At 47.5% G+C, this 138,514-nt stretch overlaps 16 protein-coding genes and 1 pseudogene across 18 annotated transcripts; 5 read left to right on the top strand and 12 right to left on the bottom strand.

The window, feature by feature from the left end:
• Nucleotides 1-13,524: 13,524 nt before the first annotated feature.
• Nucleotides 13,525-18,079, top strand: LOC117842336 (L-ascorbate oxidase). The gene is made up of 2 exons (XM_034722745.2): nt 13,525-14,477; nt 16,813-18,079. The coding sequence occupies exons 1-2, from the start codon at nt 13,725-13,727 to the stop codon at nt 17,767-17,769; spliced, it is 1,710 nt and encodes a 569-aa protein (XP_034578636.1). The 5' UTR covers nt 13,525-13,724; the 3' UTR covers nt 17,770-18,079.
• Nucleotides 18,080-22,842: 4,763 nt separating this feature from the next.
• Nucleotides 22,843-23,850, bottom strand: LOC117843039 (heavy metal-associated isoprenylated plant protein 23). The gene is made up of 2 exons (XM_034723600.2): nt 23,466-23,850; nt 22,843-23,342 (listed from the first exon to the last, which is right to left on the bottom strand). The coding sequence occupies exons 1-2, from the start codon at nt 23,626-23,628 to the stop codon at nt 23,026-23,028; spliced, it is 480 nt and encodes a 159-aa protein (XP_034579491.1). The 5' UTR covers nt 23,629-23,850; the 3' UTR covers nt 22,843-23,025.
• Nucleotides 23,851-30,452: 6,602 nt separating this feature from the next.
• On the bottom strand, nt 30,453-33,426 carry LOC117846404 (GTP-binding protein BRASSINAZOLE INSENSITIVE PALE GREEN 2, chloroplastic). The gene is made up of 3 exons (XM_034727562.2): nt 32,089-33,426; nt 31,514-31,681; nt 30,453-31,419 (listed from the first exon to the last, which is right to left on the bottom strand). The coding sequence occupies exons 1-3, from the start codon at nt 33,328-33,330 to the stop codon at nt 31,030-31,032; spliced, it is 1,800 nt and encodes a 599-aa protein (XP_034583453.1). The 5' UTR covers nt 33,331-33,426; the 3' UTR covers nt 30,453-31,029.
• Nucleotides 33,427-34,482: 1,056 nt separating this feature from the next.
• On the bottom strand, nt 34,483-35,746 carry LOC117846405 (uncharacterized). The gene has a single exon (XM_034727563.2). It carries the CDS (start codon nt 35,480-35,482, stop codon nt 34,856-34,858), a length of 627 nt encoding a protein of 208 aa, XP_034583454.1. The 5' UTR covers nt 35,483-35,746; the 3' UTR covers nt 34,483-34,855.
• A 1,307-nt stretch (nt 35,747-37,053) lies between these two features.
• On the bottom strand, nt 37,054-38,045 carry LOC117845897 (uncharacterized). The gene has a single exon (XM_034726972.2). The coding sequence runs from the start codon at nt 37,914-37,916 to the stop codon at nt 37,278-37,280; it is 639 nt and encodes a 212-aa protein (XP_034582863.1). The 5' UTR covers nt 37,917-38,045; the 3' UTR covers nt 37,054-37,277.
• Nucleotides 38,046-40,212: 2,167 nt separating this feature from the next.
• Nucleotides 40,213-42,226, bottom strand: LOC140221995 (uncharacterized). The gene has a single exon (XM_072291959.1). It carries the CDS (start codon nt 41,833-41,835, stop codon nt 40,744-40,746), a length of 1,092 nt encoding a protein of 363 aa, XP_072148060.1. The 5' UTR covers nt 41,836-42,226; the 3' UTR covers nt 40,213-40,743.
• A 2,770-nt stretch (nt 42,227-44,996) lies between these two features.
• On the bottom strand, nt 44,997-50,316 carry LOC117841932 (zinc finger CCCH domain-containing protein 59). The gene is made up of 10 exons (XM_072292205.1): nt 50,159-50,316; nt 49,788-50,064; nt 48,151-48,272; nt 47,897-48,018; nt 47,562-47,679; nt 46,594-47,006; nt 46,202-46,502; nt 46,016-46,112; nt 45,372-45,517; nt 44,997-45,246 (listed from the first exon to the last, which is right to left on the bottom strand). Exons 1-10 carry the CDS (start codon nt 50,252-50,254, stop codon nt 45,118-45,120), a joined length of 1,821 nt encoding a protein of 606 aa, XP_072148306.1. The 5' UTR covers nt 50,255-50,316; the 3' UTR covers nt 44,997-45,117.
• A 7,435-nt stretch (nt 50,317-57,751) lies between these two features.
• LOC117843745 (protein HOTHEAD) lies at nt 57,752-62,482 on the top strand. Its single transcript, XM_034724436.2, has 6 exons — nt 57,752-57,987; nt 58,506-58,860; nt 60,224-60,537; nt 60,684-61,072; nt 61,590-62,161; nt 62,265-62,482. The coding sequence occupies exons 1-6, from the start codon at nt 57,924-57,926 to the stop codon at nt 62,317-62,319; spliced, it is 1,749 nt and encodes a 582-aa protein (XP_034580327.1). The 5' UTR covers nt 57,752-57,923; the 3' UTR covers nt 62,320-62,482.
• Nucleotides 62,483-62,649: 167 nt separating this feature from the next.
• Nucleotides 62,650-66,658, bottom strand: LOC117843748 (putative hydrolase C777.06c). Its single transcript, XM_034724439.2, has 12 exons — nt 66,368-66,658; nt 66,090-66,259; nt 65,861-65,973; nt 65,731-65,772; nt 65,592-65,647; nt 65,360-65,436; nt 65,017-65,136; nt 64,466-64,542; nt 64,322-64,385; nt 64,121-64,171; nt 63,989-64,037; nt 62,650-63,005 (listed from the first exon to the last, which is right to left on the bottom strand). Exons 1-12 carry the CDS (start codon nt 66,549-66,551, stop codon nt 62,887-62,889), a joined length of 1,122 nt encoding a protein of 373 aa, XP_034580330.1. The 5' UTR covers nt 66,552-66,658; the 3' UTR covers nt 62,650-62,886.
• A 149-nt stretch (nt 66,659-66,807) lies between these two features.
• Nucleotides 66,808-69,605, top strand: LOC117843749 (uncharacterized). Its single transcript, XM_034724440.2, has 3 exons — nt 66,808-66,963; nt 67,987-68,220; nt 69,115-69,605. The coding sequence occupies exons 2-3, from the start codon at nt 68,025-68,027 to the stop codon at nt 69,312-69,314; spliced, it is 396 nt and encodes a 131-aa protein (XP_034580331.1). The 5' UTR covers nt 66,808-66,963; nt 67,987-68,024; the 3' UTR covers nt 69,315-69,605.
• A 367-nt stretch (nt 69,606-69,972) lies between these two features.
• LOC117843747 (THO complex subunit 6) lies at nt 69,973-74,040 on the top strand. The gene is made up of 12 exons (XM_034724438.2): nt 69,973-70,303; nt 70,407-70,516; nt 70,608-70,684; nt 71,186-71,231; nt 71,325-71,385; nt 71,498-71,551; nt 71,712-71,792; nt 71,884-71,923; nt 72,333-72,439; nt 72,574-72,684; nt 73,480-73,596; nt 73,681-74,040. Exons 1-12 carry the CDS (start codon nt 70,067-70,069, stop codon nt 73,774-73,776), a joined length of 1,137 nt encoding a protein of 378 aa, XP_034580329.1. The 5' UTR covers nt 69,973-70,066; the 3' UTR covers nt 73,777-74,040.
• A 577-nt stretch (nt 74,041-74,617) lies between these two features.
• On the bottom strand, nt 74,618-77,941 carry LOC117843746 (uncharacterized). Its single transcript, XM_034724437.2, has 3 exons — nt 77,670-77,941; nt 75,929-76,871; nt 74,618-75,548 (listed from the first exon to the last, which is right to left on the bottom strand). Exons 2-3 carry the CDS (start codon nt 76,849-76,851, stop codon nt 75,059-75,061), a joined length of 1,413 nt encoding a protein of 470 aa, XP_034580328.1. The 5' UTR covers nt 76,852-76,871; nt 77,670-77,941; the 3' UTR covers nt 74,618-75,058.
• A 1,664-nt stretch (nt 77,942-79,605) lies between these two features.
• Nucleotides 79,606-85,815, bottom strand: LOC117843789 (uncharacterized). 3 transcript variants are annotated; one of them, XM_072292204.1, is made up of 16 exons: nt 85,248-85,815; nt 85,067-85,164; nt 84,802-84,937; nt 84,509-84,637; nt 84,299-84,397; nt 84,104-84,201; nt 83,751-83,886; nt 83,558-83,641; nt 83,328-83,426; nt 83,140-83,244; nt 82,973-83,059; nt 82,780-82,875; nt 80,926-81,253; nt 80,669-80,805; nt 80,506-80,558; nt 79,606-80,098 (listed from the first exon to the last, which is right to left on the bottom strand). In XM_072292204.1, the coding sequence occupies exons 1-16, from the start codon at nt 85,717-85,719 to the stop codon at nt 79,964-79,966; spliced, it is 2,292 nt and encodes a 763-aa protein (XP_072148305.1). In that variant the 5' UTR covers nt 85,720-85,815; the 3' UTR covers nt 79,606-79,963. The 3 variants fall into 3 exon arrangements, with proteins under 3 accessions (XP_072148305.1, XP_072148304.1, XP_034580392.1); XM_072292203.1 differs by having other exon boundaries at nt 83,170-83,244; nt 83,519-83,641; nt 85,248-85,813; XM_034724501.2 differs by having other exon boundaries at nt 83,519-83,641; nt 85,248-85,812.
• Nucleotides 85,816-86,256: 441 nt separating this feature from the next.
• On the bottom strand, nt 86,257-91,303 carry LOC117843788 (CRM-domain containing factor CFM3, chloroplastic/mitochondrial). Its single transcript, XM_034724499.2, has 9 exons — nt 90,000-91,303; nt 89,445-89,910; nt 89,220-89,350; nt 88,060-88,410; nt 87,750-87,906; nt 87,363-87,655; nt 87,202-87,261; nt 87,033-87,122; nt 86,257-86,852 (listed from the first exon to the last, which is right to left on the bottom strand). Exons 1-9 carry the CDS (start codon nt 91,257-91,259, stop codon nt 86,769-86,771), a joined length of 2,892 nt encoding a protein of 963 aa, XP_034580390.1. The 5' UTR covers nt 91,260-91,303; the 3' UTR covers nt 86,257-86,768.
• A 987-nt stretch (nt 91,304-92,290) lies between these two features.
• On the bottom strand, nt 92,291-97,540 carry LOC117843653 (uncharacterized). The gene is made up of 4 exons (XM_034724306.2): nt 97,336-97,540; nt 96,931-97,146; nt 93,882-96,844; nt 92,291-93,123 (listed from the first exon to the last, which is right to left on the bottom strand). Exons 2-4 carry the CDS (start codon nt 97,135-97,137, stop codon nt 92,559-92,561), a joined length of 3,735 nt encoding a protein of 1,244 aa, XP_034580197.1. The 5' UTR covers nt 97,138-97,146; nt 97,336-97,540; the 3' UTR covers nt 92,291-92,558.
• Nucleotides 97,541-104,652: 7,112 nt separating this feature from the next.
• Nucleotides 104,653-115,394, bottom strand: LOC140221892 (uncharacterized; annotated as a pseudogene).
• Nucleotides 115,395-122,143: 6,749 nt separating this feature from the next.
• Nucleotides 122,144-124,006, top strand: LOC117846177 (NAC domain-containing protein 20). Its single transcript, XM_034727293.2, has 4 exons — nt 122,144-122,310; nt 122,410-122,603; nt 122,702-123,036; nt 123,125-124,006. The coding sequence occupies exons 1-4, from the start codon at nt 122,291-122,293 to the stop codon at nt 123,653-123,655; spliced, it is 1,080 nt and encodes a 359-aa protein (XP_034583184.1). The 5' UTR covers nt 122,144-122,290; the 3' UTR covers nt 123,656-124,006.
• Nucleotides 124,007-138,514: the final 14,508 nt, after the last annotated feature.

The following is a 138,514-nucleotide window of genomic DNA, read 5'->3' as shown; positions in this document are numbered from 1 at the left end:
TCAAAATCAGCAAAAAGGAAGAAATATGCGCGTGGTTTGATCAGTTTGGCCGTTTGAAACTAAAAGAATAAAACAAAGCGGCGCCAAAAGGTAACATTGTACAAGTTGCAAATAAAAGGAAGAACCAGTTCGGCTTTTTTTCCCCTTTTCCCCTCGCTAGCTTTGGTCTCTCCAGGCTTGATCTGTTGATCAGTAATCATATGAAAAAAAAAAGATTGAGCATTGTCGGTATGAGTATCTTTGCAGCGTGCACGTACGTGCATGCATGTACTGTTAACAAAAAAAGAAACCCGAGAAAGTACTATGCACGTGAACGTAAACTGACCGAATCAGGCAGTCAAACGACTCGAGATCGGGGCAATCAAACACGGGTCTGAAGGACGACGGAGCATTAGCATTAGCACGTGTTTGGTTCGATGGAACTATTTATTAATAGCTGTGTTCCAGTTCCAGCCTTCCAGGTCACTGGTAGAGAATTGACCTTTAGTCCCGGTTGGTAGGGTGCATATCTCTCGGATATCCATCCGGGATAAACCAACCGGGACAAAAGGGGGGGTCTTTAGTCCCGGGTCTTTTAACCGGGAGTAAAGGACCCCCTTTAGTCACCAACCGGGACTAAAGGGGGTCCTTTACTCCCGGTTGGATTTCCCAACCGGGACTAAAGGGGTCCCCTTTAGTCCCGGCTCAATTCCAACCGGGATTAAATGGCGCTTGCATGGCACTGCCGTGACGCCTGAATTTTTCATGCATGCATCACGTATACGTATAGTAGTACCGCGGCCCTTTTAATTTGTTAACCTTGTAGTTGAGATTTTTAAGAACGAAATCAACTAGTATTTAAACGAATGGGATTTGTAATTATACAATTACTATATATATACACAATCCTTATACACAATTCATACACAATTCATATACACAATTCAACTAGCTTAGTACAAATCGATCATAATTAGCGCGTATTATATATACAAATAAATCAAAGTATCTTCCTACGATCTTCCCGTCGTGGTGTTGCTGATCGGAGTGTCTAATTGTCGTCCATCGTAATAAAATTCTCCTCTTGGATTTACCACCTCGTCCATTATGAATCCAATGAGACCTTCACATATTACCGCTACTCTTTCTTCCTTCAAGAGTCCTTGTTGAATATTTAACATCTATAATTTGGAAATTTGTGAATGTTACATGAACAAATACATATAAGGAGCTAGAAAATAATTAACTAGTAATATATTTATTTTACGTACTTTAAAGTTGTGCGGCGTCATCTTCGGTCCCTTGGGTCCAAAAAACTGTGCATGTGCTCACAGATGTAGTAGCCACATAGATTATTCCCGGGTAGGAAGCACTTCAGTGCGGAAAAAAATAAGTTATGAACTATTCGTGTTATACAATGTAATAAATGTGCAGACTTCATACGTACCGGGAAGTCTGTGTTCCATGTAAGATTTTCTTTGAATGGACCTTTGTGTGTCCTTATGAATTATTTCCATGCGCTGCGGATTAGAATAATGAATGACATAGTGTAACAGGGATAAAATTTAGGAAATAAATTTTTGCATAGAGATAAAGGTCCAGAATTATTACAAGCCTAGCATGTCTTGCAATTCTTGGTAGTCCACCAGATCTTTCCTTAACGAATCAAAGACAGTGACGTGGCTTCTTTCAGGCTCAATTATAATAAGTATCCAGTGGAAGCTGCGTGCGTAAAATGTTCATGCATATTAGAGCTAACTAACATGTAGAGATAAGGAAAAAGACATCGAAAGTAGACGGTATACACACACTTACTTGAAGTTGTATGGAAGTAGTATGAAATCCTTGAATGTTTGTTTGTGTAGGAAATTGTATATTTCCGCAAAGATTTTTTCCGGCGCTAATTGTATCTGTTGTTGGTTAACTACAGATGGATCCATGAAGCCTACATGTAGGTACGCCTCTCGGTGGCATGTCTGAATTAGCATCCTACATGAAATGGAAGATGAAGTTAGTACGGTGACGCACGCCAAAATTTACATGTAGAGATAATAAACGGACACTTACAGAATCCAAGCGCTGATCAGAGAGACGTCCAGGGCATCATGATGGTACACTTCATATATATCCTTGAAGTCTAGCCACAGCACTTTCTCCCCTTCACCGTGAAAATCTATCGGTTTTACCTTCATGCCGATCATCTCCCTCGAGTTGGCGGATGCCATCATGTACCATTGATGGAATTCGTACATCTTTGTTGATAGCTTCCGTAGCATTGAAGGCTTTACTAGAGGTTTGCCTAGCTCATAAGGCCATCTCGGCTCAGGGGGCGGTGCAGTTGGCGTCTCGACTTGCCCTATGCATTCATCAAGTCCCAGACCTGTTTCTTCCATGAACTTCAATATATTTGCTTGTTGATCCAAGGGCATTGCTTTTACCCGTTGAGCATCTTTTTTTGATAAATGGCTGAGGTCGGGGACTGGACCGCTGGAGGATGATTTTCCTTTTCTTTTATCCTTTTCATCAGCCTTTACTAGAGCCCGTTCATAGTTTGACAAGAGTGGTATCCTTTTCTTGGCTCCTTCCTCCATCCTGATAAAAAAGTTTAAATCTCGCCGACTTACTGGCGGTGGCTCCATCTCCCTTGCCTTTTTTAATTCGGCTTGTTTCTTGAACCACTCACTGGCCTCTCGTTGGATTTCTGCCCACTGTTCCGCATGAGACATTGCCTCAAAGCGTTCCTTGCGAGCCACTTCAGGGTCGACCTTTGTTTTCTTCTTTCTCTGCTGTCTTTGCTTGGGAGGCGGTGCTCGTGACTTCTTGAGTGGTGCTGCAGGTTCCTTCGAGGGGGCCGCTCTTGGTGCCGGCGACGGTGATCGGGGAGGGGTGTTGTTATTGTCGTCGTCGCTCCCAGCACCAGGATGTGGTGGAGATGGAGACCTTGATATAGATGGAAGAGACGGTCCTGGAGCAGGAGATGCCGGTCTCGAGGTATGAGGAGAAGGTCGCTGCTCGGGATCTACGGGGAGCGGTCTTGAGGTCTGAGGAGATGGCTCCGTGCGGGGAAAAATAATGTAGCGTTTCTTCCATAGAATGATCCCATGAAGCACATCTGCCAATGTCTTTTCCCCGTCGCCTCCCGGGAAGTCGAGCTCTAGGGCTTCATACTGGGCATCTACTATTTGCTCGACGCAGACGCTGGCCTAGCCTGTTGGAATGTCCATGCCATGACTGCTCTGCCCTGCCAGCGTTGGTAACGCACTCCCGTACGCTACCTGTACATATAGCAGAAGTAAACAAGTTGAACTCCGATCTCGAGGCCTGGATCAATTGACAAGATTGCATAAATATTATGTATAAGTATACCTTAATAGTGAGGTTGCCGACCGGTGCATGCAGCTCACATGAGGTCCGTTGCGTGATGGCATCCACGGGGAACCGTTGCTCCTCCACGGGTAACCTGGGCGTCTGCGCATCGGGGACCCCTGTAGAAGCACAACTGCTCCCGAGGCGTTGAGAAGGGCTGGCGGTGTGAGGATTCGGCATTGCTCCAGATTGCGCCAACTCCGCAACTGCGTCGGCCACCCGCCGATTGATTTCATCCATCATTCTTTGTTCTAGCATCTGCCGCCAGCTCTCCTCCATCTGTTCCTTTCTTCGCTTCTGGCTTCTGTAAGAGGCGCTGGCATCTCGGAAAGCGAACTTCCACGGAACCACCCCGAACCCCCGGCAACGTCCTGGGTGCTCTGGATTACCGAGGGCCAATGTGAGCTCATCATTTTCTTGGTCCACCCTCAACCTCCCAGCCTTGGAATCTTCAATGTTCTTCATGAGATGTTCGGCCTTCTCATGTATTGTGTCATTGAAAATCAGCGTCCCATCCTCTTGGCTTAGGGAGTCTCCATGAGCGTAGTACCAGTTCTTTGATCGTTCGGGCCATTCAATAGTTGCAGGTATGATTCCCCGTTCGATCAGATCTTGTTCCATCTTCCTCCACTTGGGAATTGCTGAGCCATACCCACCTCGCCCCAAATGATGGTGGTAGCCCTTCTGACTAGCATTTGCAACGTTGGTCGTGATCTTTTTCACACCTTCTTCACTCCTCTTGTATTCAACAAATGCATCCCAGTGGTCCCTCAACTTTGGCCACGCGTTGAAGTGTGGAGTTTTGCCCTTCTTGATGTAGTGGGTGTCCAGCATCTTCTTGAATGTCTGGAATTGAGTAGCCATCTTCTTAAGCGTCCACGCTTTGACATCCTTCTCGCTATATCCTTCGGGGAATGTGAAATGTCTCTTCACATCTTCCCACAGCATATTCTTTTCTGTCTCTGGAAGGGCGTACGGATTATCGCTTCTGCCCTTCCATTCTCTGATGCTGATAGGCACGTTGTCCCGGACGATTGCCCCGATTTGACTAACGTACTTCTTTGCTACTTTCTCGGGAGCAACCGGCCTGCCCTCTTCTGTAACTTCGGTGATGACAAGCCTCCCTTCCATCACCTTTGTACGACCTCGGGTCTTCTGCCCTTGTGTCGATCCGGAGGGCTAACAGTTCAAGATTCGTTAATTAGTACGTAGTAGTAGCGGTGGCGTGAAACAATACAAGAATGGTTGTATATACCTCGCCGAAACCTTCCGCCACGGCAAGTTGTTGCTGCGGCTGTTGCTCTTCATTCCCATCGGCGGACATGTTGAGGAACATGTCCGTCTGGGTGCCCTCTTCATCCGTGTATGATAGTGGAACGTTATCGCCACTACCATCACCAACGATTATCTGCTCCATGATATACCTTGCGGTCTCATCGTCTGCCATTTCAACTATTGATGGAAACATACATGGAATCATACATGACAGTCATAGAAATCGTCTTAATACAAATTTGTACAAAGTCCTACAAAGTCCGGAATCATACATGTATATAATGAAATCATAAAATAACATGAATTGTACAAAGTCCGGAATATTTATACAAATTTCTATGAATTTTAACGAATTTCTACAAATTTCTATGAATTTTGACAAATTTCTAAAAATTTCTATGAATTTCTACAAATTTCTATGAATTTCTATGCATTTCTATGAATTTCTATGAATTTCTACAATTTTCTATGAATTTTGACAAATTTCTACAAATTTCTATGAATTTCTACGAATTTCTATGAATTTCTATGAATTTCTATGAATTTCTACAAATTTCTATGAATTTCTATGAATTTATACAATTTTCTATGAATTTTGACAAATTTCTACAAATTTCTATGAATTTCTACAAATTTCTATGAATTTCTACAAATTTCTATGAACTTTGACGAATTTCTACGAATTTTGACGAATTTCTATGAATTTCTACAAATTTTTACGAATTTCTATGAATTTCTACAAATTTCTACGAATTTCTTCGAATTTTGACGAATTTCTACGAATTTTGACGAATTTCTACGAATTTTGACGAATTTCTACGGCGGCGATAAGGGCGGCGGAGGCGGGACGGCGGCGGTCAGGGCGGCGGTACGGCGGAGGCGGTTCACCGGAACCACGGGCGGTGCCTACTAGGTTGCCTACTAGGTTGTGATGGGCGGCGGGACGGCGGCGATCACGGCGGCTACTCGGCGGCGATCACGGCGGCAACAAGGCGGCGATCACGGTGGCTACTCGGCGGGACGGCGGCGATCACGACGGCTACTCGGCGATCTCTGTATCAACTCTAACTTAACAAGCTAACTACAAATCTAACTTAACAAAACTAACTAGAAATCTAAAAATCTAACTTAACAAAATTAGAAATCTAAAAATCTAACTTAACAAAATTACAATTCTATCTAAAAATAAAACAAAATTAAAAGAAAACCCTCTCCCGGCGCTGCCGGCCGGCGCGGCAGACCTCTCGCGCGTGGGGCGGCGGCCGGGGCGGCGGGACGGCGGCGGCCGGGGCGGCGGGACGGCGGCGGCCGGGCGGCGCGCGGGACAGCGGCGGCCGGGGCGGCGACGAGGACGAAGACGACGACGGCGGGACGACGGCGGCCGAGGCGAAGACGACGACGGCGGCTACAAGGGTCGGCGACGAGGATGGAGCCGGCGACGAGGGGCGACGAGGATGCAGCCGGCGACGAGGTGGCCGGGGGCTGGGCCCGTCGACGGACGAGGAGGGGATCGAGGAGGGCCGGCCGGGGGACGACGACGGCGCAATGGGGGACGACGGCGGCGGCGGCCGGCGAGGGAGGCGGACGGGCGGCGACGGCGGAGAGCGTGGGACTTGCGAAATTTTCGCTAAGTGTGGAACTGGCGGGGGGTAGAAGGGAGTACAGTGCCTTTTAACCCCCCCCCCCCTTATCCCGGTTCGTAATGGGACCCGGGACAAAAGAGCCCGTCACCAACCGGGATAAAAGCCCCCCCCCCCCTTTTATCCCGTTTGGTGACGGGACCCGGGACAAAAGGGTGCCCCCGCCAGGTGGGGCTGGGAGCGCACCCTTTTGTCCCGGGTCCCGTCACCAACCGGGATAAAAGGGGGGGCCTTTTATCCCGGTTGCCAACTGCAACTGGGATAAAAGGGTACGTTCGGGCGGGAGACGAAACGTACCCTTTTATCCCGGTTGCCGTTTGCAACCGGGATAAAAGGGGGGCCTTTTGTCCCGGTTGCTGTTAGCACCCGGGACAAAAGGTCTTTTTTCCTATTTTTCTTCTCCCGCCTGTTTTTTGGAAATGGATTTTATTTTACCTTTTCACTGCATTTCAGGATGAAAAACAAAACCTTCACAGATTTTGTACATGCAAAAATATCTTTAATTAACGAGTAAATTGACAATAAGTATGAAGTAATCATTATTTCTATACCAACTCATGTAGCCTGTAAAATATTTATTTTACTGCATTGCTGTGATCAATAAATTATTCAATTAAATTATTTGAATGCGCAGAAAAATCCATGTTAGTATGTGGTTAACAATGTTCATGTATATCTAAAAAATCTTCACCTAACAAATTTAATAACACATGAAATCATACATAGGGTAAATTACAAATTGTATCAATTAATACACAAAGGTCATGTACATTTAACGCATTACAATACAACGTTGTAAAATTTCTTCTTCACGAAAGTTCCTTGATCATGATCGCGGCGTAAGTACGGAGCCTCTTCTTTGGATAGCAGGATGCTTGGATCAACTTCAACGGCGAATGGAGGCATGCCATCAAACTGATCATAATCATCTAATTGGTCTGTTTTATCCTCGACTCCCACGATTTTTCTTTTACCTGGAAGAACTATGTGGCACTTTGGCTCCCATGTCTCTTCTGGATTCCTCTTGGGTTTGCTGCACATGTCCTTCACATAGAACACCTGATGCACATCATTGGCAAGTACGAATGGGTCATCACTGTATCCAGTCTTGCTCAGATCTACTATTGTCATTCCGTACTGATCTTTGGTGACGGCAGTTAGCTTCACCCAATTGCAAAGAAATAGAGGGATGTACAGCGGTCCGTATTCGAGTTCCCATATCTCCTGTATGAAACCATAATACGACTCCTTGCTATTATTTCTGTCCATGGCATCTATGCGGACACCACTATTCTGGTTCGTGCTTTTCTGGTCCTGGGCTCTCGTGTAAAATGTGTAACCATTTATCTCATAGCCTTGGAATTTGACGATTGTGGTAGCAGGTCCCCTGGCTAACCAGGCAAGCTGTGGATGAATCTCAGAGTTACCCATAAGTTGTTGGCGCAACCAGGAGGGAAAAGTTTCCATGTGATGACGGGTAAGCCAAGCATCGGATTTGGTCGGGTTTTTGGAAGCTACCATCTGCCTGTGTTGCTCGATATACGGAGACACAAAGGATGACTGTTGTAGAATAGTGTAGTGTGCCTTGTTGAACAAATCAGTATCATTGCTCAAACTTGATTTCCTTCCAAGGGTGCCCATTCCTCGGAGCCTCCCCTCGTGGCGTGAAGTTGGAACCCCAATCGAGTCAATTGAATCAATAAAATCAACACAAAACTCGATCACCTCCTCTGTTCCATATCCCCTAGCGATGCTTCCTTCTGGACGGGCACGATTACGAACATAGTTTTTAAGGACTGCCATGAACCTCTCGAAAGGCCACATATTGTGCAGGTATACACGTCCGAGAATACCAATCTCTTTTACTAGGTGAACCAGTAAGTGCGTCATAATATTGAAGAAGGATGGTGGAAATAACAACTCAAAACTGACAAGACATTGCACCACATCGTTCTGTAGCTTTGATAGCTTGGATGGATCGATTGCCTTCTGCGAAATCGCATTGAGAAACGCGCATAGCTTTACGAGCGGCAACCGGACATTTTCTGGTAGAACACCCCTCAGTGCAACCGGAAGCAACTGGGTCATCAACATGTGGTAGTCATGAGCCTTGAGATTTGTAAACTTCTTTTGTTTCATATTTATTATTCCCTTTATATTCGAGGAGTACCCAGACGGGACCTTCATACTATTCAAGCATTCAAACATGTTATCCTTCTCCTCCTTGCTGAGAGTGTAACTGGCAGGACGTAAGTAGTGCTGTCCATTATCTCTCTTTTCCGGATGTAGGTCATCTCGTTGCCCCATGGCTTTCAGGTCCTGTCGTGCTTCCAATGTATCTTTTGAGGTTCCATAAACACCCATGAAGCCTAGCATGTTCACGCAAAGATTCTTCGTCAGGTGCATAACGTCTATTGCGTTGCGAACCTCTAGGATTTCCCAATAAGGTAGCTCCCAAAATATTGACTTTTTCTTCCACATGGGTGCATGTCCGTTATCGTCGTTCGGAACAGGTTGGCTACCAAGTCCCTTTCCGAAGACTACATATACATCCTTCATCATCTCGAACACACGCTTTCCATTACGGTGTGCAGGTTTTTTACGATGGTCTGGCGTCCCTTTGAAATGCATCCCGCTCTTTCTCAGCTGGTGGTGAGCAGGGAGAAATCGATGATGACCCATATAGACGACCTTCTTACAGTGCTTCAAGTACATGCTGTCTGTGTCGTCTAAACAGTGGGTGCATGCCCGATATCCCTTATTTGTCTGTCCTGAAAGGTTACTCAATGCAGGCCAATCGTTGATGGTTACGAACAACAGTGCTCGTAGATTAAAGATCTCTTGTCTATCCTCATCCCACACACGTACACCTTCTTCCTTCCAGAGCTATAAAAGGTCATGAACCAACGGCCTTAGGTACACGTCAATGTCGTTGCCGGGTTGTTTTGGGCCTTGGATAAGCGCCGGCATCATAATGAACTTCCGCTTCATGCACAGCCAAGAAGGAAGGTTGAACATACAAAGGGTCACAGGCCAAGTACTATGACCACTACTCAATTCACCGAATGGATTGAATCCATCAGTGCTTAAACCAAACCTTATGTTCCTTGCTTCACTTTCAAAGTCTGGGAATGTTCTATCAATTGATCTCCACTGTGCCCCATCCGCGGGGTGTCTCAGCATCTCATCTTCCTTACGGTCTTCTTTGTGCCATCGCATCAACTTAGCATTCGCCTTGTTCCTGAACAAGCGCTTCAAGCGTGGTATTATAGGGAAATACCACATCACCTTCGCGGGAACTCTCTTCTTGGGAGACTGCCCCTCGACATCACCAGGATCATCTCGCCTGATCTTATACCGCAGGGCTTCGCAGACGGGACAAGCATCCAATTTCTCGTATTCATCACCACGATAGAGGATACAGTCATTAGGGCATGCGTGTATCTTCTGAATATCCAATCCGAGAGGGCAAATAATCTGTTTAGCTTCATATGTTGTGGACGGTAATTCATTATTCTCGGGGAGAATCTTCTTGACAATGTTCAACATCCCCTGAAATGCCTTATCGGACACACCATTTTTTGCCTTCCATTGCACAAATTCTAGTGTCGTACCTAGTTTTTTATGGCCCTGCTGGCAACCTGGGTACAACAATTTTTGGTGATCATCTATCATGCGCTGCAACTTTGCTGCTTCCTTCTCAGTTTCGCAATCTCTGTATGCATCTCGTATCACCTGACCAAGGTCATCAGTAGGGTCATTTTCTGCAAACTCATCTTCATCAGCCTCGCCCATTGTAGTACCTGCAAAAGCTTGGCCTGCAACCCAGTCCGGAATGGTGTCATCTTCCTCCTCCTCCTCGCCATCTTCCATTACAACCCCTAGTTCACCGTGCTTGGTCCAAACCAAATAGTTAGGCATGAAACCGTATTTAAACAAGTGGCTGCGAATAGTCCCCCAGGAATCCTTTGAATACTCCTTCCTGTTATTGCATTGGAAGCATGGACAACATACGAACCCATTCTCTGGCTTGTTCGCTTTTGCCACTTCGAGAAAATAATGCAAGCCATCAATAAACACCTTGATCCGCCTGTCTGCATTATACATCCATTGCCGGTCCATCTGCATCGTATTACGCATGAAAATGGATTACACTTGACAATGGATTACGCGTGAAAATCAATTAAAGATCCAAACAACATGGTACAATACAACAACATGAAGATCCAAATACACATATTTAAATTAAAGTCCCAAACACTGCATAAGTTGTTCAACTTGAAGACCGTGATCATCTCGCGAGGATGTCCTCAACTGGGCGGCACCGGTATTCGTCATGAAAGAGGTTAGATGCTACGGAAAAGGGGACACAGTCACGATGTCCGTATCCACTCTTTCTCGTAGAATCGAACCTCCTTCTTGACATACGTTGCTACTCGGCGGAAAAAATCCTCGGAGAGATGAACACGGTATGCAAGTTCAACAAGTAGCAGAAGTCATCTATGTACAAAAATTCTTTCCTTACCACTACAGAAGTTGTTGAACTTGAAGACCGTGTTCATTTCGCGAGGATGTCCTCAGCTGGGCGGCACCGCACTTCGTCATGAAAGAGGTTAGATGCTACGGAAAAGGGGACACGGTCACGATGTCCGTATCCACTCTTTCTCGTAGAATCGAACCTCCTTCTTGACATACGTTGCTACTCGGCGGAGAACATCGTCGCAGAAATGAACACGGTATGCAAGTTCAACAAGTATATGGATTTAAAAAACCATATTGAATTTGATAAGATAAACCGTCTAGACAAGGTAGCATCATTTTTAAACCACTGAAATAATGCATACTATATATGACACATCAATCTCCCTCACATTCTAGCTCAAAATACCTCTCCATTTTTCTACTTCATCATCACATTGTAGCAAATAATCTTTCCATCTCCAAAGCATAAATCAAAGCATAACACAAAGATGAAGTAGCAAACCTTCGCAGCACTTGTTGGCTGAGTCAAATTCCCACGAAAATGAGGGAAAAAATTTCGGGCAGCACCTCCCTTGCTTGGGCACCACCGGAGAGTAGGTGAAGCTCAGCTCTCTATCAATGTGCTGGACTGCTCGGGCTGGAGGAAGAAGAAAGTCTCTGTCTCGGGATATAGTGGGGGATGAGTTTTTATCCCGGTTAAAAACTCCAACCGAGAAAAAAAGGAAACACCTTTTGTCCCGGTTGGAAGTTTATCCCGGTTGGTGCCTCCAACCGGGATAAAAGGGCGTCCCTTTTATCCCGGTTGGATCCTCCAACCGGGATAAAAGGGTCCCGCCACCGACGCCCCCCAGCTAGCCGTTGCAACCGGGACTAAAGGGGGGCCTTTAGTCCCGGTTGCAATTACCAACCGGGACTAATTCTCCCCTCCAAATTTCCACACCCCGGCGCACCCCCTTTTGTCCCGGGCCACTTTTAAACCGGGATAAAAGGGGGCGGATTGAAAGTCAGTTCTCTACTAGTGGGTCAGATAAGAGGGACGGATTAATAAGATGAACGGAAGCTTTCCATGCTGGAAGAATTTGCTTTGATCCCATAAATGCGACTATTCTAGGGCTTATTTTCAAAAGAAACATAAACTATTAGCTGTCAGCAAAACCGCGTAATAATGGTCTAACAGAAAGCGAGCGGTTGAACATGCTACAGAGATTTTGCGTTTTTGGAGGTTTTTTTTTAATATATACCATTTCGAAGGGGTTTCAGCAGAGCTGGCTTAAAAGTTCTAGATTATTAGTATAAAAACTATGAATCAGCGAATCGATCGGGGGTTGGCTAGCTCTGTGTCTGCTCAACTACCGTGGTCACCTTTGTCTTGGCTTTCCGGTGTACTCGATCAATTTCTAATTATTTCCTTCATTCCTCAAAATATAGGTTGTTTTGATTTTTTCTAGATACATAAATTTTGCTTACATTTTGAAACGGATGGATTATTAAATTTGAAACCAAAGCCCGCACGATAACGAGCAATAAATCCATAGATTTTGCTTACATTTTTGAAACGGATGGATTATTAAATTTGAAACCAAAACCCGCACGACAACGAGCATCAGATACGCTTAAAAGAAAAGGCAAATAAATTAAAATAAACCGGTACTGGTGGGAGGAAGCAGCTAGCGCGTCCCCATCTCCCCTTTGCCTCCTTTTCCTTCTAGGGTTGAATATGATTGACCGCTGCAGCAAGCTCGTTGCCTGGCGCCACAAAGTAGGGACACTCCATATATATACGCCGATGGAAGCCAATCCAGCAACGCAACGGTACTTTTTTAGATCCAGAAACCATTTTACTTTTCTCCGACGTGCACGCATGTATCAGCAGCTAGTATTTTCTTTTTTTGGAGAAATCAACAACTTTGGTGGTAAATTTTTCATAATCAAACAACGAAGATTGTGAGGAACAAAATGTAACCAGCTATGTTCAGGAATCAGGACCGACACTCGTCTTGCTTTCGAGGAAAGAAGCAGTTGAACATGCAGCTGTGGAAGCGGGGAAATCTCATAATAATTGGTAAAGAAAAAGGTCCTGATAGCAGCAGAGCTGGCATTCTTTCATGGATATCTTTCAGTGTTTTCAGCTGTACTACAGGATGAAAGGTTCTCCATTACCAGCTGTATGATTGTTGATTGGGGATGACTCAGATCCTGCAATATTTGTCGATTACGCGCTACATAATAATATGCATCATCACATGGCCTTGTCCATATGGGTTCTATTCAAGAAGAGTGTCCAAGTTACGCATTAGACCATGCATGCATTCACGCATCCTGCAACATATGTAGTTCAAGCGAGGAATCAGGAAGATTGGAAGACTCAAGTATGTATCCACGTTTGGTGGGAAACTGGGGAGGAATTCCACTCGCTCTTCAAAATTTCCGGCCGGCTGATGAGCGGTCAGCAGCGCACGGAACAGGTGTTTGTGTGCATAGAAACATGTTGCCAAAGGAAGCTGGCTTTGAGATCAACAGCAAGTTCGTTGGTGTAAGATGAGATTAATTAGGCTCTCAATTAATTCAAGTAAGCAGTGAAACATTTTGCATTGCCTGCGCTTATCTCAAGGGACCAACTCCAATCTCATCAGCTGATGAACACATATCCTCACAATATGAAGCACATGCGTTCTCTGAAACTCTGAATAAAATATGATTGAAAAAGTCGTGTATGGTTGGTGTCACGCGGAGGTCTCTCAAATCTCTCTCTAGTCAGTCTCTATATATGCAGAGACATCCCGTTAATCACCTCAACACATACCGGCTACTAACTAGCCTACCAGCCTCAGCTCAGCTTTCAGCAAGGCACTCCAAACCAGCTGCTGCCGCATCCGGCCGGCGCCGGAGCGCCGCGCGCAGTTCCCATCCCTGACAGCGACAAAAGTAGCTACCTATACACGAGAGCCGCGAGCGCCTGCTCTGTGCTCATCAGAGCTCACAATGGGCCGGCCGCCGCGCCTCCTCTGCTGCCTCTTCCTGACCCTCTCCCTGGCCGCGGCGGCGCGCGCCGCCACGCGCCACCACGAGTGGGACATCAGCTACCAGTTCACGCACTCCGACTGCGTGCGCAAGCTCGCCGTCACCATCAACGGGCAGACCCCCGGGCCGACCATCCGCGCGACGCAGGGCGACACCGTCGTCGTCCGGGTCAAGAACTCGCTGCTCACGGAGAACGTGGCGATCCACTGGCACGGCATCCGGCAGATCGGCACCCCCTGGGCCGACGGCACGGAGGGCGTGACGCAGTGCCCCATCCTCCCCGGCGACGTCTTCACCTACACCTTCGTCGTCGACCGCCCGGGCACCTACATGTACCACGCCCACTACGGGATGCAGCGTTCCGCGGGGCTCAACGGCCTCATCGTCGTCGCGGCGGCTCCCGGCGGGCCGGACGCCGAGCCGTTCCGCTACGACGGCGAGCACAGCGTCCTGCTCAACGACTGGTGGCACAGGAGCACCTACGAGCAGTCGGCCGGGCTCGCGTCCGTGCCGATCGTCTGGGTCGGGGAGCCGCAGTCGCTGCTGATCAATGGCCGCGGGAGGTTCGTCAACTGCTCGGCCATGGCCGCCGGGGCGTGCAACGCCACCCACCCGGAGTGCGCCGCGCCGGTGTTCGCCGTCGTGCCGGGCAAGACGTACCGGTTCCGGATCGCCAGCGTCACCTCGCTGTCGGCGCTCAACTTTGAGATCGAGGTACGCACTTCCGTTTCCCCCCGTACCTCTTTGACCTTTAAGGCTACAAATGGCATTGCTAGAGAACCAAAGTAATCTTTAATTATATCAATAGAATGAGCACAATCATGTGCTTCGTTCGTTCCCCAAAACAAAACCAAGCAAAATAATCAAAACCGCAGTTTTTTGCACCATGACCAAACTGTAAAAACAAAAAAAGGCTACAGCAATACCACATTTACAGAACATGAAGCAAGCTTTAGGCTTGAGAAGTGCTGCCTACATATAAATTAACCAAGAAATCTATGCCCATACAAAAATATGAAAATAAAGTCAAGTTTAGCTAGAAAAATTCACAGGATGACATCCAGATTTGGTAGTAGCATGTCGACCAGTTAGCAAAAGATTATGACGCAAAAGGCATGCACTGACACTGAAAAATATAATCCCCCTTGGTACTCAAAAACCCACCTAGACGCAACGCAACAGTCGAAAGGCTACTGGAATGATCCTTTGTTTGTGTTGATCTCAATCAATTCATAATAAAATAAAGAGAAGAATAAAACTTTTTTTTTGAAAATTAGGGGAAAAAATTAGCCTGCGAGATTAGTGTAGGTTCTCGGCAGCAATACTGGGTAAAATCTGAAGGTGGGAGCCCCATGTGGTTGTCGTCGCCCGAAACAACGCGGAGTGCGCACGAACTTCTAGGCAGCGGGCGAGCGGTGGAGGCGCTATCTACATGGGAAATGGGATGTGAGGAAGCGGACGCCGGCGGCCGGCGGCCGGTGGGGTTGCTTTGGATCCATCTGCATCATGCGCTGGCTGCTAGCAAGCGGAGCGATTTGCTCCCCCGTTTCCGTCGTTTCAGATGGCCAACCCGCGTCAATCTCGCGCCTCTCGAGGCCTGCCGTTGTCTTGGGGCATCATCCATCCTGTAGCGGAGCTCGTGGCATTTTTTAATCTGCTGACATGTTGCACTAGCACACCATGTGGTGGTCCACTCAAACTAGACGTTGGCGGTGCTTCCAAGCAAGCCTCCGCCGCTCCCTTGTGTCTTTGGCCACCGTAAAATAATCCCGCCATTGTTGGGCATGCATGTTCGGATCAGTATATCTTGGTTACCGTGTTGCATGCATGTTCGGATCCGTATATCTTGGTTACCGTGTGACCTGCAAGCGAGCTTGTATATATATACTCCCTCCCGCGAAGAGTAAGTTTGATTAAAATTTATATCAATATTTATAACACTAAATACGTATGATATGAAAATATATTTCATAACGGATCTAATAATTGATATATTTTTATATAAATTTGATCAGTAGTTTGACTTAGGATATTTGCGGGAAATATTCCAAACGAAATACCCATACTATATGCATGTCGTGTACCGTGCAGCCGTCGTTCTTGACGCCTAGATTATTACACTAAACCTACCATGCATCTTGCCAGCTGGTTTTATTTTATATACTTGTATATCCATACAAATAGTCGTGACCCATATAGTACTCAATTTATTCCAAATTGTAGGTCATTTTGATTTTTCTATGTGTATGTTTTTTTCTATATATTTAGATGTAGTGTATGTCTAGATGCATAATAATATTTATGAACCTTAAAAAATTAAAATAATCTACAATTTAAAATGGGATCTACAATTTAAAATGGAGAGAGTATATCGTTAAGAGATGTTGACAAGCAAACTGCAACTTGCCCAAAAAGTCTGACTAGGCATCACATCATCACACATTTTCTTAACGACACGATAAATAGAACTACGACAAGATAATCACCAATAACTTATCGACATATGTCTGCTCTTTTGGATTATCAGTGTGGCTAATCAATTTAGCAACTGAAACTAACGCGTGCAACGCAAGTCTTCTTGACCTGGTCTTGGATATCTTAATTTATAGTGTATGAGTGTACATTGTATAGTACCAGTCTTGCGTCCAACGGTTACCAACTCTTGCAAGTATTAGCATGTGGTGCATTGCTCACGGCATGAAACACGACGAAACAGGAAATGCGGAGCTTGTCATCAGCTGGATGATTATTATAACTTCAAAATGGTTTAGTAGGCCTTTGTACGTCCTCTCGTATGCATGCAGAACCATTTGCAAATGCAATTGCTTCAACAGGAGCCACAGCTGACTCGTTCCTACTTGTATCGATTTCTGATGCCGGTCATAAGCCTTTAACAAAGGCCGAAGCCACTTAACAACCATTTTTTCATAAAAAGATTACGCCACAGTTTAGCTTTCACGAACACTTTATGTGTTTCTTTTTCTAGGAAATGGTCCTCTCTTTCAAACAACTGGTCGTCTAATTGATTGACCGTACTGCATGCATGCAGGGACACCCTATGACGGTGGTTGAGGCCGACGGGCACTACGTGAAGCCGTTCGTGGTGAAGAACCTCAACATCTACTCCGGCGAGACCTACTCCGTGCTCATCAAGGCCGACCAGGACCCCAACCGCAACTACTGGCTCGCCTCCAACGTCGTTAGCCGCAAGCCCAGCACGGCCACCGGCACCGCCATCCTCAGCTACTACGGCGGCCGCAGCAGCACCCGCCGCCCCCCGCCCACCACCCCTCCCACGGGCCCGGCCTGGAATGACACCACGTACCGGTTCCGGCAGAGCGTGGCGACGGTGGCGCACCCGGCGCACGTCGAGCCCCCGCCGCCGCGCGCCGACCGCACCATCCTCCTCCTCAACACCCAGAACAAGATCGACGGGCGCATCAAGTGGGCGCTCAACAACGTCTCCTTCACGCTGCCCCACACGCCGTACCTTGTCGCCATGAAGAGCGGGCTCCTCGGCGCCTTCGACCAGCGGCCGCCGCCGGAGACGTACGCGCACCAGGGCTACGACGTCTACGCCGTGCAGAAGAACCCGAACACGACGACCAGCGACGGGCTGTACCGGCTGCGGTTCGGCTCCGTCGTCGACGTCGTGCTGCAGAACGCCAACATGCTGGCGGCGAACAACAGCGAGACGCACCCGTGGCACCTGCACGGGCACGACTTCTGGGTGCTCGGCTACGGCATCGGCCGCTTCGACCCGGCGGTGCACCCGGCGACGTACAACCTCAAGGACCCCATCCTCAAGAACACGGTGGCCGTGCACCCCTACGGCTGGACGGCGCTGCGGTTCAAGGCCGACAACCCCGGCGTGTGGGCGTTCCACTGCCACATCGAGGCCCATTTCTTCATGGGGATGGGCATCGTCTTCGAGGAAGGCGTCGAGCGCGTCGGTCAGCTCCCGCAGGAGATCATGGGGTGCGGGAAGACCAAGGGTGGCCACTGAACCACTGATTAATTATCACCACCACCATCTGATCGATGTTTTTCCCCTTCTGTATGTGCATTATTCCTGAAGATGTCAAATTGTTCCGTTATTTTTTTTTTGTTTCATTCATGTTCCAAATATAAATGAAATCTAGATGATAATTGTATGGGTAGTTAGATTTGTGATGTTGCATTATTTACATCCCTGTGATTTTCTTACCTGTAATGTACTAAAATGAGTGCCATTGTATACTGAGCAAACGAAACAAACATTTGTTCAAATTTGTTGGTTATTAACCAAATTTTAATAATACAAATGTATTGTCTCCTTTTCTCCTGGGTTAAGGTCTTTGGAGAACTGATACAATTAATTAATTTGTTCGTGTTTAATAAGAATGCACGAGGATGTGTTTAATTAGAATGCAGCATTTAGATCATCTGATTAGAATGCAAGTGTCTGTAAAAAAAATATATATGGATGCCATAATGATATGATTCTAGATCAACACCATGTGCTTCTTTTACAGACACTGCACCGTGCTCAGTGACATTTATCGATGTTTACAAAAGAAAGTGCTAAGCCTGCTGAGTAAACATGATCGAGAGATTCGAGAGGCTGATGAGCTGATCAGACAGCTTTGGAGCTGTAAAACAATCTGATCACACGGTTTCGACCTGGCATATATCACACCGTCCAACTTTTGTTTTGCAGTCATTTCGCCAGATGCGGTCTGGAATCATTTGCATGTGCACATCAGCGACTAGCGACAGCCGACAGACCGTCGTCCCAAGTATTCCAGCTACAAAAAAAAAATATGTAGTTTAGTACGGTACACGAATGGTGTTTGTTCAGCAACCAAGATATAGGGTTTTGCATGTATAACTGAGATGATCGAGACAAAACCACAATACGTGCTACGGATTAAGATTTAGGGTTACATATAAAGCATTTCTGCTGGAATGATGCAAGGGTAGCTATTTTTGAATTAATTCTCCAAAAAAAATAAAAAGAAAAAAAATGATGCCAATGATACATGCGTAGTTGCATTTCAGAACCAACTATATACTGTGTAAAAGATCAAAATTTTAACGTGCATATGCTTTTTTATTTTTGACTAATGTATTTAGCTATCTTCTGAATCCTACTCAGCAGACCGTCTTTTCCGTTTCTCTATCCTGTAATTTGTTTTTCGTGCTTTAGGTGGGTATGTTGCTTGCTTTTGGTTGTACAAATACAAACTCTCCTTTCTTCCTAATGAAATGTTTACCCAGACAAGTTCTCGAAGAAAGAAGCCTACTCCAAGACAGATGAGCAGATCTTATCCAACCTACTCCCTTCATCCCAAATTGTAGGTGATTTTAGCATTTCTATATTCATCTAGACATAGTGTATATTTACATGAATAATAAAAACTATGAACTTATAAATACCAAAACGACCTATAAATTGGAACAGATGGAGTACTTGCTAAGATCATACTTGAAGTCTTGAACAACAACCAAGTCTCTAACGACATAGGGACAACGGTCAACAAAGCTTGGCAGCCAAGCTGCTGCAGTGCTATACGATACGAGCACCATGATTATTCCCAGTACTGATAAATCGGCTCTTCTATAATAGTGTCTCAGACTTGAGTAAATTTCACCATCAGTCCTTAACTTGTCCTGGGTTTTCATCCTGGTACCGCTACTCTCAAAATACCCATGACGGTCTTTAAATTTATCCTGAGGTCTCATCCCAGTCTCGATACTCTCAAAATGCACATAACAGTCTATAAACTTGTTCTGAGTTCTCATCTAGATCCATAAACTTGTCTTGAGCTCTCATCCACTAAAATTTTGAGTGGAATTTGAACTTGGTTTAAAATCTTCATGAATTTTTGATCAATTTTGAACGGGGTTCAAACTTAATTTCAAATATTCATGAACTTTAGATCAATTTAAGTGGGATTAAAATCGTAAAAGTTCAAATCCCACTGGGGTTCAAACTTAATTTCAAATATTCATGAACTTTAGATCAATTTAAGTGGGATTAAAATCGTAAAAGTTCAAATCCCACTCAAAATCAATCCAAAATTAATTCAGAATTTGAAATCAAGTTCAAATCCAACTCAGTTTTAGTAAACGAGAGCTCGGGACAAGTTTATGGATATGGATTAGAGCTCTGGATAATTTAGGAACTGTTATGTGCATTTCGAGAGTAGTGGGATTAGGATGAGAGTTCGGGACAATTTTAAGGATTGCTATGTGTATTTTAAGAGTACCAGGATCAGGATGAGAACCAAGTTTAGACTTTTAAGAAATGACTAGATGCATTTGTCCTTGAAGTCTTAACGGGCCTAGCTTTCTTACCGATAAGCTGGACAACGATCGATCAGACCATTTGAAGATGCAGGTTTGCCCTGTTAAGAGTCAGACATTCCAGGCGTTTGACACTTCCAAAGATGAGGCAGGCTGCAAAGAACTTTGACTATGTTAGTTGCGTGTTTTAGATCCTGATTAACTTGTGTCACATCAATCTTGTTTCTGCAAATCCTGTACCACTCACACTATCTGGCAGTTGCAAAGATAGCAACGGTATCATGGAATTTACTTATTTTCGCGGACCAATGACCTGTTCGCTTGAGCTTATTCAGCCAACTTATCAGCCACCAAACAGTATTTTTCTCTCACAACAAATCAGCCGTTTCAGCTTTTCAGCCGGCTTATAAGCTGAAGCGAGCAGGCCACAAGACGTGAGTTTACTGGCATTATTATATTGCGCGTTTCTTGTGCAGGACGACTGTCCAGATGATCAAAAACGACACACAATCTATAACACACAATCTATAATATCTTCAAGTCAAGTCTATGTATGTATCATGTATATGATAATATGAACATGATCTGGCACAATTACTCGGAAAGGAACAGCTCCGCGTCAAGGGAATGACCATCAATAATACTATAATTCTGGAGATATATATATATATGTATGTATGTAGTGTCTGACCTTTTTTTTTTCTAATCTATTTTTGCTGATGGCATGCAGTGTCAGCTTATAGAACAGAGAGAAAAGTCTAGGAACGGAAATTGCCAACCAATTTAACTCACAGACTATGAAATCGAAATAGCCCACAATTACTCGAGATATCATCAACACTTGGATAAGAATCCATTCATTTAATACCACGTAATGCAGGTTGATGTCATTATTCGCTAGAGTCTTGACTATGGAAAAAGATGAATTTTGATGGGAAATCTTGTACTCCCTTTGATCCCAGCATTCCACTTTGATAAATAGTATTTATAGAAATATACTACATCCATTCTTAAATACCGATGCAAATAGATAAAATCTACAAGTTAAATCTAAAACACTTTTAATCATAGATATAGTGGTACACATTTTACTTTATTTAACTAATTTATTAAATAGATATTATATTGGTCAAAATTGGAGAAAAAGTCTGCTCTTCTAGTCTCCTGTCTGTTTACACTACTCGAGCTTGAGTGCTAGGTCAGGAATTCAACTAAGACCCCTAAAACTTTTCTTGGACACAGATGCCTGGCATACTGGAAAACCCCTGCAGGTTGTTTTTGAAAAGTAATTCCAAAAGGAATATTGTAGCAGAAAATAAGGAAATCTGGGAGATAAAAGGAGACAATTGCGCGTAAATCATTAAGGACTCATTCGAATCTTTTAGGTTTCAAGCATATTTAGCTCATTTAGAAATATCCTTTGGAGGGCTTTGAATCCGCCGGGCTTCTCCACTTCATATGGGCTTAGATCTCTTAGATGGGCCCAATTGTCTAAATGGGTGTCTTTTGCTGTTGCCTGAGAGACGGCAGGCAGAGTCCTGCTACAGTCTCAACTGTAGAATTCAAAGGTGCGCAGTACAAGCACTTTTCATGCAATTATTGCGTGTTTAGCACAGCCATACGTGGTGTGTAACATGTCAATCCACACTTGTAATCGAATAATCTTGTGCGCTGATATGATATAGCTTTAAATATTCCATGGAAGTTTCTGAAGCGACCTTTGCTTTGTGGAATGGAGGTTAGTGTCGACAACAAAATTCTTCCCCAGAAAGAAAGGGGCAGGGGCCGGGCCGGGGAAGCAAAAGGTTCGGCTCAATGTTCCCGCAACGTTTGACGCACATGCTGCGTCAACTTGGTTTGGCGCACCGAGCATGCGCATGGTAATTAATCAAGGGGGTGTTTGGATACTATGTGTTAAATTTTAGCAGTGTCACATCGAATGTTCGGATGCTAATTAGAAGAACTAAACATGAACTAATTAGAGAACTAATTGCGGAACCCTGTGCTAATTCACGAGACGAATCTATTAAACATAATTAATCTGTCATTAGCAAATGGTTACTGTAGCACCACATTGTCAAATTATGAACTAATTAGGCTTAATAGATTCGTCTCGCGAATTAGACTCCATCTGTGCAATTAGTTTTATAATTAGTCTATATTTAATAATCCTAATTAGCATCAAACATCCGATGTGACGTATGCTAAACTCACCTCCTAAAATTCCTGCCGCGGACGGTCACACACTGACACACTCCTATAAGCACACAACTTCGTCAAATTTTGTTTACAAGTGCCAGAGATATGTTCAAGGCTTTTATGCTAAAATGAAAAATTTCCAGCTCCCTTTTTGGCCCAAACAGAGACAAAGGCAGTTGCGACTTCTAAGAGCACGCCCAATAATATGCATACCATATAATACAAGTGAGGAGGCAAAGTATATATAGTAACATACTTGGAGAGGCTCAAACTTGGAGGTTAGCGGGGGCAAGATGATTGAATCTACGCTTCTCCATTCAATCCACTCAAAAGGACAAGACTTGTCCTTGTATAAAAATTGCCCATCTTTATGCTCTGCGACTCAATTTATAAATTTGAATGTTACCAAAGTATCTAAAATAAAGTAGAGCAATCCAGCTGCGCCATCAAGTACAGACACATCATAAGCTAATGTATGACGCGCCAACTGATTCATACATGCAAACACACAGCTGGATCTGTGCACGAAATCTAGCAACAATCTAAAAGGCACGGTAGGCTAAGATTCGACAGCACATGCAATGCAAGAACGAGACGAACCTTGGAAAATTTTCCCTTCTCCCATGCCCTCTTTCCAAACTTTCTATTAGTTTATTTACACAAACATATAGGCAGCTATCTAGGTGTCACCACCGTGAACACGAACACCAGCCACAGCTTCAACCTGCCACAAGCGGCATGCACGACCTAAATAAAAAAAAGGCTAATTAATTGATCACATGATGGAGCAGGCGTTGGGGTTGTCGTCGCTGAACATGGTGACGAGGCGCTCCTCCTGCGGGCCGGCCGCCGTGGGTCCGCCGTAGCTGGAGACGGGCATGACGGCGTCGACCCTGCGCACGTACCCCGGCGGCGCCTTCTTGTCGTACGCCGGCGCGGCGTAGGGGTGCGCGACGTGGCTGTAGGGCACGTACGGCCAGATCTCGGCCTTCTTCCCCGTCGCCTGCACGCGCTTCACCACCTTGTGCGGCTCCACGTACCCCTGCACCGTCACCTTGTACTGCTTCCGGTTGATCTCCACGGACTGCACACCTGAGAAGAAGAAATCACCAAGAAACAACGTCATCAGCCAATTGTTATTCAAGATTTTGATGCTTAGCAGGTGCAGCTATTCTTGGAGTAGAACTAAATCTCTGATGGAGATCGAATATGTACCTTTCATGCTGGAGAGGGCGTTCCTGACTTTCATCTCGCAGCCGTCGCAGTCCATGCGCACCCTGAGCTCCACCGTCTGGAACTGCTTCCTCTTCTTGTACCGCCGCCGGCTGCCGCCGCCGCCGCCCAGCAGGTCGGACAGGTACTCCAGCGTGCCTCCCATGGCGTCTGAAAACTCTGAACAAACTTTCTGATCCAACTCTAGCACCGTCTCAAGAAGGCCTCTCGCTCACTCCAAGGATGAAACAAATTAACAGCCTGCTGTGTCCTGTTCTTGAAATGGCCACTCACACTCACAGCGTGCACTACCGCACAACGGCCAAGAAGGTCTAGCTAGTTGGTTGCGATGAGCTTTGTTGAATGGTAGCTGGAGCTGGAAGAAGGGTGCCTGTATATATAGGCCTCCTGCAAGTTGCTGCAAGGCACCAGCTAGCTACCTGAGCTGCGGGCAGTGAGTGAGGTCTGTTTGCGTGTGTACAGCTAGCCAATGCAAGCGCCCGAGCCGTGTCCCTCTCTTTGCGGGCCGGTGACGCCTGCGAGAAGTTTCCCAAGATGCCTTGCCCCGGCGCCTGCATGGCCTGACGCTTTCTACCTGTCATCCTGCCGAATTCAGCTCAACCGACTTCCGGAGGAAAAGCCGGGCTCGGGGACCCAAAGTTGGCAAGGCGGTTTGTCCCCTGTGCTAAGCAAGGGGAACAGGGGAGGCCACCAGGGAGGAAACGGACATGTGCTTGTGCTCCCTGTGACCTTGTGTAGGGCAGTAGGGTGCTTGGGCTATTTGGAAGTAGGAACTAAAACCATTTTGGTGTTCTCATCTCTGTCAAGTAAAGAACTTTTTTTTCTGCACATTGAGAAGTTTAACTGTAAAGGAGAACAAAATGGGTTCAAGTGAACGCTGCAAACATTGCGCGATAATAATATCTTTTCTCACGATTGCATTATTGCCCCTCAACTTGTTTCAGACTTTCAGTTTCTAAAGGGAGTAGGGAAGATGAAAACCTGCTCATGCATTCGCCGTGGGCTGGAGCTGAACTGCTGATGGCTGGACTGCCTCTGTCCTTCGGGTGTAACCGTGTGCGAAGCTAGTCGGCAGCAGGAACAGGAAGGTGGTGGTGGAGTCCAAGCAAGGCACAGGGTGGGCAAGGAGGACGGCCAATGAGGGGCCGCCAACTGCCACGCGGCCTCCGCTGAGCTGTGCCTTTGTTCCCTGATTGGGTGTAGCTGCGCGTGGGCCCCCACTTAGCAGGTCTTAGATAATCTTGACCTTTTGGGGAGTAAAAGTCCCGTGATTGCAGGACGAGGAGTCCTTCGATGATTTCTCAAACTCAATCATGCGTCCCCCAAAACACTCAAGAAAAGGTTTCTACGGTACGGTACCAGAGATCATTGCGCGGTTGCTCACATAATAGAGATTGTGGCCCCAACTAACCCTAGTCTTAGGGCGTGTTTTCGGTTGGAGTGTTGTGCTATATTTATTGAAAATTTTAAAATTGATGATTTTCGTTTGTTTGATGGGTTGTCTCATGTAAACTTTGGCGCTATTTAACCCGAGGCATCAGTGCACGTATAACATATTAGCATGTATTTTCAGGGGAGAAGCTAACTTCAAACCACGCACAAAACCGAAAACCCCTGGAAGTAGAAGGCGTCCACACCTCAGGTGATGACTCAAGTGCACGGGATGTGAATTGTGATTATTATTTAATAACCATGGGCATACATGTATGCAGTAACACCTGTCGCGGGAGTGGATCATCAGTGGAGTAGTGCCAATGTGATATGCTATGTGGTCGTAAAAACGTGTGTCACACTTGTGTATCTTGCACACAAGAGTGTGTCACTATATGTTAATAGACCGAAAGTTTGGAACATAATCCATCTTTTGGAAAGTAGTGAAGCCTGCCTTTTTACCTTACATGTTGAAAAGTAAACTTTGACGGAAACCTCATTTGGCCGGTATTGTGAAAAGGGGCTAGCTACTCATTTGTGAGGCATGGTATTTCCTCACTTTGAACTCATTCCTAACCTATTTAAATCCCAGCCGGCCGGCCCTCTTTATTATTATTCAATTTTGTTTCCACTTACTTGGAGAAACATTAAGTCTACCTCATTCTTTCTGTCAGCCACCTATAGGCACCATTGCAATTTGGATAAAGAAATACTAGATATATCTCATCTAAAAAACACTACATAATCATCTCATTATTGAAGGTATATGCCTCAATCAATTGTGCGCGATCACATAAAGCAAAGCTAACATCTATATGATGTGAAATTAAATATGATATCTATTTCGTATACGGTTTAACTGAGCTAGATTATCTTATTTAATTCTTAATTATTGAAACCCTAACGTTATTTTCAGGCAAAGATAGTGAGACTAACATCATTATACAAATTGCCTAGTGGCGATTCATGTTCCATATGAATTGATCATATCAAGAATTGATCCTTTGGATCAAACAAAATGAATATATCCTTCTGATAACCGATGTCGATGTTGTTGAATGACAAAAGAAAATAGCAATCATTTAAACAAGCCAATGAAACTTTGATTCAATGAGTCTCCGGCTCGGTAGGCATCTACGCGGAAAAGCATCATATATTTGCATATATCACAAGGAAAAATATAAATTTCACTGGGACCTCAAGCTTAAAATTAAGGTATTACTAGTTGGTTCTATTACTGCAATTGTCAAGACTTGACAACTTAAATGCAAAATTGTGGAAAATTTTCGTTAATAGCCCATGAAAGTAAAAAAATGAAACTTTGAAACTACCTGCGCACACTGTACCTACTATTGAATTTACGACTCTATCGAAGATAAAAAGATGGAGTGCACTACGAGTTTATATTAGGTTGTGTGAATCACACGTTGCAGATGCCATACTTGTTCTTTTTCATTATATATATCAAAAAACAAAAAGATGCAGATGATGATCAAGGGAGTGTTAGGTGAAGTGAGCCCTGCTTTCTCCATTGACAGAAGCGTGTGCATGCATGGTGTGCTGCCACTCAACATCAGGAGATTCGTGAGGAGCCTCGGCACGAAAGCTCTGTACCGGCCGGCAGGCTGGGCAAACCAACGTGACAGGCGGCATCACAAATTGGCCGAAGAATATATAATCGTGTCTCCCCGTTGTCTTTCTAGCAAAGTTGGGTGTAATTAATAATTAATGAGCTACCTTTGACGCATTTGACCTTACTTAATTTGCCTTTCATATTTCTCTGAAGCTAGCTTTGTTCTTCTTCCTCGCTTCATCGTGCATGCTGTTGGAGACTTAGCAAGTAAGAAATGGGACACGTATATTAGGTGTTGATCCCATGGTCTCGTGCATCCGGTTGATTACTCATTGGAACTAAGATAAATTAATTTCTTGGAAGGCAAATAACTAAATATGTCCCTCAACTTTGCTCTGAGGGTCACTTTGACCCTATAAGCTATCAAATAGGTTACATGAGTCCCTCAACTTTCCCTTTTGGATCGATCAAACTGGTCCCTCAGCTGACTTGGCATGCCGCGTGGTTTTTATATGTCAGCGGTGGGCAACCTTTGAATGAGTCGGTATGGTACAATTGTCTCATTTACCCATTTGGTTCACCATGTTTATTACAATAGTTGTGCATAAGATTGTTGTGACGAGGCCACAAAATTTAGCTTTTGTTGAATCTTAGGTATGACGTCGCCTAACATATGACATTGTTTGGGCTTTGGTCAAAACATTTTGACCAATTTCAAATTTCGGATAAATAACTAATGAAGACATAGTAAAACATAATATGCTATTGCTACATTTATTTTATCTTGCTTGAGCAGGACAAGTATGACAAATTCTTGTAATATGTGAATCCACATCAAGTTTTATTTATAATTGGATGAAATAAGGGGATAACTGGATGAAATAAGGGGTAAATGCGATAATTATAACATGTTGACTCATCTTAGGGCAACCAAAAACTTACATGGTATGCCACGTCAATCCATGGACCATTTTGATCCAAAATAAAAGGTTAAAGGACTAAAATGGACTATCTGATCCTTTAGGGACGAAAACAATACTCGGACCAAAGTTGAGGGATATGATTGGCTATTTTGCCTTCTTGGAACTAAGATAGATGGTGCAGGTAGGAAAGACAATTTGGAACTAAGATAATATAAATCTGTTGGAACTAACTATATCAGCACTCCACCATGATAAATTCGTTGGAATTCTGCAAAAAGAAAAAAAAAGAAACAATATTGAGCGCACCATGTAATTAACATGAGGAATGCGCCTCGCGTACACATTATTAAATGTTGACCTTCCTAACTGTGAACACAGCTGGAGGAGTAACACAGAAGCCGTGCATGCTTCAGCTATACCCAAATAATGGATGAACCGCGACGAAGTATATACCTCAGTTTGTGTGAAATACGTGACTGACTCGCTGACACATACTCCCTCCTATCCCAAATTACTATTTGTTTTGGATTTTCTAGATACACAGTTTTTGCTATGCATCTAGATATATATTATATCTAGATACGTAGCAAAAGTCATGCATCTAAAAAAGTTAAAACGAATAGTAATTTGGGATGGAGGGAGTACACAACGACCAAACATTGGAGACATGTAGGCAATATACTAGGTTGTTAATCCATTGGGCGGTCTATTTGGTAGTGGGATTTAGTACTAATATGTAGTTCAATTATTGTTGGATTCTGAAGAAAATCTAAAGCAGCATTTCGAAAAAAAGAAGAAAATACTAACGTTCCAACGTACTCCCTTCGTTTATAAACTCGTTTATATTTATAAGGCACGATATGATATCATTTATCCTATATAATATTATTTATACTTATAAACTTACGATCATTATAGAGTTTATTTGATTATGAATCCAGTTCATATTATAAAAAAATTGATAGTTAAATTTTTGGTCAATGGTCAAAGATTATAAAGTTTGAATTCGTGTATGCCTTATAAACAAGAAGTAATTTTTCGAGCTTCCCCAAAATTCTTCCCGCATTTCAACTGGCACCTTATTAACTTCAGTTTGTAGGCAACACGATGTCAAGGGTGTTCAAAAGATGAGAACTGACAATGTGTACGTACTAGGCTACTAGCACTCCTTCCGTATACAACGTGCCAAGCAATAACACAAGCCATGAAGCCAACGAACAGCAGCGCAACACAGAGTTGCTTCACGATACCTGCGTGCACGCTGGCATAGGACGACCGATCGAGCTGAGAATCCAGGGGAATCCCCACCAGAGACTGACGTGAAACGGAGCCACCCCATTCTGATCTCTTGGAAAGAACGTGGTCGGATGTGATGAGCAGCACCGTGCCGGAATACATGTCGACATGATCGTCAATAATTGGTACTCAAGTGACACCTTTTTTCAATATTAGAAATAGAAAAGGGTGACACTTCGAATCAGGCCGGCACGGGGAACGTGCACACTTCTGAGGCAGACCTGCATATAAACTTGTTCACAAACAGACCTCTAATTGAGCAACACTAATGTTGGTGATTACTCCCTCCGTTTTTTTTAAGGCGTGATATGATATGACACGGTCTCCCAAATTACATTTTAACCATTAATTTATTTTATATTATATTGTTTATGGTTATAAACTTATAATAATTGGAGAGTGCATGTTATTACAAATCTAACCGTTTCAAGTTTGCATCATAAAAATAAAAAATATTTGTTAAATTATTAGTCAAAGTAGTGAAGTTTGAATCTTGATATGCGCGTACACCTTATAAACATAAACGGAGGGAGCATCACTTATCAGAGTCTCGAAAGTTGGTGATCGTCGATCATTTGTATTGTTCTGCTGCCAAGTCATGTCTGTAGTCTGTTCGCAAACGCTATCAATTACCACACCTCTGACTCCTGAACAGTGCAACTAACCATAGGTCTAATGATCTGCAGTACGTTAAGACGAGAACGACTCAAAACACCGGTTCAAGAATCAAAACCAGTCAAACATGACAAGGCAAAACATTCTCAAACCATTCACATAGTTCTTGCAGTTCCTCGAGGCAAATTGTTGACAACTCTGCTGCGTATCAGGGTTGCCTCAGCTAGTATGTGCATAGTGCACAATTTCAAAGTTCTGCTAGTCTGCTAAATTGAAGTCTATATCAATTGTGCAACAGTATGTGGAAGCTCCCGTCAGAATAAGAGATAAACTCCACAAAGCAGAGCCGTTAACAACCGGCTTTAATATAAAATGATTGGTGCTAATCCAAAAAAGGTTGTACTTTATGTCAAAGGTGGCATCTCAAGATTTTGGTTGGAAATTAAAGGGTTCTAATTCCCAACAAATCTTGCATATTAAGATCACCTTTTTGCTCTCTTTCTGTGCAATATTTGTTTAATTGATTGACAACTTGAGAAACCAGAACACGTTGCTCGCTTTCTAATTGATAACTAGAGTCTAGAGGAACCAAATCATGTGAAGGAACTTAGCTTACCATAGAAAAAAAAAATCACAAGTCTTGGTTTGCATGCCCTTCAGTCAGAAATATATGACCCTTCGATCAAGATCGGTCAGACTTTATAAAATTGGACCTTTAACAGTTTTCCAAATATTTTTGGTTTGGAAAAATAGCACTCAGAGTTGCACCTTGAAAACCATGAAAAGTTAACAGCATTATATATTTTTTTGGCCGAGGGGGTATATACTTGGACTATGTATTGTTGTTACACTCGGAAAGCAAGAGAGAGAACTCTGAGAGATACCAGTGCGGCTGTGCCAGTACTACAGATGCATCTGATTAGTGTACCCACTATGCAATGCGGCACAACCACTTTTCTTTCATCTGCCAGAATTTTTCAAGTCTCTCCGGTCTCATTACTGAAGTGGCCAAGTAGGGTAACATCTAACATGTGCACGCATGCTATCTTTGCTTAAGAGTTCAGACCCACCCCAGAAGTACAGGGTAATGAAACTAAATAAAAAAACAGTGCTGAAATTCACTGCAGAAAATGCAAACAGAAAGCATAGAATCGATCATTAAGGATACAATCATTTTACAACAATGTATCACAGATTCCAACAACTAAAGAAAGATTTCATTTGAAGACAAAGTGGTCCGTGAAAGATGCCCGCTGAATTTTTAGTCTTAGGCATTGTTGACACAAAGCAGAGCAGGAGTTTGTGGATCCTAATTGAAGGATCAGAGCTACAGCTTTACAAAACAATTATAAAGTCCAAACTTTATGACAAGATCCAAATGTAAACCTGAATATCTTTAGACCTTCCTTTCAATCCAAGTACTCGTGTTGGACTTTTATAAGTTCACATACATCTCACATGGAGCATTCCTAAAAGACTGACTGACCAGCCAAACAAATAGACGAAGGCTCAAAATTTAGGGCTTCAAAACACAGTTCTACCAGAAAAACCTTCATCGAACACAGGCCCCTTCTGAAGAACATTGTAGGCTAAAGCCTCTGTATGCTTATAATTTCAGTTAACAGCTTCTAGGACCAAAGCAATACTCCAGTCACCTAGAAAATGGCCACCGAAGCAATACTCCGGTCACGGGACAGAATGAAAACACTCAAGCATCTACAGTGGAAGCAGATTCTGCAGCTTCTGGTGCTGTGACGGGTGAAGTATTTGTCTTGCTCTCTTTTTTCTTGTTTGTCTTCTTGGTGCCCTTCAGCTTATTTGTCATGCTATCTGCCTGGGAGACAATTTGTGAAACTGTGAAACCAGCTTCCTCAAAAATCGAAGCCCTCTCATGGACTAGGGAGCTCCTGGAGATGACATCAACACCATCATATGTCCATAATCCTAACACTGCCTCTCCTTTAAGCCCAACTCCAAACCAACCAAGACCGGCAATGGCTATATCCTTCGAGTTTGTATCCCAACTGTTCCCAGAAACTTTGAACTGTTTCCTCACCCATTTACCGAGCTCCTTTACCCGATCCTGGCCTATGGGAGGCTGCAATTACCAGAACAATAATGGCATTGTAGTCATGCAAAGTAATAGAACAAAATCTAGGAAAAGACATGTAATGCTGCACTAAAAATGCTACCTGTAGTTGTAAGCCAAAGTGTTCTTTTATCATAGTTGCTGCATTTTCTGTCTTTCCCATGTGAAGTGGGAGAAGTGGTGATGCCCATACTGTAACGTAGATTGATCCTACAGTTAACTCTTCAACATCCAGGCGTACCAATCCACCAATATGTATAGACTGTCCTGTCTGAAAATGGTGCAAGAACAAAGCACACTTAAATATTGATCATTGACAAGTGTAGGTTAGTGAATCATCCTGTGCTACAACCCACAAATGCTGTATCTACAGGTGCTCCTACAAGTGAAGATCAACTCAACAATGTCAGTGAAGCACATCACAATCTACTAACAGAAACTTCATAAATTTAATTATTTATCCATTACCCAGGTCAATTCAAAATCTATGAATTGCAAAGTTCAGTTTCACAACAATTGCAGTACTACACTTGAGCAGATTTAATCCAGTAGCCACAAACTAACGAAAAGCTATAGTTTCACAACAAACTTCTGTGCAACTTAAGAAAATGGGAAGAAGCCAGCCCATTGAAAATATTGAGACACATAATTAGGGAAGATAGAGAGAATAAATGTGACCTTTATTCTGTAGGTCCTGGGCCGCATCTCCTTTCTTACTTGAACCAGCTTCATCTCTTCGCTCGTCAGTCTGGATGTCAACTGATGCCCATGGAGAAGTCCTGGTGTGTCGAACAGCTTCGCTTGAGCTCCAAGAACGCCGTCCACCTTAATCACATCAAGGGTTGTTCCCGGAACTGGTGCCTCCGTCAAGGTGGGTCGCCCAACTACGCCAGAGCACTTGGCAATCGCATTGAGCAGCGTCGACTTGCCAACGTTTCGCGCACCCACGGCCCAGACATTACCGCGAGCCCCGGTGAGCTCGCGCACATGGTCGAGCAGGTCGCGGACGCCCCACCCGCGCGCGGCGCTAACCAGGTGCACCCCGGCGAGCCGCAGGTCGGCACCCGCACCGGCGCGAGCGCGGGCGTGCGCCCACGCGTGCACGTCGTCGGGTGACAGCGACGGCGTGGGGAGCAGGTCGAGCTTGGTGACCACGAGCAGCGCGCGCGGGAGGTTGGCCGGCGCCCCGTGCTTCCAGTCCTTGCGGTGGGCCTCGCCGGCGGCCGCCACCAGTCGCGCGACGGCGCGCGGGAACGAACCGTCGAAGTCCGAGGCGTCCGCGAGGAGCAGCACGAGCGACCTGGCCCCCGACGGCGACGCGAGGCGCGGGCCGACGGCGGCGACGAAGTCGAAGTCCGGGAGGAGGCGCTCGGCGTCCGGGTGCTTGACGTGGCCGTAGTGGCGCAGCGAGTGGCACCGCGCGCACACCAATACCTTGCCCTCCCCCTTGGCCTCCGCCGTCTCAGCCGCCGCCGCCGCGGCCGGCTCGGCGCCCCGCGAGGGCTCCAGGCCCTCCCGGAGGTGACCGGACTTGAGGGAGGCGGAGATCCGGGTGTCGTCGGCGGTGATTGGCACGAGGCGCGCGCGATAGTCCGGGGATTTGGGGGAGGGGAGCGAGAAGAACCCCGGGAGGGCGGGGTCCGAGGACTGCATGGTGATGCCGCATCCCGGGCAGACGGAATTGGTGGTGACGGCTGGGAGTTCAGAAGAGACCACCGCTGGAGGCTGCGATGCAGGCGGCGGCGTTGGTGGTGGTGGTGGGGAGCAGAGGTGGCGGCGGAAGAGGATTGGGGAGGGTTTAGAGGTTTGGGTGGCGGCGCGGTGGTGAGGCGGGAGCAGTGGATGACGTGAGGGTGCTGAGGTGGTTGGAAGAAGTAGATGGCGGAGAGCGGGGTGTAGCCGCCGCGCGCGGGATAGCATCTTGCCGTGGCGCCGCCGCTGCGTGATCGGCGGTGGGGGAGGACAAGGTGTTCGACGAAAGTTCGAAATGAAAGGAGGGCCTATAATTGCAGGGCGGTTTTGGGCTTTGTGACCCAAAATGAATGTGGGCCATTTAGACTGGGCTTTTATAGGCCCGGACACTGATAGTCGATTAACGTGGACTATCATTTTTGAGACGACTATCATTTTTTTCTTTAACACAAGAATATTAATTTCTTCATCTTTAATAAATGGAATGTACGTTTCCTTTTGTTCTTCACTAAGAAATATGAATACCAGCATTTCGTATTTGCATCCCTTGTGGTATGGCTTGGGTGTTTGTCTTCCATGAGATTTCTGCACAATTTACTGTATTATTTGTACTATGTCATCATGAATCTCAACCATAAAACTAGATGCGATGACTATGAAAAATATTTAGAAATTTCGTTTCATGAGACAACAAGGTGATATGGAACCTTTTTTATCAAAGGCTTATAATATATGCAAAATACGCTTGTTCCTCTCACTTCTGGACACCATATTTGGCCAAGTTCTCCTCCTGACATGGTGGATGCAAACCTATGAATAAAATTCGTACTCTCCTTTGAAGAAAAGACAAAGGGTTATCATTTTGTTCTTTTGGTAGGTAAAGGAAAACATTTCCTTTTCCTTTTCTACATTGATATCAGTGATGCAAACATACTTAATATTTGTATTTTGTTGTATTATTTTTGTCTCTCCTACCACAAATATGCGACTTTTTGGTTGTGAAAGGCAACAGTTTCAAACTTTGATTGTCATTTTCGTAGTTTGGATATCTGGAAATTGCATGAGTAGATTTTTATAGAAAAGTAGTTTCATAATACCATAGATTGCTATGAGCTGTAAATAAATTATAGAATCATCGACTCGTAGTGAAATTGGGTAAAGGACCAAACCTATATTCAAAATGACACTTACAGTATTTGTGATTGGATGGAGTATCACTTCGTCCCTGTATTATCTGGGTAGGAGTTTCTTTGATTTGTGCACAAAATTCAATATTATTTGTGCATTAACATCCTGAATCACGTGTTCCGGTAAAAGAAGATATGTATTGTGGAATCCTTTCCATTGCTGCACATTTTCCCCATTTAAGATACACTTAAATAACCAATTTGCACATATATTATCATTAACCCCAGTGAAAGAATAAATGGAATGTGACAATAACAAAACCTTAGCATTTGTACAAATGCGCAAAAAGACAAATAAAGGAGAAGAGGAAAACAATATCTAAAAAATATACTTCCTATGTCCCAAATTGTAGATCGTTTTGACTTTTTTAAATTCATAAATTTTGCTATGCATTTAGATATACGCTATGTCTAGATGCATAGCAAACATTATGAATTTAGAAAATCCAAAATGACCTCCAATTTGAAACGAACGTGTCTTTTATATACACACAGCAACTGAAAACAGAGTTGGTCTCCTCCAAAATGTTGACCAACAACCTGCACGAATTGAACACGTGAGCGAATCAAAGCTGATCTGGCCGGGCGTCCGGCTGCCGGCTTCCGCCGCCGAACGCGCGCTGCTTGAGCATCTGGGTGTAGTTGAAGATGGAGTTGAGCCGCTGCTGCCGGAGGTCCTCCTTGAACCCGCGGATGAACTCGTCCGCCTTGGCGTCCACCTCCGACCTCCTCGCCTCCTCCTCCCTCTCCCGCTCCGGCCGCCGCCGCGCCTTCAGCGCCAGCGCGTAGGCCTCGTCCATGCTCATCCCGTTCGCACCGTCACCCTCGTCATCCTCCGCCACCGGCACGCGCTCCGCCTTGGGCGATGGCTCGAGGGGGAGCGCGCGCGGCGATCGCTTGGTCACGGCCACGGCCCGGCCCGCCGCCGGCTCCTCTGCTTCTTGGGCGGCGGCGTCAGGCTGCGGGAACGGCGAAGTGCTGAAGCCGGCGGACGGGAAGGAGAAGATGGAGTAGGAGCGGAGGCGCTGCAGCACCGCCGACGACGCCCTGCGCGTGATCCCAGCGCCGCCGCGGCGGGGCGACGGCAGCGGCGGCCGTGCCCGGGACAGGACGGCGACGGCGGCGATGACCGCGTGCACGACGACGAACCACAGCCACGCAGGCAGCGGCGGGCACCACCACGCCGCCGCCATCAGCTCTCCGGCCACCAACTGGATCGATCGCGCGCGCTAGCTCTCTGCTTCGCGCGGTTGCTTCTCCTGGCTTGCTCTGCTTGGGATTCGCGGGAAGGCGCGAGGAGATTGACGGGAAGAAAGAAAGAGCGAGAGGCTCTGCGGCTTCGGGCAATTGCGTGTCGGGTATATATAGTGCGAAGCTAATCAGAGCTAAGTAGCTTAGCTGACAGCCCGACACGACCGAGTTACTTAGCGACCAGTTTATTCATTTCTCTCAACTTGTTTCTCTGCAGGTTCCGCATGCATGCTTTCGTGTGGCAGCTTCTAGGTTAGTTACAGTTGCTTAGTCAGCAGTTATATTAGGGGCCTTTCTTAGTTAAGTGTTCTAGTGGGTATCTTGCGTGCTGGGTTGATAGGATAAGCCCCCTATTCTTGCACGTGTGTTTTATTATATTACTTCTCCATGCAGAAAAGAACCGGCCGCTTTCCAGGAGTTTGCTTTGGTGCGATCGCCGTCATTCGACCATGTCATCGTCATCGTCTCTGTGCTGACTGGGTGTAGTGTAGATGCGTGTGCATGTCGATCGATATAAGCAGCAGCTAATCGGAAGGCAGCTCACGTTACCGGAAGACTTGTCGTGAAGAAGCAGCGGTACTATACGCATGAACAACAGAATTAGTTCCATGTTAATCCCAAATATGTACAAGGATCAGTGCTAATTAAGCTAGCCTTTCTCTTCCACCGGAATGTGACTTTTTCCAATCTGTTGACATTTTCAGCTAGAGCTAGGATGATGACAAGTGCCGTCCGCACACGTCGCAGTCTTGCTTGGATATTGTCTGGTGTCACACGTTTCTGATTCGTTTTATCTTTAAAAAAAGAAGCATCCACTGCATGGCAAACGAATTGAAAACTGTTGGAGCCGGAAATTGAAAGCAAGCCAATTCAGGCTGGGTCAATCGGTTTCTCCAGGCAGTCTACTGGTCCGGAAGCCTGTAGCTGATCTAAGAAAATCAACGCTGGGTAGAAATTTTCAATCCTTCAAGGCCTTTTACTATCAAGCAATAACATTAGTACCTTCGTGGAGTACCATTTAGTACCGTCAGTAATACTTATTACTGACGGTACTAAAAGTCTCTCTACGGGTTACTTTAAAAAAGTAAAGCATATCTAACTCAATCACATGTGCTGTGTAGGTAAGATGGTAAGGATTATTCGCACGAGGCTTGAGGTTGTAGGTTTGAATCCCACAGACAGCGCATATTACGCATGAAATTCGCATGACTTGTAACTTGCGATGATGCGCGTGTGCGGAGATCTCCCCATTGTTCGTTATACCGCGGTACCGATCATGCCAAAGGTCGCTTCCCCAGTAGCGTTCTCATGAAATGGGCCCAGTAATCGTCATTAATTATCTATCATGAGCTCACGGCTAAACCGACGCTTTTTCTTCGCTCGGAGTGCTCTTGGTCATCAAGTAGTAGTATACAATATATGTACTCTTACGAATACAAACCTTCCATCTTTAATTGGTAGATCGAGAAATATGAGCACTGAAGTAGATAGCAAAAGAATTGAAGAAATGCTCTGTCCAAAGCTACAAGATACGTATAAACCAAACGAATGTCGTAGATAACAAATAAAAGAATTGTTCTGTCCAAGCTACAAGATATTACTTCACCTGCAGACTATACATATGCTAGCTTATGTACAAACAAACAACAACTCGAAACATAGTTGGTCCCCTTCAAAATGCTGACCAAAATCTAAACGAATTGAACATTTGAACACGTGAGGGAGTCAAAGTGAGTCTCAAAGCTGATCTGGCCCTGCATTCTGCTGCCGGCGGCCGGCGGCGAGCCCACGCTGCCTGAGCATCTGGGTGTAGTTGAAGATGGAGTTGAGCCGCTGCTGCCGCAGGTCCTCCTTGAACCCCCGGATGAACTCCTCCGCCTTAGCATCCACCTCCGACCGCCTCGCCTCCTCCTCCTGCTCCCGCTCCGGCCGCTGCCGTGACGCCAGGACCAGCGCGTAGGCCTCGTCCATGCTCATCGGGTTCTGGTCCTCACCGTCCTCGTCCTCACCCTCCTCGTCTGCCGCCGGCACGGGCGGTGGTGGCGTGAGCGTGAGCGCGCGCGGCGACGGCTCGGTGGGTGACCGCACGGGCTCCTCTGTTTCTTGGTAGGCGAATGCAGCGGCGTCGGGCTGGAGGAAGGACAAGCAGGCGGACGGGAAGGAGAAGATGGAGAACGAGCGGAGGCTCTGCAGCACCGCCGAGGAGGCCCTCCGCGTCACCCCGGCGCAGCGGCGTGGCGTCGACGACTGAGACGACCGCGCACGGGAGGACAGGATGGCGACAGCGGCGACGACGGCGTTGAGCGCGACGAACCACACGGCCTGGGACCCCAGCCACGCCGGCAGGGACGGCCACCACCACTCCGTCGCCATCATCGTCAGCGAAGCTCGATCGGTAGGGATTCTTCTTCGTGCGCCCGGGCTCTGACACTAGTCTCCGCTGCTGCTCGAGGAGAAGGGCCTGATAACAAGAGGCTCTGCTCTGCGGGCGACGCGAGGATGCACGGGTAGAGTTTATATAGAGCTCGATTAACTCGTTTTCAGGTTGAAAAGTAGCGCGGCTTGGGGACGAAGTTGTCCATGTCAGCGCGTCATACATCCACCATGCATGACCTGAGCAAATCAGGTCAAGCATAGACCGGGCATGACGTTTCTTTAAATGATTGGTTGCCATGATGAAACATGCCATTCCTCGCACGAAAACGAAAGGAAAAAAAAATCCACCATGGTTGCCAAACATGTATCCTGTGTAGTAAGACGTAGGGTTGATTATCATATTCTAAATACTAGTCGTACCAACCAGATAATGCACCACCAAACTTGTCCTAGATTCATCTGAAGAAGTAACCAACTGGTAGCTCTGACTTGGTACAATGGGTTCGCACATCTCCACCCAATTCTTTATTTTGGTTTCCATGCTTTCGTATGCTAGTAGACAGATTTGGCTGGGGCGCTTTCCTGGATATTCCTTGCATTCCATCGCACTCATGGGCCAAGTCCTCGCCGTCATCATGGGCTCATGACTGAACGCTTTTTCTTCGTCCTTCCTCGTGCTGACCGGCCGGGTTTAGCGATGATGACAAATTGACATGCATGCGTGTCGATATGCACTGTAGCAGTTTGAAGGCGATGCACGTTTCCCCTTTGTTGATGGTGAGACTTGGCCGTCAAGTAGCAATGCTGCACGTCTGTGCGTGTGTGCGGTGGTCGGCTTGGACTCTTCTTAGCTGCGGCCGCGCCTCCGATCCGGCGCTAGCTCCTCCGGGCTCCGGTACGTGGTGGGCGCTTCGGGAACAGCCATTGCTTACCGGAACCTGCACCCTATCGGTCGAGCTGGTACCTAGGCGCTCTCGTTTTCTCCGACTCCGATCCCCGTCCTCGTCGATCGTCGGCTTACTGTACAAGGTTGGAACGTTCAGGCTGTCCACAAATAATCAACACAAGATTATACCATTATTATTTGATACTCTGAAATCTCAGTACGCGTATTGACCAACGGACTTTTTCAGATCCGCTTGTTCCGAATCCGGAAGGGGTACACACGTACACCCCTTCGTTAGCACGTGTCCACGAATATTCTGGATTTCTGGGGCTGAGAAGGTCCGTCACTTTCGTGCTTTCTATACGGATGCGGATGCTGGGTTCTACTTAGAAGAACCAAAACTTGATCACTACCCGGTGAGGTTTAAGCTAAGCAAATGGAATGAAATATTGTCACGACTTTTGATTGAGGAGCCATGCACAAAGTCTCAAAGCCTGGGGTTGGGTGACGATATTCTTGATAATTCTTACTGATCAATACAAATCCTTTTTCTCTAGAGAACCTTACTTGACCCTAATCCTAATTCTATCTCTAACCCTAATCCTTTTTCTCTAATTCTATCTCCAACCCTAATCCTGATGGAGGCCCAATAGGCCCAGCATTGTCCTAGCTAGCTGATCACTACCCACGGCAAATATATTAATTTTACATATACATATATGTTTATACTTGAATTTTGTCAAACATGCTGAGAGACGATTTGAGACGCTTAATAATGACGTTCACAAAGGCCGGCCTACTAGATGTCAGTGCACTTAACTACAAGAATGGCCTTCAAACTCCAGCAGTTTAAGCTGATTTGCCTCTTAAGAGGATGTATCAGGGCCAGCCACACCATTTTTTGTCATTAATGAATCAGCACGTAGTCTGTGTTGTAGCAAAGCTTTTCTCAGTAACATCAATTACAAGTTGAACCAAATTGTATCATAGTTCTGGCACTATTTACCTAAAGAAATTTGGGATCTAGTTAAACTGTGCATACTATGCTGATTTGTCAGGTATGTTAAACTACGATCCCAGATAATTACTACTATGTAACAGTTTGTACATGTCCATTTTTTTTTCAAAAAGAAGTTTATTGGTACCTGATCATTGTACAATTTGTCATCCAAATGGTAACCAAAGTGATTTTGGGTAATCTTGCACATTTCTGTTTCCATGAACCCAAAATGTATAACCAAATAACAATGCATTTGATTATAAGACCATGTGCACATGGAAAGCTGGAGTACCGTGCTCTTTTCTTTGTTAAATTGCGCGCACAGAAACATATTACTGTGATTGTCAATTCAGGCAAAGAGGCTCCACTGAAAAATGATGCGTGGTCTAGAAAAGGGAACACAATGCCAGTGAGAAAAATCTTGCTCAGAAGCATTTTATTGAAAAATTGTTTATACAAACTAAACCTTCATCACAGATTCATCAACAACCAATACGTATCGATGATAAAATCTAAGGTAATGCATGTGTTCGATATGACCTACTCTCTCCGTTCCAAATTATAACTCATTCCAACTTTCTTGGAGAGTCAAAGCATCTCAAGTTTGACCAAATCTATACAATAAAATACTAACATTCATGATACTAGATAAGTATCATTAATTTCTTCATTAAATATATTTTCATAGTATATCTATTTGGTACCATAAACTTTTATGATCCTCTCTATAATTTTGATCAAAAATAAAATGGTTTGACTCTCCAAGAAATTGGAATGACTTATAATTTGGAACGGAGGGAGTAACAATTATTATAGTAGCATACTCTGTAACTAACAACTGAGAATGCAACAAGCATGCTTATCCTGATTAAATAAATGAAAGTATTTTTAAAAATGTGTATGCATGATCAATGATCATGGATGAATGCATCTCCCATGCCTTAGAAGGAGGAGAAGCCTAACTCCAACTCGCATGGCGCCCCCGCCGCTGTTTCCGCCGGCTCCTCCATGTGCTGATCAACGTCGTGCTTCAGCACCGCAGCGGCCAGCTTGTCCTCTCGACGCACGACGCCAGCAGGGCCGTGGTGTTCTATTGTCGCCGGCATGGCCTGTGGCTTCACGTCGAACGCGTCCACAAACGGCACCACCTCTAACCGGCATTGCTGCTCCAGCTGCTCGCCGAGGCCCGCCGGCGACCCGATCTTGACACCGGCGGCGTCGGCAAAGCCGTACTGCTGCTGCACGCTCCCGTCGGGGCTTGTCGCCTCGTCGCCGGCCATCCCGTAGCAGAAGTAGTTGTAGAGCTGCTGCGGCGGTGGATGACCATTCTGGTCGTCGACCTTGAGAACATGGTAACCTTGTTGGTCCTGGAAGATTACTCCGGCGCCTGCCGGGACGGGTCCTTGACCGGCGTAGAGCGCGCCCACGGCGACGCCGGCGTTGTCCTGCCCGGCCACAGCGGTGGCTGCAGAAGCGGCGGCAGGTAGGATCATTGCCGGGTCGGCGCCGCCGGCGGCCGCCGCCCGCCGGTAGATGGCGATCTGTTGCCTAACGTAGGCGAGCTCCAACTCTGTTTGGTCGATCTGCCTCCGGAGGTTCTCTATGATGGTGACGCAGCCGCCGACGGGGTCCGCGGCGCGGGCGTCGGACTGGAAGATGAGCGTCTTGATGGCATCGGCGCTGCGCTCCGGGTCGATCCGGCGCAGTGTCTTCTGGATTTTGCTGACGCCGAAGAGGCGGTGCGCGTTGAGGAAGCGGCGCTGCTGATCGGCGGGGAAGTGTGGGGCGAGCGGGCAGTTCGGGTTGCACTTGCGCCGCTGGTACTTGCACGCGGCGCATGCCTGGTTCTGCCCGGGGCCGGCGGCGGCGGCGGCGGAGGCGGAGGGGCGCGGGGAGCGGGAGGAGTGGGAGGAGGACGCGGAGCCGGGGGAGGCGGCCGAGCCGTTGGTGGTGGTGGCGGCGGTGGCAGTGTCGACGTGGAGGCGGAGGTGTTGTGGTGGTGGCGGCTTTGGGGAGGAGGAGGAGGTGGACATGGCACGCGCGCGGCCGGCGAGGTCGGGGCCGGCGGCCTCGGCGTCGGCGTCGGCGTCGTCGTAGGGATAGGAGAGGAGAATAGAGATGGGCACGCGGAGCTCTTGCCCTGCCTCTCGTCTTCACCGCAAGAATAGTGGGTGGGTTATAAAAAGAAAGCAGCTCGCCGAACAAACAACCTCGATGGACGGAACCATGCACGCACGCACGTACGCGTGGGTCCATTCATTCGCATTTCAAGTTTTGAACGACCTCGAACAGGAAGAGAAGAGGGTTGAGATGAGATTGGTGAGCCATTGATCGAGCTTGGATGAGTTTGGAGGCCGATAACCATGCTGGATCTGCATGCAGATCCATCTAACTGCAACGCGGGGGAGGCAAAATGCAAGTTCGATTTCTTTCGTAATGCCGCTCGAGGGTTTGTTTTGGCCTGTTATCATTGACCAGTTCGGGAGCCGCCACCTGGATCGATCTCAATGGTTCGTGTAGCACGTGGCAGCAGCTGGACGATCACCAGCTAACAAATCACGTGGCAGCACACAACATGAATTTTTCACATATTTTTTTTTTATGGAACAGGAAGGATTTGCATCCCCACCAATTATATATTATATAAGAAAAGATATTACCGGGGAAAAGAGTACAATCCAATTAAGAAACAAAGAATGAAATAAAGTAAATAAGATAAATTACAAAACTGTACTTATCCATTGGAACATTGATTGCTTGTTCGTTCCTTTGCTCGAAGGATAACCAGGGCAAACTCATGCTTGAAACGGGAGCTGCAATCTTCCACACAGAGCTGAATTCCTCTGAAAATAAGATAATTATTACTGGGAATGCGCCTTCAGTACCACGGGAGAATACGCCTTCAGTGTTGATCCTAAACCCCCCTTTAGTATCGGTTTGTGCAACCGGTTCTACTATATCAAAACTAAGGAGGATCCTTTAGTACCGGGTCAAATAACGGTACTAAAGGGAAGCCTTCAGTACCGGTTGGCGAGATTGCCTGCCACATCACACGTGCTCCTTTTCTTTTGCTTTTATTTTTTCATTTTTAGTTTTTTTCTTTATTCTATATTTGTATTTCGTTCCACGGCGCCGACCACCCCCGCACGGCCCGGCACACGTCGTTCCACCGTCGCGCCATGCTCGGTTGCTTCAGGCAGGTCGGGGTGCACCGCTTTGCTAGTCTGAGCTAGGACCGGCCGCCCTGCACCGCCACGGACCCTGGCCTTCGAGCGCCACGTCAAGCCGCCGCGAGCCCCGGCCAACACGCTGGGATGGCCTCACACCTCCCCGCCGTCGCGCCTCCAGGCTGCGCTACGCCGCCCCGAGATGCTCTGGATCCGGGCTGCGCTACCCCGGTCGCCGCTCCTTGGGGCCCCGCTGCCCAAGTCGCCAGCGCGCCCCTTCGTTGGGCCATGCCCACTCGCGGGGGTTGGCCGCGTCGCCTGGTCAGCCTTGCGCGCCATGCCTACCCATGGGGGCTGGCGACGCCGCCACCGTCACCACCCCGCCCAGCCATGCCCCCCCTCGCGGGGGATGGTTGCGCCGCCATTGCCCCGCTCGGGCCCCGTGCTTGCCCATTGGTTGCCCGCGAGCCATCCCACCACTGCTGCTCAAGGAGCGGGAGAGGATATAGAGGATAAGTGAGAAAGAAACTGAGAAAAGATAAGGGAGAAATGGAGGGGACGAGGAGATAAGAAGGAGAGAGGCAGCAGCGGGGCCCACACGGTGTGGTGTAGTGTACTGGTGTTTGATTTTTTTTCTCCGCGCATGTCTGCCGTGTGCGATTGCCCGCGTGCTAGTTTCAATATGCTTTTCAAGGGTGGGCAACCCAATTAGTACCAGGTGAAGCCTCCACCTGGTACTAAAGGTTCTCAGGCACATTAGTACCGGTTGGAGGCTATTTGTGACCTTTAGTACCGGGTGAAGCCTCTACCCGGTACTAAAGGCCCTCATGAGGATCTCCTCAGGAACTAGTCGTTAGGTCTATTACTAGTGCTCACATTAGTACCGGATCAAAATGCAACCGGTACTGAGTATCGGGATGAATGCTCAATTTTCCAATAGTAATTACGGACATCAATATATTCCAACTCATGAGGATGACTACTTCCATGAAGAATTGCAACCGGAGTTGCGCTTTCTGACTAGCCAAGGTGGTGGCGTAAGGGTCTAGGGCGGTGTCAACATGGAGGTTTAGCGCCATCCAGCAATCTTGTGCGAAGGGGCAATGCAAAATAGATGTTCAAGGAATTCCTCGACCATATGAGGGCACAAAATGCAGTCGTAGGAAGGCATGGTCATGTTCTTATGTTTCTAGTGCTGAGACGATCTTTGAGGAGCAAGTAGAAGAAAACCTTATGCTTGGACTCTAACACGAAGAATTTCAAGTCCAAGTGAATATTGGATGAACTTCCCTATAACCAATGAGTTGCCTGTAGGCTTTTGTAGAGGAGAAACGTGAGGAGTCCCAAATATATATCCAAATATCTGGCTCATCTGAAACCAATGGCTTCCGGGCTTGCAGCTAGTTCTAGCAACTGACCATATTTGGAGCACGTGCGTAAATATGTACATATGACCACGTGCGTATATATGTACATATGACCACGTGCGTACGACCTCGATCTTTGCCTCTTTCTGAAATTCTCAACGCTTGTTTGGAGCATGCTGAGGTGTTCGCGTCCTCGAACTCGAAGGGCGCGAGAAGAATCCATCTAAAGAATGCCTGATTATTGTACATTAATTGTACATGGTTGCACTGCCCCTATACGGATAGAATACACGTGCCCATTGAAACTCGAGTCGGTGTCGGAGTCCGACGAAGCCAGAAAATCATTAACCCGCCGGTCTCGATTCGGCGGCATGAGTCATGTACGTACTCACCGATCGATCGATCGACCATGATGGGCCAAGAAGACGCTGGGAGTAGCCACCATGCCATCGACGTCCAAGCCGCCGGACCCAGCAACTGCGCCGTGTGCAGGGCGCCCCTGGAGTGGGTGGCGGTGGCCCCGTGCGGCCACCGCGAGGTCCGCGCCGCCTGCGCGGCCCGCATCCTCTTCTTCGAGGACGACCGCCGGCGCCGCGTCTGCCGGGCGCACTGCCCCACGCGGCACGCTCACTTGACCGATATCACAGCACCCAAAAAAAATTTTGCAACATGTCCAATTTCCAGGCATGCAAGCCTGAACGAGTCCAATATTACACCAAAAGCAGTGCAAATATGCATTCAGTTATAAATCAGATGCCGCGAACAGGAACGGGCATGTTTTTCACTCCGCAGGATCAAACTCGCGGAAACCTTGTTTGAAATCATCCACCATTTGGATCTCTTCTTCATTCGAGACCTTGCAGTTTCTCCAATCTGCACGATCTGCCATGCTTAGCAATCCCGCTAAAACCTGTGGACGTGACAAAAGGGAAGACATCCAACGTTTAGTACATTGCAGTTTCACTACTTTCTTTCTGATCTCAACTAGTCTGTCCTTTAAGCTGAAAAGGTGCTGGTGATGATCATATCTCATACCTCACGTCCAAACTGGGCAGGGAACTTCTCATTACTGTCAATCGTATGCAAGAGTATTTTGCCTTCCGGGAGCTCAACATAAAACAGGCTTGATTTGCTTTCAGACTGAGATATCAATGATTCTCTAGCAACTTTTGCACCATCACCTGTGTAAAAACAAATCAGAAATCAATGCTGACAGAAATTGGATAGATCTATCATTTACTGCTGGTCAAACTCTCAAAAGTACTGAAATTGAATCGACATAACTTCACATAAAACTGGAGGGGAATAGCCTTTCCCACAAAAACATTCTTGGAATAATTAACACTTCTTGAAGCTAGTTCTGTTCCTATTGATAACAAGTTTCATTCTGATTGAAATACTAACAGCCAATCCTCTGATAACATAATTCATGCAAACCAACAAAGAATAAAGCTGGCTTCAACGCATTTTGATGAACGCGGGTCTTGTACTTGTGTAAACATTGTAATTAATTATGTGTGAAGAGCAACAAAACAGATGTTTCAGAAAAGTGGGAATTTGGACTACTAGATGATGAAGAGCATATCAGTGCCCTGTTGCATGCAATAAGTAAGGCATTCTTCTTTTTCCTCTAGTTTAGTCAACTAACGAAAATAAGGGGAAAATGCATAAAGCCTCACCTGGATTCACCACCGAGAATTCAAAATCCAGTCTTTTCGCTGCTATATGGAATATCTTATTAACTGCGTCTGCTTTAGATAATGGTACCGGAACAGCCTATGCAAGAAATTTGGTTGATTACCATGTTGTAAACATAGCAAAAGTTCATTACAGATACAAGCTTTACCTGGTGAAAGGTACCTTACCTGAAGGTTTGCATGGCGGGTGTGCTGTGAAACCCACTCAAAGTATACTGCTGTCTTTCCTTGCTTCTCAAAGTACTTAGCCAGAGCATTCTTATACCTCCCAAGTTCTACCTCTGCTTCCGCAGGCATCATTAATGTACTGGGGCAATGTTCAACAGGTATCATTAAAACATGATTTGGAACAAGAGGACCCTTTGCAAGTGCGCAGTAGTAAGCTTCTCCGATACTAATGACAAGATGTGACTCAACATCTGGACTTGACAAGCAGAACCAGCAACGGCTCTCCGCACGCCTTCGTTCGCTGGAGTTGAAAAATATATAAAAGTTGTAAATCACAGCACAAACAGAATGAGCCACAGAATCAGACTGACAGAAAGAGACGTTTGGCTCACCTACGAGGTCTTGCGTCTCCTACAGAAGTCTCCAGGCTGTGAGAAAACTTGCAATCCAAGCCCCTCTCACATTTTCCTTTATTTAGAAAATCAAAACAGACATTTCTCTGGTAATGTTCCACTGCCTCCTCGTCATGCCTAAAGTTGCATTTACTCCCTCGTGGACAGGACCCTGAGGATGTAAATTTGAAACACAATCTACCCCCATCACCTTCCCCTTGCCTTTGCCGCTTGACATCATAACGCCAATATTGCGCATCAGTGTTGTCAGCTGGACGTTTTGGAGTTTCTTCAATAGGTACTGATTTTGCTGAAGCGGCATAAGGTGATAAAGTGGCATTTGGAGGCTTGGCATGGATATCAGCACTGGACATGGTAGATGCTGGAGTAGGAGAAATCGCATGAATAAATTTCTGAAAAGTATATGCAATAAGGAGTAGCCAATCAATGACTTAGATTTCTCAGCAGTTGCAACGTATCAGTGAAGCAGCACATTTAACTAACTATTTCACCGGTAGATAACAATATAACTCGAAAGTAAATAGTACTTTAAAACATCTAATGATGATAAGAAAAACAGAATGTTTTTTTTATAGCTCATAAGGAATAGGGAAATTCTTGAAACATACTCCCTCTAGTCAGAAATAAGTGGCATTTACAGTCAACCGTTTCAAATTTTGATTAAAATTCATTCTTTATGTGCTGAATTTGGATACATTTGAAAATGATATGAGTAGGTTTGCTTGACAAGTAGTTTCGAAACAGTATTACTTTTGTGTGCTTGATAAATACATTACAACAAAAAAGATAGGTAGTCAGTTGCATTTAGGGGCATGTCCATGTCCAAAAAGTCACTTATGACTGGATAGAGTAGTGTACAAATTATAACAGAGGGCAAAAGGTCGTATAAATATGAAACGAACAGATTTTGTTTTTTTAAGAAGTTGACTTGACAAGTATCCACATACCTGCTTTTCTTTGTTTCCGACATTAGCAAGTCCAATAAAGCGGGTAACATGTGCAGCAGAATCATTGACATATGGTTCCCTTGAATAAAAGACACATTTCGTACCAGCAATATGATATCTGCATGAAACAATGTCACAATTCTGGATCAGACTACATTGTGTCTTCTGCTACATAATATACAAACCACTGATCTGGCTAAGTTAGTGGTCAGTAACTCCAAAGTAATCTCGTTGTACAATATCAGCATACAGCCATACAGAAACTGTGTGTTAGTACTTTAAGGCGACTTTCTCAAAAATAAATTTTCTTTTGTGTATGAGGTCAGAAATCAAACCTTGGCTTAATCTCGGCAACCAATTCAGCAACAACAGGATCAAACCCATGAGGATCCAAAACCTGATTAGGCACACTGGAAGTGTCAGCCCCATTCGTCACTCCAGTTGGCCATTCGTTAGTGCGATCACATTACAGTCAAGGGAATCCGGTGCGTAAGCATGATGCATCAAGAATAGATGCTAAATCAAAGCAACTCAATAATAGTACTAGCAGGCAGTGGAAGGAACAATATAATGAAAAAAAAGGATATGTCAAGAACAGATCAACAATTCCTGGCTCTTCTGCAAGAGCCCGCAGGGCATCGACATCATCCTGGCTGTAGCAGCCAGGCCCTCCTGGTCCCTTCTTCCCCGACAAATAAACCACTGACAAACCTACAAAAGGAAAACAGGATTTTTGGTTATCCTACCCATTAATGTATGCAATTGCTACAGCAAGGTGACACTAAATCAGCTCACATTCAGCCTTTCATGCATTGCTACCCGAATGTTGAATGAAATTTTGTATTAGGCCCTGTTTGGGAACGGGTTGTTAAAGTTTAACACCCCACTTTTAACACTTTTTAACACTTTCCTATCCAAACACTTGTGTTAAAAGTGGGGTGTTAAAGTTTAACACCCCATTTTTCATAAACACATGGAGGGGGTGTTAAAACTTGCTAAAGGTGTTAAAAGTGGTCCCCTAGTCCATTTTTTCCCAGGTTACCCCTTTTCTCTCCTCTCCTCTCTCTCCTCCCCGCCACCAACGCCGGCCTCCTCTCCTCTCTCTCCTCCCCGCCACCAACGCCGGCCTCCTCCTCCTGCTCATCCTTTCCGCCTGGCCGGATCCGCCGCGCCGCCCTCCCCCCTCCTCCCCGGATCCGCCCGGCCTCGTCGCCTCCGCTCGGCACCGCCGGCCTCCTCCTCCTCTTGGCGCCGACGCCATCCTCGTCCACCTCCTCCTCGTCCCCCTTCTCTGCCGCCTTCTCGTCACCGCTGGCGGCGTAGGCGGGGCCTCGTCCACCGGACCAGCGCGCGCAGGGAGGGAGGCGACGTAGGCTGCGTCGTCTTCGCCCTCACCCGCCACCGCTGTCGCGGATCTGGAGGAGCAGGGAAGGAGTGGCCGCCTCGGCTGCGTCGTCTTCCTCCGCGGGGAGGACGCAGACGCCGCCCGCGTGGCGCGCATCCTCGCCCGCCTTGGCCACCTCCTCCGCGGGTACCCCGCCGCAGGCGTCTCGCATGCCCCGCCGCCTCTGCCGTGTCCTACGCCCAGCCCACCCCGGCCATGGCCGCCGCTGCTGCCACCACCCGACGGAGGGCGCTGGGCGTTCGACCTCTCCGCCGCAGCAGCGGCCGCGGGGAGAGGGAGGCCCTGCCGGCGTTCGACGAGGGAGGCGGCATGACGTCGTCGTCCAAGGAGGACATCGAGGGTGGCGCGTTCGGGTCGGCAGCGGCCATCGCCGCGGCGGCTGCGGGTGGTGCCGCGGGGGAGCAGAGCCGGGTGGAGCATCGCAATGTGCTTGATTTTTGCAGATTAGGCAAATTAGGCAGAGGGGTATTTGGCTGCCATTGAGAGGAGTAACGAGGGGCAAAGTTGTCAATTACAACCTAAGGTGTTAAAGTTTAACAGATCATTCAAACACCCCAATGTGTTAAAGTTTAACACCTCATTTGAGGGTGTTAAACCCCCTTCCCAAACAGGCCCTTAGCTTAAGAATGTAGCACACAAATAGGTTTAAAATTTTGAACTTGGAGAAGGCAGAGGTTGCATTAATTCAGCATAGTGAAAGATTTCGATGACCACAACAGCGTTCCATGTCAAAATTTAACTAATGGGGCAGCAAATCTCTTGGCCTTGTCGCCTAACGAAATTAATTGGCAGTAGATAAAGTGTAGACAAAGAAAGCACACCATGGAGGGTGAAGCGGTTGCTGCCCCTGAGCCAGAAGAGGTTGGGGCATATCTCGATGCCGCCGGGCGCGAACCCGCGTGCACCAGCGGCGGCCTTCGACAGCAGCCGCGGCGCCGCCGGGCCGTAGTCGCCGGTGAAGTAGGTCGGGATGGGCACGGTGGCGCGCCCCTCGAGGTAGTCCGCGACGTCCCCCGGCGCCCCCTCGGCATCACCTTCGGGAGAGAAGAACTGCCCCACGCAGAGCAGCGCGTGGAACGGCCCCGTCGACTGGTTCACCTGCGGGCGGGCAGCGCACGAAGTCACGGAGCGGCGGTAGCAGGGAGGGGGGAGGGAGATAAGAGAGGTGCGAGAAGGGAGTAAGGGCGGTTACCGATTTAACGCGCTTGAAGAGCTGGTGGAGGCGGCCATGGGCGTCGCCGGCGAGGAGGATGCGCGGCGGCGCCGGGGTCAGCGGGGTGGCGGCCATTGGGGCTTCTCGCTGGGTTTTGGGCACGAGGAAGGGGAGAGTGAGACTGACTTCTGGATCTGTTAGGACGAGTCCTCTGGGCCTGGTTTATTTGGGCCTGTGCCTTGTGTGTTTCGGTGTCGTCATTTGGGCCTTCATACAGTTTACACCCAACTTGGATCTGGCCCACGCCGTAAGCCTTTTCCTTTTAGGCCTCTTGTTAAAAGAATAAAAAGGCCCCTCAAGAAAATAAAATAAAATAAAATAGGCAATACACAATAGATATTTAATTCATTATCATTAAGATATTAAATGTTCGAAGATATTGTGGAAATGGACTTCTACTGTCAAATGAAATGAAGACAGGTTCTTATTGGAAATTGCAAAACTTGTATGACTAAATAATTATCAATTTTGCGCAAGGGGCCAGTGTAATTGAGGTGGTTTTCATCCACTACTAACTTTGACGTGAAAAGGAGCTATATGCAGGAATAAGGTTGATGCGTCCACAATGGAAGATACACTGAATGACTGAATCGCGCATAACACACACACGTGACACTTGCTCCTTTCCTGACAAGATGAATCAAAAGGATCGAGGTGCAAAGAGTATGTACGTTGGAGTTTGCAACCACCATACTAATTCCTCCTGTCACCAAAAAGAATGTTGTTTTGTTCCACAAATAAAACAATTTCAACCACTGGTATATGTGATATGTTTAAAAACACATACAATTAAATGACCAAACATGCCCGTATCATTTTAAAGTCCAGCTATAATATATATAAATATAATCATGGCTTTTAGAGAGTTTTACTAACTGCAATGAACTATAAATACGGGCATTTTAATTTCGGGTACAAAGGGAGTGAGCCTTCGATCCCATCCTACTATACGCTCCAATTTTTTTTTTTTGCACCAGATTTTTCTGGGTGCACGTGACAGATCGCATTGACTGACGTTGCCTCTGCTCATCTTTGATCTTTCATTCTTCTCCTCAGTTAAACTGGGCAACCAATTCACCAGAGAGTTGACGGCTCATTCATGGTCATGGACCGCCGTGTGGTCCATGCATGTCCACCACCACTGGCATGATATCGCCACCCAATAGCCAGTCCGCTGCTCAACTTGGATGTCAGGATGTGCAACGACGAGTCTAAGACACCCTAAGCATGGAAGATCTAAGGTCCTGTTCGAAGCATCACACGCATACACTAGCTAGCACGGTCTGAGAATACCACACCACAGCATCTCACAGTATTGTAGAAACAGTGATGTGTTTGGCAATCGTAGCAGTATGCAAATACCTGTTATTCTGTATATGCTACATGCCTCTCTTATTACGAATGTTTCACTTTAGACATGACTCTCTTATTACGAATGATTGAACTATAATAACGTAATGCCAAGTAGTGCGTATATATACATACCCGTAACTTGACTAGGGCGTGTTCGCTTCAGCTTATAAGACGGCTAAAAAGTTGAAATGGCTGATTTCTTGTGAGAGGAAAATATTGTTTGGTGGTTGATAAGCCGAAGCTGAAGAGAACAGGCCGAGTATTCCAGCCGATCGAACATGCAGAAACTGAGATCAGATGTATGGGAAGCAAAGAGGGCCGTGCATTCAGTTTAGGAAAAGAGGCCGGTGGGCGTGGATGTTTAGAAACTCCAAAGTTACCGTGGTTTTGGAGATTCTACGGTTTACCAAACCATACTATTACAAAATCTGCCACGCCCAAATTCCTCGATCGAAAGTTTATACCTCGGTGTTTTATAGTACCATGGTATCGTCTCCGATCTTTAAAAATACTTTATATTCAAACAGGCTGGTTCAATGGCACGAGACGTTGAACACCCTGTGATTGTCATAGTTGTTTGTGACTTCATGTTTTGGTGAACCTATCGATTTGATTCTTATTAGATCTTTCGATCGCTGATCCTACAATATAACTCATTAATTACTATGGTGGCAAATTGAAACTTGGTGAATTGCAAGTGTTATCGCATAGTTTGCGGGTTATCGTCGTCCTATATGTACTGTGACAGCCAGCTAGATACTATTTATAGTAAATACAAGTACGTCTACATTGAAGATGAAAGCAACTACATATGGGAGGTGTATAATCACAGTGCAATCCAAGATGTTAAAAGAGCTTTGAACAGTATAGTTGAGCTCAAGGACGGCTCAGTTGAGTGGCTGCATGCCTGAGCATGGAAGCATGAACGCCGGGAGCGAACTGCCAGCAGCAATGGGGCACACGGCTTGACCGGCTCCCATGTGGCCTTCCCTGCCGCTCATTTAAGGGGCCGGGGCACACGGTAACCCCAGCTACAGCTTTGCCTGCGCCCCACCTTCCACAAGCTGCCCGCGCACGCACGGCCTAGGTCAGAAAGCTACTACTGCGTAACTGATTTGTGTAACCAATCAACTAAGCCTGCATGATGCGAGTCATGAAAAAAATCATTAAAAAAATATGACAGTATAGACCATGCATATACAATGATCTCAAGCAAACGTTCTCTCTTTTTGTTTCCCCTTGAACAAGTTGTTGCTTGAGCTCAAAATCTGTGAGATGGTAGGTCACAGAATGATCTACGATGCCATATTTTTATGCGGAGCTACGTTGTGAATACTGGGTGTGTGGTCGTACCCAGAAAAAAATGTATAACCTCTTATCACTACTCCATGTATGCCATTGTTTTTCAATGACAGGTCTGATATATTTTCATAGTGGTATGTATGGTATGTTAGACATTTTTGACCGAAGTCAGCAGGGAAAGCACCTACCTATTTTTTTATAATTTTTTTTATTCCAGATCAATTTAATTCGCTCCCATGGTGAGTCGAATCCAGACTTGCTGGGTGCTGCTCAGGTGCTCTAACCACTAGGCTAGAGGTCCTTTCACGTATGTTAGTGATCTGTTTCCAAATTTTCTTTTTTTAGAAGAAATAACATTGCACCTTATATTATAAAAGACACATTCCAGGTACTTTTTTCTCTAAATTTTTATATCTGAGGAATGTAATTTAAAAATAAATGAAGATAGTTCCTATCTTTCCACCACACGATTTCTTTAGATGAACAGCTCTCATTTTTTCCAATTATTGTAAAATCCTTTCTATCAAAATATGACTTTTCAGAAAGCCTAATGGCAAGCTACTTTTTCGTAAAGCCTAATTCTACCGTAATGAAGCGTAATTGTTGTTTATACCTTTTTAGTTGAGAGTAAGTTTTCGTGCGTGCATATCTCGAATCTATGATCTCTTACACCATTTTGGTTTATGTGCACGTGGTAGACCGTACCGACACCCATGATGTTGACTGCAAATAATCGTGTGAATCAAACTCCGTACTCATGGCGTGGCTGCTTGACATGGCAATGGCATGCGCGAGTTGGCCGACATTTGCACTCTCTGCTCATCGACGAGACGACGACTTCCTCCTCGGTGAAACAAAATTAAACCGGCCTTCATCCCATAGGTATCAAATGAGCGAGCAGGGAGGAGTTGGCCGGCTCAATGGTTGATGGGGGTCGTGGTCGTGGACCATGGCCATTGGCCGCCGCCGCCGTGCCGTGTGGCCCATGCATATATGCATGCCGCAGGCGTCACCACAAGGCATGCGTGCGGCGAGTTAAGTGCCGCCGCGCGCTCAACTTAATGATTAGTTGATCAGTCCAAGACATTCTAATCAGCACATCAGATTGATGGAGTAGCGGCGGCAGAGATCGATCGACAAACCGGTGGCTAGTTTGGTGCGATGGAATTTGTCTACGCATTATGGCCAGCACAAGCAGTGCAACAGCCAACAAGCCCCACACAGGACATGTCGAGCGAACCGAACTTGTGACATGAATCTGTTGGTTATTGCATCCACTTCATTGCAGCAGAAGCGTGTTAAGGATATCTTCAATCATATGTTGCCGAATTGCGTGCTTTTATTATGTATGCATATATAAAGAAACGAAACATTGTCGCAGCAAGCACGCTCAGCAATTGATGTTAGGGTAACTACCCTAAAAGGGGGGAAAAAAAAACTCTACGACGAACTGTACGAGCAGTGCCAGCCGGTACAACTGCCGGCAGTCGGCTGGCAGTGGCACAGTAGTCCAGTTGTCCAACGCGTTGGAGAAGAAATGGAGAGCATGAGCGCCGGGAGCAAACTACCCACCCCCATGCATGTGGCCTTCCTGCCGCTCATTTACCCACCAGTCCGCCACGGCGGCGTGACGCAGCTAGCCATAGCCTCTCGCTGCTCTCCGGTGGTCTGGCTCTGCTGCGCGGTGCACGATCGGCTCGGCTGGGAACGTGCTACTGCTACTAGCTAGCTAGGCGCGCGCGCGCTGGCCGGCCCCAACCGTACGTTGCCGTCGTACGTGCCGTGCGGCCGAGCTAGGACATCCTTCCCACAATCCCACCTAATTAAGCTCCACTAGCAACTGTTGTTAACGCTCCCATCAACCAGTCGTCCTCGTCCCCAACCGGATCGAGCCGGCCGGCGGCGGTGGACACAATGCAATTGCAAGGTTCCTCACGATGCAGCAAACTGCTACAAGCATCGTGGATGGTGGGTGACGGCCCGACGACAGAGCTTTGCCATTGAATTGGGTGGCAGGGTGGGGGTTGCGGATTACCCCACGCGAGTTAAAAGACCACCGGTGCCAATGCCCGATCCCCAACTGGCACTGCCAAGCACAAGCAGCAGCTAGCGAATTCAAGCCGTGCTGCCACTGCCTGTGGCTGCTGCTGTGTTCTGCTGAGACGAGCAGCGTTCTTAAGGCACAAATCTACTCCGATCCCTTGTCTCTCCATGGTGCTGCCAACCACGGCATCAATATGTGGGGCTCCGTCGGGGCTCCAGGCGGCCTCCTGGTGACGTGATGGAGCGCCCTGACCCTGAATCCGACCGATGACTCCGCGCCTGGCAAGCAGATGCATGGGCGCATCGTCGCTGCCTTGCAGTGCAGAGATGGCTGGCCGTCTCTTTTCAGCAGGGGGTTGCAGCAGTGCTCCAACAACACGCCGTAAATAAAATCGCAAACTTGCAATCGATGGGTTGGTTTCGATCGGTCCGAATCTGCCGAAATTTCACGCGATCCGGTTACATTTCTCACGGGTTTTGCAGGTGGAGCTACGACACCTGGGAACAAGACCGGCCAGGCGGCTACCACCAAACCGCAGGGGCAGAGGTGAGAGGTTGCAGCAGCTCAAATCCTGCTGTCAGGAGCTTTGCTTTCGTGTTGTGTGAGCTGAAAGATGGGCAAGCAGCGCGTTGCTGCTTCTTACTTTTTTCTAGTATTTGTTTCACTTCACCGAATTTGCCGGCAGCATGAATGTAAACCGCATGGCGAGCGCCTCTTTTGCCGGGTCGCTTCACATGCCCTTGTGCTCGTACGCTCCCTTTCTTTGGTGCGTGCAGTTGCAGCCTTGCAGGTGGAACAGCCCGTAAAACACGAGCCAGGAGCCACGTAGCACACCTGCGATAACATGACAAGTCTGCTTTGCGTGAGTCGGCGTAATGATCGGGCTTCGGGCAGGTACATAACGCGGCAGTTCCTCTTTATTTTATCATTTTAGAATATGTGTCGTCAAACTTTTCGAAGTCCAGGAGCTTAATATACTCGATAACAGGAAGGGAGGTACGATGAGAGAGGGAAACAACCAGCACGAATGTTCCCTCCATCCCAACTTACAAGTATGTAAGTCGTTTTGACTTTTCTAGATTTATAAATATATCGACATAGGGTATATAACACGGCAACATATCTTGTGTAAACTAATCAACCTGTGCAACTTTGTAAACTACGAATCAGGATCAGAGGATGCCAATCCAATGGATGGGATGAGAGGTGGGACTATTTTGAGCTTAAGCCCCTCACCCGCCGGCTATTTTGCCAATACCCCGCGTCTATTCCCACATCACCAGGCCCTTCCGTCGTTGAGTCTGGGGCATCGTGAGCACCCTTTTGGTCCTTGCGCAAATAACAAAACACAACACTGTGTAAAAAAAGAGCGTCAAATACGAAAGAGCACGGTGATCACCGTTCTGGTTCTTGCACGGGTCTTAGTGGGCCTTCCGTACTTAAAAGGCAGGAAAGATGCCATGTCTCTGTCGTCCCAAATATGCAGACACGTAAACATCCCATTAAATCCCACAGTTGCGAAAGGATACGAGAAAGATGGCTGCACCGTACATCACTTGGTTTGTGATAGCTGTAACACCCTAGGTTTCACGCTCCCATGTTGTTCATAACTCATAAGCTTCACGGATCACTCAGGAAACATAAAGGAAGCAAGTATAGCTGGCATTGCTAAAAACAGTAATAATAAAAAACAACTCACAGGTTCCATGGTTGCAGGGAAATGAAAAGAGAGCAACCTAATTCGGTTAAGGGAGCTGTAATAGTTTAGGATTTCACTTATTTCTTGTGCACCAGTTGCTAGCTGCAAAATAGACGATGGCGGTTGATGATGTGATGGTGCTTGTAGGAACTGTTCACTTTGCTTTATTCCATTCCAGTTTAGAGTTCATACGTGTATTTAATTATGTTTTCAAGTACTGCTGAAAAGTAAGAACCGTTGAATGGACAAGAGAAGCCCAACACCACCATTCTACCTGTATTTGTTGGGCCTGAGTTTGAGTGACTGACAAATATGATGATGCTCACTCCCTAACCAAATGAAAGCATACGACATTGAATGCTACTTATTGTCTTTGTTATGCTCATCAATACATTAGTTGTATTTAAAGATACTACTAACATGAATCCCTATACATTCCAGGTTGAACAGTGTACTACAGTATGTTTAGTTGATTCAATCTTAGGATATCATCATTTAACTTTCTGTTATCGTTTTCAAGGTGCACCATATGTCTAGTCTTTTTCTTTAAAGATGACCATATGTCTCTTTCTAGAAAGACTAGCTTGCATTGCATGAACTGAAACACAAATAGCAGAGAATGTTATTTAAAGAAATAGCAGAGAATGAACCACATGATCTTGATTTCAACCGTGCTCTATGGATGCAAACTTTCATGGGATTTGCCAGCACACATTTCCTCCTGCAAATGATACTCTCAGATGGCAGGACGCATTTTCTACAAACTGGCGCTGAAAACAGGCACCACACATTTCCTGCTGCTGGCATTCATGGTCTCGTGGATGGCAGTACCTACAATGTATATCCAATTGAAAAATGGAGCAAACAGGTGAGGTGAAAAAAGAAACAATATTAACTCGTTGGCTCAACCAATTGGCAAAACACAGGTACCAGAAACCAATAAATAAATGGCAGTAGAGAGAGGAGAGAGTAGGGGACTGTGTTGCCTGTCATTCTTGTAAAATGAGGGAGGGGCGCCATCGCCGCAGCTTTGTGATGGTTGGTTGGTTGATGAAGCCCATAAATCCCGGTTGTACCAGGGCAGTGCTCCCTCGGCATTGAATGGCCCTTACTGCAGCGGGTGAGCTCTCTTCAATGCGGTCTCAGCCAGCACTCTGGTGTTGCCTCCAAGCCCTCCAACGCCGGCCGGCTACATAAACCAGCTCGAACGCGGCTAGCGAGGTTGAGAGGTGGGGAGCAGAGGGTTGAGGGAGGAGGGGACAGCTCGAGCAGCTGGCCTGTTGCTGGAGAGGAGAAGAGCTCTTGGCCATTTGCTTGGCGCACGGGGGCTTCTCGAGTTCAGTCCAATGGCGTTCAGCGTCTTCATCAAGCTCCTGGCGTGCCTCCTCTGCTTCTTCGAGCTGTCGCAAGGTGCGCAGCTCTGTCTCACCTTTCGATACTGCAATGCTGAAAGATTGCATCTCTTAGAAACGCTGCAGATACGTTTCCCAGCTTCTGGTTTCTTGTTTCTTTCGGAGTTGTTCAGAATCACTCTTTCAGTCATACTGTCATTGTAGTCAGTGGCTTTTGTTTTCGGCCATCACCAGCTGGGCAGCTCGTTTCTGCCACCATTGTTTTCAGAATGCTGAAGTGGCAGACCATCTGTTAGGCTATCATCCGCATCTTTATATGCATACTTGAATAAAGTAATGCTTACGAAGAAATAGCAACAGACAAGAATATAAAAAGATATGCACCTGATATGCCATCCAGGGTGGCGCAATGTCAGAGCCTGATGTCAAGAGCGCACGTAAGCTCAATCTGATCAAAAACTTGATCTACCGAACTCAAGAAAAAGCCATAGGATAAAACTGAAAAACGTACAGCAGAAAGAACTAAGCAGGCTCAGTTTCAATTAACGGTAACAGTGTAACCACCTGACCTCGCAGGCAAGCAGCAGTTCACGTTGAACAACCTGCCTCCTCTCCGGAAGGCCAGCAGCTACCCCACGGGATGCCCGACGACGTACGACTACATCGTCGTCGGCGGGGGCACCGCCGGCTGCCCGCTGGCCGCCACGCTGTCGCTCAAGTACAGGGTGCTGCTGCTGGAGAGGGGAGGCTCCCCGTACGGCAACCGCAACGTCTCGTACATGGAGAACTTCCACATCGGGCTGATGAATATGGCGCCGGACTCATCGTCGCAGGCCTTCATCTCCACCGACGGCGTCATCAATGCCCGGGCGAGGGTGTTGGGCGGTGGCACCTGCATCAATGCCGGCTTCTACAGCCGGGCCAGCTCAAGGTATGCAATGCATTGGATGCATGATATACCGGTTTATACTGGGTGCGATACCTCCCCCTGTGCATGATAAACAAGGAGATTATTACCCAAAAAATGGCTTCATTTTCTTTGACTGCCAGTGTTCACAATGGGCAGCATTAGTTTCACACATAAGAACATGCACGCACATATGCACAAGAGAGCAAAGTGCACAGGTTGAAACCAAAATCAAGTTATCTTAAGCAATATATTATGGCAATGCCATCATTCAGTCTATATGGAGCCAGGCAGCAAGCAGCACACTGACCAGTCACTTCGCCACTGTAGCGCCAGTTCTAGTGTAGAGTGCAGTGATAGCGACAAGATGAAATAAATCGTAAGGTCTGCCTGACTGCTAGCATCCTGGTGCTATCAGCTGCTATTACTCACCCTCTGCATTTTAGCAGTGTCCAGAAACATTCAGCAAGAACAAGTAAATGCCTATCTACAAATCGCTTTCCTCAATAGCATTCAGTTATCCATAATTAAATGTTTCTGGTGAATAGCACCCTCAGGCACTTGCAGCAACGTCATCAGCTCAGCCACACAAAAGAAACTATCAAGCAAGCCAAATGCTAAAGCAGCTGGCGACCACACTGAAACAGGCACTAAAGCCTTGCAATATACAATCTCCTACAATAGAAGCACACGGCACACTCAAATGCTGCACTTGAACATATCATATATGTCTTGATCCCCTGGGACATGATGGTTCTGGTTGGACCTTTCTAGTTTTCAGGAACCATCACAGTAACAGTTCTAAAATCAGCTATATAGTTCTGATTCTTGAGAAATAGCATACAAAAGAGTGTTTGGTGGATAACCTGATGACTTAAAAAGAGAAACATTCAGATACTAGATTAGTGTGCATTGAAGTGCTTCAGTTTTGGTAGTGCCAAGATGCGACTAGCCTGCTGCTGCCGGTAACACATGCTGCAATTCTCTCCCAATAAAACCTTTTAAAAACCACCTCGTGTTTCTTGTCAGAGTTATACAGCTATGTGCATACTACAGTCTGCACTCTACAGCAGCAACCTAGATTTAAAAGAGGCAACAAAAAAAATATCACATGGGGTCTTAATTGCTTTGATGCTATGGACTATGGTAACTATGTTGACTGGACAGACTGAGAAATAACCTAGCCCCCGTACAGTTCAAGCCAACTACAACTAGGATCAAGATCAACCCACCAAGATATGACTTCTTATTAATACTTTTCATGAATCTGAATTAGAAAAATTCAATGTTCACAAGGTGCAATGTTTCTTTTTGTAAAAATACTGTTATGCCAATATTCCTGTTGGTGACTCAGTTGCTGTAACTTACATACCTGTTGTACCAACAGCTTCATCCAAGAGGTCGGCTGGGATGAAGACCTGGTGAACAAGTCCTTCCCTTGGGTTGAGGAGAAGATTGTCCAATGGCCTAAAATCGCGCCTTGGCAAGCTGCATTACGGGATGGGCTGCTACAAGCAGGTGTAGCCCCTTTCAATGGGTATACCTACGACCATGTTTCTGGGACAAAAGTGGGTGGCACCATCTTTGACGAGACAGGGTACCGCCACACGGCTGCTGACTTACTTGCAGCTGGAGATCCTAACAACCTGAGAGTGCTGCTCCATGCTAGTGTGCACAAGATAGTGTTTGACTCGCGACAAGGTAATCAATACCCATGTCCATATGCATCCAACCTTCCTAAGCTGTCTCATGTTACAAAGCAATAGGGTTATTGAAATACATAGAATAGAAAGAGTAGAAACTACAGTCAATACATACCATTCTCAAAAACATCATTTCTGATGCAGGACGCCTGAAACCAAGGGCAATTGGAGTCCAATTCACTGATGAAAATGGGAGACACCACCAGGCATTTCTAAACAACAACAAAAACAGTGAAATAATTGTATCTGCTGGTGCGATTGGTACCCCCCAGTTGCTTTTGCTCAGTGGAATTGGACCCAAGAATCACCTCAAGAGTCATAACATTCCTGTGGTTCTCCATAACAAATATGTGGGTAAAGGGATGGCTGACAACCCAATGAACTCCATCTTCATACCCACAAGAAGCCCTCCACGGCAGTCTCTCATTGAAACTGTTGGAATAACTGAAGAAGGTGTGTTTATTGAGGCTAGCAGTGGTTTTGGTCAGTCATCAGAGAGCGTCCACTGCCACCACGGAATCATGTCTGCTGAGGTCTGGCATCTATCACTCGTGTACCAGTTTCAAATTGCGCAAATTTTCCACAAGCTTCGTATTTTATGCAGAGAGTAGATGAGCACAAAAGGTAGTTTGGGACCAATGTCACACACAATTAGGGAACCTGCTTCTTTGAGCTAAAGATGCATAAAAACTAGGCAATACTCCGAGATGCATATAGAAATTCGTATTTTGCTACATTAATAACATAACTTAGAAGTTAGATTCATCCATTAGTTGCCAATGGGCATGCATCTGTATGTTATCGTACATTCTAATAAATAGTTGTAATAAGCACTGTTTAAGGCATGCCTTATGTTTAGATTTTGTTTTTTATGTGCTATGATATCAGCTTGTAGCAAAACAAATAAAAGAAAATTACAATTTCATATATGGGCTGTACTCTTGCAATGCAATTATAACTGACACCGTACCTTTGATTATTATGTGAAATTGTTATCTCTTTGGTCTCACGAATCTAATGCACTGCCACAATGCATCCCTGCAAATACAGATTGGACAGCTGTCTACAATTCCTCCAAAGCAAAGAACCCTGGAAGCAGCCCAGAAATATGCTCATAACAAACTAAACCTACCCAAAGAGGTATTCCATGGCGGTTTTATCCTCGAGAAGATTGATGGTCCTCTGTCCACGGGCCATCTAGTCCTCACAGACACTGATGTCCGGAACAACCCAGCAGTTACCTTCAACTACTTCAGTCATCCACAGGATCTCGATCGTTGTGTCTATGGTATCAAGACCATTGAAAGGATACTGAAGACAAACCGTTTCTCTGAACTGGCTGCCGATGGCACTGGATTTTCAATGGAAAGGGTCCTCAATATGAGTGTGCAGGCTAATGTGAATCTGATACCCAAGCATACAAACGACACAGAATCCCTGGGGCAGTTTTGCAAGGACACAGTGATCACCATCTGGCACTATCATGGTGGATGCCATGTAGGGAAGGTGGTTGATCAGCATTACCGGGTGCTTGGAGTCTCAGGTATCCGTGTAGTTGATGGCTCAACATTTTCTAAATCACCAGGGACCAACCCTCAAGCTACTGTCATGATGATGGGCAGGTATGGTACCTCACAAAGATGAAATTTCTTTTGCTACCAAATAAATTGTAACTAAATTTTAATTTTAGAGACTAAATTGCTTTTTGTCATGTTTCTTGCTCAGATACATGGGTGTGAAGATCCTAAGGGAAAGGCTGGGACGCGCTGCTGGAGTGTAGTCGAGTCCTGGACATTAGCTTTTTATTACGTGTGGCCTAGGACAGAATTACTAATTTTTTGTGGGATCCAGAATGAATCGCAGAAGAAAAGCAAGCTACGAATTTCATCTGTACCCAGTAATCATTTGTCTAATATGATATTGCAGACTGAATGGTTGATTGACCCCCCTCTTCTTTTCTTTCTTGTTTAAATGGATTTCGAGAAACAATCTCTCATCAACTGCTCCCTCATATGCTCCCTGAAATTACAGGGAAGTTTGAATACCACACCAGATGCTCCCTGATCCATGGCATAGTGCAGTATATCACAAAAGGGAAAAATATGGCTCATAAAAATCAATAGTCTGACTTTATTCCGCTGGATAACAATGGTGTAACTTTGCTACATAAGTTTCCTCTTTTGAGGGGAGAGAATGAAAAGTTAAGTCTCAAAGCACCGAGCTCAACAGATTACATTTGGCTATGATTTTACTCAACTGGAACTAAAGAAACTCCGCAAGCATCAATTAGCAGCACCTAACAGATAAAATAATGGGTGTGTTCCAAAAAGAAGTATATATAACAATTCTAGAGCCTTACAGGTATCCTGAGACCATCATAGCTAAGTTGGATGTCAAGACCCTCTGTCTCCATCAGCCTGGCAAGATCATCGTTTACTTTCTCATGGTCCATTAAATGCATCATTCCTGCATATATTATTCAATTCAACTTAATCAATGGCAAGTACAGGTCACCGTAAACAAGGAAATATGAGACATCAGACATGTAAATGAAATCTGGTCAAATTAAGCACTGTAGGCTTCCATGTCCATAGACAAGAAAGGAATATCATTTGAGTTTCTAATGCTTCAATACTGGAGAAAAAAAGGGGGAAACAGTCCATTTCTAACAACAGTAAGATCTAAATGGTGCCAGAACATATATTTAGTCTTTTCTTTCATAAGGAAATAACATCAAATAAGGGTAAACAAATTATAATAACCACAACGTGAGTTAGAATTATGCATTTAGGAGAGAAAGGGGCCTGTAGCCTAGTGGTTGCAGTGACCTTAGTAGCACCCCAGGTTTCGGGCTGGGTTAAAAAGGTCACTCGCTGTCGCTGATTCGCATGGTCGGCATGGGTGAACCGACCTGTGGTGGGTGGGCCCTCGAGTAAGGGGTTGGTCGTGGTTGGGCCTCAAAGCACGGGTCAAGGCCTGAACCATAGGGGGCAGAATCTCCATGTATGAGGGGGGCCAGCTTTCGTCTCCGGTTGAACTCTTCTTATTGAAATACCGTGGGGTGGTCTTTCTCCCACCGGCCGATTTTTTTTTAATTATGCATATAGGACTTCCTCTACAGTTTTTTGCTGAGGCATACATAAGGTCATGGAATTGTAGTTTGATGGTTCATTAGTTCAACTACCTTGACCAACTTTCCTTTCTTTTGAAATGAAACCCCACCCACCTAATCAAAAGGCATATGTACATTTTTCATGTTGTCAACTGTATAAAACAAACATGCAAGCTTTTATGTAGCAAACTAAGCAGTCTGTTCAAGAGTGGGTTTTGTTTTCTGTAATCACAGGAAAATGAAAATGCAATAGAATTGAAAACTGAAAGCTAGTTTGATGAAATTCTCTATTAATTAATAACAGAAGAATGTACACACTTTGTCAATGAGTTCTTACCAGTAAACAGTGTTTTCTTTGGTTTGATTTTCCTAACTTCCTCAAGGGCCTGCACAGATGAACAATATATAAAAAAGGATTAGTACAACAGGAAGAAGCTAAGAGCTTTCATAGTAGAGCTTCAGAACTCACCCTGGGTAATCCAAAGTGCGTTGATGAAGAACGATCAGGTCTTAGAGCATCCTGTACAAAATTATCCAGTAAACTTAGATTCAATCAGTAATTAATACTTAAGAAGGACACACATGAAGTTAACAAGAAAAGCTTTACAGACTTAAACAAAATCCAATAACTTTATGAGTTAACAATTCAAACAATTAAAATATATGATACCATTATAAGTAGTTCACAATTTTCCAGAAGTTTGTAGGTTTCTTCAGGTATATCACTGACATCACTGCATCAATCATAGTAATTCAGACAAGAGACCAACCAAACAGTTCATTGTAGTAAATTAGCCTAGCACTGAACTCTTACCTTATGTAGCATATGTCAGCAAAACGAAAACCAAGAGAGCGGTAACCTTGACCATGCCAAACAGGTAAAGGAATCACCTGAGATGAAAAAACCATAGGTACAAAAAGCAAATGAAGCAACTTTATCTTTATATCTTTAACGATCAGAATACAGTAAGCATCCACTGATATAGAAACAGAAGCAAATCAATGGCCAGTTAGACAGATAATTGAAAGAATAAATGATAACTTCATGACAGATTTTCTAAAATTCACATGCTGGCAAGTTTTGCCAGTTTGCTTCAGGCAGTCACTATAACCCAAATCACTGAACTGTGGAGCTTCAAATTGCCCAATTACTAAAGGGAAATGCTTCACATACAACCCATTTGTACAACTTGCTACAACCAAGTGTTTAGCCCTTGGTTGTAAAGGAGTTGTAAGGATAGGCTGTGTTACTAAAATGGTCTCAATTAATTAAGTGAAGCTATCCATGGTAGTTAACCAAAGTACACAAATCTATAATTGTGGCCCAATACATTATTCCACTAGTTATAGTTCCCTATTACAAACCTCAAGATTGTGAACCGTAAATGGTTCCTCTTTTATAATGTTGAATTGCAATGCTGAAACTGCCGCTCCAGGTATAACTACACTTGTGTCAATCAAATAATAGTGGGTCATCTTCATCACCTGTCACAAAAAAAATCAAATTGAGAGTGGGGAGGAAGAGAACCTGAGCCAGTTTTATGATCAGGACGAAAAAAAAGGAAGAGGACAATCTTTTAATAGATATTTCACATATCATTTGGTGCTGTTTTACAACAACCAGTAAAAGACTAAGATAGTTCTCCGTCTAATCCTAACAATTTTCTGTTGTCTACATGGCAGTAGTAACACAAGGTATCTTCCAAACCTCATAATCACGCTCCGCCACATAAATTGGGATCGATGGCTGGACATTGTTCGTCCAATCACGAAGACAATCAAGCCCTACACCAGAGAAGAAGTTATCTTCTGTTTTTTGCCTTTTTTTTTAAAGGACAAGCTAAAAAGTAACAAGGATTATGTCCCAGCTAATACAATCACCCTTGCTTTGAGTTGAATAGTTACAACACGACAAAAAAGGGTTAGCAAAGGTGGGAAACCTCCAATGGCATCAGCATGAGAGTGGGTAATGATGACAGCGTCGACCGTCCTCAACCTGAAACAGTAAACAATTCGCATGACCTACTTTGCAAGCAAAGAAACACTGAACGTTGTATCAGATCAGATCAGGGATAGTACCCAAATGCAGGGAACCACTGGAGCGCGGAGTGGTAGAAGAACCTGAAAGAGGAGACAAACAAAGCATAAGCTAGTTACTCGGGTCAGTGAAGAAATGAAGCAAGCTGTAAGGCACATTGAGAGCACATACTTGCCGGCATCAACGAGAATATTAGCGGTGCCAGAAGGGGTGGCGTGGCGCAGGAGGATAGAGGTGTTGCGCCTCCTGTTTGGGTTCCCCGGTTCGGCAGCCTTGGTGCAAACCTGCAACCAGGACAGGACAGGACAGGACAAGGTACATTGAGCAACTGAAAGGTGGCACGGACGATGTAATGTTGCTGGGATTGATACAGAGATGGCGAGTGACGGTAATGGCATACGGGGCAAGTCTTGGTGGGGTGTGTGAGGCAGCTGACACGCGGGATGCCCTCGCTGGTGCCCGTGCCGAGGAAGATGAGCTCCGACTGCAGCCGCTGGCCCTCCTCCTCCGCCAAGGAGCCAGTGGCCGCGCCGCCGGGAGACGCACGGGAGACGCCGCAGAACGAGCGCGCTGGAAGAGGAGCAAACAAGCAATCAGCGGGGGAGGCGTAACGTCGACCAGCTGATACGCGGGCCGAGAGGGCGGTGAGTTCCGTGCGGCTTCGCACACGTGACGCACCGGAGCGGAGGCTCGGGAGGAGTCGAAGGCTCGGCGAGGACGAGGTGTAGCGAGCGAAGCGCGTCGGGGCGACGGCGGCGAGGCCTGGGAACGCGCGCGCGACGCGCGACGCCGGCGGCGCCATGAGCGGGAGCTGCGCGCGCAGGAGCGCCGCGGCGATCGCGCCCGTGGCAGCGCGGGGCATCGTCGTCGTCGGCGGCGGCCGGCGGGCGATCCGGAGGCGGGGTCTCTCTCTGGCCGGGCGGGGCGGCTGCTTGGCGAGGGAGGGACGCTGGCAGGTGGGGCCCCCGATCCCCGTGCGCGTCTGGTGGCAGAGAAAGCCCCAAAGCTTCCCGTACTTGGTCCGGAAAAGGTGTACGACCACTGACTTGTAGGGCCAAAATATTCCGGTCCCACATGTCGGTAAATGTGTTGACTCCTTGGTGATAAGAGTTGTCAGTGCTGCTCTTTGTTAGGAATTGGACTCGATTGGGCTGGGCCGAGGAATATACCATTGCTTCCTCCATTCTCCCTTCCCCCAACGTGCGCTGTTCTGCGCCTCCAGGAGACGATCGACTTCGCCGGCGACCCTTGCCGGCGGCGACAGCTGGCCACAGGCACGCCTGGCCCCCTCCCCCTCCCACTACCCTCTCTCAATCTCTGAATCTATTAGCCCCTTTTTTTGTGTCGGTTGGCATCGACGTGAGGAGTAACTGAGGCATGGTGTTCGCCTGATCCTCGGATGGTTTAGGTCTTAGGAATCGTTGGTTCTTAGCAGCGCCCGCTTCGATTTCACAGTATATTAAAGCTTTCGGGTTACTGAATGTGCGAATATCATTCTGGCCTTCTGTATTAGAGCGGCGACAGATCGGTTTATGCTACCGAAGGGGGAAATAGCAATCCGTAGGGTTCACAAATTCGTTTGCTGAAGACCGAGATGCGCAGTTGTGCACCCTAGCCGGTTCTTAGATATCCTCACCACAACCAAGCCTTTGGTCTGTTCCCCAGGCTATCTCTTGAGGCCGCGACAAGATAAATGGATAATCATGCCGATATGGTGCATTTTTGCATGACATGAGTAGTGTGCTGCTAGTTTTGTGTCTGTTAACATACCTGCCAAATGGATTATCTTCTTCAGCGCTCTGAGGCCCTGTTTGATTCCCTCCTAGATTATATAAGCTGGATTATTGTCCAAGGGTAGTAGGGTAAAAAACTATCATGGGACCACTTTGGGACAAATAATCTGAAATAAGCTACTCATGACCCATGGTCCTAAAGTGTTCTTTTACCATAGTACCCATGACTCATAATCCAGATTATATAATCTAGATGGATTATAATCTGAAACAAACATATATAATCTAGATGAATTATAATCTGAAACAAACAGGACCTGTAGTATCAGTAATATCCTGACATTTTGGAGGTGGACTACATAGATTCATGCGATGCAGTGCAAGCTAGCTGCTTGGTTCTCGCCATTTGCTTCCGTTGAAATGAGCTGTAACAAGAGTTTAATGTTTATGTTGTGCTGTTAGCTCATCCCTTCTCTAAGTAAATGTCCCTGTTTTTTTTAGCAATTAAATGTCCCAAGTTTTTCCTTATCTTTTCGGATGTGCTGAAAGCTCTTGCATTTTCAGGCACAGTGGAGTGCTGAGGTGGAAGCACTCTGCTGTGAATGGGAAATGCCATGAATAAAGACAAAGTTCATGACAAGGAGACTCACGGAACAAGCAGCGATATAAACGAGAATACATCTGTGGACAAGGTGAAGGGTCCTAATCTACTTGAGCGAGCAAAGGAAGAGATCGAAGCTCTCGCCGGAGCTGTTCATACTAAGATGGAACACCATTCCAGTCCCCTTGAAAAGGATGGTAATTTACCTAAGCTGATGGTTCACCTTTACTACCATGATTTTTTAATATAGAAAAAGGAAGAGGAAAATTTGGAGGATAAGAATGAAGAGTAAACAATGGTGGTGCCAAGAAACAATTAAAATCTTACTGCTTTTTACAGTAGGACTTATAGTATGCTTTTAAGTTTTAACTCTGTATTGTTCATCTATAACATTCGATCTAAGTGCAATTTGGCTACTTACCAGTTACCATGAGAATGTGTGATCCTTCCTACCCAAGTACATTTCAGGTAGTTCACAGGAAAACCATTTGGCCAATCTACTACAGATCTACAACTTGAGCTGTCCTTACGTAGCGATTAAGATAATTTCACAAGTGTGACCTTGTCATTTGTTCACATTATTTAGACTATAATGTTATGCATGAGAAAAGCCAGTGATTTCATAGTAAACTGCTTGCAAATGTGAAAGTCCGGCTTCCTGCTCCCTTCTGTAGCATGTGCAGTCCTTTTGTTTGTATTGATGAAAAAACATGTATCATGCATTTTTCTTAATTCTTTCACCTCTTGGAAAAGAGTAGGTTTGTTCAACAATTTTTCCTGAGATCACAAGATTTTGTCCAAGAACATTGCGTGCAGACTTTTTCTAAGTTGCAGAAAGGACTTATTGAATCGTACTGACTTCATAATGGTCGTCACTATCCAAATATTAAAATTTACTGCTACTTTATCATGGAAAATTGTGGATATTAAGTGCTCTGACTACTAATGATTCAATAGTTGTTTAGAACATTATCAACTATCTTAAGTTCTTAATTCCAAGTTTGAAATTCTGTTTGTATATTACCACTAGCACTTAGATTCAGAACTTCTGTTCAGTACCATGAAGATCTCTGAAATCTGAATGCGTGCAGAATCGCATAAGGAAGACAAGGAGGGGAGCCTGCAGAAAATAAAAACCCACACGAATGAAACTCATGGAACAAGTGCTGACATAAGTGAGAACACACCAGTCGACAAAGTCAAAGGCCCGAATGTGTTTGAGCGTGCCAAGGAAGAGATCGAAGCTATTGCTGAAGCTATCCATCCGAAGAAGGGATCCGGCAGTAATTGAGTTGTCGTCTTCACTGGCTGCAAAAACATTGACATGAGTATAGCGGTATAGCCAGATGGATGCATATACTTTCCGACATATCCACCCAGTGGTCTTTTGCATACGCGCTCTGGAGCTGTAAGAGCTAAGAGCTGACTTGTGTGCATGCTACACTGTTTTTCGCTGTGCTATTGTGGTTTGTTTCTTACCAGAGGCAATGTAAAAATCCCCGAATATGGAATTGTGATGCTGAAATTATTGCGCTTGACAATGTATTACTCCCTCCGTTTTTATTTATAAGACGTACCCGCATATCAAGATTCAAATTTTATATGATTGGATTTGTAATCAAATATACTTTAAAATGATTATAAATTTATAACCATAAATAATATAATATAATATAAATGAATGGTCAAAGTGTTATTTGGAGGATCGTGTCAAGGATAACCTTGTAAATATATACGGAGGGAGTATCTTGTTTTACCAATTCACCACGCTTAGAAGCTGCAATAAGTGTGATTATACATACTCTAGACGATTTTCTCTTTTTTCTAAAAAAAATGGAAATCCACTAGATTGTGGGTTTAGCGCTAGTGGTAGAATTGGATGCTTTAGCCTTTGTAGGTTTTGGGTAGGCCAGGGATAAGTAAGTCCTGGTCCTGGCTCAAAGAAGCCCAGCCCATCCGCGCCCAGTCCGGCCCAGACGCCGTGCGTTCACTCTCCTGTTCCCCCTTCGCTTCCCGAAACAACAGCGCATCAGCAAGGCGGCCATGGCGACGGCGGCGGCGCAGGCAAACCCGGCATCGATGGACGCGCGCGGATGGGACGAGGTATCGTATCGCCGTGGCATCCTACGTGCCCGTGACCTCTCGTCGCGCACCCTCTTCCGCGCCGTCTTCTTCGACCACAGCGACGACCCGGAACCCGACGTCCTCCTCGCCGCCGCCTCCAGCGACGGCTCCCTCGCCTCCTTCTCCCTCTCATCCTGCATCTCCGCCTCCTCCCAGGTTCACCCCTTCCCCCCCGACACCCGTCCCGTGGCAAGAACCGATTTTTGGGGAGACGCACGGCCGGAGACTTGAGTTTTTTTTTTCTCTTGCTGGTTCGCAGGCGGAGGCTGCCGTCGCGCTGGTCGACCCCGTCTGCATCGTGCAGGCGCACAGCGGCCCCGCCTACGACGTCAGGTTCTACCCCGATCCGCAGCAGCCACTGCTCTTCAGGTGACTTACTCACTGCTGCGGCAATGTTCTTCATCTGGTTGGAGATGGTGATGGGCTAATGTCGACATGGTTCGTTGGTTGCTTGTCGCAGCTGCGGGGATGACGGACGCATCCGGGGCTGGAGATGGCACGAGATGCAGAGCTGCCTTGTTCCGCTGTCCCTGCAAGGTGCTGCATTGGAGATTCAATTCTTGTTTATGTGCTTTACTAGACCTCTAGGACATTGAGATGTGACTTGAGCACAGGCACAGAAATAAAAAAACATACATTTTTGGCAAAGGTGTTGGATTTATGCATAATATGACCTTATCTAGTAGAATTGTACCAGCAGTTGAATAAAATCCACAATCTTGCTAGTGGAGAACATGATTTCTGTGAAAATCATGGATAGATGCTATTCATTTCATCTATGAAAGTGCATCCAGATCTTTTATAGTTTTATGTGAGTGTTGCCCCTTGAACCAAACAAAGCACAAGCTGATAACCTTTCAATGCATAGTCAATATAGTTGTGTTAATAAAGAGTGAAATAAAACATCTGCTCTTTTTTTTATAAAAAAAAGAAGCAAAAAAGAAGAAGCAGAGCATGTGTGGGACTGCTCCAAAAATGGTATACTGTGCCTTATGTTTATTTTTTTTACCAATTTTTCTGTACATTCTTTTTACCCAGGGGATCATCTAGAACCAGCACTTGACTTGGTCAACCCTCAGCATGAGTAAGATTCTATGATAAGATTTGCAAATCACACAGACCTTTTTCACATACAGCTGCATGAGTCGTCCCATTGTTGTTGCTGGCAATTTTGTAGGGGTCCTTGGGGTGCTCGCTCTCCAATACCTGAAAACAATGCCATTGCAATCAATAAACAGGTTAATAACTGAAAGTTCTTCATATTTTTACACCATTCCAGGAAGCATGACAGTCCTAATGTTTATTGATTCAGTATATCTTGTTTACTGTTATCATCATTCTTCCAAACAGGATGGATCCATTTTCGCAGCAGCGGGTGATGCATGTGCTTACTGCTGGGATGTGGTATGTATTTTCTTAAGGTAAATGCTACATATAGGAGTCTTAAGCTTGAACCATTTAGAAGGAACTGCTGTTCTACTTTAGGGTCTGTTGCAAGCTTGGATAATATTATTGTTCCGTGCTTGAGAAGGTATCTGACACTTATCATGGCTGCTTCTCTCAGGAGACTGGCAAATGTAAAATAACATTCAAGGGGCATGCTGACTATTTGCACAGTGTTGCGATTCGTGAGGCAAACCGCCAGGTTACTTAATTATGCTATCTTTGCATTATTTAATGTTGATCTTGCCTATATTTTGTACCATATGCCACTCAGTGTTTTATTTTTCTTTCAGGTGGTAACAGGATCAGAGGATGGGACAGCCCGTATCTGGGGTGAGCAATGATTTCAAACTAGTGATTTTTTTCTTGTCTTGTGCTCCACATGTAGCTTGATGAATTTCTTCCTGAATGTGAACTCTATAACAGACTTTGGCAATTAGGTGGCAGCTCAGTGTTGAGAAATAGAATAATCATTTTTATTTGAATAATGCAGGTACCTATTTATCCCATAATAAGGAAAAACACATGCACACCAAGCTCTAACAGTCTCTGTTCCTACTGGTTACTCATTGTTTTATTTTTTTCCTCCATTATTGTTGGTCATAGGTCGTAGCACATAGGATGTTCATTTATCCATTTTACAGTACGATTTGAACTCTTTCTCGCCAGTTGCGACTTAAAGGCTACAAATGCCTGAAATTTCTTTGGTCATGCCTGTTCATGCTCTTCTTGCACATTGCAGATTGCAGAAGTGGGAAGTGTACTCAGGTTGTACGTCCAGTAAAGAACAAGGCATTTCAAAGCTCATGGGTCAGTTGTGTTGCCATTGATGCAAGTGAAAGTTGGCTGGTATGACACGCCTTTAAAATCTTTAAACTGCGTCAAACTTGTACATGAAGTATTTTGTTGCTTATAACTAGGTTTGCTTAGCATTATATGCTGTTTGTCTTACATGTTTTTATTCTCGTCTGTATGGTCTTCAGGCTTGTGGCACGTCTAGTGGTATATCAGTTTGGAGTCTTCTCTCAAACGAGTGCATCTTTAATTTAGACTGTCATGCCCCTGTTCAAGACTTGCTGTTTGACAAGAACCAAGTGAGTGCTTGTCCCCCCATCTCCATCCACATCCTGTCTGAACTGTCCAATAAATATACTAATGAAATGATCACTATTTGACAGCAAAACATGTTTAGATAGATCATTTCATCATTTGTGTTATCAAGCTCGATGGTTGTGGCAATTTACTGATTCGCCTATTTAATTATTTCAGTCATTTTCATGATCTCATTTGATTAAGGTGTATGATACTTGCCGCCAGTGCATGATTTGATAACGTTTAATGTCCTTTTCCAAGCTTCTGTTATTTGTTTGAATGCAAATCCAATTAGGATCATGCAGTTATACATGCTCAGGCCTAGTACTTATAGTGTATGTCCTTAGAAAATAATACCTTACATTTGTGAAGAAAGAAAATGCGAACAAAAGGGCTAAGCTTATCGCAGTGGACCTGTTAGAGCGTTGAACTCTGGGACCGTCAAAACTCCCGTGAAGCACGGCACTTTCTTAGAACAATGTCCGGGGGTGGTCTCCTCCCGTGGTCGAGTTTTTTTTTTATGATACGTTTTAGCCTGCGGCCTGCCAACTTTTTAAGCTTTGTAATTTTGATAGATTAGAACAATAGAAAGAAAAGCTGACACTCATGATAGGATTTAACTTGTAACTCTATAGGTTAACAAGCCTTATTCTTCTTAAGAATACCATGGTTTTCTATGTTCTCTTTTATTGAGTTTTTCCTAAGGTGTATAGTATCTACTATTACTCAACTCTCTTGTGATGCAGAAAGCATTCTAACTGTGCCTTTTCTCTTTCATTTCGTTTGCATCCTTTCAGATTTTAGCAGTTGGTGCTGAGCCTGTGCTCTCCCGTTTCACAATAAACGGGACAGTTCTTTCGCAAATAAAATGTGCTCCTCAGTCAGCATTCTCTGTCTCCATCCATTCATCTGGGGTATGTACCTATCTTCTTGCTGATCCTCATTTGAACTTCTTGGTTGTGCACAATCTCTTAATGAATGCAACCCTTGTTGTTCAGATGGCATCTGTTGCTGGATATGGAGGCCTGGTGGATGTGATCTCAGAACTTGGGAGTCATCTGTGCACATTCGGTAGCCGAGGCCTGGACAAGTAAATTGTCCATGAGCAGCGACCCTCTCCTCAATATTGCGAGGATGCAACTTCCAAGATCTGTGCAATGTGATCCCTGTATTTTTTGACGCTACTATTGTGGTTTTTTCGTTCAATGTTGTATCTGACAATGCTCTACTGACCAAGATGGTTCTTAGACGGTAAATAGATGCTAGTGTAGGGTTGAGGAGATGTGGAAAATATCCATTCAGATTCTCTCTAAAAACGGGTCCACATTTTATTAAAACACTGCTTATTTTCATCCTTAGGCAGCTCTGTTTCTCATCCCATGATGCATGATGCATTCCCTCTGTTTCTCATGTATTGAGATTTCCAACCAAGAACTGCCAACATTCATGTAGATAAACATCGCTATCAGGTACTCCTCCGTCCCAAATTACTATTCATTTTAACTTTTAAATTACTATTCATTTTAACTTTTCTAGGATATATAACTTTTATTACGCATCTAGATATATATTATATCTAAATACGTAGCAAAAGCTATGTAGGCAAAACGAATACATGAATATAGCAAAAACTATGTAGGCAAAACGAATAATGAATAATAATTTAGGATGGAGGGAGCAAAATGAATAATGAATAATAATTTAGGACGGAGGGAGCAAAATGAATAATGAATAATAATTTAGGACGGAGGGAATACGAGGAGTCCATGACCCAGGTTTGAATCTTCTGCGGCTCGAATTTGTGTGCCAGCTTCCAAGTAGAAACAAACATAACTCCCTACCTATATAAAGGAAACATAGAAACCGAATGCACAGCAGGATGAATAGCGACCGAAAGCACAGAATGATGAATAGCGACAGCAATCCATCACCAGGTGAAAAGAAGACGGATGCAAATATGTTCAAAACACTTTACAGCAAGCTTATTAATACAATAATTCATGCTAGTTAAGCAAATAAAAGCTACAGATTTACAGTACTAATGCATACATTGTTGAAGTCGACTGATTTCATCTTCCACCAGACCACCCACTGACCCCCTATGTACAGCACACAGATAAACATCCCATCCATGCTACCAACACGGGCACCCAGTTTTCTGGCAATATGTACACCAAATCCTCCCTATATATACAGGAACCAGCATAAGGTACCAAGCTACCATGAATTCATCACTGCAGCTTAACCGAATCAACAGACTAGCATGAATGTGTTCTAAGAATAACTTCACCCTCTTGCTTCCTTCACTGATTCATTTTTCATGTGCATAGGAAGTATTTATCTTATCACCTTTGTGGTCATCAAAGATGGAGGAGATTACAGCATGGGCAGCAGCCACCCGAGAGTCCAGCCAAGAAGCAATCCAGCGCCAACAATCCCAACACCAACTGCAACCGCAAATGCGTTGTGGAGACCGCCTTTCCTGTTTGGCCTCCTGCCTCTTTTCCTTGTCCCGTCTTTGTGCTCTTGACCTGGTGCCACCTTCTCCTTCATCGTCATCCAGGGAAGTTCTGGGAACATGGTTGCTATCTGGTGCTCTTTGAACCTGAGCTGGAGGCAAATGTTCTCCAGTTGTAACATTTTCAGCCACTGCTTGCACGCAAAGAGGTGTGAGGCTTGGCGAAACAACAGCTTAATTACATGTTCTTTCTCGTCATAGGCTTTCTTGGCAGCAATCTCAGCTTCCCTAGCACGTGTTTGTGAATGACGGAGAGCATCTAGCAGCTTGGCCCTCTCAGAGGCATTCTGGTATGTCGGCTTGCTGCCTGGAGTACTGTTAGTGGAACTATATGAATCTTGTGCACCCCTGCATTCAAATATGATGGCATTAATACATGCAAGCGGCCAAGAAAACGTTTGGATGAAATGTAAGGTTTTCAGCACTGGAAAACATATGGTGCCCTCTAAAAAATGTTAGACTTCAAGTGTTAACAATAAAAACTAAACCAAACTTAAAAATTTGTATTTACAATAGAAAACAGAGGATTAGGAGAAAGTTATATTCTTCATATTTAGCCGCACTAGATATTCTGTGTCAAACATGATATATGGAAATGATGATCTGTCTAAACTCTTCTCTTCTAGTGACGAAAAGTACATAAAACAAAAAAAAAATCCATGCAAATTCAGAAAACTGGATTTTTGGTGATTGATTGATTGTGAAACAAGATGCTGAAGAACACTTACCCAGGCACATTATTTCTTCGCTGCTGTTCCCAACCTCCCCCATCAGATGAATTCGTCCCGTTGGTGTTGCTTGAAACACTGTAGCTGCATGTCATAGTGTCATGCACAGGATCTGGCTCTTTACCAGAAGGTGGCAATGGCAACTCATAATCAACCTTGTTTCCAGGGCTGTTCAATTCAGCTCCATGAACCCGTACTGTCTGAGTAGGTCTTGGAAGATCATTGTTCACAATGCTTTCCATTGCTCTTTCAGCTACAAGGGACGCCAAACCATCAACATCAGCAACTTGCCACCATGGCTGAGACTTCTTGTTTTCTTCCCAAGGTGCACCCATCTCACAGTATTCCTTTTGCTGCTGCTTGGGAAACAAAGGATCGAAAGCTTTGAACTCTGTAAACTCTTTATCCTCATAAACGCAGTTGTTGGCATTTCCTTTGCACTTGAGACTCGTCGGAGTATAGCCAGCGAGGTTCTTCAACTCTTCCAAACCTGTTTCAGATGATTGCTTCATAAAAGCCGTTGAAACGATCCACGGAGGTTCACAAGGATCGGCATCCTTCTTAGCTCCGACATCGTCAGGTTTAGACACTGGCACTAAACCCTCCATTTTCTTCTCTCCAGCCTCCCCACCAATATAGCTCAGGTGCTCTCTAGCAAGAGCCATCTGGCACCCAAAGTTGGGCTGCAACTGGAGCCACCACTGGGTGTCTGTCGGCAGGTTGGAACTCATCAGGTTCCAGTTTATCGGCATAAAGTTAGGGATATGGGGATCTTGCGGGTTCGTAGGATTTGCACCGCTCATGTCATGCTGTTGCACGGACTGTGGACAGCAGGCCAGCTTCGGGGCTCTCTTTGCATCCTCCTGAACCAAGCAGCGGTTCGCGGCGCGTTGCCAGGCAGCTCTTGCTTCAGCAGCCGCCATCACTCTCACATGCTAACGACCTGAACATCACAAAATTGATTAGCATCAATTCAGTATGCACTTGTTCCAGAAAAGAACAACTGAGAATTGCTCTAAAATGATCAGACCTCACACCTCTCCTATGGTCCAAGGTGAGATGGTATTTTTGTAATTGGCCTTTTATTCTCTCTTAACATAAAGATACACAGCTCTCCTGCGTGTTCGAGAAAAAAAGAATCGCTCTAAAATGAAGGTCACGGAACAAGCCGCACTACCCACAAATGTTCAAGGTATTACTGGGTAGGGAAGACTTATCACTCTGTCCATCAATAATTGGCTAGCATCCAAGGGGTGTGGATGCTACCAGGAACTTTGTAATCTAAATCAATAAGTAGAGGACAAGTGTCTCTCAAAAAAAAAAACAAATCCAAAATGACACAGGCAACGTTGAAGTGCACGGTATGTCCACACTCCACAGCCAATCAAGCAATGGCCAATTTCGGCGTGGAATCTTCAAGAACAAGGAGATTGGGAAAAAAGAACAAAGTGATTGCGCAGTCCCTTGACGAGCTCCCCGAATCGGGGCCAGCAAACGGATCACAGGAATCGGGATCTGTCTGAAACCAGAGGCTCAACCGATACCTGGCGAGTTCCCTCAGCTTCACAATTTCACTAGACGCACTGAAACCAAGATGTGTGGGCGTATATAAGATCATCGTCGGCTCATCGTCAAACAGGTAAGGATGGTAAGGGTGTTCGTCCGTGCCCAAGATCACACGAAAATGAATGGAAAGAACACATAGAGAGGAAGAAATTCAGGCGGTGGGAAGTAGCCTCACCTGGAAACCTGGACCGGCGGGACGGCAGCAAGCAGGGGCCTGCTGGATGAAGTCGGTTCTTGGGACGCGCCGGTTACCGCCGCTGGATCATGGGCGCTGACTGAATCTACACGCGTATCCCAGCGCGAGGTTGGAGGAGAGGAGAGAAGACGACGGGGCTACGGGGATCTTGGTCCCTCGCTGGCTGGCTCGCTTCCTTCCCCGCGCTGCTCTTCCGGATAACGACGTGGAGGAAGCGGACCCAGCAGCAACAGCAGAAGAAACCTCCAAGCAAAATGATATTTTCCTCAGCCCCCAATCATTTTCGTCGGTAGAAATACTACTAGTAAAGTCTTCGCACACCGGATGGACGACGAAGAAATAAAATTAACAGTGGCAGCCGCCCTACCTGACAGCGCCATTCTTGGACTTCCATTTTCTTTTTCTGTCGAATTTTGATCCCATTTTCATTTTTCTAGGGTTTACTAGTCCAAGATAGGGTGCCACAGGTTTTTTTAAACTGAGCAAAAAAAAGAAGTCCCAAGAATCCGTGCCGTCTCGTGGGAGCCTTCATGGGAGCGAGTCTCTTTCGGCAGGAATCTGGGCCTATCCGTTGGGTCTGCTGACACTCTGACGGTGAGGTGGGAGCGAGCGTGGGGGCTCGACGTCTGCACGGCGGTGGGGGCAGGTGTCCCGGCGGTGATGCCGCCACGGCGCCACCCCTCGGGCCTCGGCCCTCACTCTCCTCCCAGTCTCCCACTGATCCATGACAGACGACTGGATGGTGGTGTGCCAGGCAAGCGGTATTTCTTTTTCTTTTCCGGGTAGGCTATGGCTACCAGTATTTTACTATGGTTCGCTTCCTAGCCATGAACACACACTCTTTTTTTGTTATCGTCCTTTAAAAAGTCCAGGAAAATTGCATTGCTGGCTCGTTACCAGCGCCGAATTTGCTTCGCACTCAAGCAACCACCTGTCCCACCCGTGTCGAGCAAAGGCGAAACCTTCAAAAGCGACCAGTCATTTACCAAAGAGAAACAGGCGGAAAAGAGGAACAAAAGAAGAAGAGATGCACGATGCAAGCTTGAGCACGCAAAGCAAGATCCCCCCACTATCATCAGTCCATCACTTCACCCGCCAAGCTCGGCATTCCTTCACGAAACCGCCGCGCTCTAACCTAAAAAATGCCTAATCCTGCTGCGGTCACGAATTAACGCGTCCTCCGGCCGGCGGCCCTCTTCAAAGACCATGGGGTTTCAGAAGCAAAAACTGGCGGAAGCAATCTCCAAAGACATATAAGGGTTTCAGAAATCATAAGCGACTAAACAAGAAAGACCACAGGAACTAGCACTTTCCTTTCCTTGGCGTAGATATTTTATCCTGCGTCATTTTTGTCAAACCAAAGCAAAAAGTTTCGAGCGAGCGAATGAAGCGGACAAAGTGATCGTTGTCACTCATGCCTCAGATGCTTCGCGTTCAGGCTGGAATTTCAGGTCCGTGCATTGGCTCTCGCCTAACACAGTGCAAGTGCGCAACAGTTGCCGGTCCACGACCGGGACATGGACGGATCCTTTTTACCGCCACGTGATGAAAAAGGGGGCCATGACGCTTCTAACAACCGTGGAAGACTTGTCCCCGTGGATCGTTCTTGGTTCATGCACTGATAGGAGACCTGTCTCCACTTAATTTGTCTTGTGGGCTTGTGTGTAGTCAGATGAAAAGATGCCAGGGGAATTTTACATTTTGGACAAGGCATATCTCCACGCAAGACTTGTTACTGTAAGACGTAGGATAGGACTCGGCAAAGCAAAGAATTTTGGAGGACCTAACAAGTTCATACTATGGAGTAGTAGTACTGCATAGTATGCTGCACGGACGCCATGAACCAAACAGCACAGCCTATTACCTCACGGCTCACGCAGTTATTAATGACTCTAGCACGTCGTTAAAAATTCAATGAGACAATTCAAATTTCAATTTGTAGAAAAATAGAATGACTTAAATCATACCTTTCTTCTTATACAATGATACGCAACTCTCCTATGTGTTCGAGATAAAAAACTATACTAGCTGTTTGGAAACCATATGATGCACATGATGCACATTGCAAACAGCCCAGGTCATGCTATGTAACTGTACCACGTGTTAACTGTATATACATACAGCCCTTATGGCCCATATATCTCTTGCATGTGTATATATATCCTGTAAACACTATGTCTAATGGAGTGAGCTGTCATTTCTCCACCCCCTTCAGTTCCTATCACCATCCAGGCATCCAGTATATATTAAAAAAAAAAGGAGATGCCTTCTGCTCAGAAGCCAAGGTCGAACGAAGGGCAGTCGTCTATTAGTTCCTGAATCTTGGGATCTTTACATGTCAGGGTGTATGAAGATGTAGACGTGAGCCCATCACATTTCCCATCCACTATACTGTACTGTGTGCTTAGCTGCAAATGCACAGATACACAAATCAAATAACTAGCATAATAGCCGATGTGAATTCCTGCAATCACTAAATGAAGTCAAAGTTTTAAAATTTGGCCTCATATGTAAAACCATGCATACTGACCAAAGTAAAACAATATCATTAGCTTTGACTCATAAAATAAACTTTGCAAATAAACTTTAGTACAAAACAATTGCGAAAAGGTGCATTGAAGACTGACTTGTCTAAATTGGCATATATCTAGTGGCACAGCGTAATACTACACACCAATATTGCCATGCCCAGATCTCATGACAAAGAAACTGCATCTGCGGACGGCTCCTATAAAGCATAAGTTGTTGCTCATGAAACTGCTACTTTCTGAAATTCCAAAGTTTATACTTCCTGCTCCACAGGCAAAATGCATACCTGGTTTGCTGATCCACTTTTGTCTTCTTGTAAGATTGGGTCGGTACTAATATCTGTCAAATATGATCAACATAAGCAAAATTTATCATTTCTTCAGTGGCATGAAAGATTTGCAAACTACTACAATTGTACAGGTTGGTTACAGAGTAGTACAGAAACTTACTAGAGCAGCTTTCTGTACCACTAGAACTTCCAGTGTGCTGACTGCTTGAGTTTAGTTTCTGCTCCTGGGCATCGGACATATCAGATGCTGCGGTATCAAGCATGGCCAAATCCTGACCCTCAAAAGCTGCTGGTCTCCTAAAAAGCATCGTTAAAGTAAAGTTCCATTGATTATTCTGTGTCGGGTTGGAGCTTAAAGTCCAAAAGGCAAAACGTTCTAGGATACATATACTAAACAAAATAAAAATAAGATCTTACATGATAGTCTGCTGACCATAAGTTGGATGACTGTTCCCTGATGACTCATTCCAATGATGAGCCCTTACTGCGTTCTTTCGTGGTAGAGTTTCTAAGTTCAAGCAAGATTGTACTGATGTACGAAGCTGGGTAGAAAAATGAGACATTCTAGATGTCCCACTACCATCAAAATTTATGTTTGAATCATGGGCCACTAAGTTCTTTTTACAACTTGCATCAAAAGCTATCCTTGCCTCAGAAGATGCGAAAGAATGTGCTTGCCCAGATTGAGAGCTTTGGGAAATTCTGACTCCTGATGGGGGCTTCATGATGGACAGTATTTGGGATGCTACAGATACAGAAGACATGTGGTTAGTATAAAATACATGATGCTAAATAGGTAAGCACAGTTATACATGAACAGGCACCTTCTAGGGAAAATTGACTACCCTCAAAATGAGTATTGTACTTCATACAAGATTACTACAGCAGCATACCAAAGAAACTTGCTTATTATTAAATAAAATAAAGACCGTTTTACTTTACATGTTTGCATAATTGCATGATGTAGTTAACTTATGATCTTCAACTTGCCGATTATCATTCCGGTAGTAACTACTCCCTCTGTTCCAAATTGTAGGTCGTTTTGACTTTTCTAGGTTCATAGATGTTTGTATGCATAGACATACACTATATTTAGGTGCATACAAACATCTATGCACCTAGAAAAGCCAAAACGATCTACAATTTGGAACATGCAAACATCTATGAACCTAGAAAAGCCAAAACGACCTACAATTTGGAACGGAGGAAGTAGTATACAAGAACAAGTAAAGCGAAATGAGCATCATGAAGGCATAACAGCAGGATTTCCAATTTCAAATGAAAATCTTTACTGTGCAAAACATCTCTAGATTAACTAACTCATGCACCTATGGAATAAATTAACTATTTACTCCCTCCGTCCCAAATTACTATTCGTTTTGGCTTTTCTAGGTACATAGCTCTTGCTATGTATCTAGACTAGTATATATCTAGGTGCATAACAAAAACTATGTATCTAGAAAAGCCAAAACGAATAGTAATTTGTGACGGAGGGAGTACCTACCAAGTGGATTTAATTTAATTAGTTGTAACTAAATCAGGAATTCTCAGTACTATGGAACAACCATCTTTTCCGCATTCGATAATACAAAGGTACCACCATAGAACTTGTCGACATGAAATTAAACATCTTGAGACCAAAACTGCTAATAGAAACACATATAGAAGACTAATTCAAATCCTGTAGTTCATACTACGGAGCTATTGGAATAATCTTAGCATACCAAAATATTAGTCTTAAGAATACTTCAATAGTTAACAACTACACTTGGAAAGTTGGATTTATGCATTAACATTATTGAAAGTCTTTAGTAGAACAGCATTTTGCATTATCTAAAATCAAGATACATGGAGACAGTTAACTAATTTACTAAGTGATCCCATTACAAACATTGTGTAACAAAAGCTGACTGGGCAGTCATGTGGAAGCTTCTTATGAATGATCCTTGGGTATTACAAAGCATAACAGCACCTCTGCCAGCCTGCATGACCTCTCTTTCACTCTAGCATCAACCATAGGGTACAACAGGAAATCAATCTACAGGACACTTGTAAAATTGATTTGGTCTACAGGATACTCTGGGAAAAAACTGTCTGTAGGACAAATAAAACATGTTTCCTGCCGGCAAAATTCCACAGGAAAAATCACAAAAATACAGTGTGCTACGGACAAAAATATCAACTGTTTATCTATTGTTCTTCCCAATTTTCTTACACAGGAGGAACTGTGAAACAGATATTCAAGCTAGAGATAAGTAAAGGTGTACAGACCAGTTCTCAAAGAATCATCCATGTTGCCAAAAGTTGATTTGCCAACCTCTCTGCTGATAAAACTATTGGAGCATACTGATTTACCATCCTGAAGATCTACAAATGGGTTGAGATACATGGGTGCACTGCATTAGAATATAGCACAAGGAAGTAGAACTAAATGAATGCAAGTTTATCGTTTAAATCCCACTACCATGAAATTGTAGTGGGTCACCAACTCTGCTAGAAGTTGATTTCCCAAACTCAGGCAAAGAGTTGGTAGCTGAGCCCCTTTGGATATCTGCAAAATCAGTATCACTACCTAAGAACACATAAGAGGATAAAAAGTAGAAATTGTATGTGAAAATAATGCTCCGCCACCATTAAACTTATGTGGATTATCCACAATACCAAACGTCAATTGGCTATAGTCAGCCCCTCTATTGAAATTGCAGTCTGATTTTCTCCTTTGAAGATCCGAAAGCACTGCAGACAAATAGTTGTACTATATTATGCTATATAGGAAGAAGGAAATATAACTAACTCAGCTTAATATTAAACTTAGCTACCATGGAAATTTTGTGGCGCATCCAAGCTACTGCAGGTTCTTTTCTGAATCTGTAGCCTATTAGAGCTTGCAGTGCGTTCCCAGTTATTCTTCTGTGCATCTGCAGATTGTGCAGACAAATGAATCACTGTAATATAGCAAGTGGCAAGCAGGAAAAATATATTATTTGTGTATAACTTTGTGAGCATGTACCTTGGAACTTAAATGGACTAACAAAGTTTGGAGATTTACTTTTTTCACTCGCTTTGTCACTTGTATTCTCTGTATTCCCCGGTCCTGTCTGATTCAAAGCATCCTTCGAAGAGTGTTTAGGCTCTACAAATGGCATCAAATATGTAAACAGTACATACATTTCACTGCAAAAAGTCATCTAAGCTACATATTGGATATGAAACGACAATGCTTGGCTGAGAATATAACTAACCATTTGTCTGATTTCTGAGCTCACAAACTTCAAAAAAATAGTTGGGCAGCTGACATTTCGTCCCACTCTCTACAGATTCAACTGATTTGAGATATCTGTTGCCAAGCACTTCACCACATTCATCCAGCAAAACAATCTAAACACATATAACAGCAATAAGATTTTTTTTCCAAACCACAGGTCCACAGTATGCAAACGTTTCATCAGATATATCTAACAGTCAACAGCATCCTACAACTGTTGGACATCAATATAGCATTAGCAACTTCATTATATCAAGTTTTGTGAGGATTTGTTCTCTCAATGTTGTTATTATAAGCATGCAAATAAAGTATTGAGCACCAGTTCCTGACCTTCCTTGCATGTGAACCAATTTGCACGAGCCGTATGATGCCATCATGGTACTTCTTTGCTTTTTGAGTAAGTTGAGTGGTGTATAAGGCATTCCATTCTACAAAGACCGGATTTTTCATATAAAACTATATAAGCACTAAAAATCATTATATATATACAAAATACAGATATCTGATGGAACGTTGCACAAGAACCTTTGAAACCCGAGTCTGCTTCTGTAAGGCTCCCTGGGCAGCCAGCAGTCTCCTCTTCAACCTTGCCAGTCTCTGGCTTACCAGAGCTAGCAGTGACTTCTGATTTAGTGTCATCATGATATACAAATTACAGAAACAAACAAGATTCTCATGCGTTGTGAAGGAAGATGTGGAATATAGCTAAGTGTTCTATAATTTTAAGCCAGTTACCATGAAATTTTTGTGGAGTGACAAATTTTTGAGATTTACTTGATGCACCCAGTCCCATCTTGTTACATGTACTTCCCCCATTCTTTTGTCTCGTGTGCACCATAGATTCTTCTAAAGTATGTTCACCACCTGCATATCGATCAACACGGCAGTAGCATCAGCTCAGTGAGATAGCATGGAAATATACTTTCTACACAATGTTCCAGAATCCAAAAAATGGGGCACAAGACCTCGAACTGAACTCGACAAAAGCATCATGACACACTAGGGTATGTACTTATGTACAAACTGACCTTTATTCTGATTTTTGGCCTCACAAATCTCAATCAGATAATTAGGAAAATGGCATTTCTTCCCGCTTTCAATTGATTCCCCGGACTTGAGGTGCTTGCTGCCTAGCACTTGGCCATCCTCATCGAGCAAAACAATCTGAACATTCAGTTTATGCACATGTCACAACACTTCATAAACTGATTGCAGGATGACTTAAACAGACAATAATTACACATTATTAGGAACATGCAAGGAATCAACCATTCAACGCCTAATGCTTCTTACCTGCTTCACATGTGGGCCGGCCTGCACAAGCCTCACGAAGCCATCGTGGTACTTCTTTGCCTTCTGAGTCAGTTGGGTAGTGTACAGTGCGGTCCACTCTGCAACAAAAGCACAGCCAATTCGTTCACCGCATAAACATCCACAGGCCGCTGGACACACGTCGAACAGGTGGCGAGCAGACCTTGGAACCTCGAGTCCGCCACCTCCGCGCCGCCAGAGCCCGCGGCTTCAACGTCGGCCCCACCACCGCACCCGCAGCCGAGGCCCTTCGACGGGTTCACGAACGTGCGGGACACACGCGGCGGGAACACCCTCCCAGAGCTCGGCGGACGCGCCCTGGCAGCCCCACCGCCGCGGCGCGCGGTCCTGAAACCAGCAGCGGCGGAGGCGGAAGAGGAGGTGTACCTGGCGGGGCCGTCCTCGGGCTCGCCAACGTCGACGAGGTGGGCCTGGAAGGAGAGCGCGGTCCCCGGGGAGACCTCCTCGCTGGAGCGGAGGAACCTGGACTCGATGGTGTCGCCGGCGTCGTCGAGGAGGACGAGGCGGCCCGAGGCGGGGTAGAGGAGGAGGGCGCCGTCGTGGTAGGCCTTGCGCTTCTGCTTCACGTGCTTCGTGTACGTCGCCGCCCACCGCTGCGGCGGCTCCGCCTCCATCGTGAGAGCTCGGCTTGCCCCTCGCGGTGGGGCAATCGAGAGGGGAATTGGGGAATTCGAAAATTCGAAATGGAGAAGAGGAGGACAAGGATGGGAAGAAGCAGAGTGGTAGAGGCTCGACCGTGGGACGGCCTTGGTTAGTATTGGGCTGGGCCTGAAATAGCAATGAAAATACGGCCTCGAGACTAGACGGCCTTAGGAACGTCACGGATCCAAGATCAAATAATCATCTCAAAGAAAAATTAAGGGTAGGCTCTATCCGATTCTAATTTTCTATAAAAACTAATTCTATGATAGAAATGATTCTGTGACTGAAAATAATTTTTTTATTCTCTAATCTAAACTCTTAAAATCAGGATGGAGAATCACTTCACAAAATCCCAGCCTCTTAATTCATTTCAGGAAATCACTTCACAGAATCAACAGAAAATCACTTCTCTCCTAAAAAACGTGTTTTGGCAGAGCTCCATTCTCTCCTGCTGGAATCAGCGGAGAATGGAGCTCTGCCAAACGCACCCTAAGATCAAAACAAGGCAATTGCTGAGCTACACTTCATAATTTTGCAAAATTTCTCTTTGTGAAATATATGCATAGCAAACAATGCCTCAGGATGCAAAATCTAGAGAACATACTCAGACATCATTGAACGATTTACAGCAGCTGCAAAGATACAAGCAAGAAGAAAAATAACATTACGGAAGATTTACACTCGCCAGTCACCAGAATCTTCCACCAGCACGGACTGGTTGGGCATATGTTTGAAGGAGACCGTCTATAATCTGTAGAATGTGACGGACGACCGGCAAGAGCCAACATAACGAGGGCGCCAGCTTGCAAACAATGCCACAGTGGAGTTCCAGCCTGATTTTAGTCCCATCAGAGCAAAGGAGGATGTCAGAACTTATGGGTCATCGTGTCTGGCTGTGTTATAAGATGAACCTAGAGTCCTTGCATTGCATCCCTTCGCAGGTACATCTTCCTAGAACTTTGCCTTCTCCCAAGCATGCTCAGACAAGAACACCAGAGTTCCATCGGTTAACCACACCGGTTCAGAGATATTCATTCGGATCACTGTTAGCATCCTCTTCTTCGTCGCTGCTGTAAGTTTGTAAATAGGCCTCCTCCCCTTCATCCTGGAACCGAAGCAGTTTGCATCAACTCTCAGTGGCAAGTTAAAAAAACATGAAGGTAAATATATCAAGAAACTTCTTAACTAATGAAGCTATAACAAAAAAATCTTGCTTATCGAAAAAGCAAATTCCGTGCTCAGGCGGTTGTTACTGCAACCAGAGTATTTGCTGCTCTCGCCTTACCTCTACATCATCATCATCCGATGACAGGTCAGCTTCAACTGTTTGAAGTAGCTTCACATCCTCCTTTTCCATGGCCTCCTTCATCTGTACCTGATATAGAAGAAGTGTATCACATTAGACTTCAACAAGAAAGTATAAGAAAAATCAGATCACAGGAATTGAATCCTACAAGTTGCGTATTCAACTTCCAGATCTTCCCTTGCAGACTTGAGATATGATGCTTTAATGCCTGAAAATTCAACCCATCCGGTAGTTAAGAGGCAAATACAACTTACCCAAAAAAGGAAAAGGGAAGACTAGAGACCAGAGTTCACATTGGAGTGGAGTTACCTCGCGCCTTTGGAGCTCTATAGAGCGTGCCAATGCCTGTCTCCTCGTTAATAGATTCCTAGGCTTCACGATTTGGGGTCGCCTGTAGTTTTTACCCCGGTAGAAAATGATTGCATATCCTTTAGTTGTCTTATCGACTGAAATGAGGACACCTTCACTCTCAGCTTCTAGAGAGATTGCAATATGTTTCACTTGTGCGAAGCTCTTTCCCCTGACAATAATTTTAATCAATTCTCGATGCTTCCAATGCAAGTGCATGTTTTGCACAGTTCCATCAAAAACATCTCGTCTGCCTGCGAAATTTTAGCAAATAGATGTAGGTCACCAGATGTTCGTCTCATGAATTCTAATATATTGCAACTGTCAAGTGAAAAGCATTAGCCATACCAAGCATCAAAAAGGCCCTCATTTTCAGGCCAATTCTGCGAAATAAGAAGCGCTCCTCATCTGTAACTGTTTCCAAATCAGTTGGAAGCTCTGCCGGAGAGAGAAATTGCTGAACTTTCGCCAAAGCTCTCTCTGCTTTTGCAATTTTTGTTTTTGCCTGAAAGAACAAAAGAATTAGTTAGTATTATGCACAATAGCTGCTATAACATCTTCTTCTAAATAGATAGCGGAAATGCTATGCTGTCTTGAAAACAAATGATGAAAAATTGAAATCAGCAAACTTTGTTCCAAGAGATTTTGAAAAACATACTAGAATCAGTTTTCTCTTCAAGCTCTTCAAAAGAGAGGCATGCTTCATCAAGGCCAAATACTTCATCTCCTCTTCCCTCTGCTTATCATTAAGTGAGTGTCCCCATCGAGATTTTGCTTCTGTAGTTTCTGCAAGAGTTCCAGCAACTAGAGGACCCTTCAATTCATTGGGAATGGTTGTAATTGAGGCTGATGCTTTAAGCCGAGCCAGCTCTTCCTCATCCAGTTGAGTAATGGCTTGTTCTTGCTTCTCCACCAAGACCTGCCTTACTTTAGGCGCTATGAAATCATTGCCCCTGTAGAAGATAATGTACTCCTTATTCCTCGACAAGAGCACTCCTCCTGTCAATTTCTGCAGGTGTTTTAGTACACAGACTCAAAACACGCATGAGGTGCAATATGCAACGAGAATTCAATGACCAAGTTTTGGACATCAACCATGTGCGGCAATCAACCAAAGTAGGTAATAAATCATTCAGACAAACCAAAAGAGGAGAAAATTTCGCATGGAACAGCAAGCAAAAGATCAATTAAGGAAAGTATGTTGGTGCCGTCTTATAGGCAGTCTCATGAATTGACACATAATCTTAAGACGACTTACTACACAACACGTATAATGGTTTGTCTTTTTAGTTGTCTCGTAGTAGTACCACATCCCTTGATTTGTGGACAGAACAAATGAATATTGTGAGTTGCATGGCAACAATAACTCGTACAATGGTGGGAGAGTAGTAACATACTCCTAAATTTTAGCTTACGAAGCGGTTGTTTCGCGAAACAAACTCTCTCTCTCTCTCTCCCTCCCTCCTATGTGGCATTGCATGAGACAACCTTTGAGAAGGCTGACGTGTACCAATGGATGACCTACAGTGTTCTTCGAAATATTGTAACTTGCTGCTTCCTCAGCAACCAGACTTTCATGGCTAACATATGAGACAAACACTAGGAGGCAATGGCCAGATCTTGTACCATTACAAGATAGTAGAGCAAGATCATAATAGATACATATAAAGCAAACTTATAAGATTTAAGCATGTTAACCTCATATATATACTAAAATGGATACAGTTATTAGATTAAGTAGTTAGTTAATTATACAATAAGCGTGTAATTGAGCTAACAGATAAATGTGACATATACTGAAATTTTATATAGCTTTACCTTGATTTCTTCCGCCATTCTGTCATTGCATGTGTTTGGGACCCCTCTTTTGATGGCAATCTTTGCGATAGCACTTTTCTCCCATAATTTAACCATAGCAGCAGCTAAGCCTTGGTGTTCCCTGTTTCTCCCTGTTCACCGACAAGTACATGCAAAGGGTTGAAGTTCATTGAAGATTGAGTAGTGTTAGGTAGGAGCAAGCAACTCAGATACAAACTCCAATACCTAGAGCGAAATGAGGAGCAGTTTGCCTTGCAAGTCTTCGCAGAGCTGTCATTTCCTTATCTCTTAGAGTGCTCTTAATCTTGTAAGGAAGTACTCTATATGGTTGCTTGTAGCCAGGTACCACACCAGGAAGTAAGTCGGCATCAACAGGGATAGGGCTGCGACCAGACCAATCCTTGTACCGTGGTCCCAACTGATCCAAGAAGCTATCAATATCGAAGGCTTCTGTGGCTTCTAGTTCTAAAGAGAAATTGCCACTAGATGTTGAGTGCTTCACACCATCTGCCCTTGACTTCTGCAAGTTGTGACGTCCATGGATCGCACTATTAGCATCAGCAACTTCCTTATCAGAATCAATTTGTGTAGATTTTGCATATGACTGCACACATTGAAGGTTGTAGTTCATTCCCCTATATAACACAACTGATCTCCCTGACCTCCATATAACAATTCCTCCAGTTCTATCCTGATTGACAAAAGCAAGAAAAAAAATGCTAATCATTTTTAATTGGATTGAAAAACTTGCAGATAAACATGAACCATAGAATTAGGTACCTCTAGTAAATCATGAGTTCTCTTCATGTTCAGGCTCGGAGGGCCTTCAAACCTCATCTTGACCACCTCGTCCACCTTCCATTTCCTGTGGATGCTCTCCACAATGTCCTGAGTAACCCCTCCTGATCCAACCTTTATCCTCTCCTTCATCCTCAATGCCGCATCCCTGAGCCTCCGCAGCTCATTCTCTGGGATAGTCCTCTCTGCCAGTTCTGTATTGCTGCGCCTCCCTGCCTTGCCACCACCGAACACCTCATCATCTTCCTCCTCCCTTTCCCATGGTAGGAGCACAGGACCCAGCTTCTGGACAAAATCCTCTGCATTAGACCGTTCAATTGTGACATTTGGACTACTTTCCTCCATGGAACTCCTCAATGTTTTAACAATGCTGTTTACACTGCTCCGCCTCATACTCCTGTCAAACCCACCAACATTAGAACCTCTGTCCACTACCAAATCCACCCCATAGGAAGAATTCGCAATCTGTACGGCATAATCCTCATAAAGTTCCTCTTCTGAACTCCCATTAAGGAGGTCCTCAGCACTGTCCAGTTCTTCATCATCTCCTTCTGCCAAGCCCAGCTCATCATCAGAAATGTCATCCATGTCCACCCCTTCCTCACCTTCGGCCACCGAACTAGAAACCCACTGGTCATTGCTCGATTCTTCACCGTGCATCCACGGCGCAGAGACTGGCTTGTTCCCAAGCAGATAGCTCGGCCGAAAATGTGATCCATCCTCCTGGTCCCGAGCCGCTTCGGCCCGGACAGCAGCGGCGTTGCCCGCCCCTTTCTCTTCTTGCTCGCCGCCTTCGCCGTCATCACCGGAGGATCCTCCAGCGAAGTATTCCACGATGGACCGCAACGTCTTGCTAGAGCCTCCGTCAGTGGTTTTTTGGCCACCCGAACCAACGCTTTCTCGGCCAGCCCGGTGCGGCGGCGACGGCGACTGCTGCTGAGGCTGCTCCCAGGGCACGGAGGCACGCTGGGAGGGCGCCCTGGCGGACCAGCGTCGGAGGGCCTGCTCCTCGAAGCTCGGCTTTAGGGGCCTCCTCTTCTTCTTACCCTTCCCTCCAACGGCGCCGTCCGACGCCGCCGGCGAGGAGGTCGAGGGAGAAGACGCCGAAGCGCGAGCGGAGGAGACGCTCGCGGTTTCGGTGATAGTTCTGGTGCATCTTACGAGGGGCGGCCTAGCTGGTCGGGAAGCGCAGGGGAAGGGGGGCTTGGGGGAGAGTGCGGGAGGTGGCAACAGCAGCGCCATGGGAGGGGAAGGGAGCTTGGGAGGAAGGAGATGCCGAACAGCCAAAGGGATAGGAAGGGGTTATCTGGCGGGCCTTGGGCTTGTTTGGGCCTTTATTTCGAGTTCGGCCAGGGAGCAGACATTGGGCCACGAGCCCGTCCGCAATTCCCCATCTAGCTTATTGACAAAAAACTTACTGCAAGTCTGAATGAATATTTTCTGCACGTCTGAATAAGGATATGTGCCATATTGCCATTGCATTTTGCTGCATTACTATATTTTAGCCTGCCAGTGCACTCTTGACACTTGAAAGTGAAACTTTGTGCAGACATAATGGCATGAACTGAATTTCTTCCACGATTAGTCCACTATTGCCTGCTGAATATTCAGAAACAAATTGCCAGCTATTGCCTGTCTTACATCATTAGTTCACTGATGCAAGCTAAAGGTAGTGTCATATTGTTGTTCAACAGGCTCAAGTGAAGCAGTTCTTCTATGTATTCAGTTGAAGTTACTGTCAGGTAGACCATTACAACCACCCCGCCGTAAAGTTGATTCCGGAAATGATGATATTGCAGTTATTTGTCTGAAATATTATCCACAAAAAACTTTCAGCTTGCCTAAAGCTTTTTGCAACTCCTGCTGTACGGCTACTAGAAATCATGGGATAGCTCTGGCATGTTCATGGAGCTTGTTTGCATTTAGGAGCTGGGAAATTGCAAGCATTTTTTTAATTTTTACTTGTCTGTAAATTGGATAGATATGTTCCGGACGTGAAAATAGTGCGACTGGTCTGTATCGGAATTGAATAGCGAGTTCATGAATCAATCAATGATGGCCTTATCTGGTGGTGCTTCCTTTCTTCAATTGCATGGTGCATCGATTGACATAAATTGCTCTGATCTTAACAACACACGGGCAGTTAAGCTAGTATTCGCTCAGTTCTATGAGAAGACTTGCAATACCACCAATCAGTTTTATAAAAAGATAACACTACAGCATGCTGACATCACCCATCATTACACAATTCTACCTTGCAGTCATGTTGAGTATTTCAGGCAACAACATTCTTCATTCCACGCAAACTTCACTAAATGTTTAAAACCCAGTACAAAGGACAGGAATGTTTTCTACAAGATGAGAGCGAGAGCAAACTCAAGCTCAATCTCTACAAAATTCAGTCACATTTTTATCTATCAGATAGTAACTTGTAAACATCAAGATGCCAACGAGTACATGATGAACTGATGAATAAAGGGTCCAGCGATGGCATAGCAGAATTGTTCACCACATAGAAAGCTAACAGCAGTCAGCAATGTCTCAGTAGAGCCTGCCACAACAATCAGAGGCACCACAGTAGCAATGCTTCACCTTCTCCTTGCCATTCTCGTCAAGGACTTGACCTACCGTATAATTATAGTGGTAGGTCAGCTCCTGTAGTGGTGGGATATTCTCAACAGCAAAAAGCACAACATGCGGCATCCTCATGTCATCATGGTCCCAGAGAACATGTTGGGCATAGAGATTTGGTGAACAACTATGGTTGATGAATCTTCCAACATTGGCATACTCCGCTGCATCTATTGTGAAGCCTTCCATTGTCTTGGAGGACGAGGTAGAAGATTGTACACCAACCACCGACTTTAGCCCCACCCAAAGTTCTTCATCATGGTAGTTACTACCAATATCGAATAGATACTCGTCGTTCTGTGTTTTGTCAGCTTCTTTGTCTTCCAATAGCTCACCAACATACTCACATATGAAACTGCCTGAAGATATAGAACTGAGGGATCTTACGCCCCAACCTGTACTACCAGTCTTGAATATTTCTAGTGGAATTTTGACACCATGCTGACTCACCCTATTGTGGCATGTTGGCGGGCACCTGCAAGTAGTGGTTAAAAATTTAGTTAGCTCGCTTGCATATAAAGCTGGATTATTAACTCAGTTTGAAGCTAATGGTCTGGTCTGCATCATTACGTTTGCTTGTGTCAAAATCTTGCTAACTTTAGCAGAACAACTAAACTTTGTGAATTAATTTTTCATATGCACAAACACATTCTGCTGTTCTTAATGTTCCATAATGTGTTGTGTTTGGTTCTTTAGGAGCTCCTAAAATTCCTGTCACATCGAATGTTTAGATACTAATTAGGAGTATTAAACATAGACTAATTACAAAACCAATTGCACAGATGGAGGCTAATTTGCGAGACGAATCTATTAAGCCTAATTAGTACATGATTTGACAATGTGATGCTACAGTAACCATGTGCTAATGATAGATTAATTAGGCTTAATAGATTCATCTCGCGAATTAGCCTCCATCTGTGTAATTAGTTTTATAATTAGCTCATATTTAGTCCTCCTAATTAGCCTCCGAATATTCGATGTGACATGAATTTTAGTCCGGACTAAAGATCCAAACACCCCCTTACTATCATATGGATCTAAAACCAACCGTCAGCCTTAACATGACATAAAATAGAAGCTTCAAAGGAATAGGTAATTTTCTCCTGCTTAAAATTTAAATGTGGTTTTATTAAAAAAAATACGGTAACATAAAAAACAACAGAACTAAATAACAACAAATAAATATCTTATGAGGTTGACAGTCATTGGGTTATTTTTTTTTCACAGCCATACCTGCACGATGGGCCACACTCGTATATGAGAGGCCTGGCCTCGATGATTGCACCATCGGAATTGAACGGGATTTCCCCTCCATTCTTCACTGCACAAGCACATTTAATAGAGTCCGTGCAGCCGTTTGTGCAGTCACAACCCTTGGGAGGTTCTTTTTCATACCAGCTTGGATATATGACTTTAGTGGTGTATTTAAATGGTGCTGGCCTTGTGTCATCAATTGTGTTGATGACACTTATGGGCATCCTCTCGCTTCCTTGGGATATATCAGGCAAACAAAGACCTTCACGAACTTTGGACTTCCTTGTCGCCTTGACTGCATGTAGGGCTAATTCTGGTTGCCCAGCAATCCTATGTAACTTGTACTTGAAGACCATCTCGCCTTTCAGACCTTCTTGCCAGCATTCCATCACCTCGTACAACCCATCATAAATAAATGTCGAAGTTTTCTTGCCTTTAGAATGACCAATTTCACTTCTGTTTTGACCTTTGAATCCATGAATCACTCTAACTGGGGTCTTGGTGTCAATGCAATTCTTCAAGGCAAGATTACCACGCTCAAGCTTTTGATCATCTCCTTGTTTATTGCCGCCAGCCTTCCCTCCGGAGCCAGTGTATATTAGTTCATCCGAGCTTGACAATTCGTCAGGATAGCCTCCGGAGGCAACAATACTTATAGCAACAGGAACACCATTCACCGTAGAAGTGTCAATGCCTCCTTGATGCGGGCGATGGAGACCAACAATCGACAACTCAACTCTAAAATGAAATTCATCTCCAACTTTAACACCAGGAATGCTTCCCACCATGGCCCCAGGCTTGTTATAGATAGGGTCTCTCTTTAAAGCCTTAAATGCTTCAGTGTCAACCCTTCCGATATTGCGATTACCTTGTTCCACAAGTCGTGTAATCTTTCGGCATGCCACCTGGAATAATTGGAGCAACTTTCTAACTTTTCTTTGAGCATCTACATCATGGTCCCCAAGTTGCCTTTGGTGTGACCCGGAAGGAACAGACGGAGGAACCGTGACACATATTTCTTGCTTTTCTCCACACATAACCAACACCTTGGAGTTGCCATCATCTTCCGGGTTAGAATCGTCATTGTCCTCCATTGTCTCATCATTGATCAATAATCTTCTTGGAGTGACATCCATTCCATTAAGTTTGTTCCTTGGGGCAAGAGGCTTGGAAGCACTAGCTCTAGATTTCCTTCCTCGTGTCCAAGGACATTTGTCAGGAGCCATCAATGCTAGTACAATTAGTTGGTCGGGAACAAGTTTCATATCATCACTTTCTCTCATTTGATTGGTTGCAACATGTTTTCCAAACTTGCTCAGCTTATGAGCAGATTTATTTTGCTTTACGTTCATATTTGAGCATGCCAATTCTTTTTTAGTGCTCAAAGTTTTACTTTGCATCTTCCCCCCTGCATTACCAAGCAACGTCGCATTCATCTTGCCACTCTCCAACCTCTTTCCTTTTGTCTTTGCATCAATGGGATCGCTCAAAGGTGTCTTATGAGTACTTCTATGCAAGCTTCCTTCAATTTTATTTTTCATCTTATCACCCACCACTACTCGTGCTAACTGCTTCCCTTCACTTTGTGAGAGTTTTCCCTTCATCTTCTCATCAGAACTATTCCTTGGTGTAGATTTTTCATCAACATTTTGCTGCAGGTTCCCATCTTGTTCGGTACCTACAAAATCATCTGGAACCTGGACCCTAATGTGAGCCTTGCTATGTCCTTCATTTGTCATTCTCTTGCCTTCCAATTTCTCATTAGAAACATCTAGTGCTGATGTCAGAGAAGTAGCTCCTCCTGAAACCGGAATTGCTGCTGCGGCATCAACGTTGATGATAGGTGTGGCTTCTAACGGCAACCCCTCCTCATCTCCACTGCCTGTGGTAGTAAGAGCAGACTTCCCACTGCCAGGAGGAAATGTGCGTATGGGTGAGACATCCAAAACTCTACTGTCTGTGGTGGTAACAGCATTCCTCCCACAGCCAGGAGGAGATGTGCGTACAGGTGAGATCTCCAAAACTCCATTGCCCTCTTCTTTGGTGGTAACAGTCCTCCCGTCTGCAACCACCCTCTTCTTAGGCGGCGAATTCACAGCAGATGTCAACCATCTCTTCATCCTGCTTCCTGCAACTCCATTTTGCTTCCTCTCCAACTCACCATCCCCTGCTCTGTTTCCCATCTCCATGACATCTCCATCTGCAACCTCCTCCCTCCCCACCTCTCCCTCTGCCACCAACAAACCACCCCTCTCACCATCATTCTGCGCAGAACCAACAACGCCACAACTATCCGGTACCGCGACGGCTGATGCCACCACCTTGACCACCCCGTTCCCCTCCAGACCATCCAATGGTGGCACGCCAGCATCACCCAGCAATTGTGCCTCTCCATTCCCCACCTTGTCTCCATCCTCCCCTGCCTTCTCTAGGCCTGACTCAGGTAGGGTACCCTGGAGTGTGCCGTTGCACGCCACAGGCGAAACAGCAGCAGGAGCAACCGGCTCATCCACCTTATTGTGCCCATGCCGAGGAGGGGCGCCATTCTGCGCGGGGGCGAGCGCCGCCTCCACATTATCCAGACCCTGCTGCTGAGGCAGGGCGCCGTTCTGCACGACAGGTGAAGTAGCGGCGGGGGCGGCCGCCTTATCCGAGCCCTGCTGCTGAAGCAGGGAGCCGTTCTGAGCCGGAGGCGAAACGGCGGCGGGGGCGGCAACCGCCTCATCCGCTCTGCCGCCGAGGACGCCGGCGCCATCATCCGCGCCCTTCAAACCATCGCCCCCCGCGGCCGCGGGCGGGGGTGGGGGCGAGGGCGAGGGCGAGGGGGACCGGCCGCACCCGAGCGGCCAGGACCGCCTGGCGGAGGGCCTCAACCTGCCCGGCGATAGCCCCGCCGCGGCCTCCGCGGGCGGCTCGACCCCGACCTCCACCATTCCCAAAACCTGCAAAATCGAGATCGAATCAATGCCAATCGACTCAACGCGGCGCAGATGAATAACCCACCGCAACGAAACCATAGAATCCCCACCCCGCACCCAACAACCCGCGCATCGACCGCGCCCTTCAAACCATCGCCCCCCGCGGCCGCGGGCGGGGGCGGGGGTGGGGGCGAGGGCGAGGGCGAGGGGGACCGGCCGCACCCGAGCGGCCAGGACCGCCTGGCGGAGGGCCTCAACCTGCCCGGCGATAGCCCCGCCGCGGCCTCCGCGGGCGGCTCGACCCCGACCTCCACCATTCCCAAAACCTGCAAAATCGAGATCGAATCAATGCCAATCGACTCAACGCGGCGCAGATAAATAACCCACCGCAACGAAACCCTAGAATCCCCACCCCGCACCCAACAACCCGCGCATCGACCGCGCCAGGAAACGCGGCGGGAGACCCTCGACAGAACAACCAGGCCAGGATGAGGGGCGCGCGAGGGGGGTCTCACCTTTCCTCCGAGACGCGCGGGGCGGCGCGGGCGTATGACGCGGCGGCGAGGCTGGCGGGGTGGGGAGGAGGAGGAGGAGGCGGGGAGCGGGGCAGGGAGGCTGGAGTGGAAACGGAGAACTGGGGAAGGCGACGAGCCGACGAGCGGGGGGAGCTTCGGTTTGGTGGGCGTCGTGCAGTTGCTGCAGCGCGGAGGAAACTGGGAGCCTGGGAATCTGAAAAAAACAGCACGTCAGTCATCAGTCCTCTCTCTAGATTAGAAGGTAATATTCGTCAATTTGGAGGGTGCATGCGCATTTTTTTGGAAGGGTGAAATCAGTTTCTTTTTTCAGGAGAAAAAAGATTTGGATTTGTAGCGGATCTTTTTATCATCTGTCTATAGGATTTTTGGAAAAAGAAAAAAAGATATGCTTTCTTTTGGGTTTTAACGTTTAATAGAGGAAGAGGGTGCGATATCCACAATACACTAGTAGGAATATGTGAAATTCATATAGGAGGTAAGAGCGTGTGTGATATCTATAAAACTACGGGCACGTTTGCCTCGCTGACCAAGAAGTTGGAATAGTTCTTGTGCTTGGATTCCTTGCCAGGTTCTGACGAGCTATTTTGACTCTCCATCCTTCCTCCGCTAACAAGGTTAACTTTACTAGGCGAGGTAAGACCAGCGAAGCAAGCAAGAAACCAAAGGTGCCCTACCTTGCAGATCCGAACTTCAACGAAAAGGCTCCTAAATAACCAAATGGGCACCCCGACCCGATGATCAAAGCCTCTCCGTCGAGCACCAGTGCACCACCGACTCAAGGTATGTAAGATCTTCCACGTTGGATTAAAAATGCCCCTAAAAACAGCACAAGTTGGAGATGAGATCTCATGTATTAGACGAAGAAAACTCCTATAATAACAGCAAAAAACTAATAGGTTAGATCTCACGTACCAGATGGATATAGTTTCTCCAACAAGAATCACCGTCAAAGGCCAGATCTTGTGCATCGAAAAGAGAAAGCCCCCTCCAACAAGAGAACAAATGAAATCCAAATATCAACTAAAAGACGATGAATAGAAAGTCTTGTCGTTATGAATTGATCTTCCACCCGATAACAATAATTCAATTTCGATCTTTACTTCTTTCTTGGATGCCTAATGTTTGTGTTCGCATTTCATCAGAGTAAAAGTAGATTTTCTTTACGAGTAAGGAAAAGTAGATTTTACCTACGTGAAGAAAAGAATTGCGACAAAACTTCACTAAAAACACCACAAGATGCCACCTCGATTCAATGGCTCGTTAATGTTGATGTGTCCATGTCCACAGCAACTCCAAGTTCAGCTCTGAGCTACTTATTTGAATTTCATGGCACTTGAGGTCCTTCCGAATTCTGACAATAATCTGACACATTGACCTGAAACTTCATGCTCCAATATGAGCTATGGTATGAAGGCCATGTTTAGTTACTCCCCAACTCCCAATTTTGACACTATGCAAAAAGAAGATTCCCCATCACATCAAACTCGCGGTACATGCATGTAGTACTAAATGTAGATGAAATTAAAAACTAATTGCACAGTTTTGTTGTACTTTGCGAGACGAATCTTTTGAGCCTAATTAGTCAATATTTGGACAATAATTCACAAATACAAACGAAACGTTACAGTGTGCTACAGTGCTGGAACAGGAATTTTGCGTCTCCCAAATTGGCCAACTAAACAAGGCCGAAATTTGATTAGTTTTAAGCTCCGATTTGACGCTTTCTAGGCCTGCATTGCTGCAGTTTAGGCTATAGTTTTCTGAAGTACATAGTAATCTGCACGGTTGTTTTCTCCCCCACCCGAACAATAGTGTCCAGGGGAGGAAAAATACGTCTGTTTTCTTGTGCACAGGAAGTTACAGGTGTAATTCATTTGCAGGTGTAAAATAATCCAAAGTTGCCAAACAGGACCTAATACTTCTGTTGTGAGCTAAAGTAGCCAAACCATTGGTCTATGAACCAAGTCATGAATAACATTTGTGTACAACTCTGAATAATAACCTTTCTAAATATTATTTTTTTCAAAGTTTAGCAAATATTTGACCAAAGAATATCAATTTTGTTGATCTCGATGGGAACAAAAAAAAAGTAAAAGTCGAGAAATTGAAAACCCTGGTTGCAATATAAGGTTCACTAACTTGCAAGCTAATCAAAAGAATATTGCAATCTTCGGATAGAACGTGTGTAGCATGCCAATGCCGCCACAGATTTTCAATAAAAAAAAATGCCGACACAGATTAATTATGGAAGACGAGCAGAGGAACATAACTAATTAAGGGAAGAATTGATCCAAAACCAGAAATAAAAATCCTGTTAAAATCTAGGCTAGGTATGATACGTAATGAAGCACAGAGATTTGCGACACGACACAGGATCGGTCTGACATCATGTCAGTCGATCCGACCAAAAGTAGTTGATTTTTTTTGAAGGTGAGATTATGGAACGCAAGAAGCCGACCTGAACATTTGTATTAATATACGAGTTTAATTAGCTAGATAGAACATTTGTATTGATATGCGAGTTTAATTAGTTAGACAGAACATTTGTATTAATATGCGAGGGGTCTTTGGCAAGAAGCCGGCCAAAGGTAGTTAGATTAGCTAGACAGAGGTAGACTAGCTAGCTACGTACCTTGGCGATCTGCCGGACGACGACAGTGGCCTCGCCCCCGATCCCCATCGTCATCTTCGCGCCGCCGCCGTCACGCAACACCGCGTCGTCACCATCATCATCACGAGCGGCGGCGGTCGCTAACACGGAGGCGGTCGCTAACACGGAGGCGAGCAGCAGCACTGCCACCGCCGCCAGCCGCAGCGCGGCGCCAGCCGGTCGCGCCATGGACGTCACGGCCAGCGGCTGCGTACCTGCACCCGTGCGCCGTCTTCCCACTCCCCGCCCGCAGCACCACCGCTCCGCTCGATCGATCGACCGGAGCCTCGGTGCGATCAAAGAGCAACTCGTCTGTGAACGTTCCAAATTATATTGGAGAGTTAAACTATTTTATGTTTGACAAAAATTATAGAGAGAATCACAAAGGTCTATGTCACCAAATAGATATACTATAAAAATATATTTAATAAAAAAATTAATGGTATTTATTTAATATCATGAATGTTAGTACTTTATTGTATAAATTTGATCAAAGATATTTAACTCTCCAAAAAGTTAAAATAATTTATAATTTGAAACGGAGGAAGCATGCATGATGGGAGATGATGCCACTACGCTGGCGCAACCAACTCGTTGACTTGGTACCGGCGACAAAGGCCACGCACCACGTATGATCGAGGAATGGACGAGCGAGCCCTCCTAGAGAGCCATGCATGCGGGCCCGCGAATCAGGGTACGGTGCAGTGGGATTCTCGTGCATGTGCAATTGTGCCCTTGTTTACTTCCCAAGTTGGGAGGTGCCAAATTGGCATTTTGCCATAAATGCGACACTGTAGCGTTTCGTTTGTATTTGTGAATTATTGTCCAAATATTGACTAATTAGGCTCAAAAGATTCGTCTCGCAAAGTACAACAAAACTGTGCAATTAGTTTTTGATTTCGTCTACATTTAGTACTCCATGCATGTACCGCAAGTTTGATGTGATGGGAAATCTTCTTTTTGCATAGTGTCAAAGTTGGGAGTTTGGAGGGAAGTAAACAAGGGCTGTGCACCGACGCAGGCTGGAGAGCAGGCTGCAGGATCGAGAGGTCGCATGCATGCCAATGCTGACAAGAGGTTGCAACCATAGGGTTTACCTTGGACTTGTACCTTGTTAGGCCTGGTTTGGTTGCATGATTTATTTTTAGCATCCGTCACATCGAATATTTAGATACTAATTAGAAGTATTAAATATAAATTATTTACAAAACTCATTACATAAGTGGAGGTTAAACAGCGAGACGAATCTATTAAGCCTAATTAGTCTATGATTTGACAATGTGTTGCTGCAGTAAACATTTGCTAATGATGGATTAATTAGGCTTAATAGATTTGTCTCGCCGTTTAGCCTCCACTTATGTAATGGGTTTTTGTAAATAGTCTACGTTTAATACTCCTAATTAGTATCTAAATATTCGATGTGACGCGTGCTAAAAATAAGCAAAGGAACCAAACGCCACCAGTTCTTCCCAAAACGGTGGGCAGCTAGCATACGGGTACCAAAGGGCAGCCGTGCATACGTGTGCACGTGCGTGCGTGTTTAATTACTAGCAAGATTGGCGCCCTACGCCGCACCTGTAGAGTACGAGCTTCAGCGTAAACAGTGATGAAGAGAAAATGTAGATTAGAACGCTCTCTGATGCAGAGCATACAGGCAATAAGGCAAAGAATCAAACAGATCAAAGATGGGAGAAATGGTCAATTTATGTGACACTGGGTAGCAAGAGTAAGGTGTCTATAGTAGCATGAGTTCTTGGACGTCATGTCGCTAGCGGAGACAATGGCACTGGCGTGGTTGACAACGGCGTCTTCAGCGCTCGTCACTGATATCATATAGGAGGGATTCGAGGAGAGGCCGTCGGAGAGGGTCGCCTGGCTCCTCGCCAGCGGCCAGTGCGGTCGGTGGTGAGCGGGTGGCGTGGGCTCAACTGCGGCAAATCCCCGCGTAACTGCACATATGCCTCCAGACATGCCCACATCCAAAGGTAGGGGAGCAAAAAGGGGGCGTCACTCGCGTTGGAACTAAAGAAGCACGATTGTGGCCACGGGAGGCAGCGGCGGCGTGGATGGGGCACAAATTGAGGATAAGATAACACAACGATGGGAGAGACTAAGGGACGGGTCTCAGGAGTGAAGTGCTCAGGGGAGATCAAGTTTGTCAAGAGGCAACGACGACGACGGGTCGAGTGGCGGAGTCATGTGCGGGTGGCAACAGAGAGAGGGCGGGGCTGCGTGGGCGACGGCGGTGGCGTTGGTGCACGCGAGCAGTGGGGGCGAGGTCCGTAGGTCATGAGCTAGTGGCGGTGCGGGTAAAAGCACGTAAGAGAGGCAATGGTGACTGCCGAGCGAGGGAGGATGAAAGGGGACGACGAGCGAGAGTTCGCCGAAGTAATCGTGATGCAAGGACGATGTTTCAAAGCCTCCGCACGTAGGGAAATAAATTGGGTGGGGACCGTCCCCAGTAGTTTCTCGGTGAGGATCCCTCCCATCGGGTGCCGCGTAGCTTTCTCGGTGATCCGACGCACAAGCTCTCGATCGCGCTTGCATAGGCGTCCCGGCTTGCAGCACAGGTTCGCACAGGCGCTCTCTCGCACCGGCTCGCAACACAGGCTCGCACAGGCGCTCGCTCGCTTGGAAATTGCCTCGCGCGCGCCCAGGCCCATGAGTCGCCACATTGGCGGAAGCCCTTCTCGCTCGCCCTGTGCAGTCCGCTGCCGCCGCTGCATCCTCCGTCGTCCACCGCCGTATCCCTTGCATGCCACCGATGCTACCACCGTTTTCCAGCGCCGTAGCCTCGTCTGCCGACATAGTTATCTCGTTCAAGGCCGCGCAATCGGCCGTCCCTCTCGTCTACCTAAGGTTCAAATTTTCTTTTATTTACATAATTTGCTTGAAACCGCTTCCTTCCCTGAAGATCTTAACAATATGTTAAATGATTTGGACCTGATCATCACAGCCGTATCAACCGTCATGAAAGAAGAAGACCACGAGGATAGCAATCTGCACTCCACCACAAGAGAAGCTTCCCCATATGTAGTAGCTGCAATGGCGGTAGGAAACCAGGAGAACAACAACGTTCTTGACTTGTCGCCTATGGTGTCATCTGTGCCTACCTTAGCACACAACGTAATGCAGCCAATGCAGGTATATATTTTTTCACGTTCTTTGATCATCATGAGTTTTCACGTTCTTTGATCATCATGAGTTTTCACGTGTGTGCTAGATTGCAAATAATTTATTTAACTGAGGACGTAATATTTCGCATTATGGTAAGTCACATTAATTCTCAACTTAATGTACAAATAAAGAAAATATGTAACCTTATTGTGTTACAGCAGAAATTTATTTTCACTGATGCTTATTTTTCATCTGAGCTGTGTCGGTTGGGACATGTAAACTTATCTATATTGTTTTAGAAGAACCAGCTATTTATAGGATCATATAATTTGTTTTTTCAGATTACTACATAGCACCCTGTTCTGCTATCATTTTTCTTTTTTTATACCACATAAGAGGATTACTGAACTAGATTCACAGATTAAGCGTGGTGCGAGCGAGCGCGTGTGCGAGTCGGTGCGAGAGAGCGCCTGTACGAACCTGTGCTGCGAGCCAGGGCGTCTATGCGAGCGCGAGCGAGAACCTGTGCATCGGATCTCTGAGAAAGCCACGCGACACCAGATGGGAGGGGCTCCTCACCGAGAAACTAGTGGGGACCGTCCCCACCCAATTTATTTCCCGCACGCAGGACACGTGCGACCGCGAGGTCGGGCCCACACCTTCTCGAGCAAGCGCCGAACACGAACTGACACGCATCCGCCATTCACCGGACGTCACCGAAACCAACGTGTAGGCATGTAGCGGTTGGTCATTTTTTTTAGTACTCGCGTATACTACAGTAACTAATGCCCTCAGGGCACTCACAGTCCAGACTCTATCCATAGAGTCTATACGTCGAAGACTCTATCACAAGAAACTATACTCCATAATGCAAAGTTTGTAACAATAGTTTCTATGGATAAAATTTTTTATTATGCAACACAAAGAAAGGTGATCAGCTGTGGCATCTTACCATGTGATCCACCCTGCACCTCAACAGCTTGCAACAACCATATACGACATGATTAATCGGCAATCGAACAGAGGCATCCAGAAATACGGTGTTGTGATCAAACGGCAATTGAACTGACGCATACATGATATATATCACCAGAAGCACAACGCATACTTTGACACATACAAGATATATCAGCAAACGCACTGGCAAACACAATGCCTACAGTATACACTGAATGGCAAACAAACTCCACAGAACTTCGATGAAAGTTTAGATAGTAGCAATGAGTCATCCATTACAATATATAGCAATGGAAACTAAGATATGAATTGCAAACTGAATAGATAATACTAATATTTAGATAATATTAAGCCATCCATCATCATCCTGCATACAGAACTCCATGTCCATCATCCTCTAGCCACTCCAAGCAGAACTGTTAAAAAATGAGAATGGGTTAGTAAATTAACAAAATTGTACAGGTGGTTGATTTAACAAAATCTCAATGGTTCAGTTAAAAAACAAATATCAATGATTTTTGAACATGAAGGCTAATGTGTGTATATATATATATTTAAATGCATAACTCTACCTAATTAGTTCGATTCCCAAACTTTTGCCAAATGTGATCAATCAAATCAGATTGTAGTTGCCTGTGACCTTCACGATCACGAATCTCGGCACTTCTCTGTATTACCTCCTCCATCACCGGATCATATCCATGAGCGATTGTAGATGCCTGAACAGTAGACGTGGTTCCTTCCTCGTTCAGGTCAAACGAATCATCCTCTATATCCTTCTCGTCCTCGATTATCATGTTGTGAAGTATTATACAAGCTAACATGATATTCTCAAGATCCCCTTGATCATATAGACGTGCCGGCCGACGCAAAATGCAAAAACGAGATTGTAAAATGCCAAATGCACATTCAACATCCTTTATTTCCCCCTCTTGATGTTATGAATACAGCTTGTGCTCAGCTGATTGTGGTGCGCGTATGGATTTGACAAAAACAGCCCAGTCTGGGTATATTCCATCTGCAAGATAATAACCTTTGGTATATTGCCTTCCATTCACAAAGTACTGCACCTGTGGAGCTTCTCCTCTTAATTCCTTGACGAACAAATCAGAATGACTCAGCACATTGATGTCATTGTTGGATCCCGCCACTCCAAAGAAAGCATGCCATATCCATCGGTCATGCGAAGCAACAACCTCTAGAATGATGGTTGGTACACCATGATCACCACGAGTATATTGTCCCTTCCATGCATTGGGACATTTTTCCCAATGCCAATGCATACAGTCAATGCTCCCTAACATGCCAGGAAAACCACGACGCTCACCGATCTCCAACAGTCGTTCAACATCTTGTACTGTGGGGCGTCTCAAGTACTCTTCACCATATACTTCAATGATTCCCTTAACAAACTTTTTCAAGCACTCCACACCAGTACTTTCTCCCATATTCAGATACTCATCAAGCTGGTCTGCTGAGCCGCCATATGCTAATTGACGGATAGCTACCGTACACTTATGAATTGGTGAGAACCCGGGACGATTCAGAGCATCCGGTCTCAAGGTGAAATACTCATCCCATCCACTCAAGGCCTCAACAATCTTCAGAAAGAGGGGTCTCCTCATCCTAAATCTTCTTCGAAATTGTGTCTCATTGTAGACTGGATTAAGAGAGAAGTAGTCATCCATTAGTTGCTGGCTGGCTTGTTCACGAGGCCTCTCCACATATCGCCTAGGACCACTCCGAGATCCTCCACCTTGTATGTCATCAACAATGGACTGCATTTCAGCTACAAGATGGTCGCCTAAATCATCTAGAATTTCTTGTTCTTGAAGATAGGCATCCATGGAGTACAGATCAGTAGGGTCCATGTTGCCATCTCCATCCATGGCAGCAAAGGATACCAGAGAATAGTGGAAAGCAGATTAGAAAGGTGTTGGGGGGAAATATTAACGATCTCCTAAAGCAACAATCATGAAGGCCCAGGCCCATCCAAGATAGCGAAATTGCCATCGGCCTGACATGGAAGGGAGAGGCCACGCTCCGCCCCGCTCGACCAGGAGACCCGGGGTCGGACGCTCCCGACCCCTTGAAGGCCACGCTCCGCCTCGCCCGACCGAAGACCCGGGGTCGGACGCTCCCGACCCCTTGTGGACTGCACTCTGCCTCGCCCGACCCCGGGTTCCGGGGTCGGGCATCCCCGACCCCCGGAAGACCAAGCTCCGCCTCGCCCGACCGCGGATCTGGGGTCAGGCTGATCTGGGCCCGTCCGACAAGTATCCGCCTCGGACGCAGATCTCGTGGGTCCCCCTGTCAATCTCGCCATAAATGCGCCGTAGATATGTCAGGAAGAGGGATGATCGCGCTCCTCACGCAACCTACTGCAAGTACCCATGCACGGTCGCACTGTACAAGCTACAGTACCTGCGGCCTCGTTCCATTCGCCGCAAGGCACTCATGGCCTGCGCCGCCCAGAGCAGAGGGAAGACTCGCCCGTTCTCGGACCCCGCGCGCCCGGCAGCAGGGATGTGACGTCCGCTCTCCGCGAGCCATCAGCAGGACGGCGGCATCCGCCGTCCCTCCTAACAAACACCAGAGTGGTGACGAAATGCCCTCATCATGACCCAGCGGCTACAGCCACCGAAGAGGCTATCTGCAGGGCGCGATGACAGTTGGCGCGCGGCCACCCTCCTCCTCCAGCATACGCGCCGGCAGACGCCGAAGGCCGGCGTGGGCGCCGGGCACCTAGGAACTTGTTTCCTCCCTTCGTGTTGTATTTTTACCATACCATGTTTAACTCTTTACTGCTCTCACCGCCCGTCTCACCTGTAACCCCGGCGGTCTCCTTACGATATAAAAGGAGCGTCGGGGGCCAGAGAGGGGGGGCTTAGACTTTTTTCCTCAAGCCAACAGCACATTCTTACATTCCCTTAGAGCACAAGCACACAAGAGACCTGGGATCAGTTCCCTCTCTCGCCCACCTGTAACCCAACCCCGCGTGGGCAACACGAGCATCCTCGATACTGGACGTAGGGCCTCTTTTGCCCGAACCAGTCTAACCCCGTGTCTCCCACGCCACCATCCGAAGCCTTACGCGCATAAAAGAAATTTACTAGTCTAAGTCTTGATCCGCAAATCTTGACAACGACAGTTGGCGCGCCAGGTAGGGGACCTTTGCGCGTACATCTCCAGCTTCAGATGGCCAACCACGACTCCAGCTTCGCTCCGGGCTCCCTGATCCGCTTCGGGAGTCTGGACTTCCTCGCCACCGGGGAGGGGATCGAGCTGATCCCTCTCCTCGTCTGGCCCGCTCGTCCCCCCATCCCCGGCTCCACCGCCGGGATAGCGGCGAGCGGCCAGGCGCGCGCCGGCGGGCCTCCCCCAGAGGGGCGGCTCCGCCTGGAACATAGAACAACTAAGACGCTTCTACCCCTAGCTTTTGTTTCCAAGTTCTGTACAGACTTGTCTGCAATTTTGGAGTTTTCTTTTTGCGGAAAAAAGAAATTTTAAGCCATCTCTGTCCAGGCTTTTCCCGTCAAGCCCAGGGATATCCGACCCTGGCTTCGCTCCAGGGCCGCATACCCCTCGGGGGCTATCAGGGACTCCGGCCCAAGCCATTTGGCACCATCTGAAAAACATTTTTTCTTTCGAAATGAGTCCCCCTTTCTAAACTTTTGGGCACAAAAAGGAGAGAGTGCGCGAACGGTGTTAGGCAAAGATTGATCGGACTGCGAAAAAACCTACGCCCCAGCGGCTACGGTACCTTCGCTCATCAAAGCTTACTGACACACCCGACAACGCACTCTAAACTTTCAAGTCCAAAAGGAGAAGGAAGGGGATCGGAAACTTTTGCACGGCAAAGTTATAGAAAAGGCCTCTATGGTCATCACAAAATAAGTCCAAAACTAATATATTTACATCTGGGGCGCTAGCCCGATGCAATTAAATTGCCCGAGGATCTGCGGGCGGGACGGCTTCATCCTCAAGGAGCTTCGCCAAGGCCTCCACCGGGTCAAGCACCGACGCATCGATCTCGTCCAGCTCAGCCTCGGAGTAGCCGGCGGCGTACCCCCCGCTCATCCCGGCGAAGTTGATGCCGGAGTAGTGGGAGCCGAAGACCCCGAAGGCTCGCCTCACGCCGGTACGGAGCGCCTCCAGGGCAATCTCGCGGGCTCGGCGGTAGGTCCCGAGGACACGAGCCGCCAGCGAGCTCGTCCCCTCCCCCGGACCACGCTGAGATCATCGCAGACGACGCGGACCGCATCCCGCAGGGCGCCGTGCTCAGTGCGTTCCGCATCAAGCGCCTCCCTCAGCCGGGTGAGCTCGCCTGCAAGGATCACCTAGAAGAACCCGCTAAATCGAAAATCACCGCAACATCACAAAGACAAAAGAAATGAGTAGAGTCTTACCCTCGGACTGGGCCTTCAGCTGGCGTTCCCGGGCCACAAAGGCCTGAAGCTCCCGCGCTTGCGCTTGAAGCTGGCCGACCTCCGCCCCAAGGTTAGCCACCACCTTCTCGGCCTCCTCCTTCTGGACCTTCTCGGCGTCCCGGTCCTGCCAAGCCTTCTGCCGCTCGCGCCGGATGCGCTCGACGGTCTTCTGGAGGGCTTCATGCTCCCCCTTCAGCCGTGCGAGCTCCTCGGCGTCGTGGCGGGCCTTTTCGGCGGCAGCCTGGAACTCCTCGCGGTCAAGGCGGGCCTTGTCGATGATGGCTTGGAGTTTGGCTTCCGACCGCCGCGCCTCCTCCTGCGCCGCTTCCACGCGCCTTTGCAGGTCGCCGATGACCCCCTGGGTGGCAGCAACCTGCATGGGCAGCTCCCTGGTTCGCTCCCTCTCCACGTTGAAGTGCTCCCAGAGCCCCCGCTCCAACCGGAGGAAATCAAATTTCCCCCGACTGCACTCTTGGAGAGCCTGCAAAGCAATACGCCATCAGGGGCAAGGCAACGGGAAAAGGACAATCACCAACAGGAGGGGCGACGTACCTGGCTACCAGGGAGGACGACGTTGTCCAAAGCCCCCATCACCGAGGACAGAGCCGCGTGGGTGTGGGCGAGGCCACCCTGCACCGCCTGCCACTTGTGCCACTCCGCGGTGTCATCCAGGGTGAAGAGGTGCCTCGGTGGGTCCTCACGGGATGCCCAACGCAGGACAGACCCTCTCCACGCCTTGGGAACGGTGGCAGCCGAGGCTGAGGCGGGAGCCGATCCTGGCGCCGCCGTCGAAGCAGGCTCCACCGCCCCGGAAGCCGCCGGGTTCACCGACGGCCCCGGCGCCTGCGCACCCGTCACCGCCAGGGCCGCCGCGGGGTCGTCTGACGGCGGCGTCGCCTCCGACACAAGCGGCGGAACAGGTATCCTCGCGGCTACCTCGCCCTCCGCCGCAACCGCCGAGGGAGGCTCCTCCGCTCCTGCCGGAGTCCCTCGAGCGGGCTCCTCCGCCTCCGCCGCCGGTGCCACCTCCGCTGGGATCCCCGGGGCGGAGGTCCCCGCCTCCGTCGCCGCTGCCTCCTCCGCCGCGGCCACGGGGGCAGACGCTCCCTCCTCTGTCGCCGCCGCCACCGACCCCGTTGCGGCTGCGGGAACATCCATTCTTCCTCCCGTCACCGCCGTCCCCTCCGCCTCATCGGCGTCAAGGTCGATCACCTCCGTAGGGTCGACCGTGGGAGCAGAAGGCGGAACGGGGGCCACACCCTCTCCCGCGCTCGACGCCGCCGCCACTCCGCCGACCGCCGTCACAGGGGCCGCCTCCGCGGCGGGATCCGCGACCTCACCAGGGACCCCGCCGCTCGCCGCGGGCGGGACCGCGGTCCGCCCCACAGAGGAGGACGACACCCGCAACGCCTTCTTGGGCACCAGCTGCAAGACGAGACCACGGGGGGCGGCGCTGCGAATCAACGAACAAACGTCAGCGGAAACGAACGCAAGAAGGGGAAAGGAACAAGACTCACGAGGAAGGCCAACTCACGTTCCTGCAGAGCAAGGACGGCGCGCGCGCTTCGCCTCGGAGCCGGACGCCGACCTCAGGGCATCCGGCAGCGGCCGCTTGTCGCCGCTTCGCTGCCCTCGAGTCTCGGGCGCGACTGCGGGGGCGGGCTCCGCGGACCTCCGGGGAGCGCCCCGCGCGGACTCCTGGAGGGCGCCCCGCGCCGGCTCCTGGGAGGCGCCCCGCGCCGACCCCTGGGGGGCGTCTCACGCCGGCTCCTGGGAGGCGCCCCGCGTCGACCCCTGGGGGGCGCTCCGCGCCGACCCCTGGGGCGCAGCCCCGGGGCCTTGCGGGACCAAGCGCCGGGCAGACGATCCCTCCGCCTCATCCCTCGCGGTCGTTTGCGGGCGCACCTCCCGGATTACGAGCGCACCTGACCGAAGGGACGAAACCAGCTCTTCCTCCTCTTCATCATCGTCCTTCTCGTCATTATCATCGTCGTCGTCGTCATCGTCTGACTTGACCCGCCCTCTCCGCCGCCGTTGGAACTCCTTAGCGGCCTTCTTCTTCCTTTTCACCGTCTCCTTGTCCTTACGGCGCTTCTGCTCTTCGGCAAGGAGACGGTTTTGCGTCCGCCGATCGGCGTCCTCCGGCACCGGCGGGTGCGAGTCCACGACCCGGGTCAGCATGCCCTGTGAACACGAAATGGCCTCGCGTCAGGGCGACAACTACAAGACGCGAAAAGAGAAGGGAGGCACCCCAATCCCTTACCAGGTCGACGAAGCCCCCGTCCGGGCGCATCGGCGGGTGCCCAGGCACCGGGTAGTTGGCATCCTTGTCCTCCAACGCCTCCCGAATCCATTGCCGGATCTCGGAGGCGGCGAGCGCGCCCACCACCAGGGTGGTGCCCTCAGTCGGCGCGTCCGGAGTCATGGCGGCGAGCGAACGGACCCGGAGCATCAACGGCGCCACCCGCCGAGCATGGTACGCCCCAATGACCCCGGCGCTGGTAAGCCCCTTCCTCTTCAACTGCTCGATAGCCTGCAGCAGGTCGAGGATCCGCTTCTTGTCCTTCTGCACTGGGCCATATGACCACACCTCCGGCGCCACGTCGATGGTGCGGCCGGTGAATTCTGGCAAGGGGGAGTTCGAGTAGTTCTTCACGTAGAACCACTGGTTGTGCCACCCCTTGTGAGACGCCGAGGTCTTCATCGCCATGTACTCCTTGGAGCGAGTATGGCGAAGGTGGATTCCGGCGCACCCAATCGGCACCGGGGGCGACCGCTGCTGGCTCCCCCTCTTCTCCGTCTTCTGGTACAGGCTCACCGCGAAGAAGTACTTCCACAGCGAGAAGTTGGGCTCAATGCCCAGGAACCCCTCACACAGGGCGACGAACGCCGCAATGTGCTAGATCCCATTAGGGTTGAGGTGTTGAAGCTCGAGCCCGTAGTAATGGAGGAGCCCCCGGAAGAAGCGGCTCGGCGGAGTCGCGAACCCCCGCTCGTGGAAATGGGCGAAGGAGACGACGTAGCCGGCGGGAGGCGACGGCACATGCTCAGCTCCCACTCGCCCGCATCCGTCCTCTCGCAGAGGAGGCCTTTCCTCACCAGGCCTTCGGCGCGCGAGGAGTTGAAGTGAGAGATCCCCCAAGATCCCATCGCCGGAGGAGGAGGAAACCTGACGGGGGTGGGAAGAAAGGACGTAGCTTGGAGCGGAGGAAGGCGAAACGGGCGCAGGTGAGCTAAGGGCGAGTCTGGAGGGCGAAAAGGCTTGAAGGCAGAAGGCGGGCAGAACCAGCCAGGCGGAGCTTCCGTTTTTATAGGAAAGGCGCGAGGGGAGCGGAACCGACGCCCCTGTCGCCATAAATGCGGTGCCAGGTACGCCCCCGTCACGCCCACTTTCTTTTTGGAAACCGCACGCACGACCGGCCACGAAAACATCCTCTTCCCCTCGATTCGCGGGTCGACGCTCTCCATAACTCCGTCTCCCGGAAGGCACGCCCACGACGTCCCCCAAGTTCGGCCCAAAACGCAACGACCACCCCGATTCGGCCCAAGGCCCACCGAAAGGTAAGAAAGGGATACGGGGCTGGAAACGCCCCCACGGCCCATTACGATCCAGAGGTTCGAAGGCTAGCCCCCTACGGGTTCGACAGCTGCCTCAGGAAATCCCCCGAGTGAGGGGTGAGAAGGGACGGGTCCGCTAGCGGCCAACACCTAGGCGAGGGAAAGCCAAGGGCGTCCCGACCTCACGTTCGAGTCCTGACCGGCATCAAAGTTCATGGTTTTTCCACGAGGAAAGGCAACGAGCCCCCGGATCCGACCGAACAGACCCGGGAACTATATGAACTGGCCGGCTGGAGACTGGAGTACGCTACCAGCTTGGCCCGAGCTGGACCCCCCCGAACGGGGACCGGGACTCCACTCGAACCTACCCGTTCGCAGCTCAACGAGCACCACGGTTCGTCCAACGAGGATAGCGTGGCACGGCTCAACCCCTCCGTCCCAGCGAACGGACGCTTGAGGGATAACGATCAAAAGTCGACCTAGCCTCCCGATCGGTCAGCTGCAACGCGCGGGGGCTCGGGGGCTAGCGTCGCAACCAACGACCATGTGTGTGGTCGCGATTCGTAGGCTCCTCGGCCAAGTTGGGCTAACAATGTGCCCTACCCCCAATCAAACCGACGCCCCTATTGCCATAAAATGCGACGCCAGCCTGCAGGACGAGCAGAAGATCTCCGGCGAAACGACGAAAGAAGCCTTCGGAGGAGCACTCTTGATCCACCACAGGCTCGGGGGCTACTGTTGGGAGGAAATATTAACGATCTCCTAAAGCAACAATCATGAAGGCCCAGGCCCATCCAAGGTAGCGAAATTGCCGTCGGCCCGACATGGAAGGGAGAGGCCACGCTCCGCCCCGCTCGACCAGGAGACCCGGGGTCGGACGCTCCCGACCCTTTGAAGGCCACGCTCCGCCTCGCCCGACCGAAGACCCAGGGTCGGACGCTCCCGACCCCTTGTGGACTGCACTCCGCCTCGCCCGACCCCGGGTTCCGGGGTCGAGCATCCCCGACCCCCGGAAGACCAAGCTCCGCCTCGCCCGACCGCAGATCTGGGGTCAGGCTGATCCGGGCCCGTCCGACAAGTATCCGCCTCGGGCGCAGATCTCGTGGGTCCCCCTGTCAATCTCGCCATAAATGCGCCGCGGATATGTCAGGAAGAGGGATGATCGCGCTCCTCACGCAACCTACTGCAAGTACCCATGCGCAGTCGCACTGTACAAGCTACAGTACCTGCGGCCTCCTTCCATTCGCCGCAAGGCACTCATGGCTTGCGCCGCCCGGAGCAGAGGGAAGACTCGCCCGTTCTCGGGCCCCGCGCGTCCGGCAGCAGGGATGTGACGTCCGCTCTCCGCGAGCCATCAGCAGGACGGCGGCATCCGCCGTCCCTCCCAACAGACACTAGAGTGGTGATGAAACGCCCTCATCATGATCCGGCGGCTACAGCCACCGAAGAGGCTATCTGCAGGGCGCGACGACAGTTGGCGCGTGGCCACCCTCCTCCTCCAGCATACGCGCCGGCAGACGCCGAAGGCCGGCGTGGGCACCGGTCACCTAGGAACTTGTTTCCTCCCTTTGTGTTGTATTTTTACCATACCATGTTTAACTCTTTACTGCTCTCACCGCCCATCTCACCTGTAACCCCGGCGGTCTCCTTACAATATAAAAGGAGCGTCGGGGGCCAGAGAGGGGGGGCTCAGACTTTTTTCCTCAAGCCAACAGCACATTCTTACATTCCCTTAGAGCACAAGCACACAAGAGACCTGGGATCAGTTCCCTCTCTCGCCCACCTGTAACCCAACCCCGCGTGGGCAACACGAGCATCCTCGATACTGGACGTAGGGCCTCTTTTGCCCGAACCAGTCTAACCCCGTGTCTCCCACGCCACCATCCGAAGCCTTACGCGCATAAAAGAAATTTACTAGTCTAAGTCTTGATCCGCAAATCTTGACAATGACAAAAGGGAAGCACTAGCAGAAAGGGGAGCAGTAGCAGAAAGGGAACTCAGAATAGTGCCGTGGCTGTGTGCTATATATAGTCACAATTGCCGTGGCTGTATCTATTCACACTTGCATGCACAAAACAAGTGGAAGGAGTTCACACTTGGCGTGGCTGTTTCGGTTTCACAAAAATTAGTGGTCTCATTTCACAAGTGGAAGGAGTTCACACTTGCATGCAAAAAACTAATCACAGGAATTAATATAGCACTGACCAAAGGATTTCAGTTACCTTACATAAATTACTTCCATGGTCACATTTGTTTTCACATTGTAGCTATTGCATGATCAATTCTAGAAAAGGTACAAGTCCATCAGTTACCAGTTCATTGCAATTGAATAAGCAATTAAAGAAGGGTTGACAGTGGCATACATTAGGAAATAAAGCAAGTCTCATGCTCTCTAGTGCCAAATTTCTCTCAGCCAAAGCATCTGCATTAAGCTGATCATGAGGTGTAAGCAGTAGCTGTGTGTAAGTTTCCAGCATTTTGCACTTAGTTTGTTCATGAGCTGCTTCATGACTAATCTTAGCTGCTTTAATCTTCTTATCAGCCAAACTTTGCTGAATTTCTATCATCTTCTCTCTCTCTACCCTGTTTTTGTTGCTTGCTTCAATGAACTTGTCAAATTTATTGTTCAAATCAGACAAGGCGTCATTTCCCTTTTTGTTGCCTTTCAATTCTTTTTTGGCTTTCTTCTGTCCCATTGGTCGCTTTTCTCCATCTAAGTCCAAATTCACCACTGCAGATAGGTTACTGTTAGCCTTTGTACTCTTTTCCTTTTCCTTCTTTAACCTAGCAATATATGCTGACCACTTCTGCTGACCACGTACTACCTTCCACATATGCAGCAGATGGAATGCCTTACCACTATTCTGGCCAGCCCACATCTCTAATGCTTTGTCAGTCAACTGGTCATCACTCATCCCACTTTGCCATACTCTATCGGCATTTACCCAAACACCATGAAAATCAGTTAATGGTTTCCTAGAGCGATCCCAACGTATTTTCAATTGGTTTCTGTTCCTCTTATGGCTAGTTTCTGTGGTCTTGTTGTATTCTGTAGTCACATCTTCCCAATACCGCTCTACCTTCTTGCCATTTCCATCGACTGAGTCCTTTGAATTACGCAACCAGGCACTGGCCAATCGTTTACCTTCTTCAACGGTCCAGTTCAAACGCTTGTCGGTTCTAGCATCGTCATCGACATTAATTGATTCATCTTCTTCTTCACCTACATCTTTCACTGCATCATGAGCTAGACCATCTTCTTCTTCTGCTGGAGAATGAGTTCTTGTAGCACCCAGGTCAATTGGAGACACTGAAGACCGATTCATTGTAGCACCAACAAAGTGGAAATTCTCTGGAAGATTGGTTCCATTAGGATGGTTAAGAAATGGGTTGGAATGCAGAAGATTTGAGAACCCTCCTTGTGGGTATAACCTGCAACCATATTGTTTGTTGTGTGGTAAGGTTGTCTGTTATTATTGTAACTTCAGAGAAAACTGAAAGCAACAATATAGAGTGGCTCAATCGTAACCAAAAAGGAAGAGGTGATATTAGCAGTCACCTAATCTCTTCAAAATGAGAGGAACAGTATTGGCAAAAGGCATTCAAACTATTATCCATGAAATATATATATATATATATATATATATATATATACTAAATTACTAAAATCCACATTATGCATGCCATAAAACACTTCAAGAGCAACACACCGACATGGCAAATTGAGAACAACATATAGGAAAAATAATTGCTATGAAATTGGCATGCCTAGCAACACCACGGCATGTCATTTATGCATATATACATTCTGCACATCTGTAACTAAAATCTAAAATCTATAACTACAATCTATAATCTATAACTACAAAGAAGCTGTGACCAAAATCTATAACACCACGGCATGCCATCCACGCAATTCATCTAGTTAACACAGAAAGCTGTGACTATATATAAAATCTGTAACTACAATGTGCATAGACAATCTGTGATCCATAGAAACGTATTTCTGTTGACATACCCTTCACTAGGAGAAGATGTTGGCCACCATCCACCAAAGGGGGAAGCACTGATTGGAGAAGTGGTGACGGGAGCAGCAACACCTGCTGTTGCAGCGCTGCCAGCGGGAAGGCTCCGAGTTGCAGAAGCACCTGCGGTCGGAACACAGGTCCCAGGAGCACGGATGGCCGGAGGTCGGGTTCCACGGCCACCACTGCCCCGCCGGGAACTAGGCTTCGTCAATCGATTCATCCCTAATTCGAGATTTGGGTTTGGATTTGGGTTAAAGCTTGTTGGGGAGGAGATCAGTTGGGGAGAAGATTTGGGGATGGATTGGGCGTACCTTGATTTGGAACTGGGTTCCTTTTGTACAGCGGCGACGAGCTGGAGAGCGCGGGGGACGAGTCTGGAGAGCGCGGGGGACGAGTTGGAGAGCGCGCGCACGGGAGACCTTGCACGTGGGAATCGGCGGGCTCCGGCTCGCGCGCGGGAGAAGCGGGAGGAATTTCGGCGGCGGCGGCATGGCGTACTGGATCTGTAGACTCGACCTTCCCCTCCCCTATGCGGAGACTGGTGGAGTCTTCCAGCCTCGAACGAATCGAAGACTCAGCGTCTAAATAAGACGTCGTTTCTCCGTTTTTGCTCCTCTCTCCTCGTTAAATTACTTGCCACATCATCCAAATGCTTACATGGCAGTGCAATTAATAGGGATAGACTCCACGATGAAGTCTGCATTGTGAGTGCTCTCAGAGGCCAGGAATCCTTCACGCGATGTATCTCCTACTATTACCTCGTACTACGTACTGCTGGTCATCAGCTGGCCGGCAGCAGCGAGATTCACTTGGACGCTTCCATTTTTCCATATATATATATATATATGTATATATATATATATGTATATATATATATGTATATATATATGTATATATATATATATATTACTAAAGTTGAATAACGGATGGAGTGGAATGTTCCATTGCTTAGTATTGTTGATAGCATAGTTTTATTAGTTAATAAGATTGAAAACTTAATAAATGTGCCTGTTGGGTGTTATGGGATGAAACCTCTTTCTCATGTGATAAAACTCCTCCCTGCTCTCTTCTCGTAACTATCATACCAAGTCAGCAAAATGTTGATGTGGTATAAAATTTAATATCATGAAACTACCCGTTGAGACTGATCTTACCGGGGACAACGCTAAATTTCAAGTGATTTGGGGGTATGCAATTTTACGGAGTGACAAACTGATCATGGTGGTTAACTAAGTCGATGATGAGATCATCTAGCTCTATATTTCTCACGTCCTAGCTAGCTCCTTGATCCAATCTAGCCTTGTCAATAATGATTGTTTTTGTCCTCCAAAACCCGTTCGAAAAAAATATAAGGAATATATGATTGGATCACTCCTTAATCCTTCTCTAGGCAGTAAGATCCGGAGACCACTCTCTAGATGCATAAACTAAGTACTAATCACTCTCAAATCTTGTGCTCATTTGTTTAGATGGCCACTATTAGTAGCAATTTGGTGGCTTGTTAGAACTATCTAGTGCACATGAACATATCCAAACTCCATCACCTTGAAATGGGCGAGTACATCCAGGCCCCTAAGTAGGTTTTGGTTGATTAATGATAAATCAATTAAAGACCTAACAATTAAGGATACGAACATGTGTTAGTTCTATATATGAAGCATTTCAAGATTTTTGGAGACTCAAAAATGAAAACAAAAGCGGCATTTTGCTCACACAAAGATCTAGAGTTTATTAGGATTTTATTTTTTAGTATAGGGAAATGTTGTACTATTAAGATAGATGCGTGCTTGATTGGTTTGAAGTGTCTCAGATGCGTGGAGATTTTTGGCTTTGGGCGGTGTTGGCATCGAAAATTTCTGATGGGCGGCAGACATTTCCGGTGGCCGAGCAGTAACAGCTACCATTTTGAGTCCACCTAGACATTTCCTCTCTCTCTAAACTCCTTGGTTCAAATCCTAGTGAAAATTTGTGAGTTTGTGTCAGAGATGGAAGCTTTTGAGTGGCTTGTGAGCTTACGCTCCCTATCTTTAGAATTTGAGGTCTTGAGTAAAGCCGGTTGCGATTGTATTTGTTACTTTGAAGCTTTATTTGTGACCCCTAGCCATCTAGGCATCATCCGCCGAGCACCCAACTCGTGTGGAGTGCTGCAGAGAAGTTTGTTACCTTCCTCACCAAGAAAACCATAGTAGGGTACGGTGACCTAATCTTGATCGACTGGGTTGAGGAAAGGATGTAGACCCAACTCTTTGTGATCTCCTCAAATGGAGATATAGTGTCCTTTTTGGATTTGTCTGAGTGCTTATTTGTGTTTTTTATTGTTCTTGTTAATTAAATTTCTGTTGATTCGTCCCAATTAATCTTTTCATGAGCATTTGATTTTCGGTAATTGGTTAGAAAGCTTATATTATACACATCATCAAATACATGTGATAAATGTTAGATTTGCTTAGAAGTGCATAATCATAGTTTAGTTGCGGTTTATTTCTCTGTAACAGTTTTTTCCAACATTGAACTGGAAATTTCCAGTACCAAGCGGGAATTTCCGTTACATCCAAGGGAAAATTGCGGCAGACTAATTCCTATGCGAGTTTTTGTTGAAATTCTAGAAAAGGCTATTCATCCCCACACTCTGCGGCATCCAGGTTCTAGTGGAAGAGCACTATATATTGCTCCATATATAAAGTGATACTAAATTACCAACCCACATATAGCAATTTTTTCTTTTTACTCAGTAACAAAAAATGGTCATTCTGCTGTGGGTCATATCCATTTGGGCCCAAAACCATTCTAGCTGGTTGTGAGCTTGAACTTGGGTTAATAACGCGTGAATACTTGGCCTAAACCATGCCACTTTCCAAAAATATTAAAACTAATTTCTAAACAACAAAAACTATATTTAGCTTGTCATATTCTCATCACCAAATGAGCCTAGATGTGTATTTATGGCAACCCAAGCCATTCGTTAGAAATTATGTACATTTCAGAGACCATGTTGATGTCATCCTACTATTTTGTTTGGTTATTAGTGATCATCTTGGTTCAATATTCAGTAGTTCGAACTAGCGATCTTTACAAATAAACCAAATCTCAAACATGATTTACTCTACTAGGAGAAAACTGAACATAGAAATATGAGCTTACTAAAAGAATCACAACAGAATACAGAACTAGACAACAGAGGTCAAAGTTGTGAAGACTGGGTATGATGAGATGGTCTGAGCAATTATTTTTTTAATGTTTAGCATATCTCTACAACTTGCCGTCCACTAGGGTCTTCCGTCCAGCACCTTAGTGCCGGTTGCAATTCCAGTATTAATATGAGCATTAGTACCGGGCCTAATGTATAGTACCCTGTGACCCCCTTTAGTACCGGTTGGAGGCTCCAACTGGTACTAAAGGTCACCCATTAGTACTGAGTGGAGCCTCCACACGGTACTAAAGACCCTAAGGGCGTGTTTGGATCCTTGGCTAAAGTTTAGCCCTTGTCACATCGAATGTTTGGATGCTAATTAGGAGGACTAAACATGAGCTAATTATAAAACTAATTGTAGAAGCCCTAGGCTAATTCGCGAGATGAATCTATTAAGCCTAATTAATCCATCATTAGCAAATGGTTACTGTAGCACCACATTGTCAAATCATGGATTAATTAGGCTTAATAGATTCATCTCATGAATTAGCCTCCATTTGTGCAATTAGTTTTGTAATTAGCCTATATACTCCTAATTAGTACCAAACATCCGATATGACAGGGGCTAAAATTTAGCCCCTAGGAAACAAACACCCCCTAAGGCACATTAGTACTAGGCTCCACCCGATACTAATTGATGACCTTTAGTACCGGGTGGAGCTCCCACCCAGTACCAAGAGCTCCCATCCGCCGCCTTATCCATCCCCCTGCTACTCGCTACCGACCACCACTTATCCATCCGTTTCCTCCCTCCTCATCCTCTCTCTCTCTCAGCACCATCACCCTTCCTCTCCTCCTCTGCCTCCCCTCCCCTCCCCCCTCCGCTCGCCCCTCACCGGCAGTGAGGAGCAATGGTGGGGTGAGCTGAGGTGGCGGCAGCGGACGGTGAGAGCGGCGGCGGGTGGGCGGGGGCAGCAGGAGCGGCGGCCGCGGGAAGAAGGGGGAAGAAGGGGGCGGCATGAGGGCGGGGGCCGGCGGCGGGGTGGGGGTGGCGGGGGCCGGCGGCGGGACGGGGGCCGGGGGTGGGAGCCATGGGAGGGAGGGGGTGGCGGGGCGAGGGCGGCGGGGTGGAGGCAGCGGGGACTGCGGGAGGGCGGGGCTGGGGGCGGCGGGGCTGGTGGCGGGGCAGGAGCCGGGGAGAGCGGATCCAGCGGGGGGATTTGAATTTTTTTATTTTTTAATACCCCTTTAGTACCGGTTATTTCAACCGGTACTAAAGGCTCCCTCCTTTAGTACCGAACTGGCAATACCGGTTGCGAAACCGAAATTGTACAGAAGGCCCTTTCGCTAGCGGTGGTCGGCCCTTTCCCTAGCAGTGGTCGTTTTTTCTTCATCCTTGTAGTCCACGGCCATGTATGTTGCCTATATATGAGGTTAATTAATTAGGGCTTGGTTTAGGGAGGTCTATCTAGATGGCGATTAATAGACTTAAAGGTATGGCCAGAGTGTTAGACAACCATTGGTAGGATACGTTACCATGGTGGCGCGCTATCGGTCCACATGCATGGCCAAGTGTTGATTGGTAGGGGATACAGTGTATTTTGATGAGCATCGGTAGCATGCTGGTTATTCTTCTCACCAACTGGGGGTGAAATAGGTTAGCGAGACAGGCTGGGCTCAATGCAAACGCATTGTTAGAGCTATGTGATTTCCATGTGACTTTATAATCACTTTCCTAATTTTTGTACCGACATGAAATCACAACTAGCTGAGACATGTGCCACAAAAAAAAAGAGAGTAATGACGCATACATTCTCTAGCTGATAATCCATCAAACATTCGGTGGCCATATAGTTTGTAGTGATAGATACTGGATGGATAGCTTAAGGTTGGGCCATGACAAGATTCACTACCGAGGGCTCAGCCAAAAGCCAAGCGATTAACAAGCATGTACATTCATCTGGCAACTTTTCTTTGTAAAGCGAGCATGTCATGCCATTTCACCTGGCCTTGAAGGCACGTAGGCACGAACAGTAGTGATCTGTATGCACGCACAATGTGATCGATGGATCATAGTGCACCTTTATTAAATTAATTCCTTAAAGTAAGAAAAAAGAAAAACAAAATATCTCACACATGCATGCAATATCCGTCTCTTGTCCGCCACCTGCTAGATCAAATAACCAGCTAGCTGCCCATAGTTTCCTAGGCTGGCACGCAAGGGAACCTCGAGCACACTTGCATCGAAGTACACTTGGCAGTTGGGCAATGATGTGTATGTGCATGGTTTCTGTGTGACTATAAACACATGTAATACAATGTCCATTGGATAGATACATCATGGTGTCTACATGCACCACAATAGACAGCACATACACACACGGTACACCACATGGATACAATACAGCATACACACATTCTCTTTACACCTAATCTGATTGAGTGAAAAACATGACGCTCTAGAACAATCGCCAACTAGATCACGATGACCCGTCACTAATCTTGTCCAAAATGGATGCGCATTGCCCCGTGATGGTAACTTGAACCCCACGCTTGTCTATCTACTTTACATCACAAAGGTCTTACGGTAATCGGAGCAACAACCTACACGTGCATATCTCGACAAAGGCCGGCCACATAATACTGCTGTGGCAGATGACTAGGGGCGGGATGCATGGGCAATGCATTTTTGTCCACTGGAATCACAAACCAAGGCATGCAAACCGGAGGGATCACAACAGACATGCAAGCAGCAGAGAACTTTAGATGCTAGGGCATCTGTCACTAGCAGGCATGGCCCCTAGTGCGAAAGTGACAATGTGGTGCGTGAGGACAAGCATGGCACAGTTGGAAAGAACATACTTACAATTGCTAGTAGAAATAGACAACAACAGATAAAGAGGGGGAGGTGGTCGTGGAGAGGCAGGCTTCTGCAATAAGCGATTTCCCTATACACGCCTCTAGCCTATTAAAGCCATTGCACTCCTTGGCTAATTTTTAGACACAATAACTCCTCCAGCATCCGTCTTGAAGCTCCGTCTAAGAGATACAGACTGACTAGCAGATGAAGAAGTGTTTGCACATGTACGGTTTCCTACTCTTTGTTTAAGTACCTACGTACGTATTCCTTATTGCTTAGTGCAATCGTTTTCTTAGTTTGTTGATTATCTTCATCATTTGCAGCAAGAGAACCATGGGAGACCACCACATGCAGCAACCTGACGGCAACCTTGAGCTACCTCCAGGGTTCCGGTTCCACCCTAGTGACGAGGAGATCATCACCTTCTACCTCACTCCCAAGGTGCTACAGAGGAGCTTCACATGCGTCGCCATTGGAGAGGTCAACCTCAATAGAACCGAGCCATGGGAACTCCCGGGTACATACGCAATCTCTATACATATACACCTTGTTTGGTCCATGGATTCATGCTGTTGTGAGTTTTGAATTAATGATGCTTTGAATTGATTCGTGTAGTAAAGGCGAAGATGGGAAGAGAAAAGGAATGGTACTTCTTTTATCAGAAGGACCGCAAGTACCCGACAGGGATGAGGGCAAATCGGGCCACAGAGGCGGGCTATTGGAAGGCCACCGGTAAGGATAAGGAGATATACGGGACCAAAGTAGGTGTACCACTACCGGTGCTCATTGGCATGAAGAAGACACTTGTCTTCTACAAGGGACGAGCTCCTAGGGGCGAAAAAACCAACTGGGTCATGCACGAGTTTAGGCTCCAACATAGCAGCAAGCTCCCCTGCCCCACATCAAGCTCAAACTCCGATGCCACCATGGAATCTCCGCTTCTTTCCAAGGTAGTAGCAGCACTAGCATGCATCCATACTTCTTTCTTTGGTTACCCTAATAATTGTTTTTGATGTTCTACATATGAAATTCAAGCAGGATGATTGGGTGGTCTGTCGTGTGTTCCACAAGAACACAGGGATCAAGAAGGCATCTGTGCCTACGCCATCATTGTACGACATGGCTATGACTAGTGGTGGGATGGAACAAAGTAGCATCACCATGCCCATGCCGATGCAATTTCCCATCCCACCGGCATTCACCATGGACCCTGTAGCATCGTACTACTCCACCGCTGGAGCGAGCTCCTCATCGGTGCCACCACTGATGCCACCTATGGCAGGCATGGGCAGTGCTGGGCTTCAAATGAATGACACGTTGTTTGGGGACCCGATGGCCCATCTGCCGCCAATGTCCTTCTACCATCAGATGGGCGTGGGAGCATTAGGTGCTGCCAGCTTCATGGCTACACCGCCTTCGCTACCAATGGTGTCACAGAAGGACGTTGGGCTGAACAACCCCGACCATGTCAACACCGTTGAGTTATCATCGACGGTGTCCACAGCACCGGAATCCATGGCAACCATGGATGATGTGGATGGCCTTTGGAAGCAGGTACTAAAGAAGTGAGAGGGAAACAAAGATGATTGCATAAATATAGTATATCTATAGCTGCATTGCATCCATCTTGTGAAATAATGCATGGTTTGTATATGTTTTTCAGTAACCATCTAAGCTATTTATGAGTATAGGCATATACAAGTATATCAACCGTATCATTACATGTGTGAATATATGTGTTTGTTCTTCATGATTTAGGGGCATGTGTGTATATGTGTTTGTATATTTCCGGAAGATATTTAAGCTATATGTTGAAGGTTGTTTTGTAATAGGAAGATTGGAGTTTGTATCATATCACTATGAACTTATTATGTGAATTAAGTGTGTTATTTAGTTATAAATAAACCTAACTGCCAGAGTTACCTTGAAAATGTGTGGGCTTTTATTTTGTGAATTTATTTGGGGTTTGCTATAATTTATGAAGCTAGGTGTGGATATAGTTAGAGTTTAGTGGACCACTATGGAATCATCAAGCTAACTAAGCATAGCTTAGCTGGTAAGTTTTTACGGTGGAACCTGCCCACAACCGCTATTCTTTCTATTTAAATGGTGTCGCAAAAAAAATAGCTCCATCAAGTAACCATATTAGCATTTACCAAAGCACTTCCATTAGCATTAGCTAATAGCCGAATTAGCCAAGACTACCGTGAAAAATAGGTACGGGGAGAAGAATGAATTACTCAGGACGATACTGGTTACTCGAAATCGGTTGTGAAAAATTGAAGCTTGCAATAATACCTTTAAAGCTCATTTCTAATTAATCTAGATCACCTTAAAATTCCATCCACCATTCACATTGCTTTGATTTGGCTGTCCCTATCCCCTCCTCGGTCCTACACGAGTGAACCGACCACGATACTCCGTGCCTTGCCCCGCCTCTGCATTTTTTTAGGGTCAGGGGGATCCCACGTGATTTCATTGCTGGGGTCTTTGGTAGGCCAAAGTCTTACATTTATGTTTCAGCAAAGAAAACGGAAAAAGGAGGGTATCAGTTACAAAAGGCCAAACAGACCCCACAGAGCCAATCTAGAAAAGAAGATTAAGATCAAAACGCCAACACATGCAACCAAATAAGGGCAAGACGCCTTTTCACTGGCCTATGTTATCATCAACTAAACTATACTTTGCCGATCCTCATTCCGCAACTGTGAAGCATTGAGTCGAAGCCGAAGCTGAAAGACGACAGTCTGTATGGCAGTGCCTTCGAGGACCATCCAGGATCCAATCGACGTCCTTCTACGCCCTTTCTGGGGAGGAAACCACAAGGAAGGAAGGGTCATCGAGGGGAGAATGGGGAGATCCAATAGAGGTAGAGGGGATCATGGTCCCGTTAACCTGGCATAAGATGAGATAGTACAATTAAGGAAGGAGGATGATGACAAAGTAGAGACGCTGATGATAATCACACTCCTGCTCATGGTGACAGCTTAACAAAATGGTGCAGGGAGGCGGGACCTTAGCAGCAGTACCAACCAACATCTTGGCAAGGGGAGGATACGATACCGGTGTCATTGGGAAGCAAGCAGCAACAGTAGCAAGTGGCAGGAGGCATATCGACAAAGCCTCCATGGAGGGGAGCGGCACTCGAAGGCATCGCCATTGTCGGCACCGGTGCAACACCGGGCTTGGATTTCTTCCTGCAATTACCCGCCCACCTGCATTGGCCGCACCAGCAGTTGCATGGAAGAAGACTTGACAACGCCTCCACGGAAGAGGATTTCTCCTTGCAAATTCCATTCAGACTGGAGCCTGCTGCAGCTTCCTTCCGGACGGATCCAGCACGGACTTCCGGCGTGGTCTTGGCGCAGGCTCCATATCCGCATGGAGCCGTGGCTGGCCCACGCGAATTGCCTCCTGCGCCCGTGGCCACAGCGGCAGCGTACGGCGCCACCGCAGGCCACCCCGCAGTGATGCCGCCTTGCCATCGCGTGCCCACAGCGGACATCCCACCGCCGTTGCTGCCAGCCGCAACACCCGCACGCGCTTGAATCTGGCGCCGCAGGTCGAGGCCGGACGACACGGGCTAGACCCCCAAAGGCAGGGGCGAGCTGTTGCTGGGGCGCCCGCCCGCCGGCCGACCAAAACAAACAGCCACCCGAAGGAGCCGATCTAGCAGCATAGGACACGGATCCAACCACCACGGGAGCGGATCTGGCCACAGGCATGCCGGAGTCTCGCCGGAGCACATTCTCGGTAGAGGGGCCACCCGCCCTAGCCACAGTCGCAGCCGCTGCTTGGGGGAGTCAGCAAATCCTACCTCCCCACTCGCGGATCCGGCCATCTCCTATGTAGATCTAGCCGCCGGCCATGGCCACCTCGCTGGAGCACCACCACGCCGGCCATGCTCATGGAGGAAGGAAGAGCTCACGAGAGAGGGGGGAAAAGGCAGGAAGAAGGTGGAATGGCCCTACCGCCACCTTCCTCATTGCGCACCAGACTTCCGGTGGGCAACTCCGGCGGCGGCGGAGGCTAGGAGCGAGGCCGGTGGGGCCTAAGGCTAACGGATGGGGGAGTCGCCCGTGTCGCCCAACGCGAGCGATGCGGGGGCCTGGCGTTCCCTCAACCAGGGTCGTTGCCCCCCGCCTCTGCATTGAAGCAACCCAAGCGATCCAAGTGACATGAAACTGCAGGCCTCTCCCATGAATCTCTCCCCTGGCCACGTGCGACTATGGGCATGTTTAATATGGCTCTGGAGCTGAACTCCAGCAACTCCAACCAATTTTCCAACCAAACACCCCAGCTCCAAAACTCCATGGAGCTGCCAACTCCATGAAGTTGTAGTGCAAATGGGGGTGGAGTTTTGGAGCACCTCTTTTGCAGTTCCAAAACCACCCAATATGAACCTCCTCATGGAGTTGGTGGGTAATTACCTACCAATGCCACTGGTTACACACAAAAAAGTTTGTTTGTTTTCTCCCGAGGCCCCCCCTCCCCCACTGTGACTCCCTCCCATGCACCTGTCTTCCTCCCCCGCCGCCCATCAATGCACTACCGGGTGGCCCCTCTTGCTGCCCCTCCTGACCACCGCCGGCCGCCCGACCCCCGCCGCTGTCCACCGCCCCCGTTGCCCCGCCCTCTGCTCGCCCCGCTACGGATCCCGCCATCCTACCGTCCGTGTACCCTGCCGCTCGCCCTGGCCGCCCACCTCGCCATCCCGCCGTCCGCGCCCACCCCGCCATCTGCCCACCCCACCGGTACAAGTGTGCGCCCCGCTAGCCCGCCGCCCCCATTTTGCCTGGGTAGGGCTCCTCCACCGCCGGACCAGGCCGCCGCCCTGAGACACGCCTCCCACGCGTCCGCACCCCTTCCCCCACCGCCGCTTGCCCGACCCCCGCCGTCCCGCCATCCGCACCCCTACCTGCGCCTTCTGAGGAAGATGAAGATGGGGATAGAGAGGATGACAAGTGGGGCCTGAATTGGGGGAAAACAATGGCAATCCACACTGAAATTGGTCTTTTTTTGGAGCTGAGAGTACTCTTCTGGCCAAACACCCCATCTAGACCGCTCCAACTCCACCAAGAGTTGGCTCCACATGGAGTTCTGGAGTGGAGCAGCTCCACCCAGAGTTGGAGCCATGCCAAACAGGACCTGTATGTTGCTTATTAAGTGACAAATTCATGTAATAACGTGTGCTCCAGAATCGGCCCAATAACATGGCCCGTTGCACTAGCCGGCTGCTTGGTGCATGTTTTTCAGCATGTTTCCATGAGCTAGCAAGAGCCCAATACTAGCTAGCTAGCAGCAAGCCATTTTTTGGCTGAAGGAGTATAGGAGTGGACAATGCACATGGTCGTGCCCGATGTCATGCAGGGGCATGTTTTTTGTTTTTTGTTTTCCTTTTTTTTTCTTACCTGTATTTGTTTTCTTCTATTCTATTCCTTATTGTTTTCTCTTTTTTCTATAATCTTCCCTTAGTATTTTTTGCCATGCATGTAATTCATCTCCTTTTCTATTCTTTATTTTATTTTTTATTTTGATTGGTGCATTATGGTTCTTTTTTGTTTTCCTTTTCTTTTCCCCTTTTATCCTTTTTTGTTCTATTTTATTCCTGGTTCTCCTTATTTTTCATTTTCGCTTTTTTTCTATGGACTAACTTTGCGGGGTGCTATAAAGACATTAAAACTTTGATGTTTCTTTTTTATTCTTCCTTTTCTATTTCTTTCCATACAATTTTCATTTTCCTTCCTTTTTCTCCTTCTAATTCTAATTCCTTGCGGGCACAAACCTGCTAGGTTTTGCCATCCCAAGTCCATGTCCATGAAAAATATTTAAACCCGTTAAAAATCCATTCCTACGACTGGTTTAGAATTTTACCCAAACCCATGCCTGTCGGGTTAGCGGGTACTCATGGGTTGCCCGGCCCATAGATTGCACCTCTACTGTATGCTAGTACTTCTAATAATCAACAAGTTTAACATAGTAAGGAACGAGTTCATAGTCCACATAAATACATGATATTAATACATGATGAGCAACAAGTTCATAGATCGCTATAAAAAGTACTAGTAGATAGAATAAAAGGGAAAAGTCTATATAACCCCCCAACTGTAGGTCGAACACTTCACACCGTGAACTCTAAAACCAGATGTTTAGCCCCATCAAGTACACAATACCATTTAAATAACCCCTAAAGTGGTTTTAGAGGTGATTTTGCCACCATGGCAGCTGACATTGATAACAACATGGCAATGCCCCACATTTCAAGCTATGTACCCCTTTTTTCTTCTTCCTCCCTCTATTACATCCTGGCCCCACATGTCATGCCTTTTCCCCACCTCTCCCATCCTGCGCGCCTCGCCACCAGGAGACGATCCCGATCTCGGACCGAACCCGCATTCACCTCACCGCTGGGAGGAGCCCCCAAGCTGCGTACCGCACCTCCGGGAGGTGGCCCATGTCCCAATCTGAGCCCCCGCATGCGCTGCACCTATCGCCGGGAAGAGGCCCTCGTCTTGCCCCCGACCCCATGCACCATGCCACCGGGAGGCGGCCCCATCCCCTACCGGTCACCTTCGGGAGGTGACCAGGGCCAGCATCATCGAGTGGCAAAGGCAGCCTTCATTACGACACGCCCCCAAATGCGAATGTGTCACTACTGTCCAACGTGGCATGACAAATCAGCAAAACCAAGTGTTGGTGAATTGGCCCAAGATCACAGGCCGGAGGGGTCATTTCCCGTCGGAGCAATCCGTACCTCCGGAGGTGCCTCTCTTTGCGGGAAATCACCCCGTCCTTCCACCACCTTCCTAGGCCACGAAGGCGAGGAAGGCGGGAGGTCATGAAGGAGGGAAGCGAAAGGGGGTCCCCCAAAGTAGCACACAGGGGCTAGCTGATGAACCTCGAAGCCCCCGGTGGGAGGCGATGAGGGTGGAACAGCCCGCGGGATAGCAGGGAAGGTGAGGGGCCCCCGTCCAAATCGTTCGAGGCTCTCTTGAAAGACCCCTAGTTCCGGCGGGGGCATCATCCCTCCGGGAGGGATTGACAGGTCGAGAGTCCTGGTCCGGTCTTCAGGCTGCGCTCCAAGAAAGGGAATCTTTACCTTCAGGCATCATCCAGAGAGAAAGGGCAACCACAGCATCAGCCCTAGGTATGAGGTGCACCACGCCCGCCCCCATACGGAAAGGGGCTGCCACATTTGCCCTAGGTACGAAGGACCTTCGTACCCATGAGAGGTCATTTACCTTGTTATCCCTGCTGCCCCCTAGTGGGTCTCCCTCCAAGGGCGTCGTACCGAGGGCATAAGGATTTTTACATCAAAAAGGTCTCGTTCGCTAAGGCTATAAATCAGAAGAGTCATGGGCTAAGCAGAACACAACATCCTAGCCACTCAGTCCACTTAAAGCTCTTTGGACAAATGTCTTGTTCTAGATCCACCCTCTACTGTTTGGGCATTTTGTAACCACCAACAGTTGGCACCGTCTGTGAGGATGAGAGTGACTGAGAAGCCACTTGGCACCGCAGCAACAGAAGGGGAAGGGAGCCATTGACCCTCCGGCGGATCCTCTCCCCTCGACAACCAACGACCCCTCCAAGGCTGCAACTCCGGAGGGTGGAGCAGCCGTCGGGGTCGATTCAGAAAGGGTCGACCTGGGAGGCGATGAGGAGCTGGCGGGCATCAGCGATGATGACTTGAGGCCGGAGCGAACCCGGTGGTCGGAGAGAAGGAGATGGTAGATGCCTTCAGCCTCGAAGCCATTGGCTCCCGAGAGGAGCAATTGACCCAAGAAGTTGAAGTGGAGGTGGATGACCTGCAGGCTCAGCTAGAGCAAGCCCGAAGGAAGAGCGAGCAAAGGGAGACGGCCAGCCGGGAGGCCATCAACAAAGAAGCTCAGGCCAGGGAGGAGGAATACCCACATCGGAGAGCTGACGTCATGCGGTGGGCTAAGGAACTCCGGAAGGATCTGGAAGCCCTCCAGTCAGCCAAGGCTCTTCTAGACGCATCGGGGAAAGGGAGCGTGGGCGATCCGGAGCGTCTCCCCAGCCGGGTTTTATCCGATGGTCATGCCCGAAGAAATACCCTCTACGACCCCAAGTCCCCCCTATCCCCTAGCCTCCAGTCCATCAACTAGCCGCGGGGATTCAAGATGCCGCAGATCGCCCCCTATGATGGAAATACTAACCCCAATGCTTTCATCATGAGTTTTGAGGCCGCGATCCAGTCGGTCCGAGGCAACGAAGCCATCATGGCAAAGAGCTTTGTGATGGTTGTAACGGGCATGGCTCGTACCTGATACACCACCCTCGAGGCCGGGAAGATATTCTCCTGGGAGCAGCTGCGGGAAGACATGCTGGAGAACTTCCAGGGAAACTACGATGACCCATCACTTCAGGGCACCTCTTCGCCGTCAAGCAAGGGAGGATGGAGACGCTCAGGAGCTTTGTCAAGTGCTTCATCAACGTGAAGTGCCAACCCAGTGGCCTAAGCGAGAGGAACATCATCACCGCCACCCAAGAGAAGCTGCACCACGGCTTCCTTCGGTCACGCTTCTCTCAACGCCCTCCTCAAACCGTGTCGGAACTCATGTGCAAGATGGAGGAGTACGCGTGCGCGGAGGACGACAAACTCCATGAGGCACAATGCAAGCTCCCTTCAAAGTCCTAGCCCAAGAGGTATGAGAGAAGGCATCATGACTCCCTTCCGGAGCATCCCTGGGAGAAGGACGACCAGCGCAAGTGGCAAGACCACACCCGTCGCTCCTACCTACAGGTTCAAATTGTGGAGACCTCCCTAGGGTGGGAAGAATTCTGAGGGAACCGAAAGAGGGAGAAGACCTCCGACAGAGGGTCTCGGAACACTAAGCCTCAAACTGAGTCAAGTCAGACTCGTTACGGGAATTCATCAAAACTATACTGCATCATCCACGAACACTGGGGAGGGCACACCACTCGAGAGTGCCCCTCCATTGACGCCTGCAAGGCCGAAGCAGCCACCTCCACCCGGAAGGCCTCCATCACAAGGAGGTCCATCATGCACACTACCCCTCCCCCATCGATGGGTTCAGTCATCGCACCTCCGATGCTGATGCCGCACCCCACCCATCAGTGGCTACCCGCGGCGGCGTACGGGATGCCCCCGCTGCCACCCCCGGGGCAGCCGCAGGCTCCTCTGCCACCTCGAAGAAGAAGGTGCTTGCCTGGGACGTGCAGCACGTGGTAGGGACTCATCGCGTGGTCCTCCTTATCTCCAGAGGATCCATACAGCCCCTGGAGTCCAAGCACCAGCGGCGCGAGTACGTGCAGGAGGTCCAGCATGTGATCGCCCACAGGTCCCGCTCACCCTCTACGCCACCGTCCCGATCACCTTCAGAGCGGAGGACTGCAACGCACCCTTCTACCCCCACGCTGATGCCTTCGTCATCTCGGCCAGCGTCGTCGAGGTGGAAGTCCAGCACATTCTCATCAACAGGGGGAACTCAGCGGACCTCCTCTTCGCCTCGGCCTTCAATCAAATGGAGCTCTCCTGCACTCAGCTCACTCGGTCCAGAACCCCACTGCGCAGTTTTAGAGGGCAAGCAGTCAAGGCCTTGGGCTAGATCCGGCTACCAGTGTCTTTCGGCCTTGTCGAGTACGCCCACACGAAGGACATCTTCTTCGACGTGGTGGATGTACCCTACAAAAACAATGTTATATTCGAGAGATGCCTCCTCAACACCTTCTACGTCGTTCCTCATCATGGTTTCCTATACATGAATATGCCGGGATCGAAAGGAATCATTAAGGTGCTGGGAGATCAGAAGCTAGCCAGACTCATAGAAATCGGGCACGCCCCAGGGCAACGGGAAGTCAATGAGTTGGCTCCGACACAATCGGAGGAAAGCGGGGGGGCCTCATCCACCCGCTATGTCTCGAAGGCTCCCCCTGAGGGTGGAAATCGAGACCGTGGTGCTCCGGTCGGAGCAGCCCGAGAGGATGGTGCAGCTGGTGGCCGACCTCCTGGAGGAACTGGAGGTGGCCCTCCTCGACTTCCTCTGGGAAAATGAGGATGACTTCGCTTGGTCCTCCTCTGATCTCCAAGGGATTGACCGAGACATGATCCAGCACTACCTGAATGTGGACCCAAAGAAGAAGCCCCGGAAGCAGAAGGTGCGGAAGATGTCGACAAAAAGGAAGGAGGCGGCCCGCATGGAGGTGCGCAAACTGCTCGACGCAAATTTTATTCGAGAAGTCATTCAAATAGAATGGCTTGCCAAGCCGACCCTAGTGAAGAAGAACAACGAAAAGTGGTGAATGTGTGTAGACTTCACCGATCTCAACAAGGCTTGCCCGAAGGATGGCTTCCCTCTCTCCCGCATTGATCAAATTGTGGACTCCACTTCCGGGAGCGAGGGCCTCAGCTTCCTGGACGCCTACTCCGGGTATCATCAAGTATGGATGGCGGAAGACAACTAGCCCTGGACCAGCTTGATCACCCTATTTGGAACATACTGCTTCGTGCGGATGCCCTTCAGCCTCAGGAATGTCGGGGCAACGTTCACCTGGTTGGTCCAGCTGGTTTCGACGCCCAGGATGGAAAGAACCTGCAGGCTTACATCGACGATGTTGTCATCAAAAGTAGGGACGAGCAGGACTACCTCTCCAACCTGGCTGGTCCAGCTGGTTTCGACGCCCAGGACGAAAAGAACCTGGAGGCTTACATCGATGATGTTGTCATCAAAAGTAGGGACGAGCAGGACCACCTCTCAAACCGGTGGGAAAATTTCGCAAATCTGCGAAGGACCAGGCTGCGTCTCAACCCCGAAAAGTGCACGTTCGGGGTGCGCTCTGGAAAGGTATTGGGCTAGCTTGTCTCCCAGCGGGGAATTGAGGCCAACCCTGACAAGATCCACCCCATCTAGGAGATGAAGCCCTTGAGCAATGTGCGCGGGGAACAACACCTGACGGGGTGGCTTGCGGTGATGAGCCGCTTCATTGCCAGATCGGCGGAACGGAGCCTGCCCTTTTTCAAGGTACTGCGGGGTTCCGATCCGTTCCGTTGGATGGAGGAGAAACAATAGACCTTCCACAAACTCAAGCAGTAACTGGAGCATCTGGAAGTGCTGACAACCCCTACCCCCAGCGCCCTGCTCCTACTCTACATTGTAGCAGCGGAGGGAGCAGTGAGCACGGTCCTGGTGAAAGAACGCTCGGGAGGGAAGAACAGTCCCCAGTGCACTATGTCTCTGAAGCACTGGCGAGGGCCAAACTTTGCTACACCAAGCTGGAGAAGATGGCGTATGCCGTTATCATGGCCTCCCGCAAGCTGAAAAACTACTTCACTGCTCACCCGATCACCGTCCCAACATCCTACCCGTTGCGTGACGTCTTCGAAAATCGGGAGGCCATCGGGCACATCAGCAAATGGGCAGCAGAAATTGCTCCTTTCATGCTTTCTTTCGCTGCCGATTGGACGCCGGTGACATCTGTCGGTGGCCTCCCGATGGCGGAGCCAATCTAGACAGCGTATGTAGATGATGCATAGGGCGCCTCCGGCGCAAGGGCTACGGTGATGTTTTCCTCCCCGTCGGGGCAGGAGATGCGGTACGCCCTCCGCCTCAATTTCCCATGCACCAACAATATAGTGGAGTACAAGGCACTCGCCCTCACGTCACAGAAGTCGGCGACCCTGGGAGCACGGCGCCTCCTTGTCAAGAGCAGCTCCCAAGTCGTCACACTCCAAGTGGAAAAGGAATACCAGGCCCGGGAGCCCGAGCTGGTGGAGTACCTCCGGGTGGTCCGGAATTTGGAGTGCAAGTTCCAAGGTTTCACAGCACACACATCCCTAGGGCAAAGAATGAGCACGCCGATGCATTGGCCAAGGCAGCCGCCCAAGGGAACCCACTCCCTACGACCGCTCGCGATGACGTCGGGACCTCACGCGAGGTGGCAGCCATATTCAGCGAAGACTAGCGCTCCCCCATCATTACGTTCCTTGAAGAGCGGTACACCCCCGATGACCATACGAAGATGCACCGTCTACAACAACGGTGTTGCAACTACCAACTCGTGGACGGAACCCTCTACAAGGCTGGTGTGTTTGCCCCCTCTTGCATGCATCCCGAGGGAGGAGGGGCGACAGATGCTGGAAGAAATGCATGCTGGGCCTTTCGGGGTGCACTCAGTGTCCAGAGCCCTCATCGGGAAGGTCTTCTGATAAGGATTCTACTGGCCCACTGCGCTCTGGGACACCCAAGAAATAGTCAAGTGTTGCCACGCTGCTCCAACCGTTGGCCCCTGTCTGGCCACTCGCACGATAGGGTATCAACATCGTGGGGCCACTCCCCACCGTGCGGGAGGTTTTTGCTTCACCGTGGAATATTTCTCCAAGTGGGTGGAGGCGGAACCTACCACTGCAATCAACTCCGCCAACATCATCAAATTCTTTTGGAAGAACATCATATGCCGCTTTGGGGTACCACTGGAGGTCACGGTGGACAACGGAAAACAGTTCAATTCTGAGCGATTTCAAAGCTATTGGGAAGACTTGGGCATGAAGGTCTACTTTGCCTCGGTGTATCACCCGCAATCCAATGGAGCATGCAAGCACGCCAATGGTGGCATCTTCACAGCGATGAGTAAGCACATCTTTGGTGAACCCAAAGTCGTGTGGACCGATGAACTCCCAAACATCTTGTGGGCTCATCGCACCTCCACGTCGCGCCCTAAGGGTTTTACCCCGTTTCGGCTTCTGTTCGGAGAGGAGGCCATGACCCCGGAGGAAGCATCGCGCAGCTCCCTCCGGGTCACGCACCAAGCGGAAGAAGGAGAGAAGGCGGTCACCAAGGAACTTCTGGAGGAAACGTGAATCCAAGCCATGGTCAATCTCAAAAATTACATGGCGGAGGCGAGGGCTTGGCGCAACAAGAAGATGCGAAACCGCGCATTCGCCGAAGGGAACTTGGTCCTACGCTATCGGAGGAATGCTGACACCTTGGGCAAGTTCGAGAGCAAGTGGGAAGGACCTTTCATCGTCACCGTAAGCAACCGCCCGAGAAGCTACTGCCTGACTTGCCCGAACAGAGAGGAAGACCCCCACTCATGGAATGCAGACCTCCTCATTCGGTACTACCCCTGAGCCTAGGATGGGTAGGTAGGGCTTGCACATAGCCTATCCCCGGCCGGAAGCTAGCACCACCGCGAGTTTTTGTTTTTTTTCTCTTTTTAAGCCATAATTTGCTTTCGATTTTCTTTTCCTTTTATTCTCCGTTAGCAAGCCAACCGCATGGGTAGCGCGGTGAGTCTTCTGTCATTCAGTTACCACCAGCATCTTCTGGCCGCTGCCTGGAGGCAGGGCACCAGAGTGTTGTAAGGACTTCCATCCTGATCATGGCACCAATGAAGTGGTCTCGGCTCAATGGTGTCTCACCGCTCATTTTTGAAAGCGATGCTTTCCGACGAGTTGCATTGGGTGGCTAAGGGCTAAGGCCCTCGAGCGCCGGTGTAGCACCTCACACCCGCTCCTTTTTGGAAGCAATGCTTTCCGACGAGTAGCACGGGGTGGCTAAGGGCTGAGGCCCTCGAGCGCCGGCATAGCACCCGAGCGGTGTTTTCACCCACCTCAATGCAACCACGTGTCCATTGTGACCGAAAGCGATGCCTTTCAGGATAACAGAACTCCTGTTTAGTCGGAGGCGTTGCCCTCCAGGGAACCGTCAACATGGTAAATGGAAACAAGCCACAAAAACATACGGGCACCATTCCGGGACCGCTCTTTACAAACAATACCACTCGAGAATAACAACTTTGGAGTCGCGTCACGCACAACAATAACTTAGCCTAGGTCACCACAATTAAGGTAGTCTAAGAAATTACGATGGGCGTGACCACACAAAGGCGCACCGGTCCGGGGTGCAGATCATCCTCTGGAAGCCTGCCAACGCGAAGGGCGACACGCCGGTCATGACGAGGACTCCCCGGCAGCGAGGCGTGGTCCGAGGTCCACCGAGAAAGCTTCCCAGGCAGCTTGCTGGGATGTTGCCACATCAAAAACGTTGGAAGGAGCTCCGCTCCCCAAAACCTCCGCCGCCGCCAAACGCCAGCAATTGCGGCGTCCATTTCTACTTGCGGGTCCACCTTCCAAGCATCCTGCTCCGACCAGCCCCCGGACGACGACGACGACGGGGCAGATAAATCGGAGGCTGCTTTTTTCCCTTTCTCCGTGGCTAAGAGGCATCCAAGGCGAAGGCTCTTGGAGGCAACAGGATCACGCGCCTCCTGGGTAAATACACGGTCAACAATCTTCGTAAAATAGGAAATCCTCTAGGCTCTTTACCGGTTCTAAGGGAGGGGAACGGGGACTGTGCCCTGGCTCTTGGCTCCCTACCAAGGTGCAACGTAGTCGCAGAAGCAACCTAGGAGGATTTTCAGGTAGAAAAACAAAAAAAGAGAGAAACACAAATAGAGCTTTTTATTTAAATCTCGGAAAAATTGTTACACCTCCGAATCGGAAGGATGGCCGACATAAGAGCCCCCCCCTATGGAGGGGGACAAAGATGCCCTCTCAACTCCCTTGGGAGCAGGGATGTCCTGGGTATTTCCCCCCGCAAATGGAGAAGTACGGGTAGAGCTGAAGAATCTAAGCCCTCCGAAGGGGGGGCAGCTGGGGAAGCCAATCAGGCTTCAGTCGATCAAACAAGCGGCTATACTCCTCGATGAAGTCGGAAAAATCCTCCTCGGGATGCCTCTAGCAGCCAAGCACAAGGCTTTGTCTCTCCAACAAGTCCGACCAATCCCGAAGGAAGGAGCCTTAGACCAAGACCCTGTTGAAAAGAAGGGCTTCTGGAAATACTTCTAAAAGGGGCGCAGCACGAACCCTAGAGCAGCTAGGAAATCCCTATTTGGAATAGGGCACCCCGTGAGGGAGGGCAAGCCTCTCATAGCAGGAGCCTTCCAGCCATGTCTCACGGGCAAAAAAGGGAAAATAGGGGGGGGACCCCGGTAAACGATAATGAGATCTTGAACAGACCCAAAAACACATTTTCCATTAATCAAAAGGATTTTATAACATCCCGAAAGTGTTCTCTACAAGCGAAAGGGCTCACGGAGCAAAAGAAACTAGCAAAACAAGGGAAACTACCAAAAGACGTACCCGGGGCACCTAAGCCTCGAGGGGCAAGCCAGGGAAGAGTTCAAACCTGGGGATCACTCCGAAGGGTCTCATTTCCCACTGTGCCCTCAGCTCTACCGAGGCTTTCCCTGCGTGGGCCATCGAGATGGCGCGAGCCTCGGCAGTTGGTAGGGATGGGCCAGCTCGAGGCCGTGGTCCAGCCAGTAATCTCTGAAGACCCGCGAGGTGGACTTCACAGCCTGGATCCGCTCCAGGAAGGTGGAGGTGTCACCAGGGAGCTCCGGAATTTTCTCGTTGGAAGCCCAAAGATGGTCGCATCCAGCCATGTGGAGCGACAGGAAGGTCCCCCTCCAAGAGGTCTGGGCGCACACGTTGGCGAAACCTTCGGCACCCGGAGCGATGATCCCGATCCCCTGATGGAGCCAGTCCATGCTCTCTGAGAGGTTTTCTGGAGAATACGTCGGGGGGTCCACGTCGACGCCCAGTAGGGGAAGGGCAACCCTCATGTCCTTCACGGTGTTCCACACGGCCGAAGCCCCCTGGAGAAGTTGAGAGGAGGTAGTGGTGGCCCGACTCTCAGCCGCCTCCCGAGCCTTCTTATCCGTAGCTAGGCCCTCCCTCGCCATGCCATGGTCCTGCTCCTCCCATGAGGCCTGGGCCAAAGCCTCCTCCTCAGCCTTGCAGGCTTCCACCAAGGCTACCTCCAGCTCCTGCACGCGATCCTCGGAGGCACTTTCCCGAGCGGAGGAGGACGCAGCCGAAGCCATCCTTGCCAACACGGCGACTTGCATGCAATAACGGCCCCACCTGTGGTCAGGGGGGAGGGGCGCGAAGTAACACCAGGAGGTGACGAGGGGGAAAAGAAGGAGGCACACCTGCACCCCCAATGCTCGAGCGCCTCATACGCCACATCGATGGGGAGGTCCCAGGCCAGTCCTTGGACGGATAGGACCCAAAGACCTAAGGACATTGAGGCCAACTTCGCTTGGGGACTGGCACGACTGGCCAAGTCCTCAGGGGTGACGAAGTCTGACTCCGAGGAGGGCTCGCAAAGCAAACCTTTCCCGCGTCCCCGGCGGGCGATGGGAGCCTCCTCTAGGAAAGGGCTCATCCCTCCATGGCCACCACTACTCTCCTCCCCCTCCACCACCTCTGAGGTGGCCGCCCACTCCTCTATCAAGGGTAGGTTAGCAACCCCTGCCAAACACAGCGGAAGGGACCACTTAGTCATCCAGCGCGGAAGCGGGGATAACAAACTCAGCTTGGGGAAGCCAAATAGCTTACGAATCTCTACGGATCTCCTCCTCCTCCTCACTGTCGAACTC

The sequence above is a fragment of the Setaria viridis genome, chromosome 2 (genome assembly GCF_005286985.2).
Source record: "Setaria viridis chromosome 2, Setaria_viridis_v4.0, whole genome shotgun sequence".
In the NCBI taxonomy this organism is placed as follows: domain Eukaryota; kingdom Viridiplantae; phylum Streptophyta; class Magnoliopsida; order Poales; family Poaceae; genus Setaria; species Setaria viridis.
This window is presented reverse-complemented; position numbering and strand designations above follow the sequence as displayed.

Bases quoted from the DNA above. Each gene is read 5' to 3' on its own strand.
- LOC140221995 (XM_072291959.1), bottom strand. From the start codon at position 41,835: ATGTCCACCTCCTCCTCCTCCCCAAAGCCGCCACCACCACAACACCTC.
- LOC117843788 (XM_034724499.2), bottom strand. From the start codon at position 91,259: ATGGCGCTGCTGTTGCCACCTCCCGCACTCTCCCCCAAGCCCCCCTTC. The intron at 88,411-89,219 runs GTAAAGCTATAT...AAACACCTGCAG, and splicing joins GAATGGCGGAAGAAATCAAG to AAATTGACAGGAGGAGTGCT. The intron at 87,262-87,362 runs GTAACTCCACTC...TTGAATTTTCAG, and splicing joins TAGAGCTCCAAAGGCGCGAG to GCATTAAAGCATCATATCTC.
- LOC117843653 (XM_034724306.2), bottom strand. From the start codon at position 97,137: ATGGTGGAGGTCGGGGTCGAGCCGCCCGCGGAGGCCGCGGCGGGGCTA. The intron at 96,845-96,930 runs GTGGGGATTCTA...TCGATTTTGCAG, and splicing joins CGCGGGTTGTTGGGTGCGGG to GTTTTGGGAATGGTGGAGGT. The intron at 93,124-93,881 runs GTATGGCTGTGA...CACTACTTGCAG, and splicing joins GAGTGTGGCCCATCGTGCAG to GTGCCCGCCAACATGCCACA.
- LOC117843746 (XM_034724437.2), bottom strand. From the start codon at position 76,851: ATGGCGGCTGCTGAAGCAAGAGCTGCCTGGCAACGCGCCGCGAACCGC. The intron at 75,549-75,928 runs GTAAGTGTTCTT...ATTTGAATGCAG, and splicing joins CGAAGAAATAATGTGCCTGG to GGGTGCACAAGATTCATATA.
- LOC117843745 (XM_034724436.2), top strand. From the start codon at position 57,924: ATGGCGTTCAGCGTCTTCATCAAGCTCCTGGCGTGCCTCCTCTGCTTC. The intron at 58,861-60,223 runs GTATGCAATGCA...TTGTACCAACAG, and splicing joins TACAGCCGGGCCAGCTCAAG to CTTCATCCAAGAGGTCGGCT. The intron at 62,162-62,264 runs GTATGGTACCTC...TTTCTTGCTCAG, and splicing joins ACTGTCATGATGATGGGCAG to ATACATGGGTGTGAAGATCC.
- LOC117843747 (XM_034724438.2), top strand. From the start codon at position 70,067: ATGGCGACGGCGGCGGCGCAGGCAAACCCGGCATCGATGGACGCGCGC. The intron at 71,793-71,883 runs GTTACTTAATTA...TTTTTCTTTCAG, and splicing joins TTCGTGAGGCAAACCGCCAG to GTGGTAACAGGATCAGAGGA. The intron at 73,597-73,680 runs GTATGTACCTAT...CTTGTTGTTCAG, and splicing joins TCTCCATCCATTCATCTGGG to ATGGCATCTGTTGCTGGATA.
- LOC117845897 (XM_034726972.2), bottom strand. From the start codon at position 37,916: ATGATGGCGACGGAGTGGTGGTGGCCGTCCCTGCCGGCGTGGCTGGGG.
- LOC117843748 (XM_034724439.2), bottom strand. From the start codon at position 66,551: ATGCCCCGCGCTGCCACGGGCGCGATCGCCGCGGCGCTCCTGCGCGCG. The intron at 65,974-66,089 runs GTATGCCATTAC...TCCTGGTTGCAG, and splicing joins ACCCCACCAAGACTTGCCCC to GTTTGCACCAAGGCTGCCGA. The intron at 65,137-65,359 runs GTTTGGAAGATA...TTTTTGTGACAG, and splicing joins TGGCGGAGCGTGATTATGAG to GTGATGAAGATGACCCACTA.
- LOC117841932 (XM_072292205.1), bottom strand. From the start codon at position 50,254: ATGGCCGCCACCCCGCTGACCCCGGCGCCGCCGCGCATCCTCCTCGCC. The intron at 45,518-46,015 runs GTGAGGCTTTAT...GTTTTTACACAG, and splicing joins ATTCTCGGTGGTGAATCCAG to GTGATGGTGCAAAAGTTGCT. The intron at 45,247-45,371 runs GTATGAGATATG...TCACGTCCACAG, and splicing joins CTGCCCAGTTTGGACGTGAG to GTTTTAGCGGGATTGCTAAG.
- LOC117842336 (XM_034722745.2), top strand. From the start codon at position 13,725: ATGGGCCGGCCGCCGCGCCTCCTCTGCTGCCTCTTCCTGACCCTCTCC. The intron at 14,478-16,812 runs GTACGCACTTCC...GCATGCATGCAG, and splicing joins CGCTCAACTTTGAGATCGAG to GGACACCCTATGACGGTGGT.
- LOC117846177 (XM_034727293.2), top strand. From the start codon at position 122,291: ATGAAGAAGTGTTTGCACAT. The intron at 122,604-122,701 runs GTACATACGCAA...TGATTCGTGTAG, and splicing joins CGAGCCATGGGAACTCCCGG to TAAAGGCGAAGATGGGAAGA. The intron at 123,037-123,124 runs GTAGTAGCAGCA...AAATTCAAGCAG, and splicing joins AATCTCCGCTTCTTTCCAAG to GATGATTGGGTGGTCTGTCG.
- LOC117846405 (XM_034727563.2), bottom strand. From the start codon at position 35,482: ATGGCGGCGGCGTGGTGGTGCCCGCCGCTGCCTGCGTGGCTGTGGTTC.
- LOC117843789 (XM_034724501.2), bottom strand. From the start codon at position 85,719: ATGGAGGCGGAGCCGCCGCAGCGGTGGGCGGCGACGTACACGAAGCAC. The intron at 84,938-85,066 runs GTAAGAAGCATT...CTGAATGTTCAG, and splicing joins CCGGCCCACATGTGAAGCAG to ATTGTTTTGCTCGATGAGGA. The intron at 81,254-82,779 runs GTCTGTACACCT...CTGTATCTGTAG, and splicing joins GGATGATTCTTTGAGAACTG to CATCCCAAATACTGTCCATC.
- LOC117843039 (XM_034723600.2), bottom strand. From the start codon at position 23,628: ATGGGAGGCACGCTGGAGTACCTGTCCGACCTGCTGGGCGGCGGCGGC. The intron at 23,343-23,465 runs GTACATATTCGA...TCTTCTTCTCAG, and splicing joins CGCCCTCTCCAGCATGAAAG to GTGTGCAGTCCGTGGAGATC.
- LOC117843749 (XM_034724440.2), top strand. From the start codon at position 68,025: ATGGGAAATGCCATGAATAAAGACAAAGTTCATGACAAGGAGACTCAC. The intron at 68,221-69,114 runs GTAATTTACCTA...GAATGCGTGCAG, and splicing joins CAGTCCCCTTGAAAAGGATG to AATCGCATAAGGAAGACAAG.
- LOC117846404 (XM_034727562.2), bottom strand. From the start codon at position 33,330: ATGCTATCCCGCGCGCGGCGGCTACACCCCGCTCTCCGCCATCTACTT. The intron at 31,682-32,088 runs GTCACATTTATT...CACCATTTTCAG, and splicing joins CCAGGACCTACAGAATAAAG to ACAGGACAGTCTATACATAT. The intron at 31,420-31,513 runs GTAGCATTTTTA...TGGTAATTGCAG, and splicing joins ACTTTGGCTTACAACTACAG to CCTCCCATAGGCCAGGATCG.